We start from the raw sequence: 121,174 nt of genomic DNA, 5'->3' as shown, positions 1-121,174 counted from the left end.
GCTCTGCAAATAAAAAGGCCCGGGTGTCTGCTACGCTGGAATGCTACGGGATGTTTGCCTTATGGGCACGTGAAAGCGTGTCACTCTGCGTTTTAGCTGCAGAGATTATCCCTGAAAAGAGCCTGGGTGTCCTGCTTTCTCTTCTTCTCCCTTCCCAAACTCTCTGACCTTGATCTTGCTGTCAAGCAGCCTCCTGCCCTCCCCATGGGCCCATGAAGTCACACTTGCACAGATGTGAGCGGGAAGATCTCTGGGATTTTAATTACAGAGGGTCCAGTATGACTGAGCAAAAGCCATCTATATTGTTAAATCATCATGACAGAATTTTGATTTAGATGATTTGTTCAATTTTACATGTATTTTTTTTTCATCATTCATGGTAAAGTCAGTTTTTTTTTTTTTTTTTTACGAGAGTAACCATACCTTCCTTCCTGCATGAATGGAAGTTAAGAGAGCAGGTTTAGACTTGCCCTCTCAACCTTAATCCTAAAGACCCTCGGGGTTGTACCCACCTCAACCTTCTGTTAAAAAAACATTCGGTTTCCATGATACTCATGAAAGCCAAGCAAGTGTTCCTCCGCGTTCTGCTCAATTTACAAATAAATGCCTCAAACTTCAACCGGCATTGAAGTGTAAGACGTAGGGTGATCTTTCAGGACTGGCCTGTAGAGCAAGGGTCATGCACAAGGGCAACCCAGGCTGATGAAGGCGTACCACCCTAAACAAAGGCCAACAAAGGCAGGAAGGGCTGAGCTGTGAACCCAGGCCAAACCTTTACATCCACCGCATGCATACGGTGTCAACTGAGGGTGATGGGTAACGCAGACTTTTTCTTCCTGTTTTAGTGTTCCCTCTCAAATAATTCCTAAATTCAGTACAATGTAAACACTAAAATGATGCCTGTGATGTGGATGTTCAGACATCAAAAGGTGAAAGTGTAAACACAGCTTTTGGGCGTCTGTTTATTAGGGGACGGGGCCGACTTTGTTCTTACTGACAAGACATTAGTTAAAAACAGAAGAGAGGGTCCTGGACTTTAGTGAGCGTCCTGCTATAGCAATGTCAGTCAGCTGGAGCGTTCGCCACTTTATCGCTTTGGTTTAAACTGCTGACTCACCGTGACATGGTGTAGCAATAATGAACCCTAGATGATGAATCACTTTAGTGATCGCCCAAATTAACTGTAGTGCCAAGATCTTATTTTTCAGAGAAATGTCTTGACAAAAACTGGCCGAGTTTCCATTAAGACCATCATTAGCATTTATTATCATGAAATTTGATCTGATGCCATCATTATGTCAAAGTTTTTTTATTGCCAAGTACCTGCAGAACTAATGGTTTTCCTATCAACCTCAGTTGATACACACATGGGAGTAACTGTGCATAATCTTTAGACAGTCTTGCACTTCTACACTTACAAAAAGTAGTGTGAAGATCTTCAGAAAGACCTCCGACGGCATGCTGCATGTGATCAGTTGCTTGCTTCAATTGCAGCAGAAAAAAAATATATGCTGATGGCATTTTGCGAGTGCCTAGATTGATCACCACTACTATCACCATATGGACGCCACACATACTATGACGACCTAGGTGCACGGACTTTTGACACGGCATGAAAAGCGTTTCATTTCCTGGGTATTGTCAGATGCATCTATTGTTTACACTATGCTATCTAAACGTGCCGTTTCGTGTTTATGAGACTATATAGATGGAGGGTTGTCTTAAAGCGAAGTTAAATTAAATGCAGAGTCTTTCTCTTTACTTCCCCCTTTTTTGTGGTGGTTATGTGGTAGATTAAATGAAGGGCTGGTGTTGGGGAGGGACGGTGTGGTCTGTTTTAAGCCACATTTGCACAGCGGGTGCAAATATTTAGCTTCATAAGGGATTGTTCTGCGAGCCAATACATATGCTTGCATCATGGCCACCCAGACACCCAGGAGCTTAGGAGAAATAGCTCAAAGGAACAGGCTTGTAGCGTACACATCCAAGTCATGAACTTTATCATAGGCCATAGAATATTTTCATTCTACCCATGTTTTCAATTTAACACAGAGAAATTTCTTCTCTGTTCCAATTTCAAAAAAAGAAAGAAAAAAAAGACGTAGTCACTGTTGTTTTTGTCAAATAGTCATGAGATACGATCCACTTTTATCATGCTGCGCTGTGGTGAACCAGTGCAGAGGCAGAGTAAGACACAATTTTTTATGCAGTGCAAGAAGATCCTAGGTTGTGTCTTTCATTTTCTACACATGGGCAACATGTGTTTGTGTCTGCTTTTGCAGATAAGTCATATCTTTATAATGACCTGTTGATAATCTCGGGGGGCCAGGCCACTGTGTCACCTGTGGCCAGTGGAAGGGATGTTGCTGAGTATGTGCGAGGAGGCTAATGGGTGGCAAAGAGAGACAGAGGGCGTCATGCTAGGTTAAAAACAAACCCTACCCTCATGCCCTCTTATCCTTCCTGTTCATCAAAGATTACTTGCCATTTTTCATTACATCCACTGACTAACTGACATTCAGCATGCTGCAGAAAAAAAAATATGCTGATGGCAGACTAAACGCTACAGTGGCTCACCAGCCCTTTCTGTACGAACCAGCTAGTTGGTTGGGACACTAACATGATATCACTGCAGCAGAACAGATAGATGTTTGACTTTTTTTTTTCTTTTTTTTTTTTTTTAACTGACCATCTTCTCAATTGCCCCTTTAATAATGCAGAAAGTCATACTAAATCCCTCAGCTGTGGTTTGAAGCCCTCCATCCTAAAAAGAAATGAACTGCAACAACATATGCCGAGTGTGGAGCATGTGGATCAACCCATATTGGGTGCTGAAATTGTGCAGGGCTTTGTCCAAATATTTTCTTAGAGTCCCAGCTTCTTTTTTGGAGGCAGTTGGCCTTCCCGTACAGGGTCCAGAATAGTGACACATGGCTTTGACATTGACTTTAGGCCTGTTATGGGATCGTTAAAGGCCAATTTGTCAGCATTCAGAAGGGGGCAGGCAGTGAGATGTGTTCCAAGGGGGCCTCACATCTGGACCTTTTGTGTTTTAACAGTGTCCCGCTTCCTCTTTTAGAAACCTGAAGTACGTGTATAATGGCAAGGCCACGTTCCACAGCCAGTTGGTCTCGTTCCATTAACGTAATCTGGCCGGGGACACTTATTCAAACATAACGTGTTCCTCTTGGCCCACTCCTAACCTGGGCGCATGCTCCCCTTCCTCCTCCAGCCTCTTTGCATGATAATAATCATTAGTTGTAATGAGTTGATGTAATCATCATCTGTCTGCTGAGGAGAAAAGAATAGCGTTATTAAGATGAAACCCCCATCGACTTCAACACGAGTTGCACAGTCAGCAGAGATGAAGAGACAGTCAAGACAAGGCCAAGTTCTGGTCTGGCAATCAGTCACTGTGAGGGCAGCCTGATTAAAGGAAATGGACTGAGTGGAAACTTTGGATGTGTGTTTTCAGTTGTTTTCAGCCTGTCTGGGTGATAGCAACAGCAGAACAGATGCTGAAACAATTAGGGTGAGCTGGAGGATGTTTTTACTCCTACTTTACCCCCACACCTCCCCCCCTCGCCTCGTGATTGCACATCAAAGATGTCGACGGAGTGTAAAAGTTGAGTTTATTGTTTGACTCCCGAAAGCAGTTGTCAGTTTGTAAAGGAGTGGCGGCTTGCGGCTCCGCGCAAAGCTAAGAGTCCAGACAGCCCCAGACCTCAGGCGCGATGTGAAGCGAGGGGATCTACACAGGGACTGATGCACGCACAGGTTTCAGCGTGAAAGGTGTGGCTGTCCGTCCTCATTTGCATTCCACAATCAACTTTTCTTTTGATGAGGCACACAGTAATAACATGTTGGATTTTGCAATATGTTCCAAATTTAACCGTCTTTAATTTGTTTAAGCCAGCAGACTCAACACTTGCAAACTTGCTGACAATGGCCATCACAACACGCTGATCATAGCAGACTAAAACAGAACAGTAGTCCTGGCATGGCAGCTTTTCATGAGATAATTCAAATTTAGATCCAAAACATAAAAGACAAAGACTGACCTTTTTTTTTCTTTATAAAGTACCCTATTGTAAGAAAAATAGCTCCACTTGACCCACCTAAAACATACAGTATGACGTATGTGAGGGAATGGTGAGCTGTCAGGGCGAATACAGGCACACACACTCATACACAGTGACACACACCCTATGGTTTGTTTGCTCTGAGAAGTCAGAGAGCCGGCCTTGTCTCAGAGGTGACTGATTTACAGTTTGTTGCTGTCTGTCAAGCAGCTGACAGATGGGGAAAACAGCACAGCCTCCGCCACACTGTCGCCACTGTTTTACCAAGACTGAAAAAAATGCAGAGGACTGTTCCGTTAGGTTAACAGCTACCATAAACAACAGTAGAGCATGCATTTTATTGTTTTGTGCCTGTGATCAATATTAAACCTGCTAAATGACGCTTTACAATGTGCACTGCCAGGTGGATCGGCCCCTGTTAAACTGCATTCAGCAGCTCAAGTTTTAAAGGGCTTTTTTAAAGTTGTGTCTTGACATGGGTCACGTGTGCTGTCTGTGATGGTTTTTCTAAAATGCTATTTTGACTCTAAGTCCTTGGAGAAATTGTCTATATTATTCCTGGAATGCTCATTTGGTAGCAAGTTATTTTAGCAGGTTTTATTAAAGTATCCCTGGAAAGATTCTGGGTTTGGGTGGGCCCTTTAGCCCTGGATATTCACCAACATAACCCCTTTTTCCTGCCACACTGCATAATTTTTGATGCTATAAATCATGTAAAGAACTATTCGGAGGAAGAACGCTAAGAGCTCAAGCATTTTACACACTAAACATTTTGGCAAGGGGACAAAGGTTCTGCTCAGACTTTGTGAGACTTTGGACGAAAAGTCTGCAACGCACCTGGTGTTCACATGGCCCACTGTTTAGGTTGTCACTTTAACTTCTCATAACAGGGACGGGCTTTGGGTTTCTGTTTCTCTAGCTTAAAAGAAAACAGGCAATAATCATGTTTGGGCTTGAAAAGACACTGAGCACTTATTGATTATGAGAGCCAGACATTTCCTTTAACCCCCAGAATAAGTCTCCCAGTCTAAAAAAATAAAATAAAAAATCTTTAGAGAAACAGGCAGGCAATATCAAATGCAGTCCCGGTAATTAATTTTGAATATCATATCAACACTACCCATATGAGAAGTAGCATGCAGCGAAGAAGCAGTGGAGCTGCTGCTGCAAAGGGGGGCAAAAGAGACTAATTTCCTCCTAATTGAGCCGCAGGGTTCTTGTTTTGTCAGGAGATTTTAGGCCAAATGGAGTCAGATTCCCGCAGATCTCCTGGGATGATGGGAGGGCCGGGCTGGAGTCTAGCAGAGCCCGGAGATCCCAACAGTCACCCTGGCTCCTAATCCCTGTCATTAACTCTGCTGCTCAGAGAAAACTGGCCGGCCTCCCAGCCGTTACCCTCTCATCATCTCTGTCCTTTGTCCCTTCATTTCTTCCCTTACATCCTCTCTTTCATTAGGCTCATCTCCCGCTTCTTCTTTTTTTTTTTCTCTCCTGTGTTATTGTTTCCTACTTTTTCTACTAGGCTTCCTTCCTGGTTTTTGCCGCTGAGCGCAGGTGAAACATAAATCGTAAGCGTGTCACCGGCAGAGTTGATTGAAAACAACTTCTCTTGTAAATACACAAGACCACTGCTCTGAGCTATATTTTTTTTCTATTTACTTTGCAAAAACAGCTGTCTGGGAATGTGTGTGGCAGTGTGTGTGTTTATTATCATTCAGTCCTACAATCTTCTGAATAAATAGCTTACCTTAGGCAGCTATAAAACAAAAGTCTGACAGAAGCATCTCAGTTGGAGAGACAAACTGTCCCGTTATAGCACATCCTGTGGCGCTTGCTGTTTTGTCCGCTGGTACGCACATACACACGCACAAAAAGCTGTGGTGGGGAGTCAGGGGATGAGTGCAAGGGTGGTCGGGGGTCCCGAGAAAAGAGAGAGAGGGGAAACACCTTGTGACACCGGTGTTCCAGGCTAAACTACTGGAGATGCAGAGACAACAAGGATGGACCGCTGCCTCGATGTGGGTCAGTCACTCAGTGAAGGATTTCATTTTTGGTGAATGGCTCCAATAAATAACAAATGGGAAGTTTATTGTGTGTACTTGAGTAGCTTCTTAAATTTACAGAGCACTGTACGCTAAAACCACCCGCCACAAAAACAGTTTTTTGCCCCAGGCTGTCGCTCTGACCAACTCTGAGCAGTCACAGAGCATTCCCAAATAATTCTTATTACATGTACATACCACTGTTCAAATTCACTCTATATATCTGCTTCTATTAGTATTTCATTCTGAAAGTCTTATTTATGTTTGCAGTTTTTCTGTTTTCCAAATTCCTTCTATGGGCACACATTCTTGGCCTAAAAAAGCTGGCATAAAGCTGATTCTGATTCTGAAATGTTAACACAAACGCTTCACATTAGAATAAGGATTAGAGTTAGTGCACATATTACGGGAGGTCAGCGTGTAGTTCTCTGAAGTGGTGGACACATGGCTGTGTCTGTTTATTATTTGGCAGACATGCAACGAGGAAGGTAGATAGGGGATAAATAAACAGCCGAGATTTAGTTTCTGGTGGCAACAACAATAATCAGCTTGAAAACACTGCTGCAGCTCGGCGCTGGCTGGGCCTTGTTTGGGTTTTGATATGGATGTCAACTGTCCTCCAAGCACAGACAGACTTCTGCTGCAGATAAACTCCCCAACCCCATTTGAAGGACGCAAGGAAAACTTGACTTTGACTTCACGCTCAGCTCAATGAAATTTGCACTGTTCAAGCAAAAAAAAAATAAAAATCAATGCAGCAGCTTAAAAAGGGTGACGAAAAGGAGAAAAATCATGTAAAAAATAAAAATTTTTTTAAAAAAATCTCCTTGCATCCGTTTTTTCATTCTGATCCGGAAAGTGTAATGAAATGTTAATAAAACACTCAACAGGTGCGTTGCTCATTAAGGGAGAAGTGCTTAGAGCGACAAAAATGAAACAATAGGGCAGCCTTATCAACGCAACACATGATGATTGGGTGGTGGTCTCCATTCAGTTCAGTGTTGAGGTCAAGAGTAGGCAGATGTGGGGAAATGATAGCGACCTCCAGTTTAAGGGTTTAATTAGGTACTTACAATACAGCACAATGCCTCGTGGAAGTAACAGGCAGACTTTTCCATATCACGCTGTCAGGGTCCAGTTTGTTTGGTTTTATTCTTTGACTTTTAGGAGATGGCACAAGCGAATTACCATCTAGGACTAAATCTCAGCAGCTGTTGATCTTCCGATAACCTGCAGTTTGACAATTAGCAAACCCCTCAGCAGGAGCAGTGCCCTCGCACATCTAAGGGTTAGTCAGTGACTCCACGGCACAGGAGTGTGACATCGTCTGACACGGCAGAGCCGGCACTTAGCGGGCCGATGTGAAGATCCACGAATGGAGCTCACAGTATAAGATCTTACGAGATGGAAACAATGTTGTGTTCAGAATTTTAAACTTATGTCTTGCGAAGCACATTCACTAGGGAACAGTGTACACTTAATGGCCGACCTTGTCTCTGACGTGACACTACACTGTGACCCCCCCTGCAGCCCAAGACCCTGGGTCCCTCAGCATGATTAGTGGGGCCTGGGGTCTCCTCCACAAATCAATTCAGAGTGGAAAGTCAAAGTGCTGCCAACAATTTTTTGCACTTCAAACAACCCTCGGGTCACAGATTACACCTTCAGTCAGTTATCTCCCCCAGACTGGAGCTGACATGTGTCCACTGCAAAGTGTCCCCAAAAGTCTCCTGACTCCAATCAGCTCCGTAAAGATACGTATCACACGCCTCCCTCTATTCGGTCCTTGGGAAACTTTTGATAGCATCAGCTTCCAATTGAATTGCTCCATTTTGTCCCTGCACAAACACAACACGGAGTGAGACCGGAGCGGTCATATCACAGCAGCGGGGTCATTTCAGCAGGAGATCAAAAGCAGCCACAGCTGCGGCAGGGACACATGTGTGGTCCGGGCCTGAAGACAGAAAGGACTGTGACACAATGCAGTCATGTCCGGGGTCAAGGTAGCAATAGGAACATGTGAAGAACAAAAAAACTTCAAAACAAAAATGACAATGTGTTTAGCTGAGATATTTTATTTGGAAAGCAAATCTTATCTGATGATCATCCCCCAATCTCAGGATCAACAGCGGGACTTTATCTTGGCACCTATAAATGCTCTGATTAACAAGTGAGGAGGTCCTCTGAAGATATCCAAGATGATGTTCTAATCTGACCATCTGTTTCTTATCTGCTTGGCTTTATTTTTTAAATTTGCAAATTTATTTGTTCAGGGGATACTGGGGCTGCAAGCAGCAGGCGCCAAGCATCTCTCTGGGGAATGGAGCAGAGGTGGGACACACCTGGTGTGCTTACTGCAACTGAGCATCAAATAAGAGCAGAATAATCAAGTTTTTTTTTGTTTTTTTTTAAAGATTTTTTCTTTTTAAATAAATCTAAGGAGGATGCTTTAAGATTTATTACTACGCCTTACAAAAACAAACTTTTTTTTTTTTTTTTTTTTTTACCTGATAAGACATTTGTTTGAGCAGACATCCGTGTTTTCCTGCCAGACAAGTTGTTCTGACAAAGAGGAGAAATGTCTCCACACTCCTCGTTAAATAATGACATGTCTGCCATGTTCGACTCCCATCAGGCGGCTCTGACTCTGATTTGTACAGTACAATCACCAGTCACTCGCTGTGGGCTGATAAGCTGTGATCCAAAAAGCCCTTCCTTCATCAAGGGCATTTCTCAAAGTGGATGCATTCGCAGGCTAATAATCCCCTGTGAGGATTTACTGTTTGTAATAGCTCCTTGTTATCACCACCAGGAGGCTTTTTTGGACAGACAATCCAAACTAAACCTGCTGTAAATAATGTTCAGACTTATCCACTTTTTTTTTCTTTCACTGAAAATAATTCCTTTAGGCTGTCTGACTGCAGTTTGAACACCAACATATCCTGTCATCTTCCAGATGGGCTGACTAGTTCAAATCTAAACTTGTAGAAAACTTATAGTGGAGTATGTTAATGATGAACTGCTACTTTTATTTAATTTCCATGTGTGGTAAGATAAAACAACTAAACGTTGAGGTGATCTATAAACCATTCTTTTTAAATCATTAAACATAAAATGCTCATTTGCTGCATTAACTCCTGATTTGATGCAATCACTACAGTGGCTTTAAACGAGCGTGAAGATCCAAAAGATCCAATGAAAGGGGTTTAAAAACGAAGGTAGCGTCAATGCGAGGTTTCCTTTTGTTTTTGTTTCAACCCGACGTGTTTGCATGTCCTTTTTTATCATGGAAATGAATCCTCAGACTTGAGAATTGGATTCACACACTCACCCCCTGCGCTGCCCACTGACATTTAATCTAATCTTCAAACAAGCTCGCAATTCACTGTCGATCTAATTACGCTCCCACTTCAAGGGTACGCTCAACGTATCTCCAGATATTTCACGAATTAAAGTTGCAACATGCATTGATGAAAATGAATTAAAAGTGGCGTCAGCTGCGGACGAGAAATTACAAAATGGGACTCATCGGCGGTTTGCACTTTTAACAGCCCTTTAAGTGAAGTGATTGTGATGTTAAACGAGAGGCGCAGAAATGTCCAGACCTGTTCCGCATAGGTCTCCTTTTCTGAGTAAATCATTGGAGGGAAATAAAGCGACACCGTCGAGTACATTTTTTCTTTTTTTCTTTTCTTTTTTTTCTTTTAAATTTTAAAGATAAAGTCATCACGGGAGAAGATGAAGAAGCGTGAGGCAGGGTGGTGCGTCGGTCCTTTTTGTTTACATGATGGAATTTATTCACATGAGTAAAGATGACTGATTAAATCTAAAGTTTGATGACATTTATCTGTGTATTATTATTATTATTTTTGTTGTTATTATCATTATTATTATTACACATGAGCTCTTAATGGGCCAAAAAAAATATAAATTAAACTTAATTATCTTTATTTCGCATATATCCAACCCACATAATCTTACTATTTGCCGAATTAAATTATTATTATTATTTTCCTTTCAGTTACATTTGCTTTAAGTGTGTTATTTTGTTTTTTGAAGGATTGTCCTGTCTACAGAGGGAACTGTATAGAGGCTCCTCCAGGCGGAGGGATGGGCTGCGCCAGAAGAGGTAAGAGAGAGAGGGGGGTTTTACTGGGTGGTGAGGGGGCGGGGGGTCGTCCTGGGAGGGAACCAGGGGTGTGGAGGGTCGGGTTTAAAAAGGCAGACAGCGTCAGCAGTCACTCACTCTCACACACAATCTGTCCTCTTTGTCAGCAGCAGAACTTTTTGCTCCTGTTGCACAGAATTCTGCTTTCGTTTGCTTCTTGGATTTTGACCAGGACTCAATTTTTAAAGGATTTTTCTTTTGAGAAGATCTTTTCCACTTCATCATGGAGTCCACCACTGTGGAATATAGTGACAACTATGAGTATTATGATGACAATGAGACTGCATGCGACTTCTCAGAGTGGGAGCCCTCTTACTCTCTCATCCCAGTCCTCTACATGCTCATCTTCATCCTGGGCCTGTCAGGTAACGGCGTGGTCATCTTCACCGTGTGGAGATCCAAATCTAAACGTCGGGCTGCAGACGTCTACATAGGAAACTTGGCTCTCGCTGACCTCACCTTTGTTATAACCCTACCTCTCTGGGCCGTGTACACAGCTCTGGGCTACCACTGGCCCTTTGGTGTGGCTCTGTGCAAAATCAGCAGCTACGTTGTTCTGGTCAACATGTATGCCAGCGTTTTCTGCCTCACCTGTCTAAGCTTTGATCGGTACCTGGCCATCGTGCACTCCCTGTCCAGCAGCAGGCTGCGCTCGAGAGGAACCATGCTGGCTTCCCTGGGTGCTATCTGGTTTCTGTCTGGCCTACTTGCTGTGCCCACCCTGCTGTTCCGCACCACCGTGAATGACCAAAACAGCAACAGGACCACTTGTGCCATGGACTTCAGCCTGGTGACGATGAACCAGAGGCATGAGTACCTCTGGATTGCAGGACTGAGCCTGTCCTCCTCTGCCTTGGGGTTCCTCCTGCCTTTCTTGGCCATGACAATCTTCTACTGCTTCATCGGCTGCACTGTCACACGTCACTTCAACAACCTGCGCAAGGAGGACCAGAAGAAAAAGCGGCTGCTGAAGATCATCACCACACTGGTGGTGGTGTTTGCCATCTGCTGGACGCCCTTCCATGTGCTGAAGAGCATGGACGCCCTCTCTTACCTGAGCCTCGCTCCCAGCTCTTGTGGCTTCCTGCGTTTCCTGCTGCTCGCTCACCCCTACGCTACTTGCTTGGCCTACGTCAACAGCTGCCTCAACCCGTTCCTGTACGCTTTCTTTGACCTGCGCTTTCGTTCCCAGTGCCTGTGCCTTCTCAACCTGAAGAAAGCTATGCATGGCCAGATGAGCTCCATGTCGTCTACGCTCAGCGCCCAGACTCAGAAGTCAGAGATTCAGTCTCTGGCCACAAAAGTTTAGAGAGTAAATGGAGTGAAGTGAAGCAGGACTGCAGGACAGTCCCATCTCTAACCTCTGGAACACTTGTAAAAATACAGACTTTATGTGTCCATTTCAAAGGTGGTAAGATGAGATGATGAACTTTCAGTTGCCACTGCCTACAGTCATGAAATCCATTAAGAGTTCCTCCTATTCTACAGCGAGAGACGACTGCTCTGAATGTTTTGTAGACCTGGGAAGCCGGAGTCAGCTGGCTGAGCTCCTTAGTTGCTTGTTCCTCATGTTCTCAGAGAAAAAAAAATCTATATTTTTTTGTTTTGTCTCTGCAAAAGTTCTCATTTATATCACGGCAGAGTTATGAACTGTGAAATGATTTGCATGGAAATCTGTTTACACTGGATGAAACGCAAAGCTATACAGTATTTTCATACCATTTCTGTTCAGATCTGTTGCTGTTTTGTTTTAGAAGCACTTGTTAGAAAAAAAAAATGTGTGAGCAGGGAAATCAAACAGAGCAGTGTCCTGATGTTTGTGAAGGCAGAAGTCTGGGCTGCAGGAGGGAGGGAGGTGTAAGAGGAGAAAAGGTGTTGCAGCTTAATTATATAGTTTGTGGAGAGGAGACGGGGGGGCAGACAGGCAGATGGCAGTTGACAAATGTTGAGCGGGAGCGGGGTGGGGTGGGATGGAGGGTTTCTGCAGTGTAGTCTCGGCACTAATGGAGACAAAGGAACCTTATAAATGTTCCAAATTGACATATATGTTTTATTTTTTGACATCGCTGTAACTAACTACTGTATTAAAGATGTGTGCTATGAAACAAATCTCTTCTTTGACTGTTTGTGTGTGTAAGAGTGCTTGTAAAGTTAGACGTTTAAATGATTAAGTGTTGAGGGGGGAAAGTTGAGAACGCCCTGGTACCAAACGTAAATATTCAACCTTCAGTTTCACATCAGTTTCATGACACTGTCCTGTTATTTCAGTGTTAAGTATCTCCAAAGGGCCCAAGCTTTGTTATGAATAACCTTGCATTTGGTTTACACCCGCAGACTAATAGACCTCTAATCTCTATTGATTCACAGCCAGTATCCAGACTGTAACCGGATTATGCAAAGTACCAGCAATCCTGAAAGTGTGTATTCGATGCTCAGTTGCGACTTCCGTCGACTCTGGTGCTTTTACTGTTTGGTGATGCAGTCCTCTAACTTGCCTTCAGAGGTTTTTGAATTAGAAAGACTGTATTAATTGATAACCAGGAAGCCCAACAGGTATTCTGAGACACGTGTTTTCAGTTATTTGTAAGACTACGAAGGCCCATTTATTTAAAAGTAATTAAACAACGGAAAACAATGATTTTTGCAGGAACAAAAAAGACTTTATAACCAGCACTATGTAATGCCAACTAGACCCCACATGTTCAATGAATAACAGGGTCATTACCAATGAGTGACTCTTCTCAGGGATCCTTTGATTTTGACAGTAATGAGCTCTGTTGGACATAATGACCGTTTAGAGATGGCGGCAGCAGGGGAGGGAGGTGGGTCTCTAATCCTGGCAGAGTCGAGGCCACCAAACAAGTCAATATTTGTCCCCGCCGACAAGAGATTGCAGTTAGAGCGGTTGTTGGGGGGCAGCGCGAGGAGGGGGGTGGCATCAGACTGCAGATGCCCCAACACACCGAGCACCGAGACTTTTCTTACACAGTCAAAAAAAAAAAAAAGATAATGCAAAACTGGGACTGAGGTGAGGAAATCACAGCCACACAAAGTTGTCTTGCACCACCGTCTTAAAGCGGCAACACGTGTGAACCGGAGAAAACGTGAAGCGGCACGATTTATCGTGCCTTTGTGTCTGGGAGATCATGTGTTACTTATTGTCCATCCTGGCAAAATGGAGCAGATTTGCGCTCGCAGTGCACCACAGGATGGCCACTGTGATGAATGTGAAGGAGTCTTGGGCCGCACAGACCAAATCTGGATACACAGTTATTCCTCATAAAGTTCAGTTAGGTGTCAGTTGGGAGGATATGCTCAGAAATTTATACGTAAAGTTGAGGGTTGTGAGTCTGATAGGCAAAGGAGGAATCAAACTCATAGCTCGGGCGTCATTTAGATTGCACAATGACAAAAGAATTCAATATTTATCTGGTTCATCTTTACATTAAACAGTCGACAACAGTAAGCCAGTGAAAGCAGGGTGGAGTCAATCATGCATGCTGGACCGGCCAGACATGTTGTTATTATTGAGATGAGCTGGTCCGACAGCTTGTCTGATGCTGTTAGCCAGCAAGTTCCCTTTGAGATAACTCACCCAGAATACCAGCTGACCAAAGCACCAGGGCTGCACCGTGGGGGACGACGCAAACACAAAAAAAGCAACAACTGCCTCTGGATGCACGTAAATGTTGCATGTGTTCATGTGTGGCCTGTGTGCATGTATGGGTGTTTTTGGGTGTGAGCTTTACACTACTTCCAGTGCATTCTTAAAGAGAGTTCAGATTTACTGGCGAGAGTGGCGCATGAAGTTTATACCTAACCAGTTTCCAGATTTGCTGGCCTCTCTGCAGCTCTCATTCCCCAACAAAATACAATAGATGGAAGTGGAAGAAGTAAAACTTTAAGAATGGTCAACAAAGAACAAAATTTTCTTGCAGATCCCTATAACAGCTAGGCCAGTTTATTTATCAGGGATTAAGAGGAAGCAAATGTTTTAATTATCAGAATTTACAGCTGCATGAAATTACAAATAAACCATAACACACTTAATCACAGTAAGCACACAAGTGTGACTCACTGATGGAGCTTTAACAGGTTGTGGTTGCACAGACCAGTCCTGGTTTCTCGGATCCATTTATTGTTGGTTTTAGTCTAATTGTTGGCCATAAGAAATGCATAAAATGTCACTAGTAGCACCTACTCGTCGGCATCTCCAAACTTGTAGCCAAACACATTAAAGTGGCCCACACAGGTGCCTGCCTCTTTAGTCCGCGTGAGCTGCCACACCCAAATGGGACATCTGAACCAAAACACAACTGCTCTCCTTTCCTTAGATCTCCCTCCTGTCCCATCCCACCCAGGCAGCAACAAATGCACCCTACAGTGTGTGCGTGTGTGTGTGTGTTTGCTCATATGCACATGCAAACAGAGGCCTGACACATTCCACGGGCTGTCATCGCTATTCTTACTTTCTCTGTGGCATTCGTCCACCTGTTGCCGGACAATAACACACACGTACGACACATTCAATCAGCTCCCCATTCCTCCAAGCTCTCTCGTAGCTCGTTAGCTTAGCACGAAAGTCACAGCAGCCTCTCTGAGAGACGAGACCATCGCTTAGTAGAGTCCCAAATTGTTTTCCTCAAAGGTGGGCTTTTGGGTTTCCATCTTCTGTCCTCTCCATCCATGAACCTGGAGCACAAAAAGTCCACTAGAGAACAAAAAAAATAAGGAAAGACCTTGGTCAAGGGGGGCAGGAGTGGGGGTGGCAGAGTGGGAAGTGTGGGCTCCATTTCCTACTATGTGTGTGTTCTTCTTCTGTTTGTTTTGATCAGTCTGTTGTTGTTGTTGTTGTTGTTGTTTTAAAAAAGAAGATCTTTTAACACAAGGAATGAGCATGCAAGTTTGAACTGATTTAATTATTTCTTTTGTTCATTCCTTCTGGTTTGAAGTGGGCACGTTTCAGTTGAAATAAGTGAGTGAATTCACATACTGCCACGCACTGAAACCATTCGAATCCAAATGTTTTGACAGTTGCAGGGTTTGCATGTCAGACACTTGTGAGCCACAGTCTCCCAGTTTGTGGAATGTCTGATTACTAAAGTATTTGTAATTATCTTTTTGCTGACATCCTGTGATTTTTGTTAAGCAAATGTTTTATTAATAGTCTGACAAGTGAGCAACGGTCCTTAAAGACCGAGGGGGGAAAGCTAAACTGAAAGGCTAAACTATTGAAACTATTGCTTTAAAACAAGAGATAATAAAATGCTGCATGTGGGACTCTCATTTTCACCCCTTGTTATTTGCAAGGTGGAGTTTTGTATCCATTTAGGTTATTAAAAAATGGCACTACGACGATACATTTATTAAACAAACTGAAACATCACCCCAGAAGACTGATCATGAGTGAACGGGAGGCATATTTCTATAAGGAACCTTGCTTTTAGGCTCAGCGAGGGATTGACGGCTTGATGAGAAACTGTCCAGTGGATTAAGGCTTATACTGTACTGTTAATAACATAAAGTGTCTAAGTCGTGGTATGAGCCCAGTGGCAGTCTAGACAGAAGAGCTCCTGATCCACCAAAACAAGTCAGTCCAACCTGACGCAGAAACCTGGGAAGTAGCAGTCTCCCTTTGCCAAAAACGGCTCCCCCACACGATCCCCTCCCACCGCTGCACTTGTCTCAGCGTCTGTTTACGCTGGACACACCTTTGTTTCTGCATTTTCTGTCTCATTCATGTTATACCCTCCCCTCTGCGCCCAAAGTGTCAAACTCTTTAAAATCCTTTCCTGTGTAGTAATAAACTGTTAACCCCCATATCCCTTTCCTTTAGTTTGAACGCACTTTGATAGTGATGACTGTTGTTTTTTCCGCGGACCCTGGAAAAATAGTGAAATCGGCACAAATCTTATCAAGGAGGTGTCCTAAATAATGAGGCATGACATGTCTAATCGTGTACCTCACACACACGGCTGTTTGAGTACCCACAACACACAACAACTCTTCAGCTGTTACGATGGCTGTAAACTGCTACCAGGGGTCACCGCTGAAATCAGCTTGTCTCTGTAATCTCTCCAGTTCAACCTGGAAATGCCCCCCCCCCCCCCCCCCCAACCCTAATTGTTGTGACCATGAGAAAAATACAGCCTTTGCATGAGATCGGTGTTTTCATGGTAATGTTGTTATCTTTTGGCACATTTCAAGAGGTGATCAGGAAATCATGGCTTTCAAATGGCCCTGAAACACCACCACCCTGTCATTGTTATTCACTGTCGTTCAGGGTCACGTCCACTCCACCCACTACAGTTTTAACCAGAGCTAATTCGGTGACTGAGAGGATTTTTTTTTTTTAGCAGAGGTCAGTAGAAGAAACTATACAGCCCACTGTAAAGACGGTTAAAGGTTAAGAAGGTTAAACCTCAAATATGAGTAGCTAGTTTGTGGGCATATGTCTGTCTGTCTAAACGGTACTTCTAAAACTACATAATCCATTAACAAATATTTGTAGGAAAAAACAGGGTCCTACTGCATACTGCATAGCAATGAGGCCTGCTGCTGGTGGATATCGTTAGTCGAGAGACGCTGCTTCCGAAGACAGCGTGGCTTGGCCAGACCTGAATGTGCTGGGCCGTCAGCCCCTCCGGATATGGCTGCTCAGAGCAAATCGTCCCTTACGCACAAAGATCCTCTTCACATCCTTCTCTATCCCGTCCATTGTGAAAGTCCTGCTTTAAGGCACTCTGCTCCTGTGCCTGCTCCAGGACTAAATACATCTCCTGTCACTGGCTGGTCCCAGTGCCAGTTCAGCTGCTTTAAGCACTCAGGTGCTCAGGTTTCAGTGAAAAAAAAAAAAAAAAAAGAAGAAGAAGAAGAAGAAAAACCATCAGAAGTTGACATGGTTCAAATCACCTTTCTTACACTTCTCATGTGCAGGCTGCTAACGCTACCTATTTGATGCTAGTTGTGATCCTTTATCTTTAACCAGAAGCAAAAACATAAAACATGTATGTAGTTGAGGCTGTCTTCAGGTCACCTAAACATCTAAACGTCTGTTTTAGTTCATTTGGCAGCTTTATGTTTGTTTTTGTTTTGTTTTTTAACGTAAGTTGAGTTAAATTGAATAAAATGGTTCTGCACTCTTTAAACTGACTCCTTTCATTTCTGCAGTGTTTACATTCATGGAGTCACGCATCTTCTTCCCTGGGAGATCATCAGCGCACAGCAGTCCTCTGCTGTTTGACCACTGGGGAGCAGCAGCAGACTGTTTCTAGAAGACCAAGGTGCAACTCCACCCAGCCTGGTGACCTCATGGTTCAGGTACGCTGCACTTCACAATTACAAATACGTCACTGCTCTGTCAATGGCAAGAAATTTCTCTTGCCAACTCTGCAGAACTGTATTAACAGCGGATGAACAGTTCATAGTAAAATCAAGCGTGTGTGCAAGTAAAAGCTTTAATTTGGTGCAGGGAAAACACATGAACATAAAATGTTAAGTCATTGTTTATGTTGCCTCTTTCCTTCAGTCACTCTGCTAAAACATGGAAGAAGTTTTAAACACCTGAATATGACTTGCGGTTCACAGACATGAACTCCTGCCACCTGTTGGTCGATTTGTACAATTACAGGTTCAAGATTCGCGGCTCTTGAAACGAGTCAGAGCTTTCATGTGGGAAAGTTTTCACTTGATGCGAACCGAAGAGTGGGCTCACATGATTTTCTAGCATCTCTTGTAACAAACCAAAGCACACAAACATATACCAAAGTTTTCTTTGATTGTTTATGTGTCTAAGTAAAGATATAAAGCTCCCACTAAATCTTCATCACTTAGGCTGATAAAATGAGGACAGCGCAGGAACAATTGAAGATTCTCTTTTCAGATCTGTATACGGGCATGTGGGAAGTGTGAGAGACTTAAGGAAAAAGGTTTGGTTTATTTCTTTAAAACAAATAGTTTTTGAGCTTAAACAGTCAAGCCTGAAGACAGCCTCATTCATTCAATAGTTAAACTCAATTTACAGGTGAAGTATGAATGCAGAAAGTGTAAAAAAAAAGAAAAGAAAAAATAGTTCTATCTTTGTTATTGACTATAAGCATTAAAAACAAATCCATTAAATGTTAAGTTCAACAACAAATAATAATAAATGTTATTCAGTGAATAATCGTTAAAACCCAGACTGTTACCAGGAAGTGTAACTTTATTTTCCTGTAAAACAAACTGCATGTAAACATTAAGTTTGTGTTAAATAATTAAATAATTTCACAGAACCTGACTTTTATATAAGTTCTGCTCTTGTTAAAGGTCAGTGAATATGATAGATAGAAATCTCTTTTCAAATTCTCATTGGATTCCTCATTCTCACAAGATCCTTTATTACTTAAAGAATTATAACTACAATTTCCCAAAACAGTTTTTATTATTACAGACACAGAGCCCAACAAGCAGTAAAATCTTTATAAATGTTTTTGTGACAAAATTTCATAGTTCTGGTTTGTCATCAGGTCAGCTGCATAAGTGTTCAAGGTTTCTTCATCCTCCCAAAGCTGAGTCAGATCCTTGATTTAGGTTTTGTCTGAATCGGCTTTTTACGCTGGTGCAACGGGGGCCGGGCCGGGGGCAGAGGATTGCGGCCGTGGCCGGGCTTGTTTCCTGTCAAGGAGAGCACAGGATCCCTCGGTAGAAATCTGTCCTTACAGGAACACACTGTTTCTGATTTGGCACGTGGGCCAATGATGACAGGGGCGCAGGTCTTGGGGATGATGGTGGTCATGGTCCGACTCAGGACCCTTCCTCTTCTGTTCGCCAGAGAAGAAGTGGCAGTCGGCCTCTGTTTCGTGTCTGGAGCGGTGGCCTGTTGTTGTTCTTTGGGGTGAGTTTGTTGTGGATTGGTGGAGTGCCAGCTCTGCATTCTACACTCCGAGTCTTTCACCGCCTTGTCCGTGTAAGCCTGCATTTCTTTACGCACCAGAGAAACCTGAACTTCAAATTCATCCTTCAGGGCCTTTTTGCATGCCTCAAGCTTTTCCTCAAAAATTGCACACAACTCCTCCCCATTGAGATCCATCTCACCCTTGCACTTTTCTGTCAGCATTTCTACTAGTTCTTCCTCTTCAGCTTTAACCTCTTTGCCCTCTGGGTCACTCTTCACCTGTGCATCCTCTGTTTCTCTGTCTTTGATTTTGCGCACCAGCTCCAGTATGCTGCTCTTCGGGGCTCTTTGCGATCTGATCTGGTTACGTACCTGTTGGAACACAGACTGCATCTTTGCCTGTGCCTCCTTCTCTTCTTCTGAACATTCAGCATCCAGACTCCTGGTGGTGATCTGCTCTTCTCCTGCCTCCGCGTTGTCCTGTTGCTGCTCGGGTCGTTTTTCTCCATTCACCAGTATTTCTGGACGCGCTTCGGGGAAAGATTCACTCATCTTTATTTTGCGTCCTAACTTCTGTTTTGCTCTCTCGAAACTGAGCTACTACAGCGACGTGAGGAGTGCTGGCGTGGAAAGGGCTTAAGTGGCTGAGGTGTTTGTCCTTAGAGAGGCTGACTACCAGGGGCTTTACGTCTGTACGCGGTCTAATGTGGTGCAGCCTGATGTAAAAACCCAGCAGTGAAACAACAATGCAAATTAAAGCAATTAAAAACTTTGAGCTGCATGTTGACTGAAGAACTGCTCCTGCTCCAGTGAAGCAGATGCATTAGTGAAGCAATTAATGCCACTCTTTCTATCTCACTATTAAATTAATTACTATTAAATGAGCTGTCGCTGAGAGTCTGTAATTATTTAATGCAGCACATTGTGTTCTTCTGCCTTAATGCCTGTAGCTGCGTCCATTGTCATCCATCCATGACAACGGCAAGGCTCCTGGTAACAGCATGAAAAACAAAGCTCTCCAAGGACAGTCCCACTGGGAGCGCTGAGGGGTGGGCTTGAAATTCTCAGTAGTGATTAGCGAGCTGTTACAGGAATGTAGAGCTGTAACGCACAACTAACAAACCTGCTTCTTTTTTTTTCTTTTTCTTTTTATTTATTTATTTATTTTAAAGACTCCTCATACATATGATATACATGCATGTGTACACAAAAGAAAAATAAATAAATAAATCAAACTAAAACTGAACTTGATTATTATGATTTGTTGGTGATAATTAAGGCTGACAGAGGTGGAAGAAAAAGACCAGTCAGCACTATTGTTAAGATTGTATTGTTATAAATGTTAATATTTTAATACATTTATTTGGAGCTAAAACTAGAACTAAACAGCACTAATGGATTATCTCTTCCATGATAGTGTAAAGCCTGCAAAGCCACAACATGAACTTGTACAATTGAAAATTGGCTGTGTATTTGTGTGGCCATGTGTTGTCGTGGGACATGTTTTTTCAATTTGCTTGCTGTGCGGTGCTGTTATACCTGCGCTGACTTTCTAATTCCTTCACGGATGACAAATTGTCCATTGTGCAATCGAATACTTCTGATTTGTTGCAGGATTCTTGAAACGCAAACAACATTTTATTGCCTCGAGTTGAAACTGAATGAAAATATTCTGTGGTTGTTTGTGGTTCCGGTGATGCTTTCATGAGCTGTTTAATTCATTCAGTCTGCCCTTCACACTGAGGCCCTTATTACTTAAACATGGAACATACAGTATATTCATGATTTTACTCATTTTTCTGTGCCTGGATGCACAAAAAGCCTGTTGGAGAGGTTCGTATGTTGTCTCTGGAGGACAAATGTGGTAAAGCCAGATTTAAAGAGAAGGGTGAATACTGCAATACGGTGACACAACATTTGTGGAGAAAATGACGTAGCATGTAATGGTTTCCACACCCCTTTGTTTACTATCTTAAATGTTTGCTCCCTTTCTCATAAAGTCTATTAGTGCAACTGAGGACAGTTAAACTGTTAAATGTTTTTGGCCACGTGCACCTCTTGTAAAACTGCAACAAAATAAAGATCGATCACATTTGCGATGATTATAGAATGACTTTACAAAAAACAAAAAAACTGGAATACTGTACATGAAGGTGGACTGATGGGATGGAGGCATTTTGAGGCACATGAGGGTTTACTCAGCGTTGGCCAAGTGAACCAATGAGAGTCCCGCATGAGTGAGCCTCCTCTTGCCACTAAACACTAACATATGGGATTTTTCTTCTACTACAAAAATGCAGTTGTAATTCTAAACCAATGTGTACAAATACATCCCCCTCATCTTCAACACTTTCAGACTACAGTTTGCATTCACCAATCATCAGTGCTCATTATCTATACCACCTCACATGGATTTTTGTTTTATTTTATTTTATTGGCATTTATTTGATGTGTTGACATGTAATCGTTGCATAACAGAAAAAGTGCACCAAGCATCAGTCGCCTCTCTCCTCCTCCAATGCCTCCTCGTCATTGGTGGGAGTGGATATAGAAACTTCCTGCTCAGCTTTTTAAATTCAGACGTCCACTGTAGATTTGGTTCTGATAGTCAGGCCGTGTCACCAGGAGCAAGATGGTGAGTTACCATTCACCCATGAATGCTTTTTAACGGGCTTATTTCTGTTGCTATCTGTCATACTGAGACCTTGCTTTTGCACAGAAACATTTGGCAGTGCAGTGCAGATGTTATTTTACTACTTTCTGTGATGACTTATGATGCATTCTTTTACAGACAACATACACAGACAAAGGCGAGAAGGTAAATACTTTGTGTGCTACTTTGAAAATAGTTTTATTAATTAATACTGAGACCTTGGCTTTTCCTTATGTGTAAGTATTAAATATGATTGTTTTCCATTTGGGCATAATTGAATGTAAGTGTGCAGATAATTTTTCATCCAGTGATTTATTTCTGTCATTTCTTTTTGTCTTTAGCACGAGCAGGGCAGGTTCCTCTGCTTCGATCACTTAACTTTCTGGGTGGGAAATGCAAAGCAGGTACGTGTTTTCGTCACTGCCCGCCGTCCATTCCTCAGGTCGCGCGTCTTTTTCTCATAGCTGGGGAAGCCGACACACTCTGGAAGGCTATTGGTTCTCCAGAGAGGTGGAGAGGCCACCAGACCTCCTAACAAATTTCTTACCTCAAGCAAATCCCCCACTCATCCCCACCAGCAGATGGTGCTCCCAGACAGTTTAAAGCCAACCTGTTGCACTCATGCCCAGTTTATTTTCAAGGTAAAGTGTAAGATGTTTTTTGGGTGACAATATTTGTCTTCAACAGGCCGCATCGTATTACTGTAACAAGCTGGGATTTGAACCAGTGGCCTACCAAGGTTTGGAGACAGGCAGTCGAGAAGTGGTGTCCCATGTAGTCAAACAAGGCAAGGTAAAGAACTGACACCAGGGTGGCAGGTTTCATTACTGTCCTGACCTGTCATTTGAGTCTATAATTAACATTACAGGTAGCTTTGTACAGAGTAACTCAATTGTAAGTTGATGATGTACAAACATCTGCTGTGTTTTTCATTATATTTAGCTTTCATTTTACTTTTTTTTTACAGATCATTTATGTCTTTTCTTCCGCCCTCAATCCTGGAAACAAAGGTACGTCACTGATCAGGAGCTGGTCTGTCAATATGGTTGCAGTGATTTCTCAAACAATAGTGAGAAACGCTCACACATATTAGCTCTCTATTTTTCGTGTTTTGCACATGTTTTGTAAAAGTGTCGAATAAATCGCTTTGTGTTGCTTTTTCTTCCCCAGAGATGGGAGATCATTTGGTCAAGCATGGGGACGGAGTGAGGGATATTGCATTTACAGTGGAGGACTGCGACTTCCTGGTTCAGGTGATGCCACAGTTTTTTTTTGTTTTTTTTTACAGGCTCATTCTCAGCTTTTTTACTTTTAAAGTTTGGTTTTTGTGTATTCTGTTATTACGAACACTTTCACTTTTATGATGCAATCGCAATAACATCTCTGCGTGCATAAACATACAGAAAGCCCGTGAGCGAGGTGCGATTATTGTGAAGGAGCCACACACTCTGGAGGACAAATACGGAAAAGTGAAACTGGCTGTGCTTCAGACGGTGAGAAAGGGATGAACTCTATAGACATATTAGTCACTACACCACACTCTGATTATGAAATCAATTGATTTGCTTTTGCTTTCTGCAGTACGGTGACACCACACACACATTTGTGGAGAGGACCGGATACAATGGGTTGTTTCTGCCTGGCTTCCAGCCCCCTCTGTTCAAGGACCCTTTACTAGCCAAACTGTGAGTAAACATGAGCTCTTCTGGTGCTGGTTTGCTCGTAAGATGATGACATGCAAGTTTCTGTCTGTGTGATAACTGATGAGATATTTGTCTGTGTGGTTTTACCTCCATGTCTCCATGCAGACCGAGCGGAGGACTGAACTTCATTGATCACGTTGTGGGAAACCAACCGGATGATGAGATGGTTCCTGTGGTGGAATGGTAATGTGGCTCTTTCGGTTTAAAAATTAGCAGTGTAACTCGATGCCAGCAATGCTGCTGAACATGTTTCCACATTTTTGATGTGATCTGGAGAAATACAAGTCCGGGGAATGGATGAGAGGAGGAGGAGGAGTTAAATGGTGTCTGATTCTTACATAACAGTTTTTTTTTGGCATGAGGCAGGGATGAGAATGACTTTGCATTTTCTTAAATTAATCTCCTGTGGTTTTGCACATCTGGATCTTGTTTTTAACCCATAATATAGGCATGAAAAGGCGCGGCAAGGCAGTTCTCTAAATGAGCAAGGTCATTGGTTGATCCTGGAAAAAAGGGGTGTAACAAAGGCTGAAGGCTTTCAGATGTGACGAATGTTGGTCATGTTGGTTTTACAGGCCGTAAATCTTTCAAATGTCAAATTTAGACACGGTACTTAAATAATAAAAACATAAATGTATGAAAAAAAAAGAAATTCAGCATTTTAAATAATAAAAAAAAAATTGCAAGATTCTATTTCTGAATTTCTGTCACTGTGTCCATTAATCTCTGTTTCATGACTTCACAGGTATCAGAAGAACCTTCTCTTTCACCGCTTCTGGTCAGTGGACGACAAGCAGCTTCAGACTGAATTCAGTGCCCTGCGCTCCATTGTGGTTGCAAACTATGAGGAGACGGTGAAGATGCCCATCAACGAGCCGGCTATGGGCAAGAGAAAGTCCCAGATCCAGGTATGTTTGATCAAACACGTGATCAGATTAAAAACACAATTCAAAAACTGAATTAGGGTTTTCTTGGTTTACAGGAGTATGTGGAGTACTACGGAGGTCCAGGAGTGCAGCATATCGCCATGAACACATCAGACATCATTACTGCAGTAAGAAAACTAAAAACACTGGATTACCTTTGCATGGGCATGAATGAATGAACAAAAGTGGCAGCAAAAGTGTTCTGATGAATTGTTTGCAGATCCGTAACCTGAAGGAGCGTGGGATGGAGTTTATGTCTGTGCCTGACACCTACTACGACCAGCTGAGGGAGAAGTTGAAAGACTCAAAGGTCAAAATCTCAGAGGACATGGATGTCCTGCAGGTCAGAACTATGAACAGATGCTCCTTGATTGTTATGTTTTTATGTTATCATATCCTATCTCATCTTGTTATTGTTAAAATGCAGCAATCACAAACCAAAATGTGTATAAATTAGACATTATCTTGTACCTTTACTCATAGGAACTAAGGATCTTGGTGGACTACGACGACAACGGCTATTTACTTCAAATCTTCACCAAGCCTGTTCAGGATCGTCCCACTGTGTTCCTGGAAGTCATTCAGAGGCATAACCACCAGGTCAGCTCACTATTGCACAGACAAACACTTACTAAACTATACAACCAATGTGTTAATGTGTGTGGACTGTTAAGGTTTCAATTTGCTGCCAGTTCAGAAACTTAAATTCAGATGTTTTCCACAGGGCTTTGGTGCAGGAAACTTCAAGTCGCTATTTGAAGCTATTGAAGCAGACCAGTACGCCAGAGGAAATCTCACTATCCTGACACCTAATGGAGTTTCAAAGAACATGTGACCTAAGTGTTATATTCATTTTAAAGCTTTAAAACAAAACAACCACCGTATATTCTGAGACGCACAATAACAATATACAAAGCATTGTATAGACGTTACGCTTTATTTCTGTGTACTGTATCTTATGATATTGCATCAGTTATCAAGAGTACATCACAATATCATTAATGCAGTTCTTTTTATAAAACATTAACAAGAATGAACAAAACATTATTGCTGATATAAGCTTGACTCAAGCAACGTATAATTGAAGCTCTCTTAAATGAAAACATTTAACTATATACATTAGTTACCACATGGACAATGAAGCCAACAGATATTTTACTGAGACCTTTAGCGAAGTTGGGAATGACCATTTCTTCCCTCCTGCAGAAACACGATGAATGTGCGAACTGGTCGAACTGTGGTGCGTCAGTAAGTGTGATGTGATGTTTTTCCTGATTACAGGACAGTGTAGGACATTTAATGATGTGATTTCCATTGAACATCACCACCACTGATTTATGATCTCCTGAACTGTTGGGAATTATATTAAAAATATCAAATCTCCAGTGTCTCCAGTGTGTTTGGTTTGTGCAGTACACAACAAGGCCTTTCCTTAGTTCAAGGAGCCTCGGCAGCTATCTGCCCCACACAAGCAAGGGATCTTTGTTTCCTCAATGGGAAACTTGTAGTCGTATGTAATCTCTTCATTGATGCTTATTGGCTGCCGGGAGTATATAACGATCTTCTTCTGAGACTCCACGGTGATGATCTTCGCATAGCAGTTAGGCTGTAAGACAAAAAAACATGAACTTTGTATTAAGAATATAGATGTGTTGAGCGATAAATTACCAAATAAAGCTTGATCTGATCCAGAAGCTCTTTCGTCTTACGCACATTGCAGCTGTGGTTGATAAACCTGGCTAAGTTCCCACATTTAGTGGCATCAATGATAGTGTCCTGATCAACGCGGAACAAATAGCTGCTTCCAATGCCCTCCTCCTCATATCTCTGTTCCCTCATGTCGGCGATAATCTGGGGAGAAAGAAAACACATGTTCATGTAGGGTGTTGTTTATCGCTCTGCTCCCACTTCTGGAAACTACCCAGAACAAGCAAAGGGCCCCAATGGACCACTAACGCAATTTGGAAAAACAATCAGGGGAAATGAGAATTTAAGAAAAAAACATTTGTGGCGTTTAGTGTTTGCTTTACCTGTCTGATGATTTCACCCACATACTCGATCACCATCTCATCCGCTGCTATAGGCTCCATGGCGAAAAGGCCCCACTCATGTATGTGACTTCGGCTGAAACAAATCCTCTTTTTTCGGAACTGAAAACATGAAGCGTTTATGGCAAAGTAAGAAATTTTGCCCTATGAAGGCAAACTACAAGCTGCAACAAACACTGACATACCAAAGGGACCAGATGCTATCACTCACAGTTTTCACACAGATTTAACCCAGAAAAACTAGAAATGATTCAATATATAATAATTTAACAGCAGGACTTTCTGCGTTTTGCTGTTTTTTGTTCTACATAGATGAAGTGAATTTGTGACATAAGCTGATAACACATCATTTACATTTAAGTGAACTTTTTATATATTTCTTTAGTTGATTGCAAGGTTTTTCCGGCTTAAGTGATATCTTGCCTACTGACCTTTAACTGGTTGAACTTGACCAGGTCACTGTCACAGCTGAAAGAGGACAGCAGGCGGCGCTGTTCAGACCTGAACTCAGATCCAGATCGCAGTGAGGTTTGATGCTGCACTGGGATGCACATTCCCTGCAACAAAAATACATCAACGCAGAATGGAATAAACCGGACATAACAAGATAAACACAAAATAACAATTTCCACTTTCCACTACCTGAGCACTTGTTGATGGAGACTCTGAAGCCTTTACGTTGTTGAGGTATTTCATTTTATCCTTCTTGCTGATTTTGTAGAAACCTTCACTGCGAGCAGAGCCGGTCCTGTGGATTGGCTGCCAGGATTTGTGTTCCTCACTCTTTTGAACAAGGACCTTCGTCAGTAAGCAGCAGTTAAGGATGTGAAGCGTAAAACATGAAAAACTACAAGGTTCATGTGTAAAAATAATGCTTCATATAATACAAATTTCAAGGACTCTGAAACAACATTATAGATTATTTAAGCACGCCTGACTATTTGCAGGATTTTCATTTTCTGTCACTTAAATGTGACATAATTTCCTTAAAAACTAATATTCCATAATAAAATATAAACATCATATCTTAATATATCATATTACATAAAATGTCAGATTTAACCACTCTGGAAACCAACGGAAACAAAATAAAAAACGCAAACGCAAATGCAAAACTGCATTTTCTCTCACTTTGCTGTATTTTCATTTGAATATAAAGGATATGAGGGTGATCTATCCAGACGGTGTCACTGAGCCACCCGATGCCATTGTCCTGCTCTTGCAGCCTTTCATAAGTGATCTGCAGGAGCCTCGCGTCTTCCTCATCCAGGCCGTCCCTCCAAACCCTGTGGAGGATCCTCCTCTCCTCACAGAGCGAACGCCATCTGTGAGGACGTCCGTTGGATGACAGCGACCCGGCGACTCTTTTGAATGATCTGTGCAGATGACGGTCTCTCCTTCTCCTCTTCAGCCTCCTCCACCGTTTGTGTCTCTGTGAGGATTTCTCCTCATCCAAAAGACCAGGCATATTCTCCAGGCCCTGCAGAGGCCTCGCTCTCACGCCTGAGCAGATCCACGTTCCGTCCTCATCGGCAGTGTCAGATGAAGAATCAGAAAGGCTGTGTGAAGGCGACACTCTGAGAGGAAGTTGCTTTGCTATCATTTGTGTTTTCCTCTTGTAAACTATGGCTCTCCGTGGTAGGATAATATCTCTCCCAGGAGTCTTTGGGGCTGTGATATATGGATTGATGGGGGCAGGTAAAACAGGGGGTGGGCTGGTAAGAGGTGGGAATACTACGCTACTTTCTGACACCGTCCCTCTGCCGGGCGTTGCTGGAGCTCTCACAGAACTGTAAGGAGCAGCTCTTTCCTCTCTACCAGGAGTTTTAGGCATCTCCTGGTACGATGGGTACGAGGCCACCAGGAGATCAGGGGGAGATAGAATAAGTTCACTGCTTGATGGGGAGAGAGAGAGGACCTCATCAGCTTCACCCGAGTCCTCGCTCTCTAGATCAACCACTATTCCTTTGCCTGGAGTTTGTGGTCGTTCGACCTCCTCCACCGCTGGAGATGTTGCTTTGCTTTTTATCACGATGTCTGGGTCGCTGTCCACCAAGAAGCCAGTAGGAGTGAGAGGCCGCAAATTTTCTATGTTCTCGAGAGGCTCCACTGTCCATTCACAGCTCTCCATCTCCACGTCAAGGTCAGCCTCCACTGCAGCACACAAGAACAAGAAATGCTTTGTTTAATGTTAAGCCCCTTGGAAATATTACAGCAGTAATTCGCAAAGATTTAAATACTGCACTCTGAAAAAGTTAGGCTTTCAAACAAAGTGGTGAAAACTAATTCAAACTACAAAATGGGGGACATATAACCTGGAAGTCCGATAGGTGATGGAGGCTGCAGGTACTCTGGTTTACTGGTGCCAAGCTCCATCATGCTATCTTGTTGACGGGATACGTAGTGGTTTTCCTCTCTTTCTTCCCTCTGAAACAGATCTGACCAGTCCTGCAGGTCTTGATCCAGCTGGGCGCCGGGCGTCAGCGGGGCAGATGAGGGAGTAAGCGGAGCTTCAAGCTCCATTGAGTCCTCATCTGATGATATCACCACACACTCTTCACTCCTGCTGTCCTCACCATCCTGCATCTCTTCATCCTCAGAGCCGAGGTCAGAGGACGAGTCCTCAAAGCTCTCTGAAGAGAATGAATCGGACGATTCCAAGTCCGATGAGTATTCGCTTTCCTCCGAGGAGCTGCTCTCTGAAAACGACTCTACAATTAAAAAAAATTAAAATTATTAATTGGTATGTAATTGATCACAATATATCATAAAACCTTCTAACATACCGCTGTCTAAGCACTGCATGCCATCAGCAGTCTTAAAGACGACAGAATCTTCATCCTCTTGCTGTTTTTTCTCGGAATCGTCTTCTTCCCCTGGACGGTCACTGTCATCACCACTGTCGTAGTCGTCTCTGTCAGACTAATTCGAGCATCAGTTATATCACACAGGCTCACGAAATTTAAACACGACAGGTTATCATTTTAATAATAAACAATGAAAACCAAAGTAGTGACACGACGCAGAAATTCTGACCTGAAGGCTTTTTTTAAATTTTTTATTTCACTGTATAAGCAGTATTTTCATTTACCAGGATTTTAGATTCATCCTCAATAGGAACCTCCACTTTGCCTGGAATTGTATCTTCAGCTTGAATTGTATTATCTTCCTCTTTCCCGTCATCTTCATCTTCACTGTCCAGCTCTAGAGGTCTTGCATGTCTGCGTTTGGCTCCGTCTCCGTCAGGTCTCATAGTATCTACCCTCTTCTGTTTAACATCTACAGCCGCACAGAAAGAGACTAACACAGTTGATCAAACAGGCCAGGACACAGTTATATATTAGAAATCATGGTTAAAAGCACTGACCTGAATGTTCATGAGCAGAACATGACTCATCTTCTATCTCTGGTCTTTTTCTTTTTACCTGCATGACAGTAATTATTGCTTATTAATTACATTTACTAAGAAGAGAAATGCAGGTTTCAGGTACAATTCAGCACAATAGATACCTTGAAGGACGGCAGTGGAGGTTTCTTTCCCTGCAAGTTGATGTGACTGATTGGATTTAATGCATTTACTGCTCCACTTTTCACGGGAGAAACTTCCACCTTAAATTAAGAAAACACCATTTGTTTACGTAATTTATTAACAGTTTTGTGGGATAATGAAGGATGAACAAACGTACCTTGGTTTTCTTCTCCTGACAGTCCCACCAGTCCTCAAACGCTTTGAAAGCGACCCCTTCAATCATCCTACGTGTTATGTCCTTCTTGATGACTGACTTGAGTTCATCCATCAGGACTTCTAGAACTTTTTCTGCTGTGATCTTGTGGGGGTTTTCTTGCACAGGTGGGTAGCCTGGTGGTGGCACAAAGGGGTTGAACCTGGGAAAATGTGGAGCAGGCCAGGGCGGTAAAGGCAACGATAGAGGTGCACTGCCGTGTCTCGGAGGGTCCCCTTTATCCAAAGTGCTTGCTGGCTGCATGGGTAAAGGGTACAGGTGCACAGGTGGTGGAACAGAAGGTGGCAAGATCAAATGAGGAGGGGGTCCCAGAAAAGTTGGTGGGGGAGGAACTGAAGGAGGTGGAGGAAGGCGCAGAGGAGGAATCGGGATTCCGGTGCGATGGCCCGGTGGTGGCATCCAGCCTGGAGGTGGGATGGGGATAGTGCCATTCGGAAGGCGAGGTGGGACCGGTGGAATAGATGGAGGAAACGGAGGAATGGGGAACGGGAAAGGTGGATGAGAGTGTCCGACCGCAACAGCAGGGGGAGCATCGGGGGGGAGCTCGAGAAAGTTTGTTTCTTTTGTTGGTGTCAGATTTCCAGACTCTCTGGTATTTGGTTGTTTACTTTCCTCATTTGCTGCATGAAGTTCCTAAATAGGACAGAAAAATGAATCTAAATGAACTGGATGCAAACATTTTTACACATTTTTAACCACATGATAACTACTATTTGATATATGTAGAAATCTAGACCACATTACCTTTGGACAGTGGAACCTTTCTGCTTCTTGGTCATTGTTTATTTGATCCCTCCTTTCGAGATGTGTGGACTCATGTGGACTAGGAGACTGAGAGCTTCTGGTAAGAAACGAAACAGCTTGAGCAGTTTCATCCTCATGTTCGATGAGCGATCCTCGTCCGTCATCCACCACATCATTAAAGAGCCACTGGCGGATATTTGAGGAGGATCCACGTGAAGTCGGGGTGCAAGCAAGAGCGTTATCTGAGAAAGGGCCGTTAAGAGCTGAGCAAGGGGAAGCTGGGCTATCCTGAGAGTTTGTGTCAGCCTCCAGTGTCTTTCTATCAAAGTATGAGGGGTCATTAATCTGGCTGTTTATCAGCAAACTTTGAATCCGAGAGTCTAAACTCTCGACTCCTGGCCGGTTGTCATCAGGTGGAGATGTTGCTATCGTTTGCCGGTCAGCTGTGAAATTAGTGCTCAGGAGGCGGAAAGAGTTCAGAGTAGAAGTGGGGTTATTAGCATCTACTGACTCCTGAAAGGAGTTAAAGGAAGGTTCTTTGTCATCGTGAGTAGATTGTGCGTTATGACTCCACTCCACAAGTTGCTTACCGCTAGTTTGTTTTTGGGTAAAGAGAGGGAGCGGTGGCTGTGAGTGGCAATGCTTCAATATGAAGCTCGAGACTTGGCAAGATCCCCTGTGATGCCTCGCGGGTTTACGATGGCAGAGCTCTTGCCTTAAAGGTTTGGGAACACTGTAGGTGGAGGGCTCCCCCTGGAGGACCGGAGTCGCTTGAAGGCTGGAGTAGCAGGAGTCCTGAGAGAGTGGAGTTGCAGTCAAGCAGGGAGTGCGGGGGGTTCCCTGAGATTGTGGCGTAAGCCCAAAGCTGCAAGGCGTATCCTGCCAAATACTGGAGTAGGCTGTGTCCAGAGAGAGCGGTGTAGCAATGCTGATAGGACTGGAGACGCCTTGTCCCTGCGAGACTGCACTAACCTGTAAGAGATGGAAAATAAAAAGAAGAAGATATAATATTTTTAAAGCCAGATCAGGAATTTTAAATATATGAATGCTTTGATATTTAAACCAGAATAAACGCTCACCAGCAAATTGTCGATCAAGCTTTGGACAGCTGGCTCACTGTTGCCCGACGGCAACGTCCACGGAGTACACACACCACTCAAGAGGAGCTGGAGATATCGGTCCCTATTCTCACCTGAGGAGTTGCATGTTACAATCAATCCACAAACATAACAACATTTAACTAAACTTTAACTAAACTTAACTTCAAGAAATAAGCACGCATTCATTACCTTTAAGATCAATTTCCACGTGGATGATATTTCCCATAACTGACGTCTGGTGGAGGTGCCTAACAGCGTCTTTCGCAGCCCTCACGGTGTCAAAGACGACCTTCGCAACCCCTAAATGCTTCTTGTTCCTGGGGTTGTAAAATATTTCCACCTCTTCGACGTTCCCATATTTGTTGCACATATTAGTCAAGAACGTCTCCTTTACATTGTCATTCAGCCTGGAAAATGTTACTTCCTTTGGAGGAACAGGGCCAACATACCATTCATCGACCTGAGAACGTGTGGATAAATAACAATAGTTATTACTGTTTTTTTTATCGTGACAACTATTATTGTCATTACAGTGTCATTATAGCTTTTACCTTGTATTTAGGAAGCTGGAGCTCGGTGTGTTTGGATTTGCTCCACAGGCGGCAGATGCGAGGATCTCTGACTGTGTCCACAGGTAACAGACCTAAGTCCTCAACCTCATTACAAAGGAAAACATATGGTTGTTAAGCGCTTAATTAAACGCTGCGTGTGAAAGGCTGAGAATACGTGATTATTTTTGAAAAATGCTCACTGGTATGTTAAAAAATTGCCCATCATATCGGCACACTTTGTACAGTCCTTTTGTCAATGCTGGGTCAATAATCAACTTGCAACTTATCCAGTGCTGAGGTGGCGTCTCTCTCTCAGTAGTTTGTTTTTCGCTTTCCATTACATTCGTCAAAACCTGGAAACACAAACAAAACAACAGCCGAGCGCTCAAGCTAAATTTAGTGGTAGGTGTTCGCTAGCTGACATTAGTCCTCCGCTACAGGTTAACACACCCCAGCAGGTGATGGAGAGCATCACCTGTAACGCTGTCCTCATCTAAAAGACAACCGCTTGTGAAATAAAACACAACCAAATAGCCCGAGTTAACAAAACACGCTTATTTCGCGTACCTGTACCGAAGTTTTATCCTCTGAAGGAGCAACATTGTGGAAAAGCTGCTGTAGTTCTCGATGTTTTACACTTCGTCGTCCACGTCGGAAAATGTATCCATCCGCCAGTAGAGCAGACGGAAGGAGGCGGAAAATTAGACCTTTTAGTCGAGGCGGAAGAACACCAAAGGTGAGTCCAGGTGACAGGTAGGAAATTTGTGTGCACCTTCAAGGATTGGTATAAATACAAAAAAACAATTTCATTTTAATGTAAAAAAAATTCAAACAAACAAGAATGAATTATAATATAAAAAAAGAATAGACCTGATATATAAGGAGAAAATAGAAATACTTGGCAGGTATGTATATATAACCATAGTATAAATAACTTTGAATAAATTAAAACACAGAAACAAAAATATTCACTGTAGGATAGTTAAAACCAACAACTAGAAAATACTGAGTTATTGTAACACAGTAAATAGTATGTGATATATCAGAGCTATAACTGTAGTATAAGATAAAACAAAAAATAAAATGAAATAGGCACACTGCTTTTGAATGGAAAAAAAAGTTAATTAGATCAATTAAAAAGATTGTTAAACAACTAAGAAAAATAAGTCACACAGAGACCAGATAAGGAAGATAATAAAATAAAAAAAATAAACCTGTTATGTACCAAAACTTTACATCTAGTACAGAAATAAAATGAAATAAAAAAGTTGTGGGTTTTTTAAATGAAGGAAGCAGATGCGTAGGAAAGAAAATATAAAGCCTGATATGTATAAATCAGCATAAGATAATAAATAAATAAATAAATAAATAGTATGTCTGGTCATTTAGCTACAGCCATTTATAAATGTAATATGTGTAGTGTGAATGCAATGAAACAGAGTTTACAAAAAACAATATAAATATAAGCAGCAGAAAATGATATAACTACAGTCGAATAAAGCCTAATACAGATGTATTAGTTGGGTATTTAATCGAGTACTGGGCCCAGCACAAGTTACTCTGAGGAAACTCAAGTTCATATTTTAGATATTCAGACAGAAGGTGGAGCTTTCCATATGGAAAAGGTGTGAATATTTGTTGGTGTGTTTCTCTTCTGTTCAAACTGCTGCTTTACAGATATTGCACAAATGACTGAGAAGTAATTCAGCCTTCCTGCAGCACTCATGGTTTCTGTCGATCTCTGGATTATCTCTACTGTAGGACCAGCAGTCTCTGGGACCATCCTTCACCAGCCGGCACAAAGAATTCGCAGTTGTTATTGTTAGAGGCAGGGGTTGGGGGGAAACCTCACTACTTACAGTTTACACGAAAGGAGTCTGTCCAGAGATCAGTAAAAGGTATGAATGGACAATTAACATATCAAGAGAAAATAAAACATATTAGGAAACGTCATCTGTGTTAGACAAGACTGTTGTCAACAGACGGTACAGAGGGCCACAGTTCTGACTATATTATATACAAGGCCTCTCATAACACAAACAAGTAACAAAAAGTAGCCCAGGTCTGTAGAGAAATATAATCACTTGCCCTTTAGTAGTGTAGTTCTGTCTATCAGACCTGTGGAGCTCCATAAACTACATTTGCCCCAGTCGTCATGGCCTCCTCCAGTTATCCACTCCTACCTAGATGAACAATTCACCAACCTGCCCATAATTCCTGTTATACTCACAAACTGTCTCACAGATCATCAGCTATGTGTTATACTACTAGACCCTCTATGTTTCCTTCAGCTTGATGTATGTACCTATGACAGAAGTTTGTTTATCTTGTTTCTCCTGCTCTTCTTCTCTCTATCTTCTCTGTTTCTACCCGGCTGGACTTAGGCAGATGGGTCCCTCCATATGAGCTGGGTTCTGCTCAAGGTTTCTTCCTGTTAAAAGGGAGTTTTTCCTTGACACTGCTGTCTTCAGGCTTGCTCTCGAGGTTGCAGGCTGGTTTTTGTGAAGCGTCTTGAGACGATTTGTATTGTTATTGGCGCTATATAAATAAAACTGAATTGAATTGAATTGAATAGTTCTCACTCAGAATAATCAAAGACACATTGGTGATAATGATGTAGTCCCTTGCAGGCTCTCATTGTGGTGTTGATCTGCTATGATATGTGTCCTTAGAGCTTTGATAACATCTTCATAATGGTATTTAAAAGTTACATTAATGTCATTTTTCAGTTACTGCTTCTCAGAAATTCCACAACGTTAATGTTTTCAATATAATTTAATGGTGCCTCACGTAATGACAATAAATGATTTTTGATTCTTGACTGATCAGTTGATTGATTGATTGGTGGAAACTCTGGTAACTGGGTCAGGGCGTGATGTGTAACTTTTTAATGTCACACAATGTTTTTCGCAGTTTTGACTGACAGGCAGCGTGAGCTACACTCTTGCTCTATTTTCGACCATTTCCTGTGTGGTTTCCTTCCACACAGGATTAACTACCGTGAAGATACAAGTGAAACACTTTCAACAACTAAGCAAGTATTATCAGCAAAATTTCTAGTACCTGAAAAGTACTCACTATTGTGGCCTGAAATGGAAATACTGAAATCCCCCAAACCCAAAATATCTAAATATAAAAGAATAAACAGAAATCATCTCAAATGTTCTTTTTATTTTTTTAAGTGGCAAAAAAAACATTGAGTTGACTGTAACCAGGTCAAAAAGCTACATGCGTCATGACTTACAAACACACCACATAAGCAGAACACACATTACAGTATTTTCTGAAAATCCCCTTTAAAGCATTTACAGCGGGATCTCTCTATGTACAGTAACATACACTTGGTTAAATAAATAAACCACAATAATGAACCAAAGTAACATGCCTTCACTTGCATTGTTGTTGCATTAAAGAAGTCGCATGTGGCAATTCCCCCAAGAAGAGAGTCACATTGTGCATTTGAATGAAAAAAAAAAAGTCTTTCCATTTAAGTCCCTGTAAAAGGTCTCAAGGAAACATCATCAACATGACCTTTTTAATAAACTATTAACCGCTCATAGTTCTTTGTTTTCTGCTGTTTGACACAGGGATTTCTCATCTGTTCAGGAAAATCTGAACTTAAATTTGGTCTACAGTTGTTGACTTGGTATGAACCATGTCTGATACAGCAATAATGTTACAGCGTTTCTTTGTTACACACAGACACAGTATGTAACAAAATCCAAACATGATCCAAAATCATGGCCTAATTTTTCAAATAGTTTAAATATCGTGTGTCAATATTCTGGGATGTAATACACTGATATGTAAATGTGGTCATGGCTCTCTCACATGTATCAACATTGCACAATAGAAAACTGTCAAACCATGTGCTACGAGACATAAAGAACACAAATTCTCCTCCACACTTAAAAAAAACAAAAACAAATGGTGTGAACATGCTTAAGCTAGTAAACTATGAAAAAAAAAGAAAACACAAATGCATACACAACATTTTCAATACATTCATGCTTTGTAATAATACATTCAAATTCAACACCAGTATCCATTTGGTTTGATTTGCAATGCGAGAAAAGCTCACAACTTCCTTTGAAGGAGGAAAAATGAGTCTGAAACACAGAAACGGGTTCAAAATGCTGGCCTGCTGATAACTTTCTTTGACTCCCAGTGAAACCTTTAGATGAGAATATGTGTATCACCATAACACAGCTTGGTTAAGTAGTACTCGTGAAACATTTTAACAAAATTTTTAAGTGTTCTACTTCCTCAGATTGCACACGAACACTGTGGTTTTATAAATGGTTTTATATAAATATAAACAGAGATTTTGAACTCTTGATGAATTAGGATCATGAAAACAACAAAATGCACATTTTTCACAAGAGTTGGGGAGAAGAAGAATCTTGGCAATGCAAATGAAAATAAGATTTGGCACGATGGCCCCCCCCAAAAACGACCTCAAGTTACGGTTGCTAGGTTACGTAAACAATAGCCATGCATTCCCATTGAAAGGCTTATAATTATAAATTCTGAAAAGCTAACGTTAGCAACCGTGCTAACTTGGGCTGACTTTGGAAAAACTGACATTCACATTTAAATGTGATTATGTCCTCAGCTGTATCCACGTGCTGAAGGTACAATTTCCTATTTTTGAATCACAATTACGAGAATCAGTGCCAACTAAAGTGACAGGTTTTCAACGTTTCACTAGCATTTATTTCTGTCTAACAACCGTAACATTGAAAAGTAGGTCATACCAAATGGTAAGAGCCCTCTGGTTGGTGGATGACTCTTTGCTGAAGGTTGACTGATCTCTATTGCAAAATTTACACTTAAGATAAGTAACATTCAGTTCAGAGAGTGTGGACGAGATGTGCCGAACAGACCAGAAAACTGAGACCTGGTAAATTCAAAAAAAGGATGTGGCTTGTTCAGTTGCTTTGTTCTTAAAGCACAGTCATCGTGCACATCATTCACCGTGAATGTAAAGGTTTGGTATTACATCCACATAAAGTCTAATTTAGAGCCAAACAAACATTAGAACCGCAGAGATCAACAGCAATCCATCCAAAATTATTAAAGCCATAGGTGGATGCTGCACTCGCGGTGGCTTTTACCTCCATCTGCAGCACAAAAGAACTGGAGCAGTTAATTGTTACACCTGAAATAAACACACGGTTCATCTTAGACTTCATTCAAGTAGAAATATTGAAGGGAAATTCTGGTCTTGTTCATTTTCAAACAAGGAAGTACACCTTAAATGTACTCATTGTGACCGATTTGAGTTGATGTGGATCCTTCAGTGATTACTACTAACCCTAGAGAAATGTTAATGATATGAGAATATGTCATAGTACAAGTCACAGAAATATCAGAGCTGAGAGCAAAACATTTACCAGTCACCTAAAAGTAAAACTGATACCACGTGTAACATGCAGAGGTCCAGGAACATGCAATATTCAGAAAAAACGCAACAGACAAACAAAAACATCTGAGCACTTGTGACAAACACAAGATTAAAGCTTGACAATTGAAAGCGCTACTTAATGTCTCTGCCGCTTTGTGCTCTTTGGCTGTTCTCAGGGGAAATGGACAGTCGCCTTCATGTCGTCGTTCTCAACCCTGTGTTCCAGCTGGTTCTGGAGCCGAATGACCTGCTCCAGCTCCCGGATCTGCCGGTCCGTTTTATGACTGACGAGTGTGCGGTAAAAGTGGACAGCGAACATGATAAAAACAATTCCAAACGGCACCATGATGCAGGTGGAAGCAATGGCTGCGGCCTCCCCAGAGCTTATGGTGCCGTTGTTCTCTTCAGTCTTGCTATCGAGGGGCAGGAACTTGACCCAGCACAATAGCATCACCTCCGTCAGGAAGAGGAGGGTCCCGATGACCGTGGAGAACGCCCAGGCCAGCTCGATGTGGCGGTGCATGCGCTCGTGGGGAGACTCGTTCACCGAGTTGAGGTTGTGAACGTTGCTGACCGCTTCCAGATTAGGGAGGATGCAGGTGCTGATCATGAGGGCAAAGAGATGCACTGCCACCAGAACTGTAGTACAGGCGCTGAAAGCTATCAGCAGCCCTGGAGGATACTTATGATCCCGCTCCAGCTGTACCTCTACCATGGCAACCTGGGAAAATCAAACAGGAACGTTTAAGCACTTCAGCACGTTTCCATCTGTGTTTATAAGCTGATATTATGGGTAGCGCTGATCCGGTGAGGGATCATTATCAATAGTGTTAGCAACTCAACATGTACAGAGATGAAGATGCTCAATTTTTTCATCTGTGTTTTTATAGGAGTTGTGCTGCTGGACAGTCAGGTCAGTTATTAGCAGCACTACTCAGCCGTTGGCAGCTGCTGCTACAACTCACCATCTCCTATCTTACGTTTAAAAGATTCAAATGAGTTCCTCGGAGGACGGTGGGGTGAAAAAGATAGCAACGGCATATGTCTGATGCTAAGATGAAGCATCAGAATCACTGTGATGAAAGAGAATCACAGGACTCAAAACGTAAGTTTAAGAATTATAATTATACTAAAAAAATCTAAGAAAATCAAGGAATTATCTTTTCTTCTACAATCAACAATGTCTTTGATCATGCCTGCTTAATATTTGCATTAATGGAAAGCATATCTCAAAGTGAGTATAATTTCATTTATGAATAATTATACTATTGTATTTGGGAACATTTTTGGTTATGACTGACTGTGGACTAGGCTAAACTGTCTATCTTGACTGATGGATAAGTAATAACAAACAGTGTTTTTAATTATGATTATAGAAGAAAAGATCATTCCCATAACTCAATATAGTCCGGTGGTTAAAATTAATTTCCAGAGAAGTTGTCGGAACTCAGAAACACTAATGGAAATTTGATTGTCTTTGTTTTTTTTAGAGTGCACTGAGACTCATCATGAGGTCAGTTTTATTAAGTTACCAGAACATGGAACCCGTTCAATGCCAAATGATGCAGAAATATCAGTTTAGACTGTACACAATATTAAGTTAAGTACCAAAATATTAAGTCGACTGAACACATTAAATATTGTTTGTAACTTAAAAGTTGAATCTAAATCATTAAAAAAAGAAATTGTATTGTGACAATGCATTTAATTAAATGGTTGTAAAAGGTCCTCTGAATTGTTTGCTACGCAAACTATTAGATAATAGTTTTATACGCAACTGATTAAACAACTATATCGGACACTGTTTCGCCAACTATTTTTGTATATATGTTTAAAAAAAATCATAATTCTGTACATTTTTTGATTACACTTTTTATATTACTTTAATCTAATCTCATCTCATCTTATCTTTCTTGTCTTTACTTTTATGTGCAACAAAGTTACGGTGACAAAGTAATTTCACTCGTGGATCATTAAAGTCTGACTAAGTCCAAGTCTAACCCTTCACATGACATATCTTGAAGGGATTTGATCCAGGCTTCATGAGTAACACGGGAAATGCAACCGTTACCATATGTCCACATCCACTGTAACTATAGTGCAAAATGTAGTGCTTCCATCATGTGACCCAAGACCAAACACAGGTTTCTTTGAGTATATATATATATATATATATACACTTGCCTGTTTGCACAGTTATTTTTTTCCATATAGCTATGATCACATCTGTGGTTTAGTAAAAAAAAAAAAATAGTAATTAGACCATTTCTTCAACATAAGAGCATAGTTGACTAAATTTAGAAGGATGAGTCTTTTAGTGAGGCAATATTCTTCATTAGAAAACATGCACTTCAATCCTTGGATAGCGGTCCTGCGTGAATGCATGAATGTTCAGCCTATGCTCAAAAAACAGGGTAAAAACGCAGTAATTCAACTGGTTTGTAGTCCTGTTAATCTGGATCGAATTAAACACAGCAGTAGTTTAGTTTAATTTTACAGAATCCAGCCCACTGACTAGAATGTGGTTTTCAGAATAATAGAAACATGTTGGTACAACACAATTCAATAACACTAAAAACCACAGCCTCTAAAATGAAAACAATGTTAAGTCGACAGTTCTGGCTCTTCATTTAATGAATGCCGTTTTCAGATTATCAAATTATGTGTCTGACTTGTACGTGCGGTTGTGTGTTTGTGTTGGGGGAAGGGTGGTGGGTGGCGGGCGCAGGTGGGATTATTGTACATTGTGTATGAAAATCGAACCACAGATAAAGTCCGATCGATTGATGGACTGAACAGGTAATGCACTCATGGGTGGGTTAATTTAGCGTAAAAGTCGAATAGAAAAACTTAAAACAGCTTCAAATTACAATACTTGATCAGAGGGCTTGGCAGCTAGTATACACGCAACTTTGTTTTTGTGCAAAAAACAAAAAAAAAACATGATTTTCAAGAGATTTATTTCAGCTTTAAAATCAGATTTACTGCTGCTATAAAATATATTGCGATTATTTTATGTTAGTGCTGCCGTGCGGTCTACTTGTGGCGGAAAAAGTCAGGACTTGAGGTCGTGTGAAAGAAACCCTGTGAAGTCTGTTTGTCTTCATGGTGTTGCGGCTGGGCGCGATATGTTGTGTGAAGTCGCACACATGACTAACGAGTGGTCTGTTTCTCAAACCGTCTCATATTACATTGTCCTCACGGAAATAAAAGTGTGGAAAATGGTAAATGTCAATGCACAGTCTGCCATTAGGCTCGTGGACGCCACAACTTTACCAAAAAAATACAATCATCTGCGTCACACGCGTCAAGTATATCACGTCTTCGGCCTTTGTCGTCGAGCGTGCATTAATGCAGCAGCACCGCGATCCGTGTTAAAAGTCAACAACTTACCATGGCGAAGCCCGACAAAAGCGCTGAAGTGCGGCTGGTCGCTTTTAATTTGGCCCGACTCAAGTACAGCTTTCTCCATGACAGAGCCTGCATGGAGTGCTCGTTCAAACTCATTCCGAAAGTTGATACCTGAACTTTTTTATATATATATAAAAATAATATATATATATATCGTTAAATATTTACAGAACGGTGTTCGATGACAAACGAAGCGCGTGGAGCGTGGTTGAAATGAAACAAAGCATCTAAAAAACAGTGGATGCAAAGCTAACAAACTATGTCAAAACTTTCCCGCAACAGCTGACTGTAAGAGTCTATCAGGAAACACAAGATAACTACCCACAATCCAATGCTCGTTACCGACGCTGTAGCAGTAGCTCGCTCTAGTTCCCCCTCCTTGGGCCAGTAATAGACTCCTCGTCAGGGTCAATTCATGGTGTCGTTTTTCCCCAATACATAATATCGGATCAGTGTGTTGTGATCATTCTGACACCCCTTTTGTTGATACTGCACAAAAGTTCTGCACATTTGTTTAAACAATAGTGGCACCAAACGTTACAGTGAGAACGAATTCATATAAACACTTGCACCTCTCCGAGCATTGCATTCCTTGGACTGATGCATACAGAACATGCTATTTGTTGTGGGTTAGTGCGTTTAAAGGTACTTCCAGGTCACGCAACTATGCCTGACATAAGGCCTTATTTTTTCTGACAACTTTTTAATAGTTATTTATCAGAATAAAATTTTAATGGAGAAAAGGGAAAACTGCATCTCCAAATTTGGTTATTCTGAGTACTTCCTTCACTACACGTAGCAAGCATCCATTTGTTGCTCCCATAGAACCAGAGGCATGTCTACAAGGCTGTCCGAGTAATCCTTCAGCCCAGAGAAAAACCAAAACCCTCAGAGAGAGAATCAGAAACAAGAAGGTCCTCAGTTTCTCTCCGAATGAAATAAGTGATGTGTTATGTTTAGCTTTGTGCGCTAAAGCAGTGTCTGAGACCACAAAACTTTACAAAATGTAACTACACGTTTTGTGCACACCGCCTTATCGTTTTATTTTAAGGCTTGTGATCACAGAAGTGATTTAAGCTTCTGTGGGAGCCATAGGTTAGAAAAATCTCAAATCGCCTTCTGGCAAACAGGATGTATGTGCAAAAAAAAAGAAAAAAAAAAAGAAACTATGGCGCAGGCTTGAACGCTGGGTGGCGCCAGAACAAGACCCTTTTCAAATACACACAGTTCAGTGTTATTACGTAATTATATAATAAAAAATTCTGAGTAAGCTATTGACTCATTTACTGTTGTGCTGACATTGAATCTGTTGCGAAACAACCATTATAAAATAATTATTGAAAAAAAGTTACCGTATTTGGTGTCAAATTCATTTTGGTCCTCAGAGGTCATATCTGCAATAAATAAAAATAAATGGACAAAAGAAATGTTCAATAATAACCTATTTCTGAGGTTGTTATGGCTTTCGTTGTGCTTCAGTAGAAAAACAATTACTTGAAACAAGGGCTATTTACATACGGGAGGCGGGGAGGGCACCAATCATATTGCACAAAATGTCACGTGAATTAAGATGATGATTAAAGAGTTTGGTTAGTCAAATAATCATTTGGAGGTCTTAATGTGCTACTGACTCATACAGTCCACAAAACCTGCAAAAACGGACGTGTGTGGGAGTGAGCGATCTTGTCTTACCTGCTCATCTTCACTTCCTGTTACATTGATGGTGCATTCAATATACACTGTAATAGCCGTTGCCGACCACGCCAGCTCGCATCGGGGTTTCGAGAGGCTGAAAAGCATTTAGACTTTTATGCCTAATATACACTATTGAGCTTAGCATGCAGTTTTTATAACATTCCCGTAATTTCTGACTCGCTTTGCCTCGTTGACTTAATTGTGAGTGAGTGGCTTGAGTAATCAGGAGACAGGTTTTTCCCACGGTACATGAACATACCAAGCAGTGTGTGTTGCGAAGGGAGGGGGTGAGCTGGAGGAGCCTTGTTCAGCCATGTTAGTTTTCTCTAGTGTTCACAAACGATGAGAGAGGGGAGTCATGGCCTTGTCATTGAGCGGAGACGATGAGGAATATGATTCAGAGTCTGAGCAGGTACGAGCTCCTACACTTCGTTATATCAACCTCTATGTGTCCGCGTGTATATATTTACATTTTATTAAAATCCACCGTGAGAAATAAAGGCTTTTTTGTGGCCGTTTGTCTTCCCACGCTTCAGGTCAACGTTAGGTTTCCACCCGCTCTTCTTCTTCTCTGGATCTAGGTTGGAAGGAGAAGAGTGTCTTTTAAAGCTTATTTTTCACCATCGGGCAGGTTTTAGAGACAAACACCTAGCTAAATGTTATCTACGTTGTTAAATGAAACTCTGGCTTCTTGTCAGATTTGATACCCTGACCGCCCAAACACACCGTGTCCTGTCCTCCTGGACATGTTGGCCACTGCTGACCGCCTCTCAACCATCTCCATCCAGTCATGTTACAAACTAGTGGCCAGAGTCCCCACTAGCTGGCTTTAGGACAGCCTTAGACCGACCCAAAGCTGTGATCTACTCACCGGCCTGTCTCACTGTGAGGACTGTAATTAATTTCCCAAACTTGTCCCACCGCTACTCTGCGCCTTTAAGACACGGCTCTAGACGAAATCGGGGACCGGGGAAGGGGGATGGGGAGAGGGAACAATGAAGTGGCTCTGCTACTCTGTTGCTTGGTAGTCCAGTTGTTCCCAAAACTGGGCTGCAGTCACCCCTCAAAATCCTGACAGTATGTCTGCTTTTAACTGTGTTATGTCCTCTTGTTGTGTGCCAGGATGGAAGTGTAATATTAGGAGTTGTACACTCACTTGCCAGTTCATTAGGTACACAAGAGTAACCAGTCTGAAATAACAGCTCTGTATAAACTTTGACTTCAGGAAGGTTATTCAACATTTGGTTAGTGTAACTCATAAAGTTGCTGATTCAACTGAGTTTTCCATCTGGTGCCAAAAAGTCACAGTGGGGGGATTTATGGCAGCAGTGTTGCGTTAGAGTGCATTTGTTTTTCACGCGTGTACCTAATGAATTGGCATGCGAGTGCAAATTTCATCCGTGGTATGAAGTGCATCTTCAGCGGAGTCAGCAGGCTGCACGCTTTCTCATGGAGCATATTGCACAAGCCCAGGTTGCACACTTCCCCTGTACAGTTAGGAGTTAGAAATATGAGAAGTGCCACATCGTTGCGCTTGCACAATGTTTATGCCCGCAACACCCACAAAAGTACCAGGTCAGATATTTAGTCAGTTTTTTGACACATATTTTGCAGACTGTGGCTGTTGCCGGAGTTAGGGGGGCGGACGGGGGGGGGCGACAACTTTACATGAGCAGCAGATGACGAGCCTTGTGACTTCCTCCCACCGAACTCCACACTAAAGCTGAGTCAGAGGGCCGCACTCGGAATATAGGCCATGTTTTTGTTCGGTCCTGAATTCCTGACATATCATAGTACGGAGCTACATTAAAGACAGGTCAGCTGGTGGCTTTGGGGATTTTGCTCTTCAGAGAGCCTTGATTGTTTTGTTGTTTGTGCGATCAGAGCCAAGTAAAGGCTGAACACCGGGGTTAGGGTTCAGGATACGTGTGGAATTTCAGTTATATGTTGCAGATGAAACTCTGCATGGTTTGTGGTCAGAGGCCCTGCAAATCAGCGGTAACATTATGACGGGTGAAGTGAATAACGCTGATTATCTCATTATCACAGCACCTGTCAGTGGGTGGGTTAGGCTGCAAGTGAACATTGTGCCTTCAAAAAAGCTGATGTTTTAGAATCAGAAAAAAGGACAAGTGGAAAGATTTGAGCAACTGATGAGGGCTGCGATGACAAGCGGGTCAGAGCATCTCCAAAAGAGCAGCTTGTGTGTTTTCCCTGTGCTATTAATGCGGATGTCACTTTGACACGCGTCACATACATAAGAACTGCTGTGTAGACTATATACACCCTTCCATAGAAATGGTATTGTCCAATAGCAGTGGCCTCTTTCATCAGGGTAATGAGGTCTGACTCTAAGCAAAAATGCTGTAGGAATGGTTTGAAGAACACAACAACAGGTTTAAGGTATTGGCCTTGCCTCCAAATTCCTCAGATCTCAGCACAATCCAACACAACAAACAAATCAGATCGATGGAGCACCCACCTCGCACCTTGCAGTACGTAAAGGACCTGCAGCTAACCGGAGCCAGATATCACAGCACCTTCAGAGGTCTAGTGGAGTAAGTATCTGAGCGTGTCAGGGCTGTGGGCGTACGCAGCGTTAGGCCTAATGTTATGGCTGATCGCTGTGTGTGATATTAGGAGTAAGAGACACAGCTGAACCGAGAAACACTGTGTGATGTTGACAACCCCTTCAGCCTTAGTCAGACTGATTAATGGAAACATGGTAAAAGAACAGCAAGTAAAGAAGATGGAGAAAAAAAAGGAGGGGGGCAATTTCAAAGAAAAATTAAGTCTACCTATTTTAGCCAAACACGTCTTTCTGAAATCTTCCCAAGGGAACGGGCTGGGAACAGTTTGTTTTCAACATGAAGGAACATGTTGTTGAGGCTGTTGTCACGTTGTTAAGAATGATTCACTGTTGTGTTGGACTGGTTTCTCCTCCTCTCCAAGTTATGTCATTCAAGTATTACTTGAGATTATCATTAGCCAGGAATGTCCTGGTGAATATTCCCTTGCTTTACCTGTTTCACCTGTCGATAGCGCTCTGTCCATAACTTGATTGACTGTTTGATGAACAGCAATAGACGTCGTGGTAATTTCTCCCCCCTTCTCTCAACTTAAATTATAACCACCTCTTGCGAGATTATTTTTATCTGTCTCACAAAGACTCGCTGCCAGCGAGGCAAATGTGTTGCCATGGTAACCTCTTCTGCCAGAACAAGATTCAGGGCGATGGTCTACGATTTGTTTTCATAGCTCTGCCTTGGCAACAGAGAAGAGATGAAAAGAGTGTCCAAATATTTACAAGTGTATCTTTAGGATTTCTATTTTTGTCCTTTAAACGTTTACATGATGTGGCTTACGATCATTGGTTTACCAACAGCAGGCGTTCGCTGTGTCCAGCGTCTTTAATGTGAAAACTTGATGCGTGTGTTGACATGAGTATGATAAACCTAATCTTGCTTCCTGTTTCCACTTCTGATGAAGTGAATAGAAAATATTATATAAGCTTATTAAGAGAAAATTAGAAGAAGTGACATATGTTGTTTTACAAATTTGTAATATTTTATTAACAAAACAATGAATTAGATTCATCATCAGCAAAGTAACTGAACATGAAACTAATAATAAATAATAATTTGTCCAAGTATCAAGCTCCCCAGCCTGTTATGGCTAAAATAAACAAAATGAGTTGTTCATATATCATATATGTCATGACCTGTCGGTGGAACATATTATTCTGGAGTAAGTTGACGTTTTGGAACCAGGAAAAATTTGGAAGGATTTGAGGGGCAAGAAACAACACCCACTTTCTCAAGTAACATCCACATAAATGCCGGGAAGTGTGTTTCATAGGAGCACATGACATCATAATGAGATCATCGATGCTATTCATTTCAATGAGTGTAGATGCAGCTGATTGTCTTATGTTTCACTAACTCTGTCCAGGTAAGCTGACTGTGCTATGTTTATCTAGTAGCTTCCTTAAGAATTCTTGTGGCTGTCGCATTTGTCACTCGCAGGTACAAACTGACAAGAGTCTCTTTCAGTTTTCTCGCCTTTTGATCTAATCTGTCACCGCCTGCTTTCCAGCAACGGGCAGCCAACCGTCCAAAGCCCAAGATGGCCACGACGTCAGCCGTTAAGCTGCCGTCCAACCGCAGCTCGTCCGGAGCCAGACGCAGGAGGACGCGCTGCCGAAAGTGCGAGGCGTGCCTCCGGACCGAGTGCGGAGAGTGTCACTTTTGCAAGGACATGAAGAAGTTCGGCGGGCCGGGGCGCATGAAGCAGTCCTGCATCATGAGACAGTGCATCGCGGTGAGTGACAAGGAGACTTGCAGAATTTTATTTTTACAACTCTTCATCATTACTCATCATGTCAGAGTCATTTAGTCATAATCTTTGTGCTTGTTTGTTGCGCGTGCAGCCCGTCCTGCCCCACACAGCTGTGTGTGTGGTGTGCAAAGAAGCAGGGAAGGAGGACACGCTGGAGGACGAGGAGGACAAGTTCAACTTCATGCTCATGGAGTGCTCCATCTGCAACGAGATCGTCCATCCCAACTGCCTCAAGGTACCGAGAGCCAGAGCCAGAGAGCAGCTGCACAAAACTCCACCTTAGTGGAGTCGTTCACACGGTGACTCATTGAGTTAAAGTAATGTGCCAGGAATCCCAGGTCATCGTACCATTGTATGACTGACTCAGCCAGTTGGATTGTAGTCGCTGAAGGTAATTGGATGTGGAAATAGGGTTGTTTACATATCAGCAAACAGTCATCGTCCTTGTGTGGTTCAGAAGTTTTTATTGCACTTTTATGTTTGAGGATTTAACTCTCACTGCATAAAGCCCCGAAGGCATTTTTTTACAAGAGGAAGACAAAAACTGGTAAAGCAGCGCACGCCCATTAATAACAGTAATGTTGGAAAGCTGCAACAAGTTATTGTTTCCATAAGCTTGGTCAGACCTGTTTTTCACACCTAGGCATGCACTGTCCTGTTGCTTTGCATGCAACACCCAAGGTATTGTGTTTTTTATTTAGAAGCCCACTTCCTAGAAACTGCATGGCCACCTGAAAATGTAGCGCAATTAAAATGGCACCAATTCTCGTAATAGGTTTCCTCCTCACTAAAATACTAAACGGCTTGAAACTTGCACCAAGCATGTTGGAGAACTCACACATTTCTTCATGTAATCCCTGAATGACTCAACGGTGTTGAGGCCAGGCCTCTGTTGAGTTTGGTGGAGGGGGAGGTGGTGGCACTGCCTGTTGAAAGCCTTGCAGTGTCCTTGTCATTAAAGATGCCACTTTATAAGTGTTTTCAAACCATAGAAACTTCTTTTTGCAATAAATGTTGAGGAATTTCCTCCTCGTGTTGTGCGCGCACTGCAGGAACTTCTTAGAGCACATTTCTTTTTTCAGGTTAGGTGCTTTCCCTGCACAAGAGGAAACTTGAGTAACTAAATATTACAGTGAAAGTCCAAATACATGAACGCGATAACAACTTACATTTGAAAACCTTTATGCATGTTGGTAAAATGTTCGCTGTGCACACGACGGTTCTGACGCAACAAATGCAACAAATCACATCTAAGTTGTTCTTGTTCAGTTGTTGTTATTATTTTTCGCAAAGAATTTAAGAGCCCGCACAGACATATCAAAAGTGAATATTAGAGCTATACAGGGATCTTTACGCGTCTGTACTTCCCTTTTCTCTGTAACACGTAAAACCACAGTCTGTAAGAGCTATGGCTGAAGTTAGAAGCGTTGACCTGCCTGAGAAGTACACGTCACGACAGTTGCTTTCACTTCCCCTGTCCTGTTTGTATAAAAGATGCACTGTACACAGTAGTCCGTTAAAGCTTGTTGTTCTGGTTGTGATCCGTCTCATTTCCCCCGTCGGTCCGTCAGGTGAGCGACGCGTCGGGAGTGGTGAACGACGAGCTCCCTAACTGCTGGGAATGCCCCAAGTGCAACCACGCTGGGAAAAGCGGAAAAGTGAGTACAAATATGTGTGAGTCACAGTTGATTTAGATCAAGTTGCAGGTTACAATGTTAGTTTTAAAAAACTGGTAAAAACAAAACAACAGGTGCTTCAGTATTCCAGCAGCTTTCCTCTTTTGTTTTTGCTTTCAGTGTTTGTGTGTTGTTCAGCTCACCACTTCCTGCTTGTGCTTTTGTGAAAGTCATTCACATGTGACAGCGGCAGGAAGCCGCTGATACGCGATGTGTTTTTATGATTTGGTCACAGAGATGAGTTGATGAATCCTTCGCTGCGCTCGCAGACATGCAATTGGTTTTCCACGCCGCGATAGGCAAAAGGTATAAAGTTGTCTCGCAATTTTCGTCCCCTCTGGTATTGAAGCAAAAAAGGGGCCCAGGGTTCAAGTACGCCTCCAACCTCCCGGGCTCTTTGCTGAGGGAACAGAAGCCGGTGAAGGAGGAGGGGGACGTGTCTTCGGCGGCCAAGAGGAGACCCGAGAGGGAGGAGACGCCCCGATACCGACCGGAGGATCCCCTGCACCGACAGCCGCCGCTGCTCTCCCCGAGCAACCTGCCCCGGCCCAGACCTGAGGACAAGCTGAGGAAGAAGAGGAAGCTTTTTGAAGATGATGAGGAAGGAGATCCCAGTGTGAGGAAAAAGGTTTGTGAGGCGTGATAATGCAAGTGTTTGGGAGTGGTTCCCTTTACGACACAGTAATATAAACGATTCTTTTACTACTTTGTCCTCCAGGAGAGGTCCGAGGATCCGTATTTTCTGCATCGAATCAAGACTGAAGCGGAGGACGAAGACGCGTACGTGGACGATTACGAAGAAGGTAAAGAGTCGCACTTCCGAAGCATCGCCGAGAGGAGAGGGCGCTTCGGAGAAGCTGAAGAAGACGGAGATTATAAAGACTCCAAGAGTGACCTTTTGAATCCCTGCATTAAAACAGCGATCGGAGACAGCGACCAGTCCCACTGCAGCTCCCCGCAGGCCGGCCCCAGCAGCGAGGGCGGAAGCGAGACGCAGGAAAAGGGTCCGCGTCCCAAAGCTCGCCGCAAGCGCCGCTTGCCGAACAAGGAGCTGAGCCGGGAGCTGAGCAAAGCGCTGAACCAGGAAATCCAGAAGACCGAGGACTGCCTGGCCAATGAGAACCGGCAGCCGCTCAAGGTGGAACCAGAGACTGAAAACGAGGAACCCAAGAGGTTGTTCCGCAACGGCAATGAGCTCGGGGATCAGAGGGCCCACCTCAAGACCAAAGAGATTAACGGGACGCCCTGGGAGCTGCGCCACTTCTACCCGAGTCAGATCACCCCGTTGGGCTTCAACAGGAGCACCCCGACCACCCGGCCGGTGCCGCCGCGCTCGCCGCCCAAGTGCGTCCAAATGGAGAGGCACGTCATCCGGCCGCCTCCCATAAGCCCGCCCCCCGACAGACTGCCTCTGAAAGACGGAAAAACGCACGTCATACAGCGCGAGGTCTGGATGAAGATATTCGGCTATGTCACACACCAGGAGCTGTGCGTCTGCATGCGAGTTTGCAAGACGTGGAACAGATGGTAAATACAAATGGCTTGTTTGGGTTGTTGTGTTCAAAATAATGAAAGGAGAAAAAAGCTGTTCAGACAATTAGAGTGTGATTTTTTTTAAGTGTCACACTTTGACAGTGTAACGTGAAAATCTTCTCTGTTTGACTAGGTGCTGCGATAAAAGACTTTGGACGAGGATTGATCTGAATCGGTGCACCTCCATCACCCCTCTTATGCTAAGCGGGATTATCCGCCGACAACCACTTTCCCTGGACCTCAGTTGGACCAACATTTCCAAGAAGCAATTAAGCTGGCTCATTAATAGATTACCAGGTACCCACTGAAGTTACGAGTGATTCTTGATCTATAGATATCTTTTTTTGTTCTGCGTCAGTGTTTTAAAGCGCTGTTGTTGTGTCTTCAGGCCTGCGGGTGTTAAAGCTGTCGGGGTGTTCCTGGGCCGCCGTGTCTGCGCTCTGCACGTCCAGCTGTCCTCTGCTACGCACCCTGGATGTCCAGTGGGTGGAGGGACTCAAAGACCCGCAGATGAGGGACCTCCTGTCTCCCCCCACAGACAACAGACCAGGTAAAACACTAACAAAAGTCATGAATGCATCCCTTCGCTCAAGTATTACGTTACTTATTATGAATTGTTTTGGAGAAAAGTTGAGTTTCCTGTTCAGTCATAGTGTTGTCATCATAGTAATAAGATTGTGCCCCTGTGCTGCATACAGCTGTGACCAGAGGATGGATTTAAATACACTGCTCTAAACCCGCTGAAGTACAATAATGGATGTTGTGTATGTGACAAACAGGTCAGCTGGATAACCGCTGCAAGTTGCGGAACGTGGAGGACCTTCGGCTGGCGGGCCTGGACATCACCGACACGTCTTTACGCCTCATCTGTCGACAGATGCCTTTGCTGTCCAGGTTGGACCTGAGCTACTGCAACCACATCAACGACCAGTCAGTCAACCTGCTGACAGCAGCAGGGACCACGACCAGGGACTCCCTCACAGAAATCAACCTATCAGGTGAGGTCAGGAACCCGAACAGTGCTACTATACCTACAGTTGTTACATGCTTTGTTGTTTCTTACTTGGACAGTACCTCTTGTAGATGGTTGGTTACTATAAACTAAACTTTACATACCCGTGTATGTACCTCAGTTAATTTCTGTTAGAAGCTGCCACGTGAAATCAGACATGCTTCATCCTTCAAATGAAGGCAGCATCATCTGTAATTCATAAGAACGCCCCTACTAGGCAGTTTTCCAAGCTAACTTAATGTTTGGAATATAAATGTATGATGAAAGGGTTAGGCCATGTCTAAAGGACATGTTACAAATCGTGACCACAAGAGGTCGCCATTTGCATGTAGTTTATTAATGAAGAGGCTTGTGTAGCAGCAAAGGTATTTTTGACTTGCATTTAAAAATATCTATTCTTTGTTTTATTAACCGAAAGACAAACTTAGTAATTCCTTTTTTAGTATTTTTTTTTTAGTTATCTCTTGTAGGAGTTAGAAGGTGTTTGTGCACATCTATCGTTCATGAATCTATTAATATAGAAAATGAAACAGGAGAAGTTTGTGATGAGATAGAACTGAAAGTTTATCACATCTGACATCATTCACTAAATTATTTCAGTGCTGGTTGCTTAGCCAAGAAATGATACACCAGCATGAAGACCAGTACTTTGAAAAAAAAAACATAAAAACTTAGAAATAAAGAACTTAGGTGTTTTCATTCACTCGGCCTAGTTAAACGTGTGTTCAGGTCAGATGGATCTTAAATAGAACAACATAAGGTCACAAAATTAATGCTAAACCTAACGCGCCAGTACTCAGTCCTCAGAAGAGGTTCATAACTAAAGACACTTGCCCTGTTTACTGCTTGAGGAGTAGCTCTAAAAGAGGCTCAAATTCAATATCACTAGCTAATGTGGACACCAAATAAAATGAACCAATAAGATAAATGTGTTTACATGCCTTAAAACATGCACAGGCGGAGTCCGCCTGCTGTGGAGCATCTAATCAACCCAGAATACAACAGAAGAAGCTCTTTTTCCCCCGATCCTGTGATCATTGACGAAATTAAAGTAATTCAATAGGAAAAGATAAATCCGTGTTTTCGTGAGCACACTGATGGTGGCTGTGTTCATCCTTGCAAATACTTTGTTTTAAAATGGCTTGTTTTGCTACCACTATTTCTTTTCCCCCATTAAACCCACCACACCGCCCCCAAGTGGGACAAACATGGATAGAAAGCTCAACTGGACAAGTCTTCAAAAGGTTTACACCAGCCTTCTCAATCCAGTTTGATTGAGGTAGTTACATGATTACTAATGAAATACTACCGTTAATGTAGCCATTGTTTGTTTGGGTCAAGTAAACTGTGAACATTTCGCTTCCTGTCGATTTAAATCTGTCATTAATGGACTGGATCGTCTGTGCCGCATCTGATGACCGTTCTCCGTTTCCTTCTCAGTTTGTAACCGAGTCACAGACCATTCCCTGAACTTTTTCAAGCGCTGCGGGAGCATCTGTCAGATCGACCTGCGCTTCTGCAAACAGGTGACCAGGACGGCCTGCGAAAGGTTCATCGCAGAGATGTCTGTCAGCGTCCCGTTCAGACTGAAAGAGGACAAACTGCTGCAGAAGACGAGCTAGTTCCTAAAGGGGACAAAAAGTACTGAAACAATGTCTTTGCACTTAATGGAAGAACTGGTCCTGTGATAAGTCTCTGATTCACTGTCACAATAAAGTGAAGAGAACGAGGAAGTTTCTGGATGGAAATCTGTGAATCTGACGTGAGGCGCTGATGAACATTCACTGGACAGATAAAGAGGAAATGCATGTATTTCTGTCGACAGTACTTTTTTTAAAAGACATGCTTGCAAGTGAGTGTATAATTTTTATTCTTTAAATATTGAAAAGCATATTTTTATACTAGCATCATTTCATGAGTTCGGTGTCTCAGGAGACGAGTTTCACAGACTGTGCGGCGCGCGGACCGAAGATCGCCCCCTTCGGTTTGACTCGTGTCACAGCGTACGTGCCAAAATCTCTGCTTCTGTTGTCACCTCAGTATCAGGCAGAAAACAGCATGTACAGCAGTATCTGACAGATTATCTTTGAATATATAGAATGTATTTCAATGACGATAAAACTGATTTCATGCTCCTGTTACGCCCTCATGCCTTTTATGTTGATACCTTGAACTGTGGAGTGTTTTGCTTGGTGGAGTTTTCAGATTTCAACATTAATTTATTGACTTTTTTTTTTATTATTATTATTACTGTTTGTATTTATTCAGTTGGCACAGACGTCTCGCATAACTGGGTCAAATACTGTGTGCGACTAATTTATCAGGGTGGTCTGAGCCTGATGCATCACCCAGTTGTTGGGGTTCGGTAGCGGGAAGTTTGACGTTCGCAGCTAATAGCGCCGACTTTCTGTAATTCTGTAAGACCCCACACATCTGGTTCTTTGTACTGGTTTATATAAGCATTTAATTATGACCTGTGCAAATGACTAATTTGCATACATTTAAAAAAAAATATACTCCCTACTGTAGGTGTTGTATTTTGGGTGTTGTGCTGTAATATATCACCTCAGGTGAATGTGATAATGTTTATATTTGTAAATCCAAATATGAAGTGCTAATATGCATTAAAAAATCATTTGTATCATTACGGAGTCCTGTTGGTTCTATTCTGGTAGAACTGAATTATTGAAGGTTCATTTAGTGGCCATGAGTAGAGCCTCCTTAAAATGAAGCAGCCTGCTTGTGACACCTCGTTATTATTTATGACTTCGGTGGCAGTTCGAGGCACCTTGATCTTCTTCTTCATTTTGCTTTTCAAACCGTTCCTGAACCTATTTTGTTGTGCGGACACTGTTCTGACGAAATGTGCACTTGCCTCCACCCGCTGAGAAATAACACGACAGCGTTTTTATATTCACCTCACCTGCCAGTGGTCATTATGTTATGGCTGATTGATGTAGTTCACAGAAAGACAAAACGCTGCCCCCTTGTCATCTTCTTCCACATTTATCTTGGGACCACTCACTTTGGGAATCTATCTGATTTTCTCGATGTGAAGAAAAAGAGATCATGTTTTAATAATTAAGTTATAAATCAATTTGACATCATTAGACATTTTGTCACGTTTATCGTCACCTGTAAAATACTAGAAACACTAGTACTTCTACCACTTAGTGTGTTTATGCCTCTGCCAAAGGTTTAATGTCGGAGTCTTTTTTTTTTTTTTGTGGAACATGACCAAGTGACAAGTTGCTCTTTTGGACATGTCATGTAATTGTGTCCTAATTAAAATATGAATTATTGAGGCGAGAGCAAAGATGTGCTCGATGAAGTCATCAAATTCTAATGCACTCACAGATGTCGCGTGGGCACACCTTGCTTAAAATTAAGCTGCAAGCATGTGAAATCCTGTGAATTATCCTGCCTTGAAATCTTTTAAAGAAATACTCGGTTATAAGTAGAAATCATTCTTCTATCAACTGATTTCAACACCAATTATTTCTTTGTCCACGGCCGCGCAGGGACACTGGCTGTGATGCATGACTACACACGCGCACACACACAAAAAAAAAAACAGACATTAATTAAAATCTTTAATTACCAAAATAAAAAGTTCAACATTCCCAAATACAAAGACCAAACCTTGCACACGGCACCCTCACTAAAGGAAAAGTGCAACCTGCTCTGCTACTGCTCGGGATTGTATGGGTCCAGTACAGAGCGTGATACTTCTAAATGAGAGAGGGATTCAGGGGGGAAAAGCAGAGCATTTGATGTCTAGGTGGTGGAGAAATGAGGAGGGGGACGTAACATAACCAGTGTCATAAAGCTTCTTTTCATGCTCTGGTTTAAAAGGGACTAAAGACTTCGAGCAAACTAACGCAGATTAGACACACTTGGAAACCACTTGACAGGAAGAACGTTAACCCTGTTATAGTAAACTAACCTCAACTTTTCTTTTTTTTTTTACACAGTTTAAATCAAATGGAAAAAAATATATAGATATATACATCTCATATGATCAATATATGCAAATGTACAGCAAGTCATTATTTCTATATACTTTCTATACCACAGGTGTCAGTAAACTTGTAGCTATATCTCAGAATAATTAGTTCAATACATTATATGAGAAAATTAACTAAAATGCATTAAGACACTTCATTCCACTCCCGACAATATACGAGAACTAAAATCATTCAGTTTCACATCCACAGTTGAGCTGGAGAACAGGGAAGATGGGTGAATGAGTTAGCACCGTTAATTTTTTTTTGTTTCGTTTTTTTGTCTTTTGTCTCCGTTTAAGTTTCGAGACGTGACAGAGGTGACGGCCGAGGTCAGCTATTGCTGTAATGACAGGCTCTTCACGTGTGCAACGTAGTATAACAAGCGCTTATTTAATAAAACAGGTGACTAGAATTAATAACTATGCATCCACTTTATAATCGTCTCATTTGTGGTTTCAGTGCCACGAGCTCAAAGATTTCTGAGCGGCCTTTTCGACAGCAAACACGTTGACGTGCAGCAGAAAACCCTTGTGTGAACGAGGGCTCCAGTGAGCCATGCTAGCAAGACAGACAAGATACGGCCTAATGGTCTGTCTGCTCACCTGGAAGGAATGGAGATGACGTTATTTGAATATGCTCCTGCTATCACGAGCCAAAATGTCTGCTGCGAGAAGGATATTTACCTCTGACTTAAAGAAAGGTCATGATATTCAAATCTCAGGCAAACATTTAAGAGTTTGTACACATCACCTCAACCACTGTTATTGGTCGTAGTGGGTTGCGAGCGGCGATGCGTCCACACACAGTGTAAACTAAGTGATTCAGGTCTAACATGCTAAAGAACCAATAGCCACACAAAGACCCCCCCAAACAGCTGAGGGTAAGGAAAACGGATGAGAAGCTTAAACGGCATGAGCCATTATTTGGCACCTGCTTCACTCACCTCCCATGTCCTTTGCTGAGGTTCAGTGTGAGTCTGCCCTCGTCGTTACTAAGATATGTAGTCACTTGCAGCAATTGGTAAAGAAAGGTGCTCTTAAGAAATACCCAGCGGAGCCGAGCGCCAGCTACGGTTTATAGGCAGATCTGAGGGTGATGTGTTGTGTTTGACGAGACTGCACGTGGCTCGGGCCACACATTCTTTGCTTTGAAAAACTGTAAGAAAATCTGAACGGACACGGATGAGAGATATGTTCACTTGAGGAATGACTCAGAGGAGGGTCCCCGTCCTCACGCTCTGCACGCTGGAGAAACCATCTAGTCAAATTCTGAAGGAAAAACACTCTGTTTAGATGTGCAAATACTGTGAGAATCGAGGGAATACAAACATCCACAAAATGAGTCTTTTGGGGATTCGAAGGTTATGAGCTGCATTGTTGAGTTAAGGTTACAGTCTAAGTGTGATGCAGGCGCGGCGGCGCATTAGGACTTGAAGACGTGCACGGCTCTCACGACGTACTGCCTGCAGATCGGGCACTCGTTCATCCTCTTGCCGCACTTGGTGCAGGTCACCATGTGACCGCACTCCAGGAGGACGCAGTCGATCACGGCGTCCATGCAGATCCTGCAGAGGTTGTCGTCGTGAATAGTCAGCGGACAGTTCTCACCATCTGCAGGAGAGAGACACAGAGAGACGACAGGGTTGAGGATGTGCTTTAAACACGGTGGAGGGGGAAAAACTGAGGGATACGTCATGCAGCGAGATGGGACAATGGGTCACCAAAATACTCAAGAGCCTAATGTAACACTTCATCTGATCAAGTGCACCTTATATGGGTAAGGTCACGCTCACAAGCTCCCGCAAAATGTCAGCGCCTGATACGGCTGTGTGTCAAGAGGTTTCTATGGCAACCACACAGTCCTTATCACTGGAAGCGTGCTGCTAGGAGGGTGAATGTACGTACAACACATGAAAGGATGACTGGTGGAGACTGAGCTCGTGGCGGATCGATGTTCCGGTGACACGGAGAATTGAACTAAAATATTTAAATATATGTTCTTGACGGAGATAAATGGGGATTCTCTTTCATCCTCAACCAAACGCCAGTACACAGACCCTCACGGTAAATGTCATTCCACAGAAGCACCACATAGAGCGGCTGAATGGCGTTCACGATGAACACAGATGTGGCGGAAATGTGTTTGTGTTCATAAGATGGAGGTGAGTCACAGATACAATCGTGTCTACAAAACAGTTGAGACACTGTGTTGAAGGTAGATTAAAAACAGAAAGCAATGATTTGCAAATGATATAAGCCTCATGTTTAGATCGTAACGGTACAAAGACGACGTATCATTGAAAATTCTAAGCTCATTTAGAGGCACGTTTACCACCCTGCTGCTTTATCAGGTGGTCAGGGGTAGTTTTGAAGACTAAATGTTTTCTATTCTTACAATAGATGTATTCCAATAGCTTCTGAACTGGACACCGAGGAGAGATAGTTTCTTTCATTTTTACCCTGGAGGACGCGGCATCCGTGATTTCCAAGAAGAATTCTACACACTTTGATCGGTCAGACCACAAAACAGTTTCCCACTTTGCATCAGTCCATCTTAAATGAGCTCAGTGATGTTTCCGAGTGTGGATTGCAACCAAATCAGAGTTGCACATTTCCTCTGCTTCTCCATTCCACAAACTCCAGATTCTTATCGTTTATGAGTGCAACATTTCTCAAATATATGTTATATTTTATTATATTGCTATCAATAAAATAAGATTTTGTTTTTATATGTGTATTTCATTTGCATGGTTCACTTTTAACCCGCATTTGTGGATGGAGCTACAATGCAGAGATTCCTACAAGAGAATTCAAGATAAAATCCTCAAATCTCTACACAACAAAAAGTAATTACTAGTATTATAGTCACAAGCTGCCACTGAACCTTTTTTTCCAGACAGTTCCAATCTCATTCTGCCGATTCATTTCGGCCTTTGATTTGTTGTCTTTGTACAATTTTCAGTTAAATACTCTGAATGATCATCATTGCATTCTGCTTTTACGTACGTTTTACACAGCGTCCCAACCTGGAAACACTGTTGTAGAACATGGACTACAGCAACGGTGGCAAGGAACCTACCAGCCTTACCTCTGATGGCACCATTGCAGATAGGAGGGGGAAAGGCCATCACTTTGGTGTAGGAGGAGTAAAGCAAGCATGAGATATTTAAGTCTCTATTGTTAAAAACAGGATGTGGCACTGACATCTAGGACAGTGTACACACAGATGAGTGACAGCTTACCTGTGGTTACAGTACTGCTCACATTTTCCACTGAAAGTAAAATGAATTAAGGTTACTATAACAACTGATTATGGAAAACTATATATATATGTGTTTAGTAGATTATGTCCATTACAAATCAAATTAATTGGACCAGTTTTATAGCGAGTGACTAATAAAAAAAGCAAACAATATTTACTCAGAGTGACAGAGTTAATACTCACATGATTTCCTGTTCTCCTCGGTCTCTCTGTACAGTCTGCCAACACGCTCCACCAGTTCCCACTTCTCACAGCACCCTGAATAGTTAACAAAGTTTCTGGCGAGGATCTCCTTCAGCTGCCTCACAGACAGCCCTTCGATGTCCCTCAAACTGGAGATGTCCGAGAGGGATGCTCTCGCCCGCCGCCGCGTCTGAGGACTCACCTAAAAGACAGAAAACCACTAAGTACTACAGAAAAAAATCCTCCTTTTTCTTTTCATTGTTCTATACTTTCTGTCCATCTTTAATGAATCCATTTATTGCCATTCCTTCTGTGCAAAAAGCAATTGTTATATCAAGTGCTGCATCTGCAAAACGCTGCAATTTTTGCAGCACGGGCAAAAACTTCCTGGTGTGAAGCAAATTGTCTGGCCAATAAACTGTTGCTCGTTATTTGTTCTTTCCATTCCAGCCAAGAACTTGGAGGCGTTAGCATCTAATTTTCAGCCACCAAACTGCTTTGCTTGCATTCCTAACTCAAGTAACTGCAACACAGAACAATATATAATGCTCTGTCACCAAGTATTTCTATTTATAAACTCAATATCCCCCTACGCAACTAAAAGTGATTTGTCCAATCCACGGGGCAGTAATAACAGTGATTACCTCGGGAGTGTGTTCACTGGGGTCCAGGTTGAGGAGAGACACTGATGTGGCATCACCTATATCCTGCGACAGAAACAACAAACATTACTGTGCGAGGAATGCGTAGGTCCACAGAGGATTAAGATTAGACACTCCTCAGCAACCTCACTGACACCTGGGAAAAACCATGCGTGGTGCCTTCCATTCAGAAAAGACTCGGAAAAGCTTACTGCTACATAAGCAGGCCAAGTACAGATATTTATAGTGGATCCTGGCTGCTTTGAGCCGAGTTCCCTTTTCAGCGCCAGTTGTAGCTTCTTTTGTTCGCTGCTACTCTCTGATCTCTTTCTGTTTAGCTGGCTTACAAACTCTAGCGAGCGCGGGATGAAAGGATGAAACGTCAAATTGTTCCCAAATGTTTGGAACCCCTAATGTAAAAAGCTGTCAACACGTCTTAAGAACAAACAAGATGGGACAGTAGAGCAGATAGTTGTAAAGCTCCGCCTGACATGTGGGGTTCCTGTGTATTTTGAAGATGGTCCTGACCTGGTTTGTATCAGAGCTATCGCTCCTGCTGAGAGGCTCCTCGTGAGAGGCAGCGAAAGCGGACAGCTCCGAGGCAGACTGTGTGGTGGAGGGGGTAGGCGTGAACAGGGAACGCGAGTGGAGGCTGGCCATGTCGGGGTCCTCCTCCTCCTCGATGCCTTGGTGACAGAGAACCAAGTCCACCAGGTCTTCCTTTTCCCTGCAGGTGTCAGTGGGGATGTTACGCAGCAGCAAGTACTGACGCAGGTCCTTCACACGCAGACGCATCAGCCGGGGCCGCTGAAAGGCCGTGGCCTTCAGCAAGTGACACGTGGCACAAATGCGTAGATTCTCCTGAAGCACGGAGCACAGAGAGCAGAAGCTCTTCTTGCAGTCGCAGCAAATATACTGGGGACAAAAAGAAAGAAGCAATAAAGATGACAGAAATAAGGCAACTAGAGATATATATTCACATCTCATACTATGTGCCAGTGCCTCTCTAATAACAATGATGAGGATGTGGAGCTAAAACTACTTTAGTTCTTGATAAATTTGATCCTTTTTTGTTATAAAACAGGAAACTGGTTGGGTGGAGAGGTGACATTTAACAGAACGTTAAAGCAGGTATGTGAATGCCAGAAGAACCTTTCCCTGTATTTTTCAATCACTCACATCTGCTCTATCTCTCCAGGCACAGAGACAGGAGGCACACTCTTTTAAGTGACAAACATCAAACAGTAATAAATGCAAGATGTGGGATTAGACTGGCATAGTAAGTGGAGCGCGACGTTCACACAGAACGAGACCATGTGAGCTGTGCACGAGCCTTCGGTGAAGATACTACAGCGGCAGTATGTTGGTCCACCTGTCTCTGCATGTTTTTTTATTTTTTATCCCAACACAACATATTTCAATTTTTATACAGACTTCGAGTTACGGCATATTTAATTTGAAGTACACTGCAAAATGAGAAACAGGACAAATACAGGCACGAAAATGCTTATAAACACGCACTCCATCCACATGCCAAAAGTACTTCAGTATAAATTATTCATTCAGTACCACCCTCCGCTTCTACACGAGCCTCACACAGGACACCCAGACACATACCTTCCTCCTGAAGACGGAGAAGGCCTGGCCACAGGCCTTGCATACAAGGCTGGGACTCCCTGAGCTGGTTGGTGGGTACGTAGAGTATCCTGCACTGGGGGCGAATCTGAAGGGCCCAGCACCGGCCCCAAACCCGGGCTGCTGGCCTCTGACGGCCCCAGTACCCATGACTTCATTCAGCAGACCACAGCATGAAGCCCACATGGACGAGGCCCCTGCCTGACATTTAAAAAAAATTAAAATAAATAAACATCTTCACCTCAGGCTGTCTTCAAGTCAACCTTGATTATATTGTTCATACTGACCAGCATCACTTATACATCATCATTTTTACATTGTAATCCGCATGTGTGATATACAGGACACATATGGATTCTAATCACAGGACGTATAATCATTATAATCATACAGATGACTGACAGCTTTAAGGCACAGACACACAGAGCAGCACCTGTAAGAAAACCAAGAAAAAAACACTTCCACAATTTAGCAAATTAGCTACATTATCTACAATTACAATACTACTGCTACAACTAACAACTTCAATAAACAAACTATAACAAAAAATGCCTCCATAACGTATAGCTTGACATGACTGTCCTGTTTAGTGACAGCTGTCAGATGGAGACGCTGTCTCTCTCCGGTTCTGATAATTAGCCTCACTAAGCTCCAACGCTAAATTAGGAGCTAAGGTTAGCTACTCGCTGCTAGCGACAGTCTAAGTAGACCTCAAATAGGAACAAAGGTTATGTAAAGAAAAATGCACCTTCATTGCAACTCCTGCGTGCCTACTGGGAAAGAGCGGATGGACGGTGTAACCATTGCATTACTGTGTAGCGTCACTTATTCAGCGGAACTGCCTGGATATGAAACGATGTGATGAGTCCGACGCTCGGGATCCGACTACTGCTGCTTCTTCTCCTTCATCTTCTTCTGCTGCTTTAAAGTCGACCTCCAACCAGACGAGGCCTCCCTGCCGCCACCTACTGGTATGTCACAGTCAGCACAGTGCCACTTCATCCCTGTTGGAGATAATGTATGCAGGGTAAATGTAAAAAATACATTTATTCAAGTTCCTACAATTTATTAGACAATTGGTCAAGGTAACATAAGGTATTGTCCTACGTAGATTTTCTCAAACTGATGCCTAAATAAATAAAATATAATATAAAATAATTGTTTTCAACAAAGAAATTAAACCAAAGCAAAGCAAAGCCATTCCCTTGTCTGACCATAGACTGTATAAATAGGAATTTGTGTAATATTACGACGAGGAAACGTATTCTAGCGCAACACCGGAGGGTCGGTATCCCGTCAGTCCATTGACATTCCCCCATTTGTCGCTGTAAGACATTAAGGACAAACTTCTGTCTCTGTGACGTGAACTATCTTGACGCTGCGGCCTCTTTGGTCATGTGACCAACCCTCTCCGGGGAAGTCACCTGACTCGTTGTGTTGCTGTTCAGGGGGAAAAAATGGCTGCCCACCTATCCTACGGTAGAGTGAATTTAAACATATTGAGAGAAGCGGCACGAAAAGAGCTTCGAGAGTTTTTGGACAAATGTGCAGGAAGCAAGGTAATAAACCCTCCTACACACGAAAAACATGGCGACAGTTGTATATCTTGTCTCTTCAGGCCCAGCGGTACCACGGAGCTGACAGTCATCACATCTTGCAGCCTTTAAATAGCCACGTTTTAAACGTGAACATATTTAAACAGTGCATTTTATGATAATGTAGCTTCGGTTTTGTCTGCATGTGAGCTGTGTTTTTGCTTCACAGCGTATGAATGTGTTATTGGCACCATTAGCTAACAGCGAAGTCCCTGACATCAAACATTTCCTCATTTGCAGTGCAGATTAAACAGTCATTGCATCCCTCAGTATTTGCAACATTTCTGCATGAAAATAACCCAGAGCATCAGTGGATTATCACATCACTGTAAGCAGACAAAGCGAACACAATCAGACAAATGAAACTAACAAGTGAATATTATATATTTCAATCTGTGATTTCTCACAGTCTGATCTTTGTGGAAGTGTGTAATGGCACGGACACATGTGCTTTATGAGGACCTCGGAGAAAGAGCTGTTGTTGCTTTTATGCAGAATTGTAGAATAATCTCGGGGGTGGTAATACTTTTAAAATACTTTTTCACGGTAATTTTCAGTTTCCTGATTTTGTTGCTGATGTTAATTGTGTCCTCGCTTGTAGGCCATAGTTTGGGATGAGTATCTGACTGGACCGTTTGGACTAATAGCACAATACTCTCTTCTGAAGGTGAGTGCTTTCTTGATGCAATACATTGGCCCAGATAATCTAATGAAGCTTTCACTCCAAATTATTGATAATGGCACGTGTTGTGTGTCTTCCAGGAACATGAAGTTGAAAAGATGTTCACGCTCAAGAGCGGCCGGCTCCCCCCCGCTGACGTCAAGAACATCATCTTCTTCGTTCGTCCCAGATTAGAGCTTATGGACATCATTGCTGAAAACGTAATCAGGTGTGTTTGTGTGTCTCGTTTCTAAAGAAACCGTAAACGGCGCTGAGCGCGTTCGCTTTGTCTCGTTTGGCAAAGCTTTTCCACTGTGTGTGACATGTTTTGCCCCGGACTGTGCACCTTTCAGTGAGGATAAGATGCACTCATCACGTGACTTCCACATCTTGTTTGTGCCTCGGCGGAGCATGCTGTGTGAGCAGCGGCTGAAGGAACAGGGCGTGCTGGGATCTTTCATGAACATCGACGAGTATATCCTGGACCTGATTCCTTATGATGGCGACCTGCTCTCCATGGAGTACGAGAGCGCTTTTAGGGTGTGTTCAAGTTGTACATGACATATGCACACTGATCAGCCGCAACATTAAAACCAACAGCTGGTGAAGTGAATTAAATAGATTATTTCATTAAATTGTTCATGTTAAATTGTGGGGAGCTGTGGAGTAGTGGCCGTAGCCCGCTGCGCCAACTGTACACACTACTGGGTGAACAAATGGGTGGGTCAAACAGTAGGAGCATAATTTCCCCTCGGGGATCAATGCGATATGAATTATATTCACAGTATGTTCACAGTATGTTATTATTATTTGTGGTCGCAGAATAAGCGCACACTCCCTTGTATAGGATGAGCAAACGCATAAGAAACTTAATTCATCAATCCAGACCACCTTCTTTCATTGCGTGTGTCCATTGTAGCGGCTTTCTGTAGTGAACAGGGCTCAGCATGTCCACCCTGAGTCGTCTGCAGCTACGCAGCCCCATGGAGAACATACTGTGATTAGTATCGACACCTTTATATCTCAACTAGCAGTTACTTTTTCAGCAGTTTGAGCTACTATTTCTCATGTCGAAGTTAGTTAGTTGTTGTTCAGTTAACAAATCAGCGTTATTCACTTGAGCAGTCATTATGATGTATGCTCAGAATGTCATAGCTGATCAGTGTGTATAAAATACAGATGAACTATCCATGTGTTTTTATAAAGTATTGATTTAACCAATACTTAACATAATAAAAAATTGAGATTTTTAATTTACAGATTTTTAGATTTACAGCTGTGATGTGTATTTGTCATTTCATGATATTTTTAGGAGTGCTATCTGGAAAATGACCAAACAAGCCTGTACCACACAGCCAAAGGCCTCATGACCTTACAGGCGCTGTATGGCACCATTCCACAAATATACGGAAAAGGAGATTGCGCACGGGTGAGTGTGGTGTGAGGTGAAATTGTTTTGCAACGAATAACATGTATTAAATTGAAATGACTGATTTCACATGGACTTCATTCGGGGTGAATGAAGTCGTCTGACAGAGAAACTCTCTGTTTGTTCTCAGCATGTTGCCAACATGATGTTGAGGATGAAGAGGGAGTTTGCGGGCACCCAGAACCAGATTCTGCCTGTGTTCGACACTCTTCTCCTCCTGGACCGTAATGTCGACCTGCTCACTCCTCTGGCCACGCAGCTCACCTACGAGGGCCTCATTGACGAGATATATGGAATCAACAATGGTCAGAAAGCTTCCTTTTGATTACTTCTCATTATGTGTTATTAATTATGTCAGTTATGTATGTTTTTGTTTTGTATTTTTTTTAATCAATAACAGCAAATTGATTCATTGATGCACATATTTAATGCAGTATAGTTCAGCTTTAAGGTGAGGGTAAGTCTCTGTCGTGCTTTGATGAAGTGCGTTGCTGCTGCCTTTTGCACTGATGACTTTCTTACTTTCAGATATATTATTTGTTTTTTGTTTTTTTTTTAAATAGATGCTAATCCTGAGAAATTAATGTATTTTTTTTTAAATCCTCTGTCCTTACTTTTACTCTCTCTTCATTACAGGTTATGTCAAGCTGCCTCCTGAGAAGTTTGCGCAGAAGAAGCAAGGTGAAGGGAGTAAAGATTTGCCCACCGAGCCCAAGAAGCTGCAGCTGAACTCAGCAGAAGAACTGTACGCAGAAATCCGCGACAAAAACTTCAACGCTGTCGGTGCGGCGCTCAGCAAGAAGGCCAAAATTATATCGGCCGCCTTCGAGGTTGGTCGTCCTTCAGTTTTTTTCTTGTTCTATGCTATTTTCTTCTTGTAGCACTATTGAACTATCACTTCAGGGATCCAGGCTGATATGATCTGATCGTAATCTCTGTGACATTTAACAGCAAAGGCCACAACAGAAATCTATGAGGTTAACAAATAGATAAGAACACAACCTAGAGATAAGATTAAAAAGTTTTTTAAGAGGTTAAATATATTACCATTCCCTCTTGAGATCAGAACACTGGTATATTGTGAGAGTTATTGTTAAAACTGAAGAGAGGTTAAACAGTGTAGTTAACAGATATAGTTACTTACAAGAGCTTACAGCTTTCTAACTGTGTTATAGCTGTGTTATAGTATAGTATAGTAATTTTTAGCTGCCTGCTATGTCCAAGCCTGTTTTACATGTAATTTTATTTTTGTGGCAATTGTCTCCATCATTTAAATGCCGTGTTACACACTACCTCTGCAAGCAATGTGTTATTTTAATTTTTTTATTTCATTTTCAGGAACGCCATAACGCCAAAACAGTGGGAGAAATAAAGCAGTTTGTGTCTCAGCTGCCTCACATGCAGGCAGCACGAAGCTCGTTGGCTAACCACACTTCTATAGCTGAGCTGATCAAAGATATAACAAGTGCGTGTGTTTTCCTCTTATAGTTTTACTTCTATTTACGGTAGATAATATCCTCGTACAAACTAAATAAAAACTGAGTTTTTTTTTTTAAACCTGATCAACTATAATAACCCTATTAACGTGATTTTATGATGTTCTGAGTAGTATTATAAAACTACCTCCTGGATTTAAGAGCTCCAGCCCTCCCCATCTCTCTATGTTATATGCTAAAGGCGTCGTCTTACTGTCTTGTAATGTAGTAAAGTGTAACTGATATTTCCTGTTTCAGCATCTGAGGCCTTCTTTGACAATCTAACAGTGGAGCAGGAGTTTATGACCGGCGTCGACACGGACAAGGTATTCTTCATCCAATTACTGTTGTCCCTTCAGAGCTAATCTGTGTAATTTTATTAAAGTTCACGAAAACCCTAAAATAAACTGTGCTACGCAGGTGAACACGTACATAGAAGACTGCATCGCTCAGAAAGATCCGCTGATCAAGATTCTGCGTCTGGTGTGTATGCAGTCGGTGTGCAACAACGGCCTCAAGCAGAAGGTGTTAGACTACTACAAGAGGGAGATTCTCCAGGTAAAGACAAAAACGGTGGTGGTGAACACAATTTTAATAAGTGAAGGAATGAGACTGATGGGTTTTTTTTGTCTTTGTGAAGACCTATGGCTATGAGCACATACTAACGCTGAACAACCTGGAGAAGGGGGGACTTCTAAAGCCACAGACAGGCTCAAGAAATAACTACCCCACTATCAGAAAAACCCTCAAACTGTGGATGGAAGACGCCAACGAGCAGGTGGTAGATTTATGAAAAGAAGCTGGGGTTTAAATTCGTGTGATTTTTGAGGACTAAAGGTGAATGTTTATTTGCGTTCCCTCAGAACCCCAACGACATCTCATACGTGTACAGCGGCTACGCCCCGCTGAGCATCCGACTGACTCAGGTCTTGGCGAGACCCGGGTGGCGCAGCATCGAAGAGGTCCTGAAGATGCTTCCCGGGCCACACTTTGAGGAGAGACAACAGCTTCCCTCCGGGCTCCATAAGAAACGTAAAGGAGCAACACAAACCAGGAGCGCTGTCTGGCTGTTTGCACCGCTGCAGAATAGAAGCGCGCTCCTGGCTGCTACATGTAGATAAGACGCAGGCTTTGTTCTGAACAGCGGCAGATTGATGGCACAAGGCAGCCACAGAGCCACCGTTTGTCTCTTCTGTGTGCCCATGTCAAATAAGAGAGAGGCAAATAAAAACATACTGAGCTGACTTGTGAGGGACGACCACTGCTTTCCTTCAGTTTCCCTCCATCCTCTCATTCTGGCAGTCGTAGGGCTTTACACTGATGTGATAAAGAATTTAATTATACACTCAATTTAAAATGTGCTAATTAGGATTGCGAGTTTGGGCATTAGACGGTTGACTTGTTGCCACATGCCTGCCGTACATTGGTTTTTAAAGGTGATAATAGAGGACTCTAATCTTGGGGGAGGATACAGATAAATTGGTGTCGTCACATTCCAGAAAATGGTGTTTTAACCAAAGAGAATTGTCGATCAGAGTTTAAGATGAGAATTTTGACTCTTTTGTCTCTCACAGTTCCCGATCTAGCTTTAAGTTCATCTTTGAGTGATGTGTCTTATCTCTCTATAACGTGTTACAGGGCAGCAGGGGGAGAATCGGACGACGCTGGTGTTCTTCCTCGGTGGAGTGACGTACGCAGAGATAGCCGCTCTCCGTTTCCTCTCTCAGATGGAAGACAGCGGGATGGAGTACATTATAGCCACCACGAAACTCGTAAATGGTACAACTTGGATCAAATCCCTCATGGACAGACCCGAATCCCAGACGGCCTGAATCACCTGCGTTGCGCACCTGTCCACATCAAACACGGCGCTCGTCAGAAAAACCTCAGCTGCTGTTTTTTATGTCCGCATCAATGTGCTGCAGGTGTTTCATTGATGTCTGCGCTGCTTAAAGAGCAACAGGTCCTCGAATGGTGCCCTGTGGCGTATTCCTGCAAGCGAAGTCACGTAAAAGTTACAGAATAAGGCACGTTGTGTGCATCTGATGGCCTTAAATGTGTCGTACACCGCCTCCTTGTTTAATGCCCAGACAATACAACATAAACCTGTATTAATACTACTGTCCATTGCTGCTCTGCTTGGATTTACATCCCTGTGGAGCTGCTGTATATATGTACTAAAACCTCTGAGATGTTTGTGAGGATGTCATGTATAATGTCATTAAAGATGCACTGCATTTTTAAAAGGTTCTTGCGAAAGTTTTTGTGTGGGTTTTCTTGGGGTTTATAGATGATAAAAAGAAAAATCTGAACTAACTAAAATTAATCTTGCACTACCTTATCATGAGTTAGAACATTTTGTCTACTGTTTAGTTGATGGTTATTATTATTATTATTGTTATTTTAAAAAAGGCAAGTTGATTGCAAGCAGATGAGAAGCAGGGATGGGGGTGTATCCGTCAGCAGCGGCTGAGCTCTCTGAAGGAGCAATTAGCACAGTAACAGGCCACCCGATCAGCCGATAATGGCCCTGTGCTGTCTGGAGAGCTCAGCCCACAGCAGCCCATGATTTGACAGCGCAGGACACTGATTGAATTAGGAGGCCATTTGGTACATGTTCCGGTAGAAGATAACTGTGCTGCAGGAGGGTGCTGGATCTCTGTATCAGTCAATACCTTCTCCGTGCCTGATGCTATATACATACGGAGACCTGCTGACAGCAGTCAGATATTTTGGTGAAGTTTGCTCAGGGTAATCTATATCCATGTCCTCCATGTTGATTGGCTAGAAGACCTGGAAACTGCTTTAATTAGAAAATACTGTAATTTCTAGGGAAAAAAAAAAAAAATCTTGGACAGCCGTTTCTTTCTTTCTTTAAGGAGCAGGTGTGCTGAATACTTAACCTGCCATTAGATTGATCCCAGGGGGATTCAGATCCTTGTGATCAGTTTTTGCTTTTGGCTCCTCCTCTGCAATAAGGGCTCGAAGCGCTCAAGACGGCACACACCGACTTGGACTTCAGGGCTGAAAAGCGCAGGAGCCCTCCTTCTGATTAGCTCCTGTCCAACAACACCAAGGTAAAAGCACTTTAAATTTTTGTACTACATCCATTATACCTTATACCCTTCATTTAAATCTGTTAAATTGAACTTTGATGTGGTTCTTATATGAGCTTGGTTGTAACTTCCGTGATGCGACAAACAAGAAAACTAACATAAATGTATTTAGTGACAGTGAAAGCTGAATATCTGACAGCTTCTGCACAGTTTCCTGCTAATATCTAAAGCAGTGAAGACAAGTGTAAGGTGAATACTGAAGATGTTCAACATATTGTTTGTGGCACACACAGCCGATCAATACTGAAGCCATTTGTGCAACTTAGAGATAAATTATTTATAACAGTCTTATGGCTGCGCAGTTCCTCAGTGCATAAAAGGCTGGAAGCAAATTATTGTGCACATTTTAAACAAATACACATTTAATAACACATTAAAACACTGATAATCATGTATCTGCTAATAAATGTAAAATGAAAACATGTATGACAGTGTTCTCAGAGGGCACTTTGTGTTCATTTTTGCTGGCCTGTGTCGCTCAGCGTTCTTACCAGCAGCATATTGTCTTGTAGTGACATCTGACAACTGTGTGTGTTTGTAGAATGGGTGGAGGTGAGAACATGGGGCACCTGACTCAGCCAGGTCGCAGGCAGAAGACACAGCAGGAGCTTCTGGACGTGGAGCCCTTGTTCATCCGCTTCCTGCGGACATTCAAGGAAATCCTCAAATTTGTTCTCTTTAGCTACACTGTGCTGTTCGGCGCGTTGCTCCTAGCCAGATGGACCACATATTTTATGGTGGGAAAGTAAAACAAGAAGGACAGTTGAAGAAGCCGCTTGTTCTTGGACTTCGTCAGTGAAGCCGATCTGGGAAACCTTCTAGGATTTGCGGTCTATGCAGTTCTTGTGAGACAACAATAACAGATGGAGCTGTCACGCTAATTTCCCTTCTGTAAATCCCACTTTGTAGTAGAGTTCACGGCTTTTGTGCATTTTTTTTAATGGTCTGAACATGGTCTGTGTTTAGCAACCCTACAGAAAATGTAATTTCAATCAAGCCAGCTTGCACTTTATGTGTTTGTTGAGTGTGTTTAAATGTGCTATCTGAATGTAGCAAAATGACCACAAATACCCTATGAAACCTGTTTATATGCTTGTGTAGAATATGATGAAGTGTATAAAAGCATTAAAATTGTCTTTTCTTTGAAGAGTGAATTTGACAGTAGACACTGTATATTAAGGCAAATCTTAATAGTATATTTTCTGTTATAGGAGGTAATAGCAGGCAAAGAGACTGACTGCTCCAGGATAAGTGAGGAACAATTAATTAGTGATAATTTCATAACTTGTGTAAATATTTTTGGAGATACTTCATGCAAGTTAAAAAGAAAGCATTTGGGCCTCAAAGAAATATCTTAATTAGCATTTCCAGAACTTATGATTTTACTCTATAAATGTGCATATTTCTATTTGTGAAAATGAGCGAATGTGAAAATGACCAAAAGCTGAAGTGCCCGTGTGGCTTAACGTTTACGACCATGAGGTCCCACGTCCCTCATTTCAGTCTGTCTAGTGATTGTGGTCACACCCATCACCTGTTTCCTGTCTAAGATCAAAAATTAAATGACATACAAAGGCCTTTTGTCAGGGAAGAGGCACTCATGTGTCACAATGAAGAAAGCAGATGTGTATAATGATAATAAAAGAGGGTGTGATGCTAACTGTGGATGATGTTCACAGCAGACCTCTCTTGGCCTTTCATAGCATGAAAAGTAAATAACACTAAACGCAGTTCCTGTCATTGCTTCCTGTAACACATAATGAAATTATGCTATTGTTAATGTCAGTGCTTTTCCTGCTATGATAAATACATTACTGTGAAGAAAGTCAGTTGTGCCTCTCATAGTCATAACTTCCTCAGATGCTTTTCAAGTGTGGTGAAAAGGGGCCAACATTATTTTCTGCCCTCAGAGCTTCCTTATGGGTAACTCAGGCCCCTCTGTCTACAATTTGGGTTGTCATTTGTTTCTGTGCCACTCCAGCTGCTTTACTGTCTGCCACTGCTGCGCCATCAACCCTCTCGTCTCAAATTCAGTTCAACCGTTTAATATGGTGCAATCCAGATGCATAAACTACTGTCATATCAACATTAAACGCACAGTAAACAACGAATCACATTCAAAATAATTTTTTTAAAATAGTTGTATTGCGAACGACAATTCGATTGCCATTAGATACAAAAAATGAATTAAATTAATATTTCTGAATTAAACTTCATATCAGACTTTTTCTGGTTTCACGTTCTAAATTCATCCTGCGTGCGCGGGTTAGTTCGATTTCGTTTACCGAAACAATGCACAAGGGCGGGGTTTGTGTTTTATCCGGTTTTAGAAAATTGCCTTTTTACACTTTCATTGAAACTTAAGAGCGGAATAAATCAAGTAACCGCGTGGTCTCCCTGGAAAGCGAAAGGACCCGCGTCTCTGACGGTTCAGGTCGATTTCACGGTGGAGCCTCGCAGCTCTCTGATGCTCGCCGAACGCCGCCCGCGCTGCGCCATTTTGAAAGTGTAATGCTGGAAGAGGCAGAGGAGGCGAGGGAAATCTCAAAGTAGAGTGCAAAGTCTACAAACCACTGTCGAGGCTTGTAGGCTACTTTCTTTGCTTGAAAACTACTTCTTGCAGACTACATCAGCGGGTCGAGGATTTTCGAGGAAGGTGTTCGGAGTAATTAGCAGCACCCCCCGGCTTCATTCCTCCACTCCTCCTCGGTCAGAACCTCCCAGCCGACCCGGGTCAGCACTGTTCCGTCCAGGGCCCCAAGCCCACAACACAGACCCCTAACTGCGCCTCTCATCCACCATGGCAGGTAAAAGCAGATACTGTCATAGCCCTGTGGCTTCAGTTATTATTTACTAGCTATCCGTTTAGCAGAGATGATGGCTTTCTGTTGTGATCAACCAGCGCAGGCTAGCTCGCTAGCTGGGCTACTTCCAAGATGCCAGTTTGAGTCGGCGACAGGGTGAAAGTGGGCGCTTTTCTCAGTAAACACGCGTAAACTGTTTCCAAATCCCTGTGAATTTGCTAAACCAGCTATAGTGTGCAGTTCGCGAGAAGTGAGGAGCGGCCTGCTTCTCAAATTACTCCTGCGAGCTAAGTTAGCGCCGCGGCTAAGGCGTGTGAAGTTGTGTGTGATGGTGTGAAAAGTTGGGGTTGTGTTTTTGTGCAGGGCCCGGTGGTGGGAGCAGCGACGTGCAGTGGTGCTTCTCCCAAGTCAAAGGAGCCATAGACGACGATGTCGCCGAAGGTAAGTCCGCGCGTTGAACATTTAGCAGCCTGCAGACTCGTATTGACGTCCTCCCTGTGAATGCTTGCTATGAGGTTTCGCTTTACTGCTGCTGCTACACTTTTCTGGTCAGGGTCTGTACATGCACCGAGTTGCCAGTTCAGTAGGTAGGTGCACAAGTTAATGCACATATCAGGACTCTCAGCTTCCTGACTGGATACAGTTGAGTAGAAGGCAGAAAGTACAACAATCTGCATACACTTACTTGCCAGTTCATTAGGTACACTAGTATAAACCAATAGTCCTGTACTAAATCTTGGCTCCATGCATGATATGATATTAATCATTCATTTAAAACAACAAAGAGAGCTGAGGATTCAACTAAGTTTTCATTTTAGAGGCGGTTGGTTGTAGTACTTGTGTTGTTCCCAAACATGTTTCTATTATTTTGTCAACCCTACTTGCTCAGTGGGCTCGGCTGAATAACAGAAACACTATGACTTTGATATAAGAAAGCATTTGTTTGAAAGGGAGCGTGCATTTGTTTTCAACTTTTTTGGAAAAATGAAAATGTAAGCACTCACTACTTTTACAATTCACGTGAGGGTTGCTTGGCGGCTTTAAAGTCATATCAGAGCACTTCACAAACAACTAGGACACTAAAGAAGCGACACTCTTACTTGATTCAGCTCGACTAGGTTCAGTTGCACGAAGTCGACGCTAAGCTCCATCTAGTCACTCACAGGCTCCTCTGGAGCATCACGGTATGTTAGATACCTTTGGTGGAAATAAGAAAATGTCTTTTTCGTTTTTGTCATTTTGGTGAACTAACTGTTAAAGTAGTGTAAGTAACATGTAAATGTGAATCAGCTTTATTGGTTTAAGTGTTCACACATAGAAGGAAGGTGCTCGAGGGCACGTCGGCTGTGGATGCAGAAGCATTGTAACCCCTAAGCCACAACTTCTACATAATGCAAATAAAAAAGGGAGAAAAAAATCAGTACTAAAAACATGTTTACAGTACATAGTGGACATATTTGTGTGCAGAACGTCTGTTTATAGTAAGCTTTGCCTGAGAACAAGTATAAATGAGAGCCTCTCCTTGTGTCAATACATGGCAGTCCCATCATTACAACAGTCATTTTATTTGACTCCTGTAAAAAAAAAAAATAGTCTACATCTGCGTGCCTACTTGTGTTTTATATGGTAATTTGTGTGGAGTCAGGTCGTATCAGGCACTTTGCACTGTGTTAAGAGTGGAACAACACCATTGTCTATACGGAGGATTGCACTAGCTCAGAATAGTGCCAGTCTGTAAATGGGGATTGATTGCTGTGAATGCTCGTCTTTGAAAACTGCTGAATCGCTGCACATAGTTATGTTAGTGTGGACGTTCATTTTCACGAGGACACTGTACTGTGTATAGATACAGTACATTTGCGTCACTCCTGTGTTGTGCTTTCAACATGGTTGACATGGTTTTCAACCCCTCACTGGTAGAAGAAAAACAGGAGCAACGTGCAGGAACTTTAAAGCTGGTGAAGACTAGCGTCTTCGGGAGGAAACTAATGCACAACATTTTCCCATCAAACACAAACATATGCAACAATATCCCTGTTTTAAATCCACAAAAGTAATTTAATCATCCTTATTTCTGTACTTTGTTTGCAGCTGATATCATATCTACTGTTGAATTCAACCACTCTGGGGAACTGCTTGCCACTGGGGATAAAGGGGGTCGTGTTGTCATCTTTCAGCAGGAGCCAGAGGTACGTTTCAGTGGCTCCGTTTACAGGTTTACAACTAAACTGTTAATATATGTGCACTGTGTGCACTGTCTGTGATTACTAGATGTCCCTGCTGCTGTTAACAATGAGAATTTCCCCATTGTGGAATGAATAAAGGCACATCTTATCTTATCTTATCTTATCTTATCTTATCTTAAATGCCTTTATACGCCCCGAAACAGCAAAGTGACGCCCTCATTGTCACTTTTTAGACATGTGCAATGTTGTTTTGCAGAAACTTTTATAGAATCTATGAGAAATATAATGAACTTTACTTTGCTGACAACAACAAATTCATTCAACAAAAGACGACCCACGATGGGTCCATGTTTTCAGCAACGCTGCCCTCATCAGTTGTTGGTTTGTTTAGACTGCTCTTCTCGACGCAATGGAAATTAGTGTAACACAAGAGTCCATGTAAACACAACAAGTGATGCGTCTGACTAAATGTGCACTAAACCATACACGTTTTTCATGTTACATAAATACATACGTGTTGATAGTAAAACTGATTTACTGTCTGTCGTCATTCAGAGTAAGAATCAGCCACAGTGCAGAGGAGAGTACAATGTTTACAGCACCTTCCAGAGCCACGAGCCGGAGTTTGACTACCTGAAGAGTCTTGAGATCGAGGAGAAGATCAACAAAATTCGATGGTTGCCTCAGAAGAATGCGGCGCAGTTCCTTTTGTCAACAAATGGTTCGTAAACAACTATTTTATATAAAATCAATAAAGGCTCTCCGTGCACACAACATTGGGCATTAAAGTAATCGCACAGTTTCCAAGAGTTATTGAAGATGACGTATTCTTGATCTCTGCTTTTTTTTTTTGTCACTGGCAGACAAAACCATAAAGCTGTGGAAAATCAGTGAGCGAGACAAGAGACCAGAGGGCTACAATTTGAAGGAAGAAGACGGGCGATACAGAGATCTCAATACTGTCACGACACTACGGGTTGGTATAACTCGGTTTACTGCTGTGCCAGTGATGTTCAGCAAGTGTCACTGAATACACCGAAACATGCACCGACCAGGCATAACATTATAACCACCAGTTAACTGAATTACACCGGTTGTCTCGTTGTCATGGCTCCTGTCAGTGGGTGGGATATATATTGGTGATATGGGTCATGAGTGGCCACGGATCATTAATAGACGTAAAGTACGTAAACTTATGATGAAAGTTATGGAACCTTTGCAAGCGTATGTTAATTTCTTCTTTGTCGGCTTCATCAGAGTTTGGTGCATCTTACTAGAATATGTTACAATTAATTCCTGCTGTGCCGTCTCTTAACGTTTTTAATTACATCTGTCAGTGGCAAATTTAAATGCTCAGAAACGAGTCTATTCAGCTTCAGTTTGCACTTGACATCTTTCTCTCTGGTCGTGTGCGTGCTCCAGTTTGGGGGAACAGATCTATATTTATTGAACGTTTTTTCTAAAAATAAACTTGTTCGCACATTGAGGCTGAACTCTTCTTCCTTTGCTGGAAGGACAGTTAACTGCATCTAGAAAACGGATAAATATAGAATACGGTGAGATAGCTTTAACAGCTGTTACGCAACAGCCGGGGAAATTGTTTCTGTAAAAAAAAAAAATGGTGACTAACAAAACAGAGATCTCTCACAGAATCTATTTCCTGGATAATGTGGCGTCTATAACCCTGCTCTTCTCTTCAGGTACCAGTGTTCAGGCCCATGGACTTGATGGTGGAAGCCAGTCCGAGACGAGTGTTTGCGAACGCTCACACCTACCATATCAATTCCATCTCAGTCAACAGTGACTGTGAGACCTACCTGTCTGCAGATGACCTGCGCATTAACCTCTGGCATCTGGAGATCACTGATCGCAGCTTTAGTATCCTTTGTTTAGTTCCTTGTAGCCACCGTTTTGACATTCAGCATATCTCTCATAGGCATTTGAGTTTCTAATTAGGATCATGTTGTTTACATTAATTCATTATATATTAATATATTATATTCATTAAATCGTGTATGTAAAAAACACAGACATTATGTGAAAAGGCAGACTAGACATTAATAGCATTATGGGAGTTGTAATAATTTATAAAGCCACTAGATGTCCTCAGCGTACATACACTCAGTGGCTCTAACATCATCATAAATGTGTATATTTGACCCCAGGTAGTTTTAGTTTGAAGGAATCTAAGACATTTTGAGTTGAGGTTCTCTTGAAAGAACCATTCCAGTTTCTGGTGTACTTCAGAGCACCTGCAGTGACTCCTCTGTTCAACCTTAACCCCACTTGTTCAGATATTGTTGACATTAAGCCAGCCAATATGGAGGAGCTGACCGAGGTTATCACAGCCGCAGAGTTCCACCCCAACCAGTGCAACACTTTTGTCTACAGCAGCAGCAAAGGCACCATCCGCTTGTGTGACATGAGGGCATCAGCACTGTGTGACAAGCACGCCAAATGTGAGTCTAGTCTCATTGATGTTGCGTGTCTGTGGCTCTTGAAGGATTGATAATAAAACAAGAATAAGTTTTGTAGTTTGCCAAGCTGTGACACACCTGTGTGACAGTTGGCTGTTTTCTAGTATTTTTCTTATTGTGTCCTGATCTGTTGTCATTAGTCAGACCCCTGACCCCAGCTTCTCAGCCACTTCAGCATTTTTAATGAAGGAAGGAGCAGAAAGAGTCGTTGAGAAAGATAGCCCTTCAGCTTAGAGAGCCAAACAAATAAATGTTTTCACGACACACACAATAAATAGACCAAATTACCAGTATACGTTAGGCGAGGCCACCTCTGTACGATAATATGTTGCTCTTCCTAATTTACTAGCTAACAGTAACTAGTAGCTACTAGTAGCTAGTAGCTAGCTCCTCAGCTTTTGCCTTTCAAAGACAAATATGTTGTAGTCTTTGCAGTTTAGTCAAATCTGTTTTTTTTTTTGTTTTTTTTGTTTGTTTTTTTTTTGCCCAGATAGAGGCCACGAGAGGTGATGTCACAGTTGGTCTTCAATGCCAGTAATTCTTTGAAATTACTTCATAGACATATATATATTTTAACTTTCCAGCTCACTATAACTTCTCATTAACCAACACCTACCAAAAGACCAATTAAAAAAAAAAAAAAAAAAATTTAAAAGGTTTTATCTGTGATTTTAATTTTTAATTTTAATTTTCAGCATAAATTCATTATTACATAGGTTGTGGCTCTAGACTCTCTAGAAAAACAGTTTTTTGTTGTTTGTTTGATTTTTTAAAATTATACTTAACATTTTGAATTGAATGTGAGTAGTACAAAGGAGTTGACTGCGTCATTACGGGTATAAATGTGTATACATTAGAGGTTAAACTAAGTGGTACATGTAGCTGCTTTAACGTGCACACTGTGATATAATAACCATTGCCTGCCTCTTCCATTGTTAGCATTCATTGTACGCTAATGACATGCAACTTTTTCTTTTTTTAAGTGTTCGAAGAGCCAGATGATCCAAACAATCGGTCGTTCTTTTCTGAAATCATCTCATCCATCTCTGATGTGAAGTTCAGCCATAGTGGACGCTACATGATGACTCGTGACTACCTGTCTGTCAAAATCTGGGATCTCAACATGGAGGCCCGACCGGTCGAGACATATCAGGTCTGTAACCGTTGTCATGGTAACACGAAGCTAGACTTGACCAACTATAGGGAACTTGTTTTTTCCTTTTGTTTGTGTTACAGCCATAGAACATGATGTCATTCTTCTGTTTCTCCACTAGAGGGAAGTGTTATTGTCGATTATGACTCCTGCCCCTTTGTTTTTGTTTGATCAGGTGCACGAATATCTCAGAAGTAAGTTGTGTTCACTTTATGAGAACGATTGCATCTTCGACAAGTTTGAATGCTGCTGGAACGGGAATGACAGGTAAGCCCCATTCTTTATTTTTATTTATTTATTTATTTTTACATGCACAGTCAGCGTAAATGTTTACTTCAGGAGGACTGTTGTAGTCATGTTTATGATGTAACATTGCATTTGTGGACGTCATCATCCCTGGACATGCACACATTTTGGACTCAGAGAAACATACTGGGCATCAGACCAATTATTTGACGCCAGAAACACGCCCCTTATCACTCTTAACGTTTATCTGCTCAGTGCAGAGCATAAGGCCGTGAATGATTTCATTTGGGTGACAGAATGATATTCTGTCTATGCTTCTTTATAACGGAGGATAACGTACTCACGGCTACTTTTAAGCTGACTCACACCTCGTCTCTCTGCAGCGTCGTGATGACAGGTTCCTACAACAACTTCTTCCGGATGTTTGACAGAGGCTATCGGCAGGACGTGACCCTTGAGGCCTCACGGGAAAACAGCAAGTTGCGCTCGGTCCTGAAACCTCGTAAAGTAAGCACGGGTGGGAAACGCAAAAAGGATGAGATCAGTGTAGACAGTCTGGACTTTAACAAGAAGATCCTCCACACTGCCTGGCATCCTCTGGACAACATCATAGCCGTGGCCACCACCAACAATCTGTACATATTCCAGGAAAAGCTGAACTAGCGTTTGTTGAACCACTCAGATCCCAGTTTTATGCTCGAGCCCCATTGCTCTGATATACAACTATGAACAATAGCTAGCTGTCTTGATTTTTTTTTTTTTTTGCTGAATCCCTAAATCTTGATACGATCTGCCCCTGGTGTATGTGACAATACAGACTGTTTTAACAGAAAACAGTGACATCGACATAGTACAAAGCCGCAGGCCATCACAAGCATATTTCTGGTGTTATTGCAGATATAAATACGCAGGGTATTTAGATCTGAGTCCAGACTTTGGGATTTAGTGTCATGGTTTCCTGTAGTTGGAACACTCCGTTCGACAACGCTACCATTTGCAGCTCCACTTCATCCCAAACCAAAGGGAAAATGTGTCGTTCACACATCTTCCGCTAGTTTGTTTCGTTGTTCTTTTGTGCCATTGGGACTTGATTCATGTGTATGTCATAGCTACCAGTTGTTAAGTTTTTGTAGCTACCATGTTTGAGTAGGCAATTCTATCTCGTGTTTTTATGTCTTTTTTGTCACCAAGTTCCTTTTCATACTGAACTGAAACACTGAGACACTCCATATTTGCCCAGTATTTGTCAAGTTGCCAAGTTCACTCACCACTTCTTTCCTAATGTACAGCATGATTACTCTGTGAAAGGACTAATCTAGTGTTTTATTGTGTTTTAGCTCATTCTCCAAAAAATAGCATATATCGTAACATTACTGCTAACATTTTTTCAAAGTGTACATCTATTTATTAGATAGGATTTTTAACTTTAAAGCAGCTACTGGTTTACATTAATTTCTCTACAGTAAGAAAGTCAGCTTTGTTGAAATGGGCTTGACGTGTATTATGTAAAGGTGAACTTCTTGTCTTTATTTAAGTCAAAGTAATTGTTCCGTGGTAACGCATTACATTGCGGGAAAACTAGCTTCTGACAATAAACATAAATTATCTAAAATCAGCCTTATTAATCGATCAGTGTGTTGGATTTAGGGGGATCTGTTGAAAAAAAATAAATTATTTTAGTCATGTTTTCATCATAGTGTAGTAATCTGTAACTTCAAAAGGTGTTTTTTGTTAGCTTGAAATGAGCAGGTCCTCTTCCACAGAGCCAAGTAGCCCTAACACTAAACTCTAGAGGGGAGGGAGGGAGGGAGGGGGGCATTACGTCCTACACACTGATCCTTTACTGTAACAACTAACAAAATACTTTTAAACAACATCTATGTTTGTTCACGGCGGAGGTCTGGACTAGGGTGATTTTCCGTTCAGTACCTTCAGCCCAGCCGAAGCCCAACATTTTGAGCACCCTCATTTGTGAGGAATGATAACTAAAATAAATTCATTATCACGAGCAACATGTAAGCTGATTTTCATAGTGTATTGAAATAGTTACATGTAGGAAAACGGTCAGCAGTAATGCATATGTCATTTGTAGTTAATGTCCAAAAGCATAAAAATGAGCCGGTGTAGTCCTTTAATAAAGACTCACGACTGGCGTGTGCACACGTTTTTTCAGGTATCGTGGTTTGGGAAGTTAAACGGTGGCTTATCATGCCAAAGTAACCAGTCCTGTACGCCCTGACGTTATATTCTTTTGAAGCTGTCTTGCAGACAAGGTGCCCCTGCTCAGACTGGTCATTCTTGCACATGTGTGGACAACCATATAAAGCTCAGGATAAAAGCTTATATTCGTGGAAGAACATAATGGCGTGATGTGGTGTGTAGCACTAAGACTCAGTGCTGCTGCCGGCTGCCCCACAAAGTTGTTGTGTTGCATATTGATCGATCGCTTTACACTCTGGATTTAGTTTCTGTTTGTAGACGTTTATTCTTCTTTTTTTTTTCTTTTTTTTATATATATGATGTTTTGTACTGTACCTGATTGAAAGAAAAACAAATAACTCACTATAGCTGATTTATTTTTGTATAAATTAAGGCAATAGGATTACAGTCTGATCACTGTAGTGTCTTTAGCTGTCTGTCTCAGGCTTGCTGTAGATGGAAGTGTGCTTGAAGGTCAGGTAACCTTTTTGTCATGAGACTCTGGGACATTTTGTTCATCGAGGCAGGTATTTTTGTTTAAAAGCTACACGTTTTCTGTGACATCCAGGCAAGAAAAGTGGGATGTGCAAAGAAAAGTATTTTCAGGTGTCAGTACCTCTGTAGTGATGAGCACTATAACTGTATTTTTTTTTTTTGTTTTCTGAATTTGGCAGACTGTAAGTGTTGTTTATGTAGAACTTATTTAGATGCTTCAAGTTGGAGTTGGATTCTGAGTTTATTTGGATCTTAACGTTCTGTATGTGCCATGGTTTTGTTAAATGAATCATTACGTTTGCTGTGAAAGAATGGGTTCTGGTGGGTCTATGTGCATTGGGAAGGCATTTTAATTAACATATGTTGCTAAAATGGTTGAATCAAGTTCTCTTAAGCTAGTCAAGACCATTGACTAGGAAGACGCATGTGTATTGCTTTCCTGTGTAGTTATGTTTGTTTAAAAACCAGAATTCATGAAGCTCTTGGTTGGCAGATGGTTGTTCATATGGAGAGAAACATTCATGGAGTTGAACGTCTATTATAGTGGAGATATTTTGGCTCATCAATGCAGGGAAAGTAGTGACTGAATTAAATTTGAAGGAACTAGTTCCTAGGTCGAGTTACTGCGTTCAGATGGAAGGCATCAGCTTGTGGCTACAACATGGGACGCAGTCTAGAAGCCACATGGATAAGAGTTCAGACTTAATGTAGGACATGCAAAAACCATATTGAACGGATGAGCCTGTTGCAGATGTCAAACTTCTCTTCAGACTCATTGTAAGACAGCCAGAGTGGCCATTCGGTGGCCACTGTAAACCATTCAGAGGCAGCAGTTTGTGCGAATCCCGACTCGCGACCCTCAAGAGAAACTTAATGGAACTTGGCTACTTGAAGTTTGTTTCACTTGCTTTTTTATTTTTATTTTTTTTCTTCTATGACAAGTTAATTTCTGCCATGAAGAAGATGTTGAGCCTGCTATAGCACAGTTTTCCGCCTTGTTAAGATTAAGTTTTATCCATTCGGTCAGGGCATGAAACTTCTTTGTCTTCTCGATCAAATGCGTCACCGCTACTATAGAGAATGGATTTCCAGTCACTAGGATCCCGCCAAAATAACTAGTCGCTTCAATACGGTGGCGCTGAACTACTGTCAAGTGTCACTCTCTCAGGGCTCTTGGTAAGGTCTTCTATTAATAAGATACTTTGCAACCATTTGAAAATCAACTGCTCATTATTTTCTAATGCAAGACGGTGTGGGGGTCATTCATGTTAATTGTCTAATGTTATATATGTGTAAACCTGTATAATGTGGCACCTTTGTCCCATTCCATGGTCATGTATCCAGTCATTTAGCCCCTGTTCTACAAGAAGAAATGTCCATTCAACATGAGATCAGTGATTGACCTTGTCCCATCATTCACCTAAAGGAAACGTTTACGTACTCACTTAAATATTAATACAACAGCATTGAATTTTTGAAAAAAATCTGGAGGTTTTTTTTTTTTTAAAGCCAACCGTGTGGCCATTGCAGAATAACAGTTACTGACATTCAGTTAAAAAAAAAAAAGAAAAACGACAAAGCGACTAATTATTTTTTTTTCCTCAATTTTTTTCAATCTTTTTCTCTTCCCCCTCATATCGTCTTCATCCAATAGCCATTATTAGAGGCTATGGTGTAAACCACAAATATGAACCCTATTGCCTTTCTTATAGCATTAAGAAGAAATAAGATAATCAAGTATGTTTCTCTGGCGTGCCAGAAAGGAGACAGCTCAGGGGAATTTACCGCTGCTCTGTGATCAAAACCTTGTACCTTCAAGAATGCAGATTTTCTAAACTAAAACTTTCTTATTTACAGGTGTTTGAACTTTTTTTTTTCTTCCACGTTTCTATAATCGCTTTTGACCATGACCATGGGGTCAACTTGGCCTACATATAATAAAAAAAATAAATCACAAAATCTCAAGGAAACAGTCTAAATTGGAGTTATGAGGTTTTCCCACTTGCAGCAGCATTATATATATATACATACATATATATATGTGTGTCTAATGTATCACAGGAGTTAAAGAAAAAACAAAATGCACTTTTATTTTTGTGAAGTTCATTTATTTGTATGTTTTTGTTCTTTTTTTTCCTCAAGGGGCTCTTGAATAAAGATTGTAAGAGTTTTGGTGATCTGTTAGGGGGAAGACTACAAATGGTTCATTGTACAGCTATGTTTGTCTTTGTCTAATGGAATAAAGTACAGTTTAGATGAAAAGTAATAAAGAATTACAAATCTGAATTCTGCTTTGTGGTTTGTGCGTCTGCGTATAAAATCGTGTGAAATGATGTAAGTCAGCAGATGATTTATAAAGATTCCTAATTTACACCAAATTTATCACTGAGGAAATCCCCAGTTAAAATTATGCACATTACGAACATGTGACTTTCTAAATTTGATATGACTTACTGTTTTGTGATTGCTGTGCCAAATAGGGTCACATGACAGTTGCTAACACTAAAAAGAAATATAAACTTACATGAAATAGAAATAAGAAAAATGGGACACGTAAATAATCATACAAATGCAGGTAACGTTCTAGTTGTCTTTGAGTTCAAAATGGGTTCCTTTAAAACATTAGTTGACTATAGACTGTAGAAAATAGATTTTATTATATCAACAGAATATTTTTTGACAGTTAAATTATTATTATTGCAGTTAAGATACAACTTGGATAAGGAAATGCAAAAGAAAATAAAACCATCTCACTTTAAAACATGCATTCCATTATTATCTATCAATTTAAACTTTATTTATACAGCACTTTTCCTACAAAAATGCAACTCAAAGTGCTTCACACTAATAAAAACATAAAACATTACAACACGTTGTAGAGTAATTCATAACCCACCATGTACAGTATATTAGAGACCCACCCTCTATGCTGTTATCCCTACAAATTGACAAACCTTTCTGCTCACATTAATAGTTAATGTATATTGCCCAGCAGGTACTTGATGAGGAAGACAAATAAGTAGTTTGTTTGTTGCTTCTGTACAGATATTGTGAGTCAATTCTACTCTTCATTCAGAATTTTGTAGTAAATACATGTGCAGCAAATTGTTGTTGTGACTTTTGACAGAGTAACGCCCGCCATCACTGCTCTAGAGTCTGTTATTGGTCTGGAGGTCTGGACTCTGGGCAGGTTGCGCGCTTGCGCACATCGCAGTTTGTCTGCGTGTCATGTTGAACGCTTAAAGCTGGGTAGTCAACATGTCCACCTCTGCAGCTCAACAAAACAATAACGAGGAACCCGGGCTTCACGGTACGTGCTCCCCCTCGCGTTTCTGCGCTCCGCGTCACAAATACTACTTTACACACACTTCACGAATGCGTGTTTTCACACGAGCATTGTTCTAAAGGAGGTTTTATTTTAAAAGTTACATACATGGAATTTCCTCGTCTTCTGGGGAGGGGTGGAGGCTGGTGTTGTTTGACGTAACTGCGCGACAGCCAATCGCGTTGTGGGATATGATTGATTGATGCGCTGGTAACCAATCACAGACAAGGGTCGGCAGGGGGCGGGCTCTAGCCAAATGAAAACAAGTTTGGGACAATAGCCGAAATATGTTGATTTTATTTCTCGTTTTTTTTTTCATTGATGATAATACTCTGTGTCTCTCCGACTCTGCGTGCACGTATTGTCTTTTTTTACTGAACAGGCCAATGTTTTAATAATTATATGTCGGCTAAAAACACAGATGCTCGGATGTTTTCCCCTCAGTCTCTTTAAATAAACAGCTGCTAAAACACGTTTAAATAGGCGAACATGTTATTTGAATCGATGGGCAGTATAGATAAGTGCCCAAACATTAGCTCGGACAGAAAAGTGGGACGCGTGTCGCTTCCTGTGTGACAACATCACAGCTGGAACAGCGACATGTCTGGGCACATTGTCTCAACCTGGACTCCACAGTTATGCAAGACCTCACGCCAGAGCACCGCTGTTGACCTACTAATGCGCAGTCGGAACGACAGAATCATATTTTATTTTGAGAAATCCCAAAGCAGGAGAAGGGCGTCTCATGTTAGTCACAAGGTTTACATTCTGTGTTCATCCAAGCCCTCAAGCATTAGAGGATTACATAACTCCCTCCCATCTAGAAAAGTGCAAGCTGTTTGTGGGGCAGTGGCACAGAGAAATGCATGATATCATGGATGCACTGCACTGGCAGTTCATTTAAATGCACAGAGCGAGTGGTGCAGGAAATGTAGGTCAGCTGTTTCCATTTGAAAGAGGCGTATTTCTGTGTAGGATGCTCTTTAAAACCCATCAAGTCTCATATCCATTTTTGCACCTCATTGTTTTTTTGTTTTTTTTTTAAGGCTCCTGGGTAGAACTGGAGCTGAATGGGAATACAGGGGTCCAGGGCAGGCAGCCTGACCTGCCAGTGACACCCGCTGCAGACCACATAAACGCAAATGCTGGCATGAGTCAGACGCTGGTCACTCTTGACGTGGTGCCTGAAGGTGATGAAACCCTGATTGGAGGACTGGAGCATGTGCCGTCATCCTCCTCCATCCACAACGGAGACATGGAAAAAATCCTCCTGGATGCACAGCATGAATCCAGCCCAAGTAACTCCTCCTGCGATAGGTAAGAATGAAGGTCGTTATTTATTATTGATCAGACGAGCGTCTATTGTAAGAGAGATATTTTTAAATCTCATTCTATTGATCCAGTCCTCACAGGCCACCAAGTCCAGAGCAGGACGAGGGTCAGATAACTTTTGATGTTGAGATGCCAAGCCCGAGAGCTAGTTCGGTAAAACTGAATATTTAATTCTAAAGTTCGAAACCCTTTCATGTTTCTTCATTCATCTGATTGCTTCACTTTGACTTTTGCAGTCGGAGGAAGATGGTCTAGAGAAGGACAGAGAGGAAGACATCTTGATGAACAAAGAAGTAGAATGGGCCCCTGACTGGTCCAGCAGACCCGAAAACATTCCACCAAAGTAAGTGGACTGTCCGTTATTAATCGAGGCACATCTTTGTGTTGTCATCAATTATGTTGCGAAATATGTTTGCAATCATTTTTGTTAACTCCTCTGCTTAGGGAGTTCCACTTCAGGCACCCCCGACGTTCAGTATCTCTTAGTATGAGGAAGAGTGGAGTCATGAAGGATGGCGGCATCTTCTCTGCTGAATTCCTCAAAGTGTTCATCCCTTCCTTGCTCATCTCACACATCCTGGCGCTTGGCCTCGGGTAAGTCCCAGTTCCCTCAGGTTTGTCTTGCAGAGCACTGCATTGCGTCCCCTGCTGGGAAAACTGCATCAAACATTTTTGGTTGCTTGCATAAATTTTCTACTTCACCGACTCATTATGTGCCACTGGGAGGGACCGTGACATTGTTAATTTATAAGCGCACTGCTGCTTTATAAAACGTGGAACAAGATGCAACCTGCTCACAGGAATATAGGAGGAACCGGGCACTGTATGTAAAGATAGAAAAACTGTCCATGAACTGTTCGTGCAAAAGGAATTTTGTAAACCCTGTGTTATGACTCTGTTGAGTGGAACCGAGGCGTTCAGGTGACAGTAAAGGCATGGACGCTGGGAAAGCTCTTATCCGTCTCTCAAAGAGGCTGTACCCTTACACATGACTTTAAGCCCTAATCCAATTGAAATGTTATTTATATAAAAGCAGCAATGTACAGTTGTGAAGAATGCAGAAAGTTGACTTTTTCCACTATTAATTTGCTACCGTCCAGTGGGACTTCTGTTTGTTTATGAAAATGTGTACCTTGATTAAATTAAGCATTTATGTTTTATCTTAGGTTTTCATATCTTTCATTGTTTCCAAATTGTTACCAACTGGTTTAATTTCATGCGTTTTCTTGATGTTTTTTTTCCTAGGGTGTATATTGGGAAGAGAATTGCCACAGCCTCCGCCAGCTCTTACTGAATCGAAAATGAAGCAGTGCCTGGATGTTCTCCTGTCTCCCAAGTCTCTCAACCTTCCTATTGTAGTCACGCTCTGTCTCTGCATCTATTGTATGCCCACATTTCCTGTCCAGTCAGCATTAAATTAGGTCACATTGTAGATGTAGCTAGACACATTGCGTAATGTGGTTGCACTCCGTCAGACGATGACACAGGGAAACATCGCACACACAGTTGTCACCGGTCCAAGTCTAGTAGATGCAAAATATGTGAATTTGATGTCAGGTGGCTTCAGGGTTGACATTTCTTTATTTTGTTTTCATGTCATGTCTAAAGAAATCTGGCCTTCTCCCAAGCTGCATTTCTCCTCTGGTGTCCTATAGGAGGCAGAGTTGCTGAATCTTCGCTATAGTTGCAATAAACTAATTTGATTGGCTCTGGGAACAGAAGGGACTTTTATCGCCTTAATTTAGTGAACTCAACATTCAAGGTGCAGTGAAACGAGGGCCGGGGACAAATGACGCTGCACAGTGGGATCAGTTTTTTTTTTCAATTCTGCACAGTTTTGAGAATAGAAGTTGCATCTTGAGTGTTTCTTTTAAAAGCTTTGTTTTCTTTTCGAGGTTGAAAAGCTTAAACATTTATCTAGTATGTAGCTCCAGACCTTTAGTGAGGTTGTTAGAAGTATATTATAATGCCAGAAAGCATTATGCCAGGCCATATGCTATTTTCATTTCTTCTTGCCTACATATCTTTAACAAATAATATAGAAGCAATGGCAAAGTGCCAAATGTTTATCATTCACCACTGCACATTGGTGATTTATCTTAGACTGTTTTATTTTATATATGTTTAGGTATTTAAAGATGTAGATGTGAAAAATAACTTAAGCTGTGATCTGCCCCATGTAACAAGACATCTGTCGACATTGTATAATTTGTATACATTGATAAGGATGCATATTATATCTTATGCATTGTGGCAGTGTAAGTAATGTCTTTTTGCTGTTGTTTAATTGCTGAAGCTTCAGTGGCAGAAACCACCACCACAGAGGAGATTTCTAGGGGCCTCATTTAAGAGTGTCATCTGACTTTTATCTAGATTTCACTGTACAATGATTTCGCACAAAATGATTCAATAAATAGCGTACAGTGTCTGTGGAACTTGCAGAAAAATGATTCCCTGAAGAAAACGCATGCATCTCTGTATATTGATGCCGACTGAAAGGTTCTTCTGTCAGTCTTTGTAAATTGATGACTTTATGATTATGTGAAAAATCATTGAAGATAATGTACAATATTGGCAATATTGGTTTGAACGCACTCTAGGCTTCAAAGCATTGTGTAACTCATACTAACTCATAAACTGTACATGTCATGATAGCAGGCTTATGTACAGTTGATCAGTGTGCAATACAGAGCGTTTTGGAATTTGAATAAAGTTTGTACTGTATACAGTGGCTGACACATAAATACAAAGGGAGTGAATGGAGCTTTAATAACCTAACATTATTTACACGATTACTAATAAAAGGCACATATCATCGTTATGGGCTTCTGCATAGCTTTCTGCATTGATTTGAATAGACTTTGTATTGAATACAGTTGTCTATGGAAGTTCATTTACATGATATTATTAACAAAGAAAGTGCACAACATAGCAATTATGAAAGAAAAGGTGTGTTGTTTTTGGACTCTATAAATCACTCTTTACAACATTTCTTGGGCAACCACATACATACACTAAAATGTGTGTCTTTTTAAAATCCTATTTCATATGTTCACTATTGGAGTTTTATGCCCTTATTAAACTCATAAATTCATAATTTAAAAGACCATAATGAAGAAATAAAGGAGCAGAGGCTCTGGGGGTCCCCACGATGTACGTATGCCGTATGCCAACCTTTAAACAGGCAGCGAGCATCAGGAGATGCATGCTTTATCCTGTAGGGTAGGACTAAGAGAGGTTTTCATTCATCAGTTTATATTTTATCGGTAGTTTGGCCTGTCGTCAGCATGTGGGTCACTTGATTTGGTTGAGTTCATCTCTTGTTAAATCAGCCTTGATGGAATCCATCATGGCCGTCAGTGGTGCAGGACATGCTACTCAGAGGGTAAGTAATTACTTATTAATCATACTTATTTTCACGAAGAAAATAATATAAACTTTTAAAACTAACTAAGGCTGCAGTCTTACCATTGCCATAACTAAAAAATGCTGTAACTATGTTTGTGCTGTTATTTAAGGGATTTAGACATGTATGTATCCCACGAGATAAATTGCCAGATTAGCACTAGAAAATGCAGAAATTTACTAATGTGTGTTCCTCAACATTTTTGTGCCAAACTACAAGACATGTTACTATTTACTACAAAATTGTATACTGTCATGCATTATGCATCATCATGCATTGTATGTACATTACAACAACATGACTGAATTTTATACTTTAATATTTCAATAGTAATTTCTATTTTGGCTATTTTGGCAAGTACAGGAATGGCAGAGAGGATGAGAGTGATGGAGGGTATCTCTACAAGCTCTGCAGATTCAGACTCAGCCAGTGATGAAGATGAGAATTAGAAGGATGAGGAGAGAGATCAGACATCCAAACAAGCCAAGAGATTCTGGTGTTTTATTTCGGAAATTTGGATTGGTAAAATGAATGTTTGTTGTTAATCTGTTGACACATTAGTATTAGTATTAGTGTTTGTTTGGTTGCTTAGTTTACAGCTGATGCAAGAAAAGGTTTGAGCACCAATCAATGGAAGCCAGTGAATTCAGAGCACCTTCTATCTACTTTTATAGACAGAGAAAAAGGGAAAGAGAAGAGAAGAATAGGCATTGTAGTTCTTAATTTGTATGTACTATGTTTTGATCAGTTGTAAAAATGTAATGTTCTTTGCTTCAAATTATATGTTTACATTGTCAGCTGTTTATTACCTTCAGAAGGCATCGTATCCTGGGTGATACACTGCGATGCAGTGACATACAGTGTCCAGAGAGCGTAAACAGGTGGCTGAAGCAGGCATATAGAATATGTCACCATAACCAAGTGGAGGGAGAAAGGTTGCTGAAACAAGATATTTCCTAGCTCTAAGGGAGAAACACGACCTGTTCCTAAAATAAGTTTTATCTTGAGTTTAGAGTTTCACATAGGTTTGATATATGGAATATGGAAAAGAGGTGTTGATCAATATGGAAACGAAAATACCTATAAGACAGAAGCAGCTCGATGGCTGTTCCTTGGCAACTTAAGACAAGAAGATTTTGTACTTGGACAGCAGCTCTGGAAAACATCATGTCTTTTGTCTTATCTGTGTTCAACACCAGCTTTAATTGAACTACGTCAAAGGCTTGCACAGTACATGGTGCAACACAATGAATGATTGTGTCGTCTGCATAAAAATGATACAGGGCGTCAGACAGGTTGTTACAAAGTTAATTCGTGGAGACAGAAACCCCCCTCAAAACGGTTAAGATCAGATGGCTTTTATTTTGATATAATGATGACGTTTTGATACTTTGTGCACAACACCTTCTCCACCTTAATTAAGTCATCACTTTATATGATAAAAATAATATTAATATGTACAAGTAATGAACCAGAAAGAAATGCAAGAAAGTTGCTCTCGCAATATGACAGAATTGTGATTGTGATAATACTATGTAACTATTGCCTCCTGCTTGGGTTTATATGTATAGTTTTGATGTAATCCTCACCAAAACTTTTTATTGAAATTAATAAATATATCATTCTAAAAAAAAATGAAATCATAACCAGCAGCGTTTTTTGATGACAGGCAAGTTATAATATCAGTTCATATGTATAACCAGACACACAGACACATGCAGACATAGACGCATATTATTGTTATTTTGTTTTGTATTGTTTTGTTTGTTTGTTTGTTTTCAATTAACCTAGATTTTGTGTTTTGGGAGAAACTGTACTATCCCGGAGTATACACATGGCCACACGGGGAGATTGAAGTACTCCACACAGAAACATGAGGTGATGGAGGGGCAAGGGTTTCTGTGCAAATTGCTGAGCCACTGCGTTGCCCTGGACGGAAAGGAAAAAGGAGTAAGGAAAGGTAGTGGATGGATGGGATGGAGGGAGGTGGATGAGGAAAGGGGGAGGAGAGACATAGAGGAGAGGTAGGAATTGAGGGATGGGGTTGGTGGAGGGGTTGGAGAGCATTGACCACACGGCCCTCTGTGGGTTGGGGAGCATTGCCCTGAAGAGGATTGCCTCCGAAACCTCTTCTGGGAACATTGCTCACCCTCCACACTGGTGCTAGGTTGTAAGTGTCATCCATTGGATCGGGAAACAATTACAGTAAAGAACTGTAACAGTAGATATATGCTGGAACAGAGTAGAAGTTGTCTGTAGTAGACAGCAGTCCTCTGCTGATCCTTGTAGTTGTCTGTAAAGACGGGGGCTTGATGTTGTCTGTGTACATTGGTTTTCTAGATGCTTCTCCACGGTAGCCTGTGATGAATCAATCCGAACTTCTAGTAGATACGAAGTGTCTAGTACATGACTCTGCTTTATTTAAAGTTCAAGTCCAGAGTTGCAACCTTGCGGCAATTAATATGCAGACCAGCTGCTGATTAATCCAGCTGTCAATGGGGCACACACACACACACACACACACACACACACATTCACACTCAATTATAGAAGTCTCAATTAATTTAACAAGCATGTCTTTGACAAATCGAAACTAAATGAATGATGAACGAATAAATGTAGTCACAACATTCATTTGAAAACTGTTGTGGTAACTGAACTTTCACGAAAATGTCAATAAAATTGATAGTTGTCAAAACTCAGGGAACCATTGAAAACTATTTCTGTGAAGGTTCTCAGTCATCCAGGTCATAGTAATCTGCATCTGCATTGACCTATCATGGAATAGGATGCAAGTCACTTGGATAGGCTTTGAACTTAACAATTTCTTTAGACAGCCATTGCAGGATTTGTGATTTAGTTAAACTCAGGGGCTCAAAAGAGTTAATTTAGTTTGGTAGTGAGCATTGGCCTTTTCAAGTTTGAGTTCAGCCTCATAGTTGAAACGAGGGACCATGAAGACAAACGCCAAACACACTGCCTAGATGCCGTTGTGTCATCGGTGTTAGCCGAGGAGATTGGTATGGTATCTGTATGCCTTTGGACAACTTGGGGTTGACATGCCATTGCACCATCTTCTGAAGAACTCTGCAAGTATACCACTTTTATAGTAGTTTTGTCATATATTTCCAAGATCATTGTCAAATTCACAAACTCTTCCCAAAATCAGCATCTTGATACTGAAGCCGAAAATCTTGCTGTAGTCCAAAACTGTTCTTAATTGTTTGGCATAACACCTTCGTGGAACCTGGTATCCCTGCTGGAAGAATTAACTTCATGACATCATCGTCCATCAGGATGACCAACAGTCTCACAGGCAGAGCCAGTGTGGAAACCTTGGTGAATGTACGGACACACATAAAAACAAACACAAGCACACACAGGTGAGTTTGCATGTTCTCCCTGTGACTGCGTGGGATTTCTCTGGGTACTCCGGTTCTTCCCATCCTCCAAAGACATGCTTGTTAGGCTAAACAACCATTTGCACTCAAAACCACACGGTTGTTTTTCTCTCTGTGTTAGCCCTGTGATAAACTGGTGATGTGTGAGAACATTAGTAATAACACTCAAGTTTTCTATGCAAGATAATGTGCCTTTTCAGAGTAACCAGACACAGGCCTCCCATTGAATAGGCAGCTAATGGGTAGTCATCGAGTTGTTCCCCATGCTCAATCAGAGCCACCTCTCTCACATGTGACATGTCCAGTCTGGAAAGTTCTCTAGTTGATATAGTGAACTCTGAAGAGCTCCCTGTATCAACTAGAGAATTTTTTCATGATAAAATATACCTTGTGCAAAACATAAATTTGTCGAATTTCACCAAACTTTATATGTCGAAACTGATGCCCTTTGACAACAAACATTCCTTTGTTGTAGATCATTGCATGACACACTGTTGGTAAAATGGACATCAGTCACATCTGGTAATCATGAGTAATAGCAATGGCATATCACTTTGCAGCACATCAACAGATACTGATGAGACAAAGCTGTCGTATGGTCAAAAGAGTGCAAATCAGAGGCCTATAGTCTCAAGTATAGTGGTCCATGTGTAGACAAGAGGGCCAAAAAGCTTTGCCCCCATTGGCCTTAAATTGAATCCAATGCTGCTTTATCACTTACTGGAGCCTCTCTAGCAGTCATTATATTCTCCATATTTAAATTTGCCCATCCAATTGTTTAAAGATGACTTTATTTTGGGCAATTCATACAGGATCCTGAAACAAATTAGAGGCTTACTTGGTCTCAAGGATCTTTCCATTTATGCTGCAATATGTCAGAATCCTGGTTTCAAACCAGGTTTGCTGGACAGAGTGTTTACATGCTGGGTGAAAAGGGGCTTGTCCACTGTTGAGGATTTGCATCATTTGCACAACTACAAGCCAGATTTACTGGCCAGATACTTCCTGGGCTGACAGACAGTCATTACATCAATTTGAGTCTATGCCCAACCAACACAGTTTTCACATTCTTATGACCAGGCTCCCTATTTCTAAACATTTGATTAAACAGTTGTAGATCTTTTTGTGGTCATAAGTCCCCTCCTCCCATATTAAAGAAGCCTGGATTGATTACATTGGTGAGAACATTTCAGATAAGCTGTGGTCAGATACTTTAGACAGAGTGGAAAAATGAAACGCTCCATCAATGCCAGACTTCAATTCATCCAGTTTAAAGTCATTCATCACCTTCTCTAAGACCAGATTGAATAGATTAGTTCCTACTGTATCTCCCGCAAGGATAGGATATTAAGGATATTAAAGAGTGGCATTTCAGGCAGAAAGGTTTGATCCATGCCAAAGAAAATAAATATAAGTGCAAGATATTTCACACGATGTGGACCCAGAGCTTAATTGTTAGACTGTTTACTATGTAACAGCATACATTCATCAATGGATGGTTTAGGCTTATAGTAAATACGTTAAGCAATGTAATTCATTTATTCCATAAGAACCTGTTGAACTCGGCCCCATGTTCCCCGTAACCCATTTCCCCCAAACTGATTTTTTTTTCCACATCAAATGAGAAACATGGATCTGTGGATGAGCAGGGCGGGGCAGTGCGCATGCGCGATTCCTCTTCGTGGCCCTTCTCATCTTGGTGCTCGTCTGGTCTTCAGAGACCTTTTCTAGCAGTAAATTCAAACGTTGCACTTTAAGGCAAATATTTCCCCCCTTGGGTTTGGATCATTGCTGCGCTGCAGTGCGTGAGCTTCGCTTGCTGTCGACAGAAATCGCTGCTTCAACGAGAAGAGCATCCGCTCATCCTTTCATTGACAGCCGAGCTTGTCCAGTCTAGCTAGCTAGCGTTAGCCAGGAGGCAGAGGGGGGCACTGTGTCTTCAAAATGTCCGGTTACCAAGGAAAGAAGAACATCCCACGAATTACAGTGAGTATTGTTTCCTGGTATTTGCACATATATCCCGCAGTGGTGGTGTTTTTGAATGTGCTCCGGGGCTCAGGATTAGACCAAAAGCTAGCATAGCTAGGTCGGGTCCATTCATTTAAGTAGGAGCTCGAGTTCAGCTGCACACAATGACAACCAGGGATGAACAATGACAACCAGCCATGAACAAACCAGGGATGAACAGTGACAACCAGCCCAGAACAAACCAGAGATGAACAATGACAGATTGGGATGAACAAACCAGGGATGAACAGTGACAACCAGAGATGAACAATGACAACCACCCTGCGGGTTTGCAGCATGCTCTTTTGATTTCTCCTCATTTTGGAAATTAATGTAAATAAATTAATTCTCTGTAATGTTCATGTTCAGAATAAGTCTTTGCTCCTTCAGCTGCCATTGCTGGCTCCATGTCAGCAGCATCCTCAGCATGCAGGGTGGAGTTAACAGGTTTATGAACACTTCACTTTCATCCTTGTATGCTCTGACATCTGCAGTTTCTACCCCCTTCAGATGTCTCTATCTGTGTTGTTTCTGTCCCATTCGATCAAATGCATTGGAATCTGTCTTTTGTAAATGTTGATTTGATGCTATTACTGCTTTATGGTGCAGCTTATCACGTGGGAAGCTCAGTATTAAGGGACTACAGAAGCTCAAAAGAAGTAAAACCTCTCGTGTAAAGTAGGTCACGGGAGAGCACCCATCCAAACTCTGTGCTTTCATCATGTAGCTGCTATAAGGCAGAGTGCCGCAGCATATAGGCAGCAGCTGCATTCGGTTTCGTCGTTTCCTCGCACCAGACAGCCAGTCTTGTTATTTAGGTGGTGGTCAGGTCTCACAGAGGTCAAGCCACAGCTCTGACATCCCAGACACAACGTCCAGACAACAGTAACTCTACCGCAGGCAGCAGCCCCAGGCATTCAGACACACACACACACACACACACACAGACACCACCTATTAGTCTGGAATGAAGCAGATAGTTTCACCCTGCAGAGCTTTGAACTAAAAGATAAATCTACTGGAAAAAAAACAGTGGCTGAAATTGTCACAAATCACGCTGTACGTTGTGTACAGTGCCCATAATAAAATGTTCCACTTTTATAAAATGAATCATGGTCAAAGTAATTGAACTTTTTTGACAATAATTAAAAAAAATATCGATAGTGAAAACAGATTTCTACAAAGAAATGTAAATTAAAAAAAATATATAATGGGAAAATTAGTGCTTGCATACGTATATAACAACTTTTGGGTTGGGTTTCAATAGATGCACCTTTAGACAAAACCACACTGTTGAGTGTTTGTGGATAAGGCTCGCACATCTGGATGCATGCCCAGGCGACTGAATGGTTTCTAGGCACTGTACAGGTTGTGTTCATAGTATCACAATGAAGGAAACATCTTCACCTTTGTACAGTCACAGGAGCAATCTGTTAATTGATTATCCCGTCAATTAAAGCCAGTTAAAACTGCTGCAGCTGTTGTGGTTTGTCATTGTTTGTTTTTATTGTTGAATTCATTCGGCTCCTTAACGGTTTAATTTAACTGCAGCTGATATTTTTCCTGGATATTTAAGAAGAAAAATATTCATGAAAAAACTGGCTTCCAACCTAAAACCAGATCATTTCTTTTTAATGCACTGTAATTCAAAAGACCTTTGTAAGACAATACCAGCAAAAACTGAACATCATTGCTATCATGATCGCATTATTTCTTGGGATACTTTAGCTAGATCTGCTTAATGTACTGGCAAACAAGTGTAGCTCTTTGGATGTAACAGTTCCTACTTCCATTTATAGTAAAACCTTCTTGGCGCTTTACTGGTACTTTCAGATACGACTCAGTTCAGTTTTATGACTGTAGCTCAGAGGATCAATCAGAAGGATTAATATTTACAGTGGGGATCTTCAAACGTTATATTCATTTATATTCTGATGTATTCCTTAAGGACACACTATCTAGGTACATTTTTGCGCAGTGAAAGTTATTTTTGAGCTACAAGACAACCAAATTACACAGATTTTCTCGACCACTCACGAGAAAGCAATGGTCTAGGAGATCTGTCAGTTAAATACAGAGCGTTTCCCACTGTGAGGTTGGCAGCAAACCACCTCGGCCTTCATTAGCTCTCTTTGCTGTCCTCAGAGAGCCTGGAAAGCCTGTAGCAGAAGTAGGCCAGCCTCTTCTTTCATCTCATTCAGGTGGATTTAATTGTGCTACTCCAGAGCTCCTACTTGAGGGTTTTGATCAGGAGCTGCCCCCTTCAAATGTTGTGTGCCTTAGATGTAAATAAACCACGTAGAATAATCCAGGATGCACTGAATGAATCACTGAAATGCTCATTGTGCTTTTGCTGTGCTCGGCATAAGATGATTTTGAGGGAGATGTAAAATGTTTTTTTCCTTGTTTCAGAGCGACCGTCTCCTCATCAAAGGAGCAAAGATAGTGAACGATGATCAGTCATTCTTGGCTGATATCTACATGGAGGATGGAGTCATCAAGTAAGTGAATCAGTGACTGCTGGATGCCACACACTCCTTGATTCTTGGAGTCTTGAGTTTCTCAGATTTATCAGGTTTCCTTCATCTATGTTTTTTCTTTTTACTTGTCTTCTTCAGGCAAATAGGAGACAACCTCATCGTTCCTGGGGGAGTTAAGATCATCGAGGCTCATGGACGAATGGTGATGCCTGGCGGTATCGACGTGCACACCCGATTCCAGATGCCCGACCGAGGAATGGTGGCAGCGGATGACTTCTACCAGGGCACCCGGGCGGCCCTCGCCGGGGGGACAACCATGATCAGTATGTTTTGCTAGATTTCCTCATCCTTCTAAAATGCACAGTTAAAATTTTACATTTTCCTTTTTGCAGCGTGTCTCTGTGTGTGCAATCCAACCTGTTTGTTTGTGTTATATAGTCGACCATGTGGTGCCGGAGCCTGGCGTAAGCCTGGTCGCTGCTTTCAAGCAGTGGAGAGAGTGGGCTGACAGCAAGTCGTGCTGTGACTATTCTCTGCACGTGGACATCACCGAGTGGAACAAAGGCACCCAGGAGGAGATGGAGATGCTTGTGAAGGATCATGGTATGTAGGTGGAACCGTCAGCTCACGCTACTGCATGCAGTGTAAAGTCTCTGACTTACCTGCAATTTATGCTTCTGCGTTATTTGACGCAGAGGCTCCCGTGTTAACCCAGAGCCTCGCTCCGTAGCTGACGGGCACCTCACCAGAAATGTAACCACGCGCTGCAGCGACGCAGAGCGCAAGAGCTTCGATTGGTCCGCTTGGTAGCAGCATGTTTCCGCTTTAGTTTTTCCGGCTGCTTCTCCATCTCCGCGATTTTCGAAATTAATTGTTTTGGATCAATAAAGAGTTGGTCAGGTTACCTGAGGAGGTTTAGAGATACAAACATTTGTATGACTCGTGTTTGGCGAAACTTCGGACAAAGATTTAGCCGCCGTCGTTGAAAGTGACGCAGGAAGTAGAAACAAAAATTAACCCAACTGGCGAAAAAGACACCGCGCCGTCTAGTGTTTTGGTGGAGTTGTTACAGAATGGGACGGACAGACAAGCGCACAGATATAAATGTCTCACACCTGCGGACGGTCCGTGCATAGATAGTACTATAAATTAGGCTTTACTCGCCACTTTCTCTGGGCAAATTTAAAAATCAACACACTTAAACTGAGTGAGAAAACTATAACTAAACTGTACCTTAATATTTCTGCTTTGTAATTTTTATCCTTTTGATTTTACTTTTCTCCTTCGCTCTGGGTTTTCCCTCTTTTGCTCTCTTTATTCCACCTTTGGCTGTTTTCTCTCATAAGTTTTCTATCTTCAGGTATCAACTCTTTCCTGGTGTATTTGGCTTATAAGGATGTTTTCCAACTTTCTGACTATCAGGTATGCTTGGCTTGCTGTCAGTGTTGGTGGGATCTGTGCTGAGTCGTCTGTCACAGCATGTGTTTTCTAGGCTTTTAAATGTCTTTGCCGTGGACGGCCAGGCCTCCGAGCTGACCAGGGTGCATCATGTTGTTGCAGATCTACGAGGTGTTCAGTGTCATCAGGGACCTCGGAGCCATTGCCCAGGTGCACGCTGAGAATGGAGACATCATCGCAGAGGTGAGAGCACCGCTCAGAAATTCATTCACGCCTCAGCTGTAAGCACTTATTTGTGCAGTTATAATGTCAAATTGTGGCTGTTTTAGGAGCAGAGACGTATTCTGGAGTTGGGAATCACTGGCCCTGAAGGTCACGTGCTGAGTCGTCCAGAGGAGGTAAGACTGATAACAAGCTGTTTACAGTGAAAAGACACAAGAAGGGTCTGTGTCTGATCTCTGTGTGTGTCTTTAGGTGGAGGCGGAGGCAGTCAACCGCTCTATCACCATAGCAAATCAGACCAACTGTCCTCTCTACATCACCAAGGTGATGAGCAAGAGTGCTGCTGATGTCATTGCTCTCGCTCGAAAAAGGGGTAAGAAGATATTCTTTTCATCTGCCAGTACTCTGGCTACTTAAACTCTGCTCTGACACCGCCCTGTCTATTCACGTAGGCGCTGTGGTTTACGGAGAGCCCATATCTGCCAGCTTGGGAACAGATGGTACCCATTACTGGAGCAAGAACTGGGCCAAGGCGGCAGCCTTTGTCACCTCGCCACCTCTCAGTCCTGATCCCACCACCCCTGACTACCTCAACTCTCTGTTGTCATGGTAGGTGCTCGGTGGCAGGGCCTAAAGATAGCTGGAACACAGTGACACAACGTGCCACTTTCTGTGCGCTGCATTTGATTTTTTTTCCTCATTATGAACCTGCACTGTGCAGAGGTGGGTGACATTCACATTCATGCTCTTCTCATCCAGTGGCGACTTGCAGGTGACCGGCAGCGCTCACTGCACGTTCCACACTGCTCAGCGTGCAGTAGGCAAAGATAACTTCACCATGATTCCAGAGGGCACCAACGGCACCGAGGAGAGGATGTCCCTAATCTGGGACAAGTGCGTGGTGAGTTTTTAGCGACCCACTTTCGCACGTGTTACAGATAAAAAAAAAAACATGAAGTCCTCTACATCAAAGTAAGCTGTAAACCTTTGTGATTTGCTGCTGTCTCGTCCAAAAAGGTGACTGGCAAGATGGATGAGAACCAGTTTGTGGCTGTGACCAGCACAAACGCAGCAAAGACCTTCAACCTGTACCCCCGCAAAGGCCGCATCGCTGTGGGCTCCGACGCCGACCTCGTGCTGTGGGACCCGGATGTCCATAAGATCATCTCGGCTAAGAGCCACAACCTGGTCAGATGGAGTCTTGACCCTTTTTTATACGTGTCTGAGGCATCTTGAGACCTAATTCTTTAGACTGTATCTGATAATAACTTTTCATACACATAACAAGTGAGAAGGGGAGGATTTATGAGGGTTAGATGCTTTGCTTTGGATGTAGAGGGGATTCTCACCAATGACTCTACCGCCTAACTCTGCTCCTTTAACCAACAAACCTGGAGTTTATTAACAACTATAGAGGTTTGCTCCCTAGCGCCATAAACTGAGCCAAAGTCCTCACCACCATGCTGTCGCATTTTGCCTCATGTTGCTCAATTACTTCCTATTCTCAATAAAGGCACAAGAGGTCCAAGAAGTAGCCAGTTATGATAATAATCCACTGCTCCAGATTTTAAAAATATTTAATGTAAGTGACAGCGACTATGTGTTCCAACATGATATCCAGGCCATAAATCTGTTTGCCTCCTCATATTTATCCGTGGGTATAAACCCCTGTTATCCACCAAAATCATGTAAGTGATGGATAACATTGATTATCTATCCTCCCCGAGGCTGTGGAGTATAACATCTTCGAGGGCACAGAAGTGCGGGGAGGACCTCTGGTAGTGATCAGCCAGGGCAAGATTGTGTTGGAAGATGGCACCCTTCACGCCATAGAGGGCTGCGGGCGCTACATCAGTCGTAAACCCTTCCCAGACCAAGTGTACAAGAGGATAAAGGCTCGGAGCAGGGTGAGTTCTGACTGAGCCGCGCTTCCAGTTATCAAGAAACATATTCTTGTAATACAGGAAGGTGGCGAACTACGCAGATAAGATAAATTGGCCTGAATGTTTAGCTCACAGAGCTGCGAGGAGTCCCCAGGGGCCTGTATGATGGGCCGGTGTGTGAGAATGTGACTCCCAAGGCGGTGTCCACAGTGTCCTCGGTGAAGACTTCCCCTGCCAAGCAGCAGCAGCAGCAGCAGCAGCAGCAACAGCAGCAACAGCAGCAGTTTACTCACCAGCCAGTGCGCAACCTCCATCAGTCTGGCTTCAGCCTCTCTGGTGAGTGAAAGCTCAACTTTCCATCCTGGTGGGTGTTCATCTTTAACACAGTTTTACATTGACACAAATTGCATTTGCGTCCTGTAGGTGCTCAGGTCGACGACAACGTTCCCCGCCGCACCACTCAACGCATCGTAGCTCCGCCCGGTGGAAAGGCCAACATCACCAGCCTCGGCTAGTCCCTTTTTCTCAGCTGAGTCGGGGCGCAGGGGCAGCACGGGACCAGAGGCCACTCACAACCAGTGTCACATCGCACCTCTTATGTCATCACCTCTGACTCCGCCCCTGCCCCCCCCCCCCCCCCCATTCCACCTCTTAACACACCGTCACCGTGTCACCTCGTGCAAAAAAAAATGAGAAAGCACTATTCCATTTTGTTTCATCTTCCCTTCCACATTCCAGCCTCGAGGAAGGATAAAGTGAATTGAAGCAGCTTTTTCACTGCTTTTGCGCCCAGTTTGATTATTGATGAAATTCATTCGTTTACATTTGTTTACATTGTTTTTATGTATAATTTGTGCTGTTTTGTCAGCGTCTTGGCTCAGAAAGTTGACAGAAAACATGATCTGAAGAGTAGTCGGTTTAATGAGCGGGCATTTTAAAGATGACTTGTTTTTCTGTTCATTTCTCTTTTTTTAGTGGTTGTTTAAGATGAACCAAAAATTCAGTTGAGAGTAAAATATCAACTGCTCATTATATAACACTGTTAAACTGATCTGTTCGGGTAAAATTAATGTAGATTATCTCAAAATACTATGAAAGACTTTTGCCTCTCCTAACATTTTTATTTTATTTTACGTTGGCAGTATTATGTTTTTGTTAAGGCTTTGATTGAACTATTCACCTATGTCTTCCTTTTGTGTTATAGTTGCACTTTTATTTTTTAAAAAAATGTTTTATGTTAAGTAATTTTTGTATTTTGTTGGTTGGACCGCACTTAAAGAAGAAAAAAAAGGTGTCATAGGGTTAAACCACTACTTTTAACCTGGCCCTGAATCTAGAAGAATAGCTGGGTCGTTAACATTTTGTCATTGTTTCCTTCATTTCATCATTGTGTTGTTTTTTTCTCCTCTTCACATTTGTTGAAAGGTTGTCAGGGCAACAAGCTTCCAATAATCAGACTGGTGTATATTGTATATCTACAAAGAAGACGCTCGTTGGGAGGTTTGCTGACGACCTCTCTGCGCCTGGTGCTATATGACCTTTGCTGTATATGTGCAGACGACGTCCAAACAGCAGTCACGTCAGCTTTCTAATATCAGCCGCCAGGGTGGAGCCACCATTTACCCAGAATTTGTTTTGCACCTGTAACAATCCAAATGTACGTGAGCTTGCAAACGTTTATTTTATTTTATTTTATTATTTGTATTGGATGTGTCTGTGTGTTTTAGGATATGTGTTGAATTGAACTACTTGCCTGCCTGTTCTGTAAGATATTGATAGCACACTGTATCTATGAAGGCTCTTTGAAGAAGTGAAACGAGGATCTCTGAGACCTGACGAAAACTGCTTCTGTTCGTATATGAAATCCCACACAGTGCGCTGATGATGTGTCCACTGTTCTCGGTGTTAGTGTTGTGAATGAATTACCGGATATATCGTTTTCCCTCACGCCTCCATCTGCACAATGCTGTCAACAACAGATTCACTCGAGGTATTAACTGTGTTCAGCAAACCACCACAGGTTGTCAGTCTGTGCAGCTGCACTGTAAAACACTGGATTATCTCTTCCTCATTGCCTTGTCAAGTGTAGGTTTTGTATGCCGAGCTATAACGTGAAGTGATTTACATTCGGGGAACTTTTCTTGGTTATCGAGTTGTGATGTTGAGCACTGTTGTTTGCCCTCTTCCACCTAGTGTGATGATCTTGATCATGTATGTTTTGTAGGATACCAGAGTTTTTTTGGGGGGAGGGGGGCAGGGTGGGAGGGGCCATCGGCCCTGTCAGCATTTGACCTTATCTGTGTTGACTTCAGTGGATTAAAATAATAAAAATGAAACCTACGGTTTTGACTTTCTTTCTTCACTTATGAATAATTACGTAGAATTTTAATAAATAACTTTATCCCATAGTTTCCTGATGCTATCTGAGAAAGTTTTGTTTTGTTTATAAACAGCTGTTAATTATGCATGAATCATATCTGATTCATTGTCACGGGAAAACAGATAAGAGATCGTTTAAACCTAAGTAGATGTTTGTTTATGACTGGAAACCTTATTTCACATCAATAGATCATGTTCTAGTGGACAAGTTGGACGCGGTCGTAAATTCAGCTGCTTTCCAATGATTAAAAGTCGTGGCGGTACATTTATACAAAATACAAACATCGTTTAAATGTTTTCTATTTGCTATTATGCCTGTTCTGTCATTTATCTGCTTACTGAAGCTGCTAATTTCTTTGGAGATTAAATTTTACACACAAAACCTTTCACAATATGATGCATTGTTGCCATGACAATTGAACAGACATTAAACACTGATGAGCAATGAGGAAGGAAACTACCTGCGCACAAATGACTCACTATTGTATAACCAAAACTAACGGTAGACTCACAAAGTCTCTCTTGGTCTGACCACAGAAAGCTGATTTTCAAACCTAAATCTGAACTTCATGTCCAATGCAACGTGGACATAACACATTCCAAGATCACTATAAAGAAGTTACAATTTAAAATTAACAGTATTCAAAATATAAGATTTTCTTTTTGAATGACGACAACTTTGAAACTTGTGTCAAACGTTTCATTGTTTCTGTTACTGTGAATCCTCCACATCCGATGTCTTAGTCCTTCCAATCAGCCTGGATCATTTATTAAAACTAAAATGTTTGCGCGTCTAATTCATATAATGACACACAACTGTTTTGTTGCTCATCCTGCAGAGAGGCAGCGAGACACTAGGTGGAGGCATCGAGTCGTGGCGCTCGGTCTCGGCTCCGTTTTCTGATGTTCTGAGACACTTCACCCACGGGGAAGCTTCCGTCAAAATGAACCGAACGAGACAACGGCTACGTCTCACTGAACACCCCACATCAACAAAAGTTCTGTGATTAGTCGGAGTGAAGCCCCCCGGCTGTTTGACAGTTGTCCAATTAGGACTTAGCAAGATGAGAGCACTGATTAAACCGGAGAGGGGGAATCCTCTAATGTCAACATCTTCAACACACTGATGAGAGCTTTGGAGAGGAAAAAAAAAAAAAAAAAACATCAGGAGGAGTTAACTGAGCTAAAGCCTCTTGGGAAAGTGTGCAAACATGAGTCATCACTCGCCAAGCTTTCAATCCGGAGGAACACAGACACCGCTATAATAAGACCACTATCCCTCCCAGAACTGATCTGTCATGACCACAGTATCGTCCACATCAGTAGAGACTGTGAGAATTCAATTTAATCCTCGACTGCATCAGTGTCTGCCGTCATTTGTCATCAAAAGAGGCTACACTTATTATTTCACCGTGAACGCATGACATTAAGCAGCTGCATGGAAACAAGGAGTTCTGATGAAGCGCGGGAGGTGTGCTCTTGCTCCACTCAATATCTGACTCAGTAGTGATGCTGAAGGTCTGGTTATGGTATTAATTTGGATGTCAATATGTATCTTTATAAAGCATTGCACATAGGCATTTGTTGGTTGAGATTTTGTTCATAATCCCACCAGTTTCTATCAAGAGAGATAATAGAGGGATGAATCAGGTCATCTGCACCATCTGCAATTTAGAGCTGGAGCTGGCAGCTCTTCTCCTAATGGCACCTGGGCAGAGACGGTGTGATTTACAGGTTCACAGACATGCCAGTCAACGACAGCACAGACATGCATTTTCACTTCACTGTCAGGTTTCCACACTGCGGGAAACCTGTCAACTCCACCTCTGCCGCTGAACTTGGCGGGGAGGGAGAAGGAGATGGGACTAACGACGCCCGCTGCATCTCTTCCTCCTCACACTCACAGAGGGAGTACATCTTGGTGCTACAGAGGGAGTAGCCAGCGGGGAAATAAATCAATACCACTGGCAGAGGTTGGTCCTCTTGCCCTTCGATGCCTCAGCATAAACAGAGCCACTTTGCAGTCTTGAACTCACACTCTATTAAACAGCACACACACTGAAGGCCAAGCTGGAGTTGCAGCGTTCCCCGCGTGGATGGCGACCAAAGAAGGAACACAAGGAGCACAGCCCGAGAGAAGAATGTCTGAGACTGTGTGTGACTTATCGTGACATCCTCTAAATCTGGTGGATTTTAAGAGGCTTGGGGGCCGGTCAGGATTGAGGCCAGCAACCACAAGGTCAGTTAAAATTCCACAGAAGTATATTAAGACATCCATCTGGCACTGCTAGGAGGGACAAGAAATTGTGGGAATAGATTAACTACAAGTTTTGATGGGTTATATATTTAATGAATCAACCCAAAAAAGGAAACATAACAAATAAATAATAACAAAAATCCCAAAACGTCTCAATGAATCCCTTGTTAGGAATATGTCATACAAATTTATTGTATGTGACACAGTGGTACGCAATGTTCCTTTTTTTTTCTTTTCTTTTTTTTTGTACCGTGTACAGAGGAGTAAGCGTTTCCACAATAGGAACAGAATTAGGCAAATTTTGGAGACAACAAGTGCACCACTCACCAGCATTTTTGAAATGGTTGGTAAAATCATGCTATATATTAAATGTTCCCATTTACACTTGTACACATACAACTGCTCTTCTGTTATAAAACATGTAAACATCTTGGAATCGTTTGGTCCATGTTAGAGGAGGGGTTCAGGATGTCATTTCCACATTTTTTACGGACACTGTCTTCTAATAGAGGTAAAATAGAGAGGGGTGAGGTTTTCTTGTACCCAGAGTGACACCAAAGCAGAGATGTTTCAAATTTACATTTTAAAGCTGCCATTCTTTTAATTCTTTCTTTGCGAAAAGAAAATATACCCTCATTTGTGACCTTGAAAGAGGAGTTCTATCTACTGGACGAAGGATTACAGTGGTTATACAGGCTCTCCTTTTTCCGACAGGGACAGTTGATGGATTTTAATGGTGGGAAGGTTTCCGACAGGAGGTGGCTGAGCGCAGTTTGACTCATGTGGGGGAGTCCCTTCGCTGAGAATGCAGCAGCAGGTCTGCTGGAAGCTTTTATTGCACAGTTTAGCCATTTTAGCTGTACTTGTTTCTGCTGGTCCAGACTCGCCCGTGGGGCCCCCAGAAAAGACCTTCCACTCCCTGCTGTCCCTGGAGGAAGGAGTTCTGGACAGGGCCATGGAGGAGGAGGGGCTGAGTCGAGAGGGGGCCCCCCTGCTGTCGAGGCCCAGAGTGAGGGGCTGGCCGTGGCCTTGTGTTTGACCCTGACCTGCACTCAGATGGTGGTGGTGGGGTCTGGGAGTTGTTCTCAGACAGTGAACTCCCAGTAAACTCTGGAAAGCTTTCTTGAACTCCTGGTTGGAGCATGGGTAGATGATGGGGTTGATGCAGCTGTTGAAGTAACCGAGCCAGAAGGTGATTTTGAAGACAGTGTCTGAAGGTCTGTATGCAGGAAAAATGGAACCTGGGATGAGATATGAAGAGATACATTTCAGTGGAAGAAAAGACAAAAAAAACATCACATAAGCTTTGCAGTCATGCTAGCTGTTCTGTGGATCTGTAATCAGACACAACAGCGATGCAATTTATGCTAATATTAGCATGCTAGCATGCTCCCAACTACGATGCTTCACAATCTACTCTGTTAGCGTAGTAAGTTGCATTTAACACATGGCAGCCTACAGTCTAGGCCAGGGGTCTTCAACGTTTTTCAGCCCAAGAACCCCCAAACTGATTAAGTAGGGACCCTTATACGTCTTCTATATTAAACTCGGGCTAGTGCTATTTTTAAATAGACATTATTATTATCATTTTGCATTAAATATTAAGCTATTAAAGTCTTTCTAAGGCTAAGTCTAAAATGTTCATTTCTATATTCAAACATGTGCAACAGCAGGGTGCTGTGCAATTGACACATAAAGAAAATAATTAACAGATTCAAGTTTTAACTTTAGACTTAGCTAAGTGTTGTAGTGACAGTGAATCACCAAGACATTTTGGCCTCAGTAGTAGGCTGATGGGAGCAACTGGTCTGTTAGCTTCTCTTTTGGTAATACTGCAGCATGCCTCTAGGATTTCACCTGGGGGTGTATTTAAAGAAATTTAAATTTGTGGGGGAAAACTTAAAAGAAAAAAGAAAAATGTCTAATCAGTCAAAGATATTGTTGAAGACCTGCAGTTTAGGCTCTTAAATCTGGACCTGGAGATGGCGCTTGGATTTTTAATGGTCCTTTGAGGATGTTGCAAATTTCACTGCACTATTTTACATTTTGCTGGCGCCATAGGAAAAGTTAGGGGAACACAATTGATATTAGCATTCAACTCCTGAGTGATGAATGTGTCAGACTGTGCATAGATTTGTATATAATTGTTTGTACGAGTCTGTCAAGTAGACACAAAGCTATTTCAGAGGAGGAAGAAATGTAGACAGTGACTTGCTGGGGACATGAAAAATCTGAATCCTCTAAGTCACCTGGATTCGTCTTTCATAATTTGTGAAGGTCATTGGTAACAGTTATTGATATTTCAGTCTGGACTGACCAACATTTCCCTGAGCCATAGCGTTAGTGTGATTTAGATCAAATATTCAGAGCCTCGGTTACTTGTTCCAGTGTCCGTTCCACCAGAGGTTGTTTTTATGTGAAATAAATATATGATCCGCAACAGCTAGGAGAGTCGTATCATTGCACACGTTTCATTCCTGATGGCTTTATCTCCTAAATATAAGCTCCTTAGCTGCAATTGAGGTGAAGGATTTTAACACAATTACTGTTTTAAATTGTGCTGCTTTGTGCTGATTAGAGGATGCGCTCATGGCAGAGAATGCGAGCGGGACCTTTAATGAAGAAGCAAACGTAACGGCTTAACAGTCACATTATATGCAGCCCTGTTTGTCACCGTAAATGTGGGTGACACGTCACATATTCAGTGGCTGCCAGTGAGACATTAAAATAATTAAATGGCTGAGTTCTTGTGGGACAGCAATATATCTGTCTATCTATCATCTATTTTCAGGGGTAGAAGGGAAGAAGCTATCTTGTGAAATGCTTTATTGGGCAAGCTGTTGCAGACGGTTAAACGTGGGCTTTGGAAAAATGAGATCGTGATGTAGGGATGGAAAGAAAGAAGAGGCGTTGAGAGTTAGAGAGCAAATTATTTTGCGCCTGGTTGTACAGCTCATACATTTTGCCACCAGCTGTGCCAAAAAAAGAGCAATTCTATTATTGCCGGTACCCCCGATAGATTCATTCTTTGAGTAAAAATAGGAAGGCGTTGCATCTGTTGGAAAAGCGTATTGCTGCCTGAGCACAATGAAGCATTAGTTCCTCTATAACTCCAGTTTTTGTTGTTACCTTTAGTTAAACCACAACATATTTTGGAAGACTATTGTCTTATTTGCACAACCAAAAAGTGTGTATTTTTTCGGGGTAAGTAGGAAGAATGTATGAGGGCGAAGCATAGATAGTACATTATTAAAATTCACTTCTTTGCTATTTACAGCTTTGGGCCACATTGCCTTACACTGACCTTATGCAGTTTTATGTGTCCTAAAAACAAACAGAGTATTGCATATTAGTATGCATCTGGATTTGTGTGCATGGATGTTAATATGTATGTTAATGTCACATTCTCAATACTCTTTCGGCTCCGTCTCATGACTCTTCCTTGCTAATGTAACTCTCTCTTTAGCAACCAGACGATTCCCCTATTTTTTATAAGACTAAACATCTGATAAATAACAAATAAAACAAATAAAAACACGGAGATTGAACCACATCCAGGAAGCTGCAGGTTATGAAGCACCTGATGCTAAAGAACTTAGCGGAGCTACGGGGAATTTAAGAGTGACTGTTATTGCAACACCCTTTGTTCCACTGTTCATTTAAAAAATATAATTTGTATTACTTGAAAGTCCACATTAAAAAGGCTAGCTGTGGATACAAACAGCTACTATTTGAAAAAAAAGCCCAGTGTGCTCTTATTGGTCAGCTCCAGTGGTCTGAGCAGACGCCGCCAAAAAATGCTCGAGCCAACATTTAAAACCAGCAGTAAATCTGCTGAATGAGACATATGGAGAAGGGACAAAGGAGGGACATAAAAAAGGACAAAGAATTGAATTGTATGGAAATCGTATACACCCCCAATTGCAGGAGGAGTCATTAATATTTTTAAATAGTTTTTTGGGCAATTAAAAAAACTCTAATATACCAATAATAATGCCTACATAATTACTTATTTATCAGATTTGGGGTGATGTATAGTGAAAGACATAAGCAATCAACTCCAACTTGGAGTTCAGCCACTGGATCAACAAATCTTCTGCCATGATGTTATGTTGATGACAATGATATGACAAAGAGCCAGAGTTCAGGTCGGTGAACAGGGAGCATCATATGCACGTCCTTGTTAAACTATCAATGGCAGATTTTCTGTCTTTTATAGCCACTGAGAAGTATATCTGAAATATCAAAACGGAAACAAATACAGGAATAAAGTCATTTTTTAAGTAAACTACTACTCTCTGTTACCAAAAATGTTTACTCCAACAAACCAAATCGGCTAGTCGGGGGTTACCAGGCAAAATGTCAAAACTAGACTGCTGCCCGATGATTCACAGCTAAATCTATCATTGCCCACAGACTTATGTGCCAGTGGTATGCACAGCGATGCCAGTATTAGTAAGAGAGCACTGGTAAGTTGAGGCTTTTCATTTCCCAGTCTCAGCCAAACGGTAGCTATATTTACAAGCATGAGAGCATAGAATAAATAAATACCCCGCGAGAACCGTGAGGCCCGTGCCACATCTCATATCTATTTGGTTGTGTTTCCTTCTCACACTATTGACAACAGCACATATAGTTCAAACTGAGTTGGCAAGTCATGCGATTATTTCCCGTCAAGCTTGTCTTAATCAAGCTGGGTGCTCTTGAGGGGAACGTCAAATAAGGTTTGACACCAACATGATGACTTTATCTGTCATTGAAGCGCTGGCATTGTGATGAAGTGAGTCACAAAGACTAGGGAGTGAGGGTGCAGGAGCGGCGAAATGGCTTGACACCTCCATCAAAGGTCCGCATTTGCAATAGATGATGGTCTGAAATACTCTGCTTTTGTTTACAGACAAAAAAGCACTGGAGGATGACCGCGATCGGAAAGATTTATAGCGACTATTTATAGAGCGTCTACCTGGCTGAGTCAAAGAATTTGCTACGCTGTTCAATAGGCCACGAGGCTTGTCTGAATGCTGCAACCTTCATTGTGCTCCCACCAAGGAGCAATTCAATTAACGTCATCTATTATATTCACCCGCACTTAGAAACCTTGGGGGAGAATAAATCAATTAATAAATACGCTAAAGAGCTCTCTAAAAGTGGTCTGACTCATTTGGAAGTGTAGGCAATCAAATATATGAGCCTGTTTATAATTTGTGAAATCGTATTAATTAAAGAGTTAGAAAGCACGTCATTGACTGTGATCTTTAAAGGGATAATGACGTTTGGCGAAATGCTAATTTTCTAAGAATTAGATGATGATGCTGGGGTCAGTAGACTGTAAGACAGACTTGTGACTCTGTGTAAAGGCAACAAAACCAGCATACCTTTATTTCTAAAGGACTCTAAGAGGTTACTGTGACCACACAAAGAAACAATCCAAGGCATAACATAAGTATTTAAAACACAACCTGTAATACTTTGTGAGCTTTGTCAAGATATGCTAACACTCGACAAGCTATGCACGGATATTTACCTGACAGACAGTGAGAGCGGTTTTATTTCCCTCATTTAGCTTATTATATATATTATGAAATATTTCTTTAACATTGAATCATGTAAACGTGTGGTACATAGGCTGATCTCATTCAATTACACAACACCAAGTTGACATGATTTACAATTGTCGCTGTGCCTTGTCAAATGGTACAGCGGTTTTGAACACACATCGAGCAAGTCGGACAATAAGGAGTAAGATGATGAACATACTCACCAATGGGTAGCACCAGAAAAAATGGCAGCCAGCACAACACAAAACAGCCAACCACAATGCCCAGAGTCTTGGCGGCCTTCTTCTCACGTGAGAACTTGAGCAGTCGCAGTGCGAAATGCGTGCGGTTGCGCAGAGCCTCATCTTCCGACACAGTTGTGTTGCCTCTGTGTATCCTGAGTGTCACTTGCTCTGACTTTGACTTCTCTGTCTTGTGGCCCTCTTTCAGGCCCAGGCTCTCCCTGTGAGCTACCACATAAACCCGACAGTACATGGCCAGTATGATGGCCAGGGGGAGATAGAAGGAGCCCACAGCAGAGAAGATTGCATAGCCCGGCTCCTCTGTGATCTTGCAGATTGTGTCGTCCTCCGGTGCCGGCTCTTTCCAACCGAACAAAGGTCCAATAGATATGATGATAGAGAGCACCCACAGCAGCATCACAGCCAACAGGGCCCTACGTTTTGTCATGATAGCGGGGTAACGCAGGGGATAACTGACTCCAATGTAGCGATCCACGGAAATCACACACAGGCTCATGATGGAGGCCGTGCAGCAGAGCACATCCACAGCTGCCCAAATATTACAAAAGACCCGTCCAAACACCCAACGATCCAGTATCTCAAAAATGGCAGAGAAAGGTAGCACGGTGGAGCTCAGCAGCAAATCTGCCACCGCCAGATTAACTATGAAATAATGTGTGACAGTTCGCAGGTGTCGATGGCAGACCACTGACAGAATTACCAGGATGTTTCCCACTATTCCAAACATGATAAAGACACCAAGCACCAGACCCAAAACTATAGCTTTGACCACGTTGAGCTCTGGGACTAAAACCTGGCTGCAGTTTGAGCAGTTCTGTGTCGGAGGAGCTGGGGTCATATTGTCCAGGACGGGAACCATCAGTTCCAAAACCTTAGCTGATACTGAACACTGTCCTGTCCTGCAAAGGTGGAATGAAACACGCACACCTATTTAAGTTCACCAAAGGGGAAAAAAAGGACATCGGGGCATTCTCATAAAAGCCATTAGAGTAATGATCATATTAAGTCTGTCTTGTCAAAACATAATTTGAAAGATGAAGCCTCTTGCAAATGAGCCATTACGTTGGCAACGCATCAAGGAAAATAAAATGACAAGATGCATGCAGAAGCACTGAGAGAGAAGCATAATATATGCAGACAAAACCTATTGAGCTGAAATCAGGCGGTCTATCTTGAAAATGTTACTGATGTTAAACGGATTGTTATTGCACAGCTGGTCCGAAGCGCTGTTAGAAATGCGTTGCAGATAGGATGGCCTGATGGATGTGGATAATCTAACAGGACTTTACAAGTTCTCTGCAGCAAAAGCTGTATCTCGCGCCCAAAATTCAAGCCTGTCGTCTTCGAAAACACTGTAATGATGAACCACTTGTCCGGGCAAAGTGCTAGGTGAGCAGCAGTCAGCATCCAGGCTGTTCCTGTTGCACGCAGGGGCATATTCGGCTTCAGCTTCAGCACAGCAACAGCAGACAATGACAGTATCCAGGTCCTTTGAAAAGAGACAGAGAAGAATTGTCACATCCATCTCTTATAGTAAAACACAAAAGCAGTCATCCTTGTTTTGCCTATTGTTTTGTTGTTGCATTGTTTTTCCTTCCCATATTTCCGCAGCTTAGCTCTAGATTGTGGTTGAGAGACAATGTCGGAGCCTCAGTTGCTGTCAGATCAATGCAACCGCCGTCTCATCTTGATTATCGACTGGCCGCAACGTGAGGTTTAAGAATAAAGCAACTTTTATCAAGACTGAACAGATGCCTGTTTCACTGAATGGTCCGGGAAACGTCTCACTGTTAAAAGTCAGGACGGCCTTGAGCCAACCCAGAATAGCTAACTGTGTCAACAGTGCACCTGTCTCAATCAGGGGACTTAATGTATGTTTCATCACCTTTTGTGGTGCTAATATGATATTCAAGTGACCCACAGTACACCAAGATAAGTCTGACCTTGCTGTTAATCCCCCCTCTAAATAAATCGATATCACGCTTCTAAACAGACAGAGGTCAAAACAATACTCATTGTGATGGTTCCACCGATTGATGTGTGCTTATTCAAAGGTTGTTATCACCAGCCTTTAGCCCAGAATAGCTTTAAAGGAACACAGTAGTGTAGTAGAAAATATGCATAGCCCCTTTCAAGTTAGATACGAAGATCAATATCCCTCTCAAGTGATCTTATGATAGAGTTGTGTTTGCCGTGTTCATGAATCAAAACGAACGCGCGTCTCTTGCGATATTCACAGCCTTTATGGGAGTTAATTTTGTTCAAGTGGGTGTTAAATTAATATATTGCAATTGAATCATTTTAATTCGTTTTCTTCTCAGTTTTATAATATATCTGGGGCGTTATCGGTTATCCTTTCATTTTGCCATTGCATTTCCTACATTAAGTCACATGGTTATTAGCTTGCTAAGCTGTTAGCCCTGGTGGCTTCTAGACATTGCATATAGACAACAATTGCCTAGCACCGTTAACCTGACTCATGGCCGTTGTTACCAACGAAGCATTTTGGGTACGCAATGTTGCGACCATGAATTCCATTTGAAGGCAGCTTATACGGTATATCAAGTAGAGTCAGACGGATTTTAAGTTGCACGGCTCAGGAAAAACAAACTCTGTTTCTCCTGCTCTTCTTTTCTCTCTATCTTCTCTGTTTCAAACCGGCTGGACTTCGGCAGATGGGTCCCTCCATATGAGCTGGGTTCTGCTCAAGGTTTCTTCCTGTTAAAAGGGAGTTTTTCTTTGCCACCGTCGCCCTCAGGCTTGCTCTGGAGGTTGCAGGCTGGTTTTTGTGAAGCGTCTTGAGACGATTTGTATTGATATTGGCGCTATATAAATAAAACTGAATTGAACTGAATAGAAGAAGCTTGTAACTCACAAAATCATGCATTTCTTTTGTTTGTATAGAAATTAAAGAAAGGTTTGGTGGCTGATCTTCTTTACTTCTGAACAGAGACAGATGTTTGCCCTGGATTCAGTATTTATGCTGACATAAATTAACTGCCTGTTGGCTTTTTATCTCCAGAGCTAGTCAACCTTTTTAGTTCATATTAATCAAATAAGATACTCCATGTTAAACATAGAGCTTAAATGTGTTTCTAAACCAATCCTGTTAATAGGCTTGGCTAGGTTGTGTTCCCATCTGGTCAGTTAAGCTAAATGCCTGATAGCTCCGTAATTAACATGAGCATGTGTGTGCATGGTATCAATCCGCTATCTCTCATAAAAACGTTTTTCTTTTTTTTTCCCAACCTCTAACTTTTAATAATCACGAATCAATTGGACTTTTTTTTTCTCTTTTCTTCTTCTTCTTTTTTTCTGCCACTGCGGCTTTGTATTTATATGAAACGATTCAAAAGAGAACATTAGTAGTAGTTAAAGCAGTTGTTGTAATGCAATTTTTAAATTTCTACTTGTGTCATTGCACACTGATTGTCCAGCTGTGCTGAGTTTTTGCCCGAATCGCTCACTCTGACTTTGATGCATTGAATTAATTTCATTTTGAATGTTCGGTCTTTTTCAAGTTGAAAACAATGTCTTAGTGTCACAGGAACTGCTCCGCTTAGACAGATGGGAAATTAATCTTGTCTGCGCAGATTAAATATATGTAGATTAGATGCGACTAGTGAGAGTGGCCATGTTGAGACTTTTTGGGATTTTGTTAAGCTGCTTTATTTGAAACAAAATTAAAAGTTCATTCAGGTTTCCCTCTTTTATATGGACAGTTTCTTATCTATCTATCTATCTATCTATCTATCTATCTATCTATCTATCTATCTATCTATCTATCTATCTATCTATCTATCTATCTATCTATCTATCTATCTGTCTGTCTGTCTGTCTGTCTGTTTATGTTCTGTTTGCCCCAGCTTTCACAGCGATGCTTGGGTCAAACACGTTTCACACAAAGACAGCCTGTGCAATGCAGCACTGAAGGTGGAGGCATTATGCAGTCCCCTCTAGTCCTTAGCCCCCTCCTCACCACACTATTAACCACTGGCTGACCTTTTCTTCCACAAACCTCTGCTCCACACTGCATGTTCACATGTTCAGCATGTTCCACTGACTTTTATGTCTCAGGTTAGCTACAGTGCTGCTGGCACCGCATGCGGCAAAGGCTGGATTCATCAGCCTTCGCAACACAGCACCTGAGCTTCTCCCACCCACTCAAGCAGAGGGAGGAGGTGGTTAATAACGCCCGTAAGGTAATTATGAAAGTGAGAGTTACATGTTTATCCACAGGAGAAATGCAGGAGCTCATTACACCGTCGTTATTCTGCACTGTTGAATGGATTATGTTACCTTGACTTAACTATCGGTGCTGCATTAAAACTGTGCGGGTGTATTAAAGTGGAGACAATGTGCTTGATGGATTTACTGTAAAATAAGTTCACTTCAATTCAGTAGTGATTTAATCTTGTTCGTCGAGCAGGAAAATACAGGCGTTTCAGATCAGTGTCGTGTTACTGGGTTTAAGCTCATATCACTACCAGTAATAAGGTGTAGATATGACATTTGTGGCAGCTCGGTGACTTTATTACATTACATTAGAAGATGAAGGGATTGAAGTGGTTACCATTCATTGTGTTTGTACATATATTTCTTTAATTTTTGTCAGTATGACTGGATGCATTTGCAGTGAGCAAATCTAATTTAATCCATTCATCCAGTTTATACACTAATTACATTGGGCTTCAGTTAAAATACCTGTTGATTTCACTAAACTGCAGAGCCTAAGGTGTATGAGATTTCATTTAAAATTGTTCTCTTGTAGGTTTGGTGCTTTTCCAGCTCTGATCTGTTTAATATTCACACAGAGCAACACGCATCTTTAATGGGGTTGCCAAGGGAAAACGCAGGCGTAGTTTCAGGCAGTGTGACCCCAAACCAGAGAGCATCTCTACACCGAAGTATCTGGAAGTTAAGTGCCTTGCTCAAGGGCACCGTAGCTTCTCTGTTAAGATGTTGGAAGTCCTTCATGTTTCGAGTATCTCTACGGCGGGATGATCTACAAATATAGCCTCGGTGTTCTTGGCCGTTTTCCAGGCACACACACAACAATGTGTTGAAGTGGCTGATGTGCAGCTGCTGCTGAGGGTTGGACCGGAATCCACAATAATGTTGAGGACAGCCCGAGACATGCAGACAGTCTGCAGTTATTTTAATTGGTCAGGAGTAAACAGCCATTCTGGCTCAGATGTAATCTCAACCGCTTCGCTTGTGTGCGGAGCAATTCCCCTCTTTATAAGATGGAGACACTGTCCAGGACCATCAGACATAAAGTGACATCCACCTTAATAAAATGACAGATGCAGGGGCTGGTACAGTCACTAGAGACGTCATTACTCAGCCCTCTAAGACTTCTATCCAAAAAAAAAAAGGAAAAAAAAAATAGAAATTCAAGGCTTGGTTTCTAATTGTCTAAGAATTAAATAATAATAATAATAACAAATATAACATAAAACTCAACTAATAACAGATCAGAGCAACCAAGCGTTAATATTTCAGACACGTATCTGAAAAGATCCTGGATGGATATTCGGACTACTTTACAAATTTGCCTGCAGCTTAAAGTTGATTAAAAAACACAAACCAAACAATGATTAGATCCGACTGCATTTCATCATCGAAACAATTAAATTTGTTCAGCGACTGACGACAACAAATAAAGAAACGAACCAACTGATTAAGAAGTGATGAGCGTTACATACAAATAAAATAAAATCAACACACAATGCTGCAATTAAATGCTCGAAATAGAAATTTCCGGGACTCACCCATAACTTTCACATCCCGTCTCCTCCGCTGACCAGAGCCTATTTGGCTGTGAACGCTGAATGTGTGGCTGGAGCGGGCGCTGAGGAGAAGTGCGCTCATCGTGGAGAGCCCTCGCGTCAGCCGGCACAAACGCCCGGGCTTCAGGTGCTCCAGGTCTCTTCAGATGATCATGAGTGCCAAATCACTCACGGCTTTCTCCCCCCACGGTATTACACCCTTCAACTCCCCCCACCCCTCACCCATCCAACCACTCACATCACCTCACTCCCGCTCAGCATCACTCCCTGTGCGTCATCGCGACCAGTCACTGTCTTACCGTACGACTTTTCATTCAGAAATGTTTCATTAACGAGACACTCACCTTGCCAACTGTCAGGCAGTCTGCGAGCGAATACAATGAGAGGCGATGCAAAATATATGTTGCACTGTTTTTGTTCAGTCGTAGGTGGTACCTTTCTTCCTCAGTCGATCCAGTCTATTCATGTATGAACTCAGTCTGACTAAACATTCTCCAACATTGTCAACTCATTTGGATTTTGTTCCTGTCCCCTACTAGTAATTTATTTTGCTCCAACACTGGTATTATGCTTTATCTGTCTTAAATCTAATAATCTACTAATAACTTAAAATTGATGATTCTGTCCCATAACCGTTTTAGTTGCAATGTTTCACGGGCTGAAACACAGCGTATAGCTTATATATATATATATATATATATATATATATATATATATATATATATATATATATATATATATATATATATATATATATATGGTAAACATTGGTCTGCTTTATTTTACAACTGACTAATCCCAGTTGACTCACATAATAATAAAAACGCTTTCTCCAACATTTTAAATGCTTTGCCTTGATGGAAGTCACTTCCTGTAAAAGTAAAGGTCATCGCTGCAGCTGGAATCACTCAAGCATCTTTGAAGAAATTAAGCATTGAGAACAAAAAAAATGACTTCATTATTCTCCAACATTTTTTTTTTCATGAGTGGCTTTTCATTTATTTAACAATCAATATCACAGAATTTAAGCCTTCCCTGACCATCATGTAGTGTATGATATAAAGAGATATCCATTTTGTGGTTTGGTTACACACTATTTGTTGGCTAAGCCTTAAGTTTATCTCCCCATTAGCAAAAAAAAAAAAAAAAAAAAAAAATTAAAAATGAAACGGTAAAGTGGTCCTGATGGGCTATTTAAAAGTCATTAAGAATGTCAGTATTTATTGTAGGTGACACAAATTCAGTAGCAGTAAAACTCTGTAATTATTAAATAGGTTATTTATTTACAGTGTTGGTAATTTCTTGAACTCCCTCACCCCTCTGTCTTATTTTCTACCTGCTTTCCCCTTTCATAGTATGCAGCTGCATTTGGACTGATACCCCCCTGCAAAATTAATTAGCCTGCATTTGCTGCAAGTTGTAATGGAAACATGTTTAATTTATCAACAGAGCTATAACCCAGTGGACTTCTGTATGTGTATCGCATTAAATGGGTACTGGGGAACAGAGTAAAGGACAAACTGACATAAACGGCATAAACATATTGTATTGTATAAGACTCTCCTGCCTCCTGTCTGTTGCACAACTCGGTCAATACTCATCTGTTAATGTCTAAGGCAAAAAAGCCAATTGTAATTTATATAGCATTGCAATTTCAAGAGGAACACTATTATTCAACACCCATTCTTGTACTTTGGTGTTCTTTTTTTCCAATTAAGTTATGATGGAGAGACATAACAGAAACAGGCACGCAATCACGCCCACAAGCACACATGAATAAGCACAGGACATTGATTTTTGGGGGGTTGATTCTTTTCCCACTGTGGACAAATCCTCGGTTAAGCCAGTTGGAGTGTTCTTTGTTTTTTCAGGCTTTATCCAGATACCAAGGATTTACATGGGGCTTGCTTACAGTGAGAGATGCTGAGCCTGTCTGTGAAGAAAACATTTGAGCGTTTAAAGTATAGCCTCTGTGATGAGTCAATGATGAGACTTTCATAATACCGCACTGGTGTTTTTCTTTTTTATCCATTTTTACCTGCTGATATATCCTGGGGACAAATCCACCTCGTCATGTTAAGAGCAAAATCACAAGCCCACGTCCGTCTAAACTCTCTAAATGTATGCTCATGTTAGCAAAAGGCTAACATAGATTGACCTGTTTTGTGTGTGTGCAATAAATTGAACAATGTTAACGCCAATTTAAGTCGCCTTATTGCACATTCATGACTGCCTGGCACTGACACAGACAAGCCGATTTCTAATAAGTGTAAGTATTATGTCATGTATTAAAAAAACACACCGTACTTAAAAACTGAGAAGCAATGCTCATATGTTTCTTCACTGTTTGCTGATTTCTATTTATTTGCATCTTGTTAGGGTCTATCGTGCTATCTGTTGGAAAAGTAATTACCTGTCTGAGTCGCCCATGCAGAGAGGTGGGCTGCTGGGTTTGAAAGATACTGAAATCAATATCTCTGCACCGGAAGAAATGTTTCCGTCACGGAGGCAACAAACCTGAGCCGAGCATACACACTAATGTTGGCATTTACAGTGGCATTCCCCTTAATTGCATATCAAGAGATTCCCTCTCTTCTGGTTCTGGCTTTGACAAAAAATATAACACAGATTTCAATCATCAGAGCAGCCAAATGCACATGGCTCACATTATACTGCAGTTTTTCATTTCACTGGCATATTAAAGACGGAAACCTAATTTTGCGGTGATATTCTCGAAAACCGCCGAGCCACTGTGGTTGTTATTTTATAGGCTGAAGGAGAAAACTGAGCTGACATTTTTAAATAAAGGTGTACACTGCAACAGTCAGCTGTCCGCCCACACACAGGCTAACCTGAGGCTCACACCTGAAATGCAGATTAAGGAGGGGAGGGGGAAAAAAAAGAACTACTTGAGTCGTGAGAAGTCGAGAGAAATCGAAGAAGTCATTTGTGTCTTGCTGCAACCGTCCTGCATGACATACGCTACCTGCAATGCTGGGAGCAAAGCGTCGCTCATCACATTGTGATTATGTCTGGCATAAATTTTGCATGAGCTCCTAGTGTTCTGTTCAGAGTGACAATTCTCTGTGATCCAATCAAAGTCGACAGATCCTTTTGTATTTAATTGTCCACCATCACTTACATGAATGTGACATTGTTATGAACTCACAGCAGGCAACGTCAGTCAGTGTTTTTGTTCACTGGAGCGACACCGCAGTCATTAAAAAGTGATTTTACTACATTAGTGTTATGATTAGGCTGATGAAGTATGGCTGAAAGATTTCTAAATTATGCTTTCATTTTGCTCGTCTCACACAACGAATAACAAAACACTAAGCAAAGACTTAAAAGTTTGCAGCTACCAGTTCTTGAACAGTGAACTTTAGGGTAAACGGTAATACGCTCAAAACTAGCAAGGCTAAAGCAAGCACTGTTTAGTAGATTTACCATCTCTTTATCAAAGTTTTGTGTGTTAGCATGCCTTAACTACACTATTGGATTATAGATGAGGGGATAACCAGCATAGGAACATCAGAGTTGCATCTTTGCCTTTTGCAGACAATGTTGACTTCACCAGACCGTGATGTTCCACAAGTAACTATAGAATGGAGCAAGAGGTGGAAAGGTTGCCGTGGTGGTTGCAGTAAAATGCAGGTCCCGTATTGAACTGTCAGTGGGAAGAGGGAGCTGAGTCATTAGGCAAAGTTTTCTCTCACGAACTTTGTGGTAGTGACTTAAAGGATGGCACCGCGGACACGAGGAAATTAAACGAGATTCCTTTGTAGGGTGGCTGGGGGCCGAAGTATGGACAGAATGAGGTAACAGGAATTGAGCTGCTGCTCTTTCACGTCCAAAGGGGCCAGTTATGGCGGTTCGGGCATCTGATGAGGATGCTGGGCACGGCCAGCTGGGAGGAGACCGCGGGTTAGACACTGAATTAACTGGAAGAGTTTCATGTTTTTACTGGCCTGGGAACTCTCTGAAATCCCTCCGAGGAATGTCTGGAATTCCTTGTACCAAATTTCATGTTGATCACTCAGTGTTTCCGTAAAAGAAAACTTGATGTGCCAGCCGATTTAGAAATTAGAGATATCAGTGGGATTTGTGGGATGTGAACCATGGTTTATAAGGTAATCATTCTAAAATGATTTCAGTCTGAGGGGACACCCAGGTAGACATGCCATCCTGAGCTGTGTTACAATAGGCGTTGTTATATTCTCAGCAT

General features: G+C 41.9%; 11 protein-coding genes across 19 annotated transcripts; 7 read left to right on the top strand and 4 right to left on the bottom strand.

Moving 5' to 3' along the window:
• Nucleotides 1-10,359: 10,359 nt before the first annotated feature.
• aplnra (apelin receptor a) lies at nt 10,360-12,401 on the top strand. The gene has a single exon (XM_047593154.1). The coding sequence runs from the start codon at nt 10,516-10,518 to the stop codon at nt 11,599-11,601; it is 1,086 nt and encodes a 361-aa protein (XP_047449110.1). The 5' UTR covers nt 10,360-10,515; the 3' UTR covers nt 11,602-12,401.
• Nucleotides 12,402-21,727: 9,326 nt separating this feature from the next.
• Nucleotides 21,728-25,829, top strand: hpdb (4-hydroxyphenylpyruvate dioxygenase b). The gene is made up of 14 exons (XM_047592832.1): nt 21,728-21,799; nt 21,956-21,982; nt 22,159-22,221; nt 22,505-22,609; nt 22,785-22,827; nt 22,988-23,070; nt 23,221-23,310; nt 23,399-23,502; nt 23,626-23,703; nt 24,266-24,428; nt 24,503-24,574; nt 24,667-24,789; nt 24,930-25,046; nt 25,171-25,829. Exons 1-14 carry the CDS (start codon nt 21,797-21,799, stop codon nt 25,279-25,281), a joined length of 1,182 nt encoding a protein of 393 aa, XP_047448788.1. The 5' UTR covers nt 21,728-21,796; the 3' UTR covers nt 25,282-25,829.
• Nucleotides 25,830-25,870: 41 nt separating this feature from the next.
• On the bottom strand, nt 25,871-33,308 carry LOC125012722 (histone-lysine N-methyltransferase SETD1B-A-like). Its single transcript, XM_047592834.1, has 18 exons — nt 33,200-33,308; nt 32,833-32,985; nt 32,633-32,737; nt 32,271-32,541; nt 32,061-32,173; nt 30,982-31,953; nt 30,181-30,870; nt 30,005-30,103; nt 29,862-29,919; nt 29,586-29,773; nt 29,281-29,416; nt 28,810-29,205; nt 27,659-28,648; nt 27,137-27,300; nt 26,926-27,051; nt 26,477-26,596; nt 26,160-26,297; nt 25,871-26,052 (listed from the first exon to the last, which is right to left on the bottom strand). The coding sequence occupies exons 2-18, from the start codon at nt 32,968-32,970 to the stop codon at nt 25,879-25,881; spliced, it is 4,878 nt and encodes a 1,625-aa protein (XP_047448790.1). The 5' UTR covers nt 32,971-32,985; nt 33,200-33,308; the 3' UTR covers nt 25,871-25,878.
• A 2,475-nt stretch (nt 33,309-35,783) lies between these two features.
• Nucleotides 35,784-41,769, bottom strand: LOC125011879 (calcium release-activated calcium channel protein 1-like). The gene is made up of 2 exons (XM_047591353.1): nt 41,433-41,769; nt 35,784-38,760 (listed from the first exon to the last, which is right to left on the bottom strand). The coding sequence occupies exons 1-2, from the start codon at nt 41,544-41,546 to the stop codon at nt 38,212-38,214; spliced, it is 663 nt and encodes a 220-aa protein (XP_047447309.1). The 5' UTR covers nt 41,547-41,769; the 3' UTR covers nt 35,784-38,211.
• A 1,630-nt stretch (nt 41,770-43,399) lies between these two features.
• On the top strand, nt 43,400-54,348 carry kdm2ba (lysine (K)-specific demethylase 2Ba). 6 transcript variants are annotated; one of them, XM_047591344.1, is made up of 12 exons: nt 43,490-43,557; nt 45,577-45,703; nt 47,241-47,465; nt 47,575-47,718; nt 49,055-49,141; nt 49,500-49,787; nt 49,878-49,962; nt 50,080-50,686; nt 50,826-50,989; nt 51,081-51,242; nt 51,472-51,690; nt 53,145-54,348. In XM_047591344.1, the coding sequence occupies exons 1-12, from the start codon at nt 43,529-43,531 to the stop codon at nt 53,324-53,326; spliced, it is 2,319 nt and encodes a 772-aa protein (XP_047447300.1). In that variant the 5' UTR covers nt 43,490-43,528; the 3' UTR covers nt 53,327-54,348. The 6 variants fall into 6 exon arrangements, with proteins under 6 accessions (XP_047447299.1, XP_047447298.1, XP_047447297.1 ...); XM_047591341.1 differs by having other exon boundaries at nt 43,486-43,557; nt 49,509-49,787; nt 49,878-50,686; XM_047591340.1 differs by having other exon boundaries at nt 43,486-43,557; nt 49,878-50,686.
• Nucleotides 54,349-55,284: 936 nt separating this feature from the next.
• On the bottom strand, nt 55,285-62,732 carry LOC125011878 (E3 ubiquitin-protein ligase RNF34-like). 4 transcript variants are annotated; one of them, XM_047591348.1, is made up of 8 exons: nt 62,180-62,732; nt 61,414-61,632; nt 60,325-60,711; nt 59,800-59,862; nt 59,156-59,357; nt 58,953-58,982; nt 58,790-58,840; nt 55,285-57,321 (listed from the first exon to the last, which is right to left on the bottom strand). In XM_047591348.1, exons 1-8 carry the CDS (start codon nt 62,183-62,185, stop codon nt 57,134-57,136), a joined length of 1,146 nt encoding a protein of 381 aa, XP_047447304.1. In that variant the 5' UTR covers nt 62,186-62,732; the 3' UTR covers nt 55,285-57,133. The 4 variants fall into 4 exon arrangements, with proteins under 4 accessions (XP_047447304.1, XP_047447305.1, XP_047447306.1 ...); XM_047591349.1 differs by having other exon boundaries at nt 58,799-58,840; XM_047591350.1 differs by lacking the exon at nt 58,790-58,840.
• A 94-nt stretch (nt 62,733-62,826) lies between these two features.
• vps33a (VPS33A core subunit of CORVET and HOPS complexes) lies at nt 62,827-70,861 on the top strand. Its single transcript, XM_047591346.1, has 14 exons — nt 62,827-62,990; nt 63,628-63,693; nt 63,789-63,916; nt 64,041-64,227; nt 65,000-65,116; nt 65,247-65,421; nt 65,753-65,946; nt 66,455-66,581; nt 66,850-66,917; nt 67,012-67,149; nt 67,232-67,369; nt 67,455-67,623; nt 68,230-69,668; nt 70,249-70,861. The coding sequence occupies exons 1-13, from the start codon at nt 62,889-62,891 to the stop codon at nt 68,421-68,423; spliced, it is 1,803 nt and encodes a 600-aa protein (XP_047447302.1). The 5' UTR covers nt 62,827-62,888; the 3' UTR covers nt 68,424-69,668; nt 70,249-70,861.
• Nucleotides 70,862-72,016: 1,155 nt separating this feature from the next.
• On the top strand, nt 72,017-83,553 carry ppp2r2aa (protein phosphatase 2, regulatory subunit B, alpha a). Its single transcript, XM_047591347.1, has 10 exons — nt 72,017-72,514; nt 72,875-72,952; nt 74,603-74,700; nt 75,253-75,418; nt 75,561-75,673; nt 76,398-76,575; nt 76,992-77,156; nt 78,158-78,327; nt 78,503-78,594; nt 78,957-83,553. The coding sequence occupies exons 1-10, from the start codon at nt 72,508-72,510 to the stop codon at nt 79,234-79,236; spliced, it is 1,347 nt and encodes a 448-aa protein (XP_047447303.1). The 5' UTR covers nt 72,017-72,507; the 3' UTR covers nt 79,237-83,553.
• An 871-nt stretch (nt 83,554-84,424) lies between these two features.
• Nucleotides 84,425-88,648, top strand: bnip3la (BCL2 interacting protein 3 like a). Its single transcript, XM_047592557.1, has 6 exons — nt 84,425-84,577; nt 85,639-85,909; nt 85,996-86,077; nt 86,161-86,267; nt 86,369-86,518; nt 87,170-88,648. Exons 1-6 carry the CDS (start codon nt 84,526-84,528, stop codon nt 87,216-87,218), a joined length of 711 nt encoding a protein of 236 aa, XP_047448513.1. The 5' UTR covers nt 84,425-84,525; the 3' UTR covers nt 87,219-88,648.
• A 5,741-nt stretch (nt 88,649-94,389) lies between these two features.
• On the top strand, nt 94,390-103,057 carry dpysl2a (dihydropyrimidinase like 2a). The gene is made up of 14 exons (XM_047592394.1): nt 94,390-94,717; nt 97,151-97,239; nt 97,357-97,541; nt 97,657-97,821; nt 98,579-98,640; nt 98,779-98,859; nt 98,946-99,014; nt 99,091-99,211; nt 99,291-99,447; nt 99,598-99,739; nt 99,856-100,026; nt 100,566-100,745; nt 100,850-101,057; nt 101,145-103,057. The coding sequence occupies exons 1-14, from the start codon at nt 94,676-94,678 to the stop codon at nt 101,234-101,236; spliced, it is 1,764 nt and encodes a 587-aa protein (XP_047448350.1). The 5' UTR covers nt 94,390-94,675; the 3' UTR covers nt 101,237-103,057.
• Nucleotides 103,058-105,428: 2,371 nt separating this feature from the next.
• adra1aa (adrenoceptor alpha 1Aa) lies at nt 105,429-117,100 on the bottom strand. The gene is made up of 3 exons (XM_047591024.1): nt 116,932-117,100; nt 111,119-112,646; nt 105,429-106,598 (listed from the first exon to the last, which is right to left on the bottom strand). The coding sequence occupies exons 2-3, from the start codon at nt 112,014-112,016 to the stop codon at nt 106,045-106,047; spliced, it is 1,452 nt and encodes a 483-aa protein (XP_047446980.1). The 5' UTR covers nt 112,017-112,646; nt 116,932-117,100; the 3' UTR covers nt 105,429-106,044.
• Nucleotides 117,101-121,174: the final 4,074 nt, after the last annotated feature.

Source organism: Mugil cephalus, chromosome 8 (genome assembly GCF_022458985.1).
Source record: "Mugil cephalus isolate CIBA_MC_2020 chromosome 8, CIBA_Mcephalus_1.1, whole genome shotgun sequence".
Lineage (NCBI taxonomy): Eukaryota > Metazoa > Chordata > Actinopteri > Mugiliformes > Mugilidae > Mugil > Mugil cephalus.
This window is presented reverse-complemented; position numbering and strand designations above follow the sequence as displayed.

What these genes read in the sequence shown, in the direction of transcription:
- aplnra (XM_047593154.1), top strand. Translation starts at nt 10,516, where the DNA reads ATGGAGTCCACCACTGTGGAATATAGTGACAACTATGAGTATTATGAT.
- hpdb (XM_047592832.1), top strand. An exon ending in ATGTAGTCAAACAAGGCAAG is followed by an intron (nt 22,610 to 22,784) that starts GTAAAGAACTGA and finishes TTTTTTTTACAG; the next exon opens with ATCATTTATGTCTTTTCTTC. An exon ending in AGAGAAAGTCCCAGATCCAG is followed by an intron (nt 24,429 to 24,502) that starts GTATGTTTGATC and finishes CTTGGTTTACAG; the next exon opens with GAGTATGTGGAGTACTACGG.
- LOC125012722 (XM_047592834.1), bottom strand. Translation starts at nt 32,970, where the DNA reads ATGGAAAGCGAAAAACAAACTACTGAGAGAGAGACGCCACCTCAGCAC. An exon ending in AAAGGTTCCACTGTCCAAAG is followed by an intron (nt 30,871 to 30,981) that starts GTAATGTGGTCT and finishes TGTCCTATTTAG; the next exon opens with GAACTTCATGCAGCAAATGA. An exon ending in TTCTGCTCATGAACATTCAG is followed by an intron (nt 29,774 to 29,861) that starts GTCAGTGCTTTT and finishes GTGCGGCTGTAG; the next exon opens with ATGTTAAACAGAAGAGGGTA.
- LOC125011879 (XM_047591353.1), bottom strand. Translation starts at nt 41,546, where the DNA reads ATGAGTTTGAACGAGCACTCCATGCAGGCTCTGTCATGGAGAAAGCTG. An exon ending in TTTTGTCGGGCTTCGCCATG is followed by an intron (nt 38,761 to 41,432) that starts GTAAGTTGTTGA and finishes TGATTTTCCCAG; the next exon opens with GTTGCCATGGTAGAGGTACA.
- kdm2ba (XM_047591340.1), top strand. Translation starts at nt 43,529, where the DNA reads ATGAGGAATATGATTCAGAGTCTGAGCAG. An exon ending in TCCATCCCAACTGCCTCAAG is followed by an intron (nt 47,719 to 49,054) that starts GTACCGAGAGCC and finishes TCGGTCCGTCAG; the next exon opens with GTGAGCGACGCGTCGGGAGT. An exon ending in CCCCACAGACAACAGACCAG is followed by an intron (nt 51,243 to 51,471) that starts GTAAAACACTAA and finishes TGTGACAAACAG; the next exon opens with GTCAGCTGGATAACCGCTGC.
- LOC125011878 (XM_047591348.1), bottom strand. An exon ending in CCAGTGAACACACTCCCGAG is followed by an intron (nt 59,358 to 59,799) that starts GTAATCACTGTT and finishes TCTGTCTTTTAG; the next exon opens with GTGAGTCCTCAGACGCGGCG. An exon ending in GAGCAGTACTGTAACCACAG is followed by an intron (nt 58,841 to 58,952) that starts GTAAGCTGTCAC and finishes CCTACACCAAAG; the next exon opens with TGATGGCCTTTCCCCCTCCT.
- vps33a (XM_047591346.1), top strand. Translation starts at nt 62,889, where the DNA reads ATGGCTGCCCACCTATCCTACGGTAGAGTGAATTTAAACATATTGAGA. An exon ending in CACAATACTCTCTTCTGAAG is followed by an intron (nt 63,694 to 63,788) that starts GTGAGTGCTTTC and finishes TGTGTCTTCCAG; the next exon opens with GAACATGAAGTTGAAAAGAT. An exon ending in GAAAAGGAGATTGCGCACGG is followed by an intron (nt 65,117 to 65,246) that starts GTGAGTGTGGTG and finishes GTTTGTTCTCAG; the next exon opens with CATGTTGCCAACATGATGTT.
- ppp2r2aa (XM_047591347.1), top strand. An exon ending in GTTCCTTTTGTCAACAAATG is followed by an intron (nt 75,419 to 75,560) that starts GTTCGTAAACAA and finishes TGTCACTGGCAG; the next exon opens with ACAAAACCATAAAGCTGTGG. An exon ending in GATCACTGATCGCAGCTTTA is followed by an intron (nt 76,576 to 76,991) that starts GTATCCTTTGTT and finishes CCACTTGTTCAG; the next exon opens with ATATTGTTGACATTAAGCCA.
- bnip3la (XM_047592557.1), top strand. Translation starts at nt 84,526, where the DNA reads ATGTCCACCTCTGCAGCTCAACAAAACAATAACGAGGAACCCGGGCTT. An exon ending in CGAGGAACCCGGGCTTCACG is followed by an intron (nt 84,578 to 85,638) that starts GTACGTGCTCCC and finishes TTTTTTTTTAAG; the next exon opens with GCTCCTGGGTAGAACTGGAG. An exon ending in AGTAACTCCTCCTGCGATAG is followed by an intron (nt 85,910 to 85,995) that starts GTAAGAATGAAG and finishes CTATTGATCCAG; the next exon opens with TCCTCACAGGCCACCAAGTC.
- dpysl2a (XM_047592394.1), top strand. Translation starts at nt 94,676, where the DNA reads ATGTCCGGTTACCAAGGAAAGAAGAACATCCCACGAATTACA. An exon ending in TGCTGAGTCGTCCAGAGGAG is followed by an intron (nt 99,015 to 99,090) that starts GTAAGACTGATA and finishes GTGTGTCTTTAG; the next exon opens with GTGGAGGCGGAGGCAGTCAA. An exon ending in TAATCTGGGACAAGTGCGTG is followed by an intron (nt 99,740 to 99,855) that starts GTGAGTTTTTAG and finishes TCGTCCAAAAAG; the next exon opens with GTGACTGGCAAGATGGATGA.
- adra1aa (XM_047591024.1), bottom strand. Translation starts at nt 112,016, where the DNA reads ATGGTTCCCGTCCTGGACAATATGACCCCAGCTCCTCCGACACAGAAC. An exon ending in TTTTCTGGTGCTACCCATTG is followed by an intron (nt 106,599 to 111,118) that starts GTGAGTATGTTC and finishes ATCTCATCCCAG; the next exon opens with GTTCCATTTTTCCTGCATAC.